This window comes from Capra hircus, chromosome 5 (genome assembly GCF_001704415.2).
Source record: "Capra hircus breed San Clemente chromosome 5, ASM170441v1, whole genome shotgun sequence".
Taxonomy (NCBI): Eukaryota; Metazoa; Chordata; class Mammalia; order Artiodactyla; family Bovidae; genus Capra; species Capra hircus.
This window is the reverse complement of record NC_030812.1, coordinates 87,245,592-87,389,770: the sequence shown is the minus strand read 5'-3', so window position 1 is coordinate 87,389,770 and position 144,179 is coordinate 87,245,592. Positions and strand designations below refer to the sequence as shown.

The window sequence follows — 144,179 nt, the reverse complement described above, 5'->3', positions numbered from 1 at the left end:
ACCACATACCTCCAATAAGCTAAAGCACCTATGAAAAACCCGCACGCACACATGCACCCACATGACCCACACCTGTCATCTCCAGAGAGCAAACTGCCCTTTTCATTTTTTTTTTCTCTTTAATCAATCAAAGTCAGGCTAAACTTCATAACATATGAAAACATATTTTTCAGGCCTTTCCCCTAGACTCCCTTTCCCTAACTCTTTAGATATGATACTTGACTGCTTCATTTTACTGCTGCTGCTGCTGCTAAGTCGCTTCAGTCGTGTCCGACTCTGTGCGACCCCATAGACGGCAGCCCACCAGGCTCCCCCATCCCAGGGATTCTCCAGGCAAGAACACTGGAGTGGGTTGCCATTTCCTTCTCCAATGCATGAAAGTGAAACGTGAAAGTGAAGTCACTCAGTCGTGTCCGACTCCTAGCGACCCCATGGGCTGCAGCCTACCAGGCTCCTCCGTCCATGGGATTTTCCAGGCAAGAGTACTGGAGCGGGGTGCCATTGCCTTCTCCCTTCACTTTACTACTTTCCAATATAACACCTACTCACCCAAGACACCATTCTGATTAGGAAGTTGCTTATCCTTTTCCCTTTTCGCAGATAAAAAGAAATGCATGTTTGTAAAACACAGGAAAAAATTTTCACTTCAGTTATCTCATGCAAAGAATAAGTTTCCATTTGCAGGGACGTGGGATAGAATAGCACAAAACATTGCACTACCTTTTAAATCACATCCACTACAAGGCCACTAATTCTGTCTACACAAAGTCAAGATACAGATATATGTATACGCTGATACATGTTGATGTTGGACATAAAACAACAAAATTCTGTAAAGCAATTATCCTTCAATTAAAAAATAAGTAAAATTTTTAAAAAGATACAGATAAGGTGTGAGAATTGACTGAAAAACCAAAAGGATGATATGGGCCAGACTTTTTCTTTTGATGATGGCAAGTTTGATAAAAGTACTGCTAAGCAATGAAAACTGGCACTTCCATAACTGAATTTATATATCTTCAACAAAAAAGAGATAAATCTAATTTATTGAGTGACTGTTTGCAAGCAGCATTACTGTTAGGGGTTAAACAATTCTATGTGCTGTCTTTCAGAACATCTAGCATGAGAGAGCCATTTAGGATTATAGAAAGCCTGACAGAAGACGCAATCCAAGGAGTACCTCTTCCCCTTAACCACAAGCCCACAGTGTACCCTACACTTGGCCTCACAGAGGTATAAATTATAGTGCTTCACCTGACTCATTGCCCACAGTGTTTTATGCCCTGGTTCTTCTCTTTTCCAATTGCTATGAAACTAACTGAGTTAATAAATTCATACTGATATATTACCACCTTTTAATTTTGAATTTAATATGCTCCTCCCAGGCAGATACGTATTTTAATAGAGGTGGCTCAGACTGTAAAGAATCTGCCTTCAATGCAGGAAACCCAGGTTTGATTCCTGAGTCAGGAAGAAAGATCCCCAGAGGAAGGCATGGCAACCCATTCCAGTATTCTTGATGGGAAATCCCATGGACAGAGAAGCTTGGCAAGCTAAAGTCCGTGGGGTTGCAAAGAGTAGAACATGACTGAGTATACACGCAAGAAAAAAAAGCCTCAAAGGAACCATGGATCAAGGGAGTATATGAAATCTACCAACACCAGGCTATTATGTCCCCAAACAACTAAAATCAGACAAACAGCATGGAAGCCCCTGGGTCTTTGGAGCTTAGTTTATACTGATTTGAGATTGGCCTTAGGCCATTTCCTCCTGGATTTCAAAGAAAGTTTATGACCTCAACAAAATCTTGGGACAAATCTGTAGAATAGATTGAGAAGGATTCAAGATGCCTTCAGATCCCCATATTGTTATGGAAAATGTCAGCCCTCCAAATTGCCACCAGCCTCTTAAACTCTTGCTGGGGTTTTTTGTTTGGTTTGGTTTTGTCTTGGTTTCAGCTGTCCACATTTTAGTTTTATTTTATGTCCATATTGGTTTTTTGTTGTTGTTTTTATTGTTGCAAGAACACTTAACATGAGATTTACTGTCTTAAATGTCTATGGATGCAATACAATATTGTTAACATAAGTGCACTGTTATACAGCAGATCTTTAGAACTTATTCATCTTGTGTAACTGGAACTTTATACCTGTTGAACAGTGGTTCTCCATTCCCCCCTGCTCCCAGCCCCAGAAAACTACCATTTGGCTCTGTTTCCAGAAGTTCAATTATTTCAAGTACTTCATATAAGTGGACTCACTCAGTATTTGTCCTTCTGTGACTGGCTGATTATTTCCTATAGCATAACCTCCTCCTTGGGCTTCCCAGGGGCTCAGTGGTAAAGAATCCACCTGCCAATGCAGGAGATAAGGATTCAGTCTCTGGGTTGGGAAGATACCCTGGAGAAGGAAATGGCAACCCACTCCAGTATTCTTGCCTGGGAAATCCCATGGACAGAGCAACCTGGGTCCATGGGGTCAATAAGGGTTCGAGATGACTTAGCGACTAAACAACAAACCTCCTCCATTGCATGTGGAGCTAAAACTCTTCAGGGCTTCAGTGACTCAAACCCTGAGTTAGTACCAGCCATCCCTCCTGGTCTTTCCTTCCTTTGTATTTCAGGACAGTCTTTAAGAGGAAGGTTTGCTGTTTTATTACAAAGATTGAATTGTACTTCACCAAGCAATTGAGTTCAGACTTACATCCCCAAAAGTTAATTTATCTCTGGAAATGCAGAGAAAGGAAAAATTAAGAGGGGGTGTATGGCAGCAATTAGATAAATTTCTAAGTCCTGAAGGGCTTTAGTCTGGTGACTCCATTGCAATTATGTCAGTAGAACTCCAGCTAAGCCTATTCTATTTCCCCAGTTACTGGATCATTATGCTTTTTCTCTCCCTTCATCTGATTGCAATTATGTCATCTGATCAAGTGAATCTCTAAATTGAACATTTTGAGTCTTCCTCTTAAGGATGTTATGTGTATGTGTCCAAAACCATCACCGTGTATGTGTCCAAAACCATCACTCACTGTCAAGGAGTCCTTCATGGCTGCCCACAGGTAAACACTCCTTTTTGTCTCCTCATCTGTTGTTTACACGTTAACACTCTGTTGTGGTGGGTCTCTGAGTCTGAACATATACTTTCAGAATACATAGATGTTGGCTGTTCTATCCAAAGCCAAAAGCATTGTGCAACAAATATCTTCAGTCCATTTATGCTGAAACACATTAAAATAGAAATGCTCTTTCTCTGTTTCTCTACATGCTTGGTTGGTTCATTGGTTGTTTCCATGGGAGTGGAGATGAGAGGAGTATGGGTAGATGTGGGCAAAACTATCTCAGTGAGCTTGGCAATTTTGTCAACCAATTAATTTACACTTAAAGGGAAACAGCTAATCTTTAAAGGAATTTTTGGCATACAGTATTAAACTTTTTAAGAGTGAATATAAAATAGCTAGATTTCAACTTTAATCACATGCTATTTCTCTGAGCAGTGCTACAACTTAATCACAGGGTGTTCCTGTTAGATTATTATAAGATCTGCTTAAAGAATCATAGCCAAATCAGAGTTCTTTTGATTACGCACATTATCACTTAAAACTCATCTCTATAATTATGGTTAGATAGCATCACTAGCTCAATGGACATGAATTTAAGCAAACTCCGGGAGATTAGTGAAGGTCAGAGGAGCCTGGCATACAGTCCATGATGTAGGAAAGAGTGGGCCACAACTTAGTGACTAGACACCAACCGTAAATATATCCAGCTGCAGCATTCACTACCACAACAACAACAAAAAAATGACTATTTAAAACCAGTTAATTTTTATCACATATCTACTTAGTTTGGAAGTTACTTAGCATGAGATTGAATTGTAATAAAACTCAAATACAAACAACATAAAGTAATATTATTTGTAAAGTGTTCCTAAATATAAAACAAAAAATGTAAATAAGGCTCCAAAGAGCTAATAATCTCTTGAACCAAAATGAACAGTAATATTGTACAGAGGGAAACAAGGTTGGTCTTAAAGCTTCTACAATGTGGCTGGCTCCACAGCCTCTTTCTGTACTTGCCGGCTGTATCTCAGGAAAGAATAAAGTAACAACAAAAACAAAATCAAACCTGGGTGGCTTTAGTAGGAAATAACGCATGATTGCTCTGATGAATCTATAATGTTCTCTTTGTTCTCCCTTTCCATTTAGCTCATACTTGAAAATCTCTAAACAACTTGGCTCCTTCCCAGAGGTTTGCATCAGTCCCAGCTTCCATGCTGTCAGACCTGAAGGAGGGCAGGGTGCAGGACCCAGGGGCTGCAGGACTATGTGACTTCTCTTTAGGAATCAAAGGGACAGTGCTGAAAAGTCAGTAGAGAGGAGTAAGCTAGGCTAATGGTCATTCCCACTGGATCATTCTGTCATTTGTAAGCAGCTCCTCTCAGAAGGCCCATTGTCTTGTGGCTTTAGTAAAGTTATATTTTAACTTAACCTTTACATTGGGTGCCTCCATGCTTCACCAAACTCCCACCCAAGCACTCCTCTCAAGTCTTTTGATCACACAATGTCTTGTCTAACCTGCTGAATTTTTTCTTAGATTGAAGAAGTAGGAATGAAGAATAAATCACGAATGATTAAAACTTTTCGCCAGCTTCCCCTTAGTAACCCTGCGAGCTGACTGCATGAACAAGACAGCATCTGAAGAAAGATTCCAAGTCAACAAACCTGCACACAGTGGGAGATAGTGAAGAATCTGACCTTTTACCTCAATGATTAACTAAGATTATCTCCTCTTTTTTCCCTTTAAAAAGTTTCATGGCCAAGCAGAATCTTTGAAGTTGGTTCTGGGCTCAGCAGTAAAGAGTCACTGCATCTGCCTGCAATGCAGGAGACACAGGTTATCTCCCTGGGTCAAGAATATTCCCTGGAGAAGGAAATGGTAACTCACTCCAGTATTCTTGCCTAGAGAATCCCATGGCCAGAGGAGCCTGGCAGGCTACAGTCCACGGGTCACAAAGAGTCAGACACACTGAGCATGAGCACTGGGACTCAAGTTTGCCTTCTCCCCAGGTTGCCAGCCTCCTGAATCAAATAACCTTTCCTTTTCATGACAAATAGATGGGGAAACAGTGGAAACAGTAACAGACTTTATTTTGGGCGGCTCCAAAATCACTGCAGATGGGGACTGCAGCCATGAAATTAAAGACACTTGCTCCTTGGAAGAAAAGCTATGACAAACCTAGAAGACATATTAAAAAGCAGAGACATTACCGACGAAAGTCCATATAGTCAAAGTTATGGTTTTTCCAGTAGTCATGTATGGATATGAGAGTTGAACCATAAAGAATGGTGAGCACTGAAGAATTCATGCTTTTGAGCTGTGGTGTTGGAGAATACTCTTGAGAGTCCCTTGGATGGCAAGGAGATCCAACCAGTCTATCCTAAAGGAAATCAGTCCTGGATATTCATTGGAAGGACTGCTGATGAAGCTGAAGCTCCAATACTTTGGCCACCTGATGTGAAGAACTGACTCATTGAAAAAGACCCTGAATCTGGGAAAGATTAGAGGCAGGAGGAGATGGGGATGACAGAGGACAAAATGGCTGGATGGCATCACTGACTCAATGGACATGAGTTTGAGCAAGCTCCAGGAGATAGTGAAGGACAGGGAAGGCTGGCGTGCTGTAGTCCAAGGGGTCACAAAGAGTCAGATACGACTGAACTTTCTTTTTCAACCAACACTCATCTCTTGAATATTGTCTTTCTAGCTGAAAACAGCCGAACCTCCATTTTTGGTAACAATGTGACAGTGAAAATAGAAACTCAAATTTCCCTCCTCTCAAATTCCAGCCTTAACTATACAAATTAACTCCTTTACCTCTGTATAACTGTCCCAGGTGTGGCAGCTTTGCTGTGTGATGAGTAGAGGTTAGACTCTTCCCCTTGCCACTTTTAAGGTGAACCTGAAAAAGCTGTTCAACAAGACTGGTTCCAAATAGGAAAAGGAGTACATCAAGGCTGTATATTGTCACCCTGCTTATTTAACTTCTATGCAGAGTACATCATGAGAAACGCTGGACTGGAAGAAGCACAAGCTGGAATCAAGATTGCCAGGAGTAATATCAATAACCTCAGATATGCAGATGACACCACCCTTATGGCAGAAAGTGAAGAGAAGCTAAAAAGCCTCTTGATGAAAGTGAAAGAGGAGAGTGAAAACGTTGGCTTAAAGCTCAACATTCAGAAAACGAAGATCATGGCATCCGGTACCATCACTTCATGGGAAACAGATGGGGAAACAGTAGAAACAGTGTCAGACTTTATTTTTCTGGGCTCCAAAATCACTGCAGATGGTGACTGCAGCCATGAAATTAAAAGACACTTACTCTTTGGAAGGAAAGGTATGACCAACCTAGATAGCATATTGAAAAGCAGAGACATTACTTTGCCAACAAAGGTCCGTCTAGTCAAGGCTATGGTTTTTCCAGTAGTCATGTATGGATGTGAGAGTTGGACTGTGAAGAAAGTTGAATGCCAAAGAATTGATGCTTTTGAACTGTGGTGTTGGAGAAGACTCTTGAGAGTCCCTTGGACTGCAAGGAGATCCAACCAGTCCATTCTGAAGGAGATCAGCCCTGGGATCTCTTTGGAAGGAATGATGCTAAAGCTGAAATTCCAGTACTTTGGCCACCTCATGCGAAGAGTTGACTCATTGGAAAAGACTCTGATGCTGGGAGGGATTGGGGGCGGGAGGAGAAGGGGACGAGCAAGGATGAGATGGCTGGATGGCATCACGGACTCGATGGACGTGAGTCTGAGTGAACTCCGGGAGTTGGTGATGGACAGGGAGGCCTGGCGTGCTGCGATTCATGGGTCGCAAAGAGTCAGAAACGACTGAGCAACTGAACTGAACTGAACTGAAAGATTCAAATGCTCATCTGTGAAAGCTAATGTTCTCTACTTCACAGGGTTCTCTGAAGATGAAGTTACGTATTGGACAAACGTATTGGAACACAATGCCTGACTCGAAACAGTTTCTGAAAGACACACACTTCTAGTGACTACTTCCCTCTTCCCCATGGACTCACCTCTCCATTATGTTCATGACCTCATGGCCTCCCAGTTCTTCGCGGACATGATACCAACATATCTTATCTTTTCTCTCTCCTGTCTCACCAAACTCTCCTTTCCTGATGGAAAGTCGATAAACATTCATTGATTATATAGTTAGTAAGTGCCAGGCATTTTTTTACATGTTATCTTAACCTAACCCTAACCTCTCCTGGAGCTATCAGTCTGTCTCTCTTCCCTTTATGATGAATCCTCTACCATGAGACTACAATAAGGGAATCCATATAAAGGACTATAACTGGGGGGTGCTCAGTGCTTGGTTTGGACAGGCATAGTGTAATGGGATAGCATGACAGTCCTGAAATGTTACTGACATAGATCAATGGATCTTAACATATTGAGAATCAAGTGTTTTTTAAGACTCTGATAGAGGAAAATGGCCTCTATTTTCTCAAAAATGTGAATTTGAACATGCCATCTAAATTTCAAGCACAGTGTCTAGACAACTTCCTTTATACAAGACAAGATTCAGGAGCTAGACTAAATCTGAATCCCAGTTCTATCACTAAATCCCTCTCTAGTCTAAAAGAGGCCGGGGGGGAAGGGGGGGTGCACGGCGGGTGTGCGTGCAAGGATTAAACAAGATAATATACATAAAATGCTTGGATCAATGTCTGATAAAATTAAGCACTGAAAAATATATTTCATTATTAATATGACAGAACCAAGCCCAAACATATCTATTACATCAAGAAATACATGGGCTTAACTTGCTTATTAAAGCAAAGATATTTTTCCATATAATTCATGAAACAAATCTCAATATAGGCTGTGTATAAAAGACACACTAAATACAAAGAGTAAAAATAAAGAATGAGCAATGATACTCCTAACATATGCAAAAAAAAGAAAAGAGGAAAAAGAAAGCAAAAGTCATGATCACAGTATTTGACAAGGTAAAATTCAGAGTTAAATGCAGTATACAAGACATTGAAAGGTACTTTAAAGGTACTAAAGAAAACAATTTAAAGAGAAAACACAAGTGTTACACATTTTTGTGCACCCAGTGGAAGTAAGGAAATTTCATAAAACAGAAAATGCAGGAGGTGCAAAGATAAACAGGTAGAGGGGATTCAAGTAATAGGAATTCATTTTTTTCCCCAGTTCAAGGTAGAGAAAGATGAAAAGCATAAGAAAGGATTTAGATTTAAATAATGTTTTCAATAAGGGAGATGGTATGGATATGTATTGAATTTTATACCTGAATTGAAGGTATGACTCTTTCTAAGTGCTTATGGAAGTTCTACTAAAACTAATTATGTATTACATCACAAAAATATTAATAAAGTCTAAAATATAAGTAGCACAGAAAACATTGCTTGACCACAAAATAATAAAAGAAATTCCTTTACTGAGAAAATGTTTTAAAAAACAGAATTAAAGGAGAGAATATAAGACATATTCTTGCTGAGAACTACCTGCAGAACCATGCTTCTACAGCCAAGACTGTAAAGAATAAACCATGTGGAATTTGGTAGGAGGGAAAGAGAAGAGAGTTGATCCAGGCCTGTACCCTTAGTGGAGGACCCAGGAGAGGGGAGGGACATTACAGGGAGCAGGGGCCTTAAGCTACATGTTAGGAACCCCAGTCCTTGGGACTGACAGTGGGAAGAAGAGCACTTTTGATGGTGTGAAAACCAATGGGGTGTTGTTGTTGTTGTTCAGTCACCAAGTCGTGTCCAACTCTTTGCAACCCCATGGACTGCAACATGCAGTACACGGAGGGCTATAGGAGACCAAAACTCCATTCTTGACCAAAACTCCATTCAAGCAAACATACTTGCTCTGAGTCCCAGCACAGAGGCAGCAGACTGAAAGCTGCCAGGGGTTTTGGCCAGCCTGCCAGAATTACCCCAGTGTGCATTTCAGCCTGCACTGAACTCCAGCACCAGCCCCTTCTGCTCCAACCCTTCTCCCCACAAGGCAAGGATCACCATTGCAGATGCATCTGCACACCCCAGGGAGGAAGCAGAGCCAGCTCAGGACCAGCCCTGCCTACAGCCAGGACAGAAGTGTGGCTCAAATTCCTTGGGCCCTGATTCTGCCTCTGACCAAGGCAGAGACCCAGAGCCAGCTAAAAAAAGCAGCGTCAGTCCCTCAGGGAACCAGCCCCTCCCGCAATGGGACGGTGCCTGCCATTGAACCTAGGACATATCCTGGCTGGTACCTGCCTCCAGCTCTAGCCTGTCTGATGCAAGTCCTGGTAGGAAATAAGAAGAGAATGTTGGAAAAGTCATTTTTCACTTAGGGACTTCAAAAAGGATGTCAAGAAAAAATGACTACTATGTATAGCAATTCTAGATTCCTCTGCAGCAAAATGATTCTGTAGTACAAAGCAGTAAAAGTGTTTGTGTGTCAGAAAATCACCCAATTTGCTAATTTGTACCTTTTTGCCTAGAGAATAACTCACTTATGTCTTCGTGGTTGAGTGTGTCAACTACAAACAGCCACTTGCCAAGAGCATTTGCCATCTGCCTCTGCAGAGATTCAATCTGTGCTACTGTCACTGTTGACCTTTGACATGCCCTGAAGAGAGTCCAGGGTGAAGAATGAGGCACTCTGTGCTCCAGGGAAACAGGTGAAACAGGTGTTTAGATAGTGAGATATTGGCAGGAACTGATTTCATAATCCCAATCCTTTGTTGGAGAAGGGAATGATAAACCACGTCAGTATTCTTGCCTTGAGAAACCCACGAACATATGAAAAGGCAAAAAGATAGGACACTGAAAGATGAACTCCCCAGGTAGGTAGGTGCCCAATATGCTACTGGAGATCAGTGGACAAATAACTCCAGAAAGAATGAAGAGACAGAGCCAAAGAAAAACAACACCCAGTTTTGGATGTGACTGATGACCGAAGCAAAGTCTGATGTTGTAAAGTGCAATATTGCATAGGAACCTGGAATGTTAGGTCCATGAATCAAGGCAAGTTGGCAATGGTCAAACAGGAGACAGCAAGAGTGAGCATCGACATTTTAGGAATCAGTAAACTAAAATGGACTGGAATGGGTGAATTTAACTCAGAGGACCATTATATATACTACTGCGGGCAAGAATTCCTTAGAAGAAATAGAGTAGCCATACTAGTCAACAAAAGAGTGTGAAATGCAGTACTTGGATGCAATCTCAAAAATGATACAATGATCTCTGTTCGTTTCCAAGGAAAACCATTCAATATCACAGTAGTGCAAGTCTATGCCCCGACCAGTAATGCTGAAGAAGCTGAAGTTGAATGGTTCTATGAAGATCTTACAAGAATTTCTAGAACTAACACCCAAAAAAAAAAAAAAGATGTCCTTTTCATTATAGGGGACTGGAATACAAAAGTAGGAAGTTAAGAAACACCTGGAGTAACAGGCAAATTTGGCCTTGGAGTATAGAATGAAGCAGGGCAAAGGCTAATAGAGCTTTGCCAAGAGAATGCACTGGTCATACCAAACACCTTCTTCCAACAGCACAAGAGAAGACTCTATACATGGACATCACCAGATGGTCAATACTGAAATCGGATTGATTATATTCTTTGCAGCCAAAGATGGAGAAGCACTATAGAGTCAGCAAAAACAAGACTGGGAGCTGACTGTGTATCAGATCATGAACTCCTTATTGCCAAATTCAGACTTAAATTGAAGAAAGTAGGGAAAACCACTAGACCATTCAGGTATGACCTAAATCAAAGCCTTACAATTATAGAGTGGAAGTGACAAATAGATTAAAGGAATTAGATCTGATAGAGTGCCTGAAGAACTATGGACAGGGGTTCATGACATCATACAGGAGGCAGGGATCAAGACCATCCCCAAGAAAAGAAATGCAAAAAAGCAAAATGGTTGTCTGAGGATGACTTACAAATAGCTGTGAAAAGAAGAGAAGCAAAAGGCTAAGTATAAAAGAAAAGATATACCCACTTGAATAGCAAGGAGATATACCCAAAGAATAGCAACAAGAGATAAGAAATCCTTCCTAGGTGATCATTGCAAAGAAATAGAGGAAAACAATAGAATGGGAAAGACTAGAGATCTCTTCAAGAAAATTAGAGATACCAAGGGAGATAAAATTAGAGATACCAAGGGAAAATTAGAGATACCAACATTTCATGCAAAGAAGAGCACAATAAAGGACAGAAATGGTATGGACTTAACAGAAGCAGAAGATATTAAGAAGAGGTGGCAAGAATACACAGAAACTCTATACAAAAAAGATCTTCATGACCCAGATAACCGTGATGGTGTGATCACTCACCTAGAGCCAGACATCCTGAATGTGAAGTCAAGTGGGCCTTAGAAAGCATCACTACGAACAAAGCTAGTGGAGTTGATGGAATTCCAGTTGAGCTATTTCAAGTCCTAGAAGATGATGCTGTGAAAGTGCTGCACTCAATATGCCAGCAAATTTGGAAAACTCAGCAGTGGCCACAGGACTAGAAAAGGTCAGCTTTCATTCTAATCCCAAAGAAAGGCAATGCCAACGAATGCTCACACTACCACACAATTGCACTCATCTCACACACTAGTAAAGTAATGCTCAAAATTCTCCAAGTCAGGCTTCAACAGTATGTGAACTGTGAAGTTCCAGATGCTCAAGCTGGTTTTAGAAAAGGCAGAGGAACCAGAGATCAAATTGCCAACATCCATTGGATCACCAAAAAAGCAAGAGAGTTCCAGGGAAATATCTATTTCTGCTTTATTGTCTATGCCAAAGCCTTTGACTGTGTGGATCACAATAAACTGTGGAAAATTCTGAAAGAGATGGGAATACTAGACCACCTGACCTGCCTCTTGAGAAATCTGTATGCGGGTCAGGAAGCAATAGTTAGAACTGGACATAGAACAACAGACTGGGGTCAAATAGGGAAAGGAGTACATCAAGGCTGTATATTGTCACCCTGCTTATTTAACTTATATGTAGAATACATTATGCAAAATTCTGGGCTGGATGAAACACAAGCTGGAATCAAGATTGTCGGGAGAAATATCAATAACCTCAGATATGCAGATGACACCACCCTTTGGCAGAAAGTGAAGAAGAACTAAAGAGCCTCTTGATGAAAGTCAAAGAGGACAGTGAAAAAGTTGGCTCAAAGTTCAACATTCAGAAAACTAAAATCATGGCATCCAGTACCATCACCTCATGTCAAATAGGTGGGGAAACAGTGGAAACAGTGGCAGACTTTATTTTTTTCAGGCTCCAAAATCATTGCAGATGGTGACTGCAACCATGAAATTAAAAGATGCTTACTCCTTGGAAGAAAAGTTATGACCAACCTAGACAGCATATTAAAAAGCAGAGACGTTACTTTGCCAACAAAGATCCATCTAGTCAAGGCTATGGTTTTTCCAGCGGTCGTGTATGGATGTGAGAGTTGGACTATAAAGAAAGCTGAGTGCCGAAGAATTGATGCTTTGAACTGTGGTGTAGGAGAAGACTTCTGAGAGTCCCTTGGACTGCAAGGAGATCCAACCAGTCCATCCTAAAAGAGATCAGTACTGGGTGTTCATTGGAAGGACTGATGTTGAAGCTGAAACTTCAATATTTTGGCCACCTGATGCAAAAAGCTGACTCATTTGAAAAGACCCTGATGTTGGGAAAGATTGAAGGCAGGAGGAGAAGGGAATGACAGAGGATGAGATGGTTGGATGGCATCACGGACTCAATGGACATGAGTTTGAGTAAACTCTGGGAGCTGGTGATGGACAGGGAGACCTGGTGTGCTCCAATCCATGGGGTCACAAAGAGTCTGACATGACTGAGCAACTGAACTAAACTGTACTGAATCCTTTGTTGTTTAGTTGCTCAGCCGTGTCCAACTCTGCCACCCCCATGGACTGCAGCATGCCAGGCTTCCTTGTCCTTCACCATTTCTGGCAGCTTGCTCAATCTCATGCCAACTGAGCTGGTGATGCCATCCAACATCTCATCCTCCATCACCCCCTTCTCCTCATGCCCTCAATATTTCCCAACATCAAGGTCTTTTTCAACGAGTCAGCTCTTTGCATCAGGTGGCCAAAGTATTGGAGCTTCAGCTTTTGTATCAGTCCTTCAAATGAATATTCAAGTTTAATTTCCCTTAGGATTGACTGGTTTGATCTCCTTGCTGTCCAAGGGACTCTCAAGGGTCTTCTCCAGCACCACAGTTCGAGAGCATCAGTTTGTCGGTGCTCAGCCTTTTTTATTGCCCAGCTCTCAGATTTATACATGACTACTGGAAAAACCATAGCTTTGAGTATACGAACCTTTGCAGGCAAAGTAATGTCTCTGCTTTTTAATACTCTGTCTAGGTTTGTCATTGCTTTTCTTCCAAGGAGCAAAACTAATCCTTGCATCTCCTTATAACTAGAAAAGCACTAAATCCTTTCACGGTGACATCAGCTCCTCGTCATGATTCTGTTTAACTCCCCCTTCAGCAAAATCATATACATTGACCTTCCCCCACTACATCTTTGGAGCAGTTTCTCAGAGGTATTTGAGGTGCTGTTTTCTGGGCTGCTGTCCTCATTTTTCCCTCAAATAAAACTTAACTCACAACTCTCACATTGTGCATTTTTTTAGTCAACAAGCAGGATAACATAAGTATCATTTGACACCATATAGCATAGATTTACAGAGAAGGCAATGGCACCCCACTCCAGTACTCTTGCCTGGAACATCCATGGACGGAGGAGCCTGGTAGGCTGCAGTCCATGGGGTCGCTAAAGAGTTGAAAGGACTAAGCAACTTCACTTTCACTTTTCACTTTCATGCATTGGAGAAGGAAATGGCAACCCACTCTCTTGCCTGGAGAATCCCAGGGAAGGGGGAGCCTGGTGGGCTGCCGTCTATGGGGTCGCACAGTGTCAGACACGACTGAAGTGACTTAGCAGCAGCAGCAACATAGATTTAAAACACATTTCTGAGACTGTTTGGTGGCTGAAGTGGTACAGAATCTGCCTGCAATGTAGGAGATGTGGGTTTGATACATGGGTCAGGAAGATCTCCTGGAGCAGAAAATGGCATCCTACCTCAGTATTCTTGTCTGGGAAATTCCATGGACAGAGGAACCTGGCAGGCTATTATTCATGGGGTTGGACACGACTGAGTGACTAAATAACAACCATCTTTACACTATGTGTGGCAATCTCTTAACAAGATAGTTTTAAAACTATATAACAACATGAAAAATGTTTTGAGAAAAGTAAGTCATAACCTAGTATTCTAACACAGAAACTTGTGTTCTATTTTCATAAGCAAATATTGTATATAAGAACAATTTTGTTTCTTTTATTTTATTTATCACTAATTTGTATCTTCTGGTGTTTGACTCCTTTTAAAATTTTTATAATCAGAAAGATAATCAGTAAACAGGACATTTTGAAAATTAAAAATATATGATTGTCAAAGTTTTTTCAATTGTGAGCACACACAAATTTGGTCAAAATAGAGATTATTTTTAAAGACATTTAAAAAATCTTTTACTTCTTAAAAATGTTATACAAAGCCCATGCATTCATATTATCCTCACCTGGCATTCATCTTTGTGCTCAATTATCCCTCATTTGTTCCCCATACATGATCCTTTCCACATCGTGCATGACTGTGGATGTGATTTGTATTTGTTTATTTCTCTATCTCTTAAGACTAAGCTTTCATCGTCTCTCAACTGGAATACCGCCTAGTCTCCCAACAGATGTTCTATTTTCACTCTTGCCACTCTCTGAGCCATTCCATTCACAGCAGTCAGGCTGATGTTTTAAAGATGAAGAAGAAAGCAAGTCACAGCCCTGCTTGGACCCCTTCAATAGCTTCAGATTGCTCTCTGAATAAATCCAAGTCTTAAACTCAGCCTCTGAGCCCTGCATCTTCAAGCTTCCACTATGTCTTCGGCATCTTTCCACCCCTCGCTCATCCTTCCCTTGGATTTGCACGTGCTGCTTCTCTTTTTCCCAGCACTCTCTTCTTGGTTCTGTCTCACGGTTTAGGATTCAACCTAAATGCCGCCATTTTTCTTTCTCTCACCACCATATCCATTCTCTCACCACCATATCCATTCTCTCCACAGTACTTATCATTTGTAATTGCATATATACTTATTCACTTGTCTGTCTTTGTTTCCTCCCCAGGCTCTAAGCTGCATGAGATCAGGGCCTTTGCTTTGCTAGAACATTCCCTTTCACAGAACAGGCCCTTGATCAATCCTGACTGAATCAATGAATGAGTGGAATGTTCAGCAGGACAGTTTTTCTCAAAAGCTTGCAGATAGCCACAGAAGAGATCTGTTTTTCAACTCATGTTCTGATTCAGTAGATCTGGGATCTGGCCTGAGATCTGGTGTTTCTGACAAACTCTTTCAGTTCAGTTCAGTTCAGTCGTTCAGTCGTGTCCGATTGTTTGTGACCCCATGAATCACAGCACGCCAGGCCTCCCTGTCCATCACCAACTCCTGGAGTTCACTCAAACTCATGTCCTTCGAGTCGGTGATGCCATCCAGCCATCTCATCCTCTGTCGTCCCCTTTCCCTCCTGCCCCCAATCCCTCCCAGCATCAGAGTCTTTTCCAATGCTCAGCTCTTGGGTGATGTCAAAGCCAGTGCCTTATTCACATTTTGACTAGCAAGGTCAGAGGGATTATAAAGATGAGTGATAGTGGTGTTTGTCCTTATGATCTGGTAAAGAAGTTGCCTCAGAAAAACTATCTAAAACACCACGACTACCATGACTTTCATTGGTACAGGAAACTGTTTGAAACGGGTGTCAACATTGACCTTACCCCGACAGTACACAGAACCAACATAAAGAAATGTTTAGCTATAATAAAATCATTCAGAGTTATAATAAAACAAAAAAATTTACAAGAAGCAATTGGTAATTCAGTCTATAGGAATAGAGATGCTTTTTTCACAAAGCGATAAATATCATGGGAAAGACAGATGGAAATTTGAATTTCATTTTGCCCTTGAGTAGTTGTGCAACCTTAAGTAATGTATATTCTCTGGATCTCAGTCTCATCACTTATCAATCAGGGCAAATGATATCCACCTTAGAGGTGAGCAGATGAAGTGGGTCTCTCATATCAGTTAAATAACTGTGCCTGATATCTGGTAGTCCTTATTAGGCTCCCTTTCTTAGGTAGAACATTTTCCTTATAACGTTAATTTCCCAGGGGGAGAGAGAATCCATTTTTGAGTGTATGTTTGACACATTTACTATCTCAGAGGGAAAAAAAAGTTAGGAAAACAAATAACTAGGTAGGTTAAAAGCAAGCATTTTGGTTTAAATGAACACTACACTGTGAATTAGAAAAGCAAAGATCTGGTCCAGGATTCAACACAAACTAAATGTGAGACATCAGACATATTATTTGACACCCCTGGGCCTCTGTATTCTTTCTAAATCATTGTATGTGCATACATGCCTGCTCAGTTGCTTCCAGCTCTTTGTGACCCCACCGATTGCCGTCCGTGTCCGTGGAAGCTTCCAAGAATACTGGGGTGGGTTGCCATTTCCCGCTCCCGCGGATCTTCCTGACCCAGGGATCAAACCCACACCTCCTGAGGCTCCTGAGGCTTCTGCACTGGTATGCAGACCCTACCACTGTACCATCTGAGAACCTCCAAAAGTTTCTAGCAAAGAATTGGTAAAAAGAGGCGATTAAAAACATCAACAAATATATGTATTTGCAAAGAATGAAGCTAGGGACATTGAAGCATCTACTTGAATTCAAATAACCCCAAGGGCTTAATTCCATGAATATTCAATAGCATATTAAGGTATTAAGGCAAGGTATATAGAAAAAAAGACACAGAAGAGGATTGAAAGCCATTTATAATGAAGCAGGAGGGTTTGAAGCATAAAAGCAATCATTTCCAATACACAAATTCATTTGTCAGCATTTAAATAGAGACAGATAACTTCACAACCCTAGTCAGGCAGTTTTTTCACTCACTTTTTTCATTATTACACAGAAATATTATAATTATTTTTAAAGATTTATTTTTTATTTTCTCCAAATTGTTCCTGTTTTCTGTATTTCTAAGACATATTTAAGTTAATATTCTAAGTTATGACAACTTAAGAACATATATAACAACTAAAATTCTGTCAGTGAAAATTGGCATGTCTGTATAATCTAGAAAAGATGGAAGTTTTCCAAATAAATTTTACGTTCTCTGATTTCATATATTTCTTTAAAACTGAGTAATATAGTCTGAGGGTGTTTATGAAGATCTTAGGAGGAAAGAAACTGTTTTCCAATCTTTGTTCTAGTTACCAATGAATCTGAAATTTCAGTATTTTTTTTTTTTAATTCTGGAAGGGAATGTAAAAATCACATGATTTAGAAGACTAATGATTTCCCGTAAGAAAATAACTAATGTATTTTACAAAGTGTACACAATGATCTGGGGCTTCCCAAGCGGCACAATGGTAAAGTATCTGCCTGCCAGTGTGGAAGACAGAAAGAGATGGGGGTTCAATCCCTAGGTCCGGAAGACCCCCTGGGGGAGGAAATGGCAACCCATTCCAGTATTCTTTCCTGGAAAATTGCATGGAAGAGGAGCCTGGTGGGCTACAGTCCATGGGGTTGCAAAGAGTCGGACACGACTGAACATGCCGCACACACTACTAGAAACTTCTCTTTAATCCTTGAAAATTCACTCTGGTATTTTACAAAGATGGCAAATTCAAACTTCTGCTGTGTGTGACATACCATTAACTCCACCAAGATACGTTGTATCTGCTAAGTTAACATTCACTGATGTGTTAGTATAATAATGACCCACCTGCTATTCCTATCTATAAGGCTCTTTCTCTCTGTAAGGATGGAAATTAATGACAGAGTCTCTCTGAACTGTCTGATGTCAGAGCTAGAAAAAGTGTGAAGGGTATATATGAGCTGGACTACTGGCTAGCAGGTTGTGGGGTAAATGCTCCAGTGGATGCAAGCTTGGGGTGTTTTGTGAAGCTTCCTTGCTAACAAAGGCATTTTCTGATATTGCTGACACTGAGACACTAAAAGGTAAGGAATGTTCTGGGTCTAGAATACTATTATTTATTTAGCATTAGAACAAATTTGGGATTAAATGTATGGCCTATTTCAAAGGAAGACTAAAGAGATAATGTATAATGATATCAATTTTCTAGATTGTTTTTAGAAGGAAACTGGGTAAAGGAAAATTTTGAAAATATTTGAAAATTGCATGAGCAGTCTGAGCTGTATCAATAAAATTATGATCCTTGGAAATTATGTTTTTAAAAGATGTTTTAAAGTAGGCTCTAGTTTAATATGTCATTAAACAAAGCTACAATAGATTTCTTGATTTTAGAGCTGAATTATTCTTTTCAGAAAATTTGAGAAGCAATGGGCATTCTGAAGCTGCCAGTGGTTCTCAGTGTGCTCTTCATTGCGTTAAACCATCTGGAAGGTGGTGGTAAACCCACTAAAAGGTTAGTAACTTGAAAATCCTAGTTTCTTTTGAAAGTATGAAAAAATTATAATCAAATACTGCTATGTAATTAACAGCCCTTGTGCCATTAGATTTCTAAGTCATATTTAAGAATAGAACATTAAGCTCTTCCACTGTTTCTTAAATTATATGTTCTTTAAAGAATAAAGTCAGTCTGATAAATCTCTCTGATGAAACTTCTGACAGACAGGAATGGATAGTTTCAGCTTTGCCAAGAAATAATGCTATTGGAACTTAAAGGAGCAGATCCAGAACACGAAGCAAGAAAACCCAAAAGGTAGTAACTTCTACTCTACTAATCCGATTCTCAAGCAACCTAGGAGAAACTCAAAGTATATATTTTATATGAGGTGGAATTTTGCTGTGTGCTTATATAGACATTTTTCTCAACTCTGGCAATATCCTGAACTTTCACATCTCTTTCTGGAAATCTAACTAGGAAATAATCAAGTGGCAAATTAAATCTGGTAAGAAGTTAAATTTAGAAGATCCAGTTAAAAAGCCATTAGTCTTTAGGGGATTCTTTCTATATTGCTAACTGCTCTGCTAATGAAACAGAATTATAATTAAAATATTATTCTTCATGAGGCTATTTCCAATATGCTGTAAATATAAAATAATATTTCTTGAAAATGTTTTCAATAAGTAGCATGTGCATCAGGATTTTTTTTTTTTAAAAAAAGCTTATTTTGAAAGGTGTCATTTTGTTTGAATGGTAATTTTAAGAAATTTTTAAAACTGTGAAGGGTGAAAATGTTTGCAGTATTTACAACTTTCAAGTGGAAAGCCTTTAAAACTGTTATTATCCGTTTATTAAAAGAGTCTTAAGTCCATAGGTATACATATATCCCCTCCTTTTTGAAACTCCCTCCCATCTGCCTCCCCATCCCACCCCTGTAAGCTGATTCATGTTGAGGTTTAACAGAAAACAGCAAAATTCTGTAAAGCAATTATCCTCCAGTAAAAAATAAATTTATTTTAAAATGCTATCTTTAAAAAGTCTTAAGTCCAAATTCATGTATATGTCATAAATAATATGATTTGCTTGTATCTAAATTGGTTTTGATTCCATATGGTTTTATAAAACTGAATTTAAACTCTCTTGAAGACCAAGGAGAATAAGTTTATTCATGAAAAATCTTTGCTTTAAGTCATGTTAGAACTCTTCCCATAGAATTATCGGCATTTTGTCTCTTTTCCTTCTGGGTGTTCTTTGTTGAGGTGGAGGTCCTTTGGTGATACATAAAGGTTTCTAAAGCACCTATGTGTAACAGATTGTACACATAGTTTTTTTCCCTTTCCTTTCAAGGCTTACCTAGTTTACAGGACATTCTTCTCAGAACTGACTGTAGTGTTCAATTGGTTTTCTCCTGGATAAAAGCAATTTTAAACCTGCCATGAAGTTTCTGGTAAACTAGCAGAACATTTGAACAATGACAGAAAAATTAGTGATATTATGTCTATTTCTGTAATATTCTATAGTATTTCTGTGTATATCTTGATCTTTTCTTTCATTAGATATATTCATCTGCTAAATATTTTTACCCAATATGTTTTTAAGGAAATTCATTAATTATGAGGTGAATTTCACTGAGAAATAGAATAACGATGTTATTTATTAACGATTATATTTTCATGCTGGTCTCACAACCTTTTTGAATTACTAGAAATATTTATAAGACATTCATCAATTACTTTTCAGGAAATTGAATTTCCCGGAATCAGTATATTTGGTCAGTTTTTTGAGGAGAGAGGAAGAATTTAAAATTTTGAGCCATTCAACCATATAATATTCTATATAGCTCATAAAAAGCTGAGAAAGCCTATGTAGAAAATATCTCAAACTATGAACACCTTTAAAAAATAAAGCTGACGAAGATTTATTCTTCAGTATTGTTTTTTCACAAAAATCAGTCATCTCATCTGAGATCTTTTTCAACTTTTATACTTGCATGGGATGGGATTAAGAAGTAACAGACTTTACAAACTATACCAAAACATGGTTATGTCACTTGACACTCATGAGCGAGGCAGAAAGATCCCACACTTGCCCACCAACTTCTTAAGACTCAGTAGTAAATAAGGTTCAGTGGTATCTGCCTGGCAGATAGTAAGAGAGCAACCAAAAGGATAATTACATGAGATTCAAGCTAGAGTCACTGAACTCTCCCTTTAGAAACTCACACACCTCCACAGACAACTATTAAGAGCTGGGATAAGGGACCCATTTAAAAACTGTTTCATGAGCCCCTGAAACTGAGATGTTTTTAAAGAGAGACAATTTCAGTGTTACAATTTGGCCTATAATTATCACTGTTTATATTCTCTTCTTATTGAAGTATAATTGATTTACAATGTTGTGTTAGTTTTTCATGTATAGCAAAGTGATTCCGTTATATATATACATATATATGTATTCTCTATATATATTCTTTTCTTTTTTGTGTTCTTTTCCATTATGGTTTATTACAGGATATTAAACTTATTTATGAAACAGAAACAGATTCAGACATAGAAAACAATCTTACATTGTGAGTGAGGGATAAACTGGTTTGAGATTAGCAGATACACACTACTATATATAAAATAGATAAACAACCAAGTCCTACTGTATAGCACAGGCAACTATATTCAAGATTCTATAATAAGTTATCTCAAAGCCAAGAATTTCCATGTGTGTGAATGGTCATAGCTTTAAACTAGTGTTTGTTATTAGCTGGTGGGTAGGCTGGTAGGCCATGTCTGGCTGGTAGTCAATGAGGGAAAATACATAAAAGTTGGGGTGTTGGGCCTTTCACTAACCAACTTAGTCAACTTTCTTCATCTTAATGATAATTTAGGGTATATCCTGACTATCACATATACATAAAAATTCCTGTTTGGGAAAGCAGTTTCACAGGTATGAAACCAAAAAACATAAAAGTTCTTCATATTTCTTTAAAGTAGAATCATGATCCTCCTAGTTAACTCAAATTAGAGAATATTTTAGTTAGAATAATTTTAAATCCTATTACAGACCTTGAGACCAATTATCAAACATTCACCAATTATCACTGAGCACAAAGAGTATTTCACATTCTGTTCAAGGCATTCACCAAATATATCCTGGAAAAGAAATCCCTTTGAACCTTCTCAATTTGACCCACATTTCTTTTATTACTTTAAATTTATTAGTTTGAAGTGTTTGGGTCAAATTCTGATTACTACTGTTTTTCAGGAAAAGTTTATCACCTTTTAGAATTGAATGTTCAGTGTATGAATTGCTGGTTCAATCTTTATAGGAGCATTAAACCGTTCTTTGAAAATGCACGTTGGCCATGCTTACCACACATGAAAAAGAAAGAGTTAAACAGATAATATGAATAAGACTGATATATAAGCCAGGGAGTTAGGCTTCTGTGGGCTTCCCTCGTGGCTCAGTTGATAAAGAATCCTCTTGCAGTGTAAGAGACCTGGGTTCAATCCCTGGCCCTGGCAAAGGGAATGGCAACACACTCCAATATTGTTGCCTGGAGATTCCATGGACAGAGGAGCCTAGTGGGCTACAACCCATGGGGTTGCAGAGTCAGACATGACTGAATGACTAACATAAACAAATTAAGCTTCTAGGTGTGTTTCCTTTGCCTGAGTAATTGGTTTGTCAGCATATACTCACGCTCAACAGATACTCAGTTCATGTAATTCTGTAAGAAAAATTTTCTGTGGAGAATATCTGAGAGTATAAACCATAAAGTTTCACACGAGTTTTTAAAATATTTACTCTTAGGCTATCTCTATACAAAGATACAGACAATGAAGTACTTCCCATACAAAATAAACACATTGAGATAAAAGCCATCGCATAGTGCTTCAAATTATGTATATACACTGGCTTCTGGACATGGAGTTTTTAGCCTCCTACCAGTATCTCTCTCCCACTTTACACTTAATCAAAATTTAACCAAGATTTTGGTTTTTACAGGAGCTGAAATTTCCCTAGAACTCCTAATAATCAGCAAAAAAGCAATCATTGTGTCTATTTCCAGTACACTAAAACAAAAGATGGTACAAAAATATAGGATTGATATAAATAAATTCTATAAATACTAAGAAGTTAAGATACAAATGAATTATTTACAGTTATCATTTATGACTTATCCATAATATTATTATGCAACTTTTCCAGGTGAGTGAAGGAACATGATGAATATTAATACCATTGACACAAAAAGCCTTTTGGTTTTAACATTTAACCTATCATTAAAATTGTTGAAAATATAGGAACATAGTACATAGCAGGGACATAGTAATCTTCATGTATTTATGCTAATAGTAATAGAATTCCCACACTACAGTAGTTAGAGTGCCTGAATAGGTCATAAGTTTTATTCCCTTGAAATAATACCTGACATCTCTCAACACTGTCAATTCAGTGAAATCAGGAAACTTAACAAAAATTAACTAACACTGCTTAATTCTTGTTTGAAAGGTATGAGAAATATATATATATATATTCACATATTCCAGATTACATACATAATTTCCAATTCAAGACCTTTTTTATAAATTTGGGAACTAGATTGGTGACGGTTTAGTCACTAAGTCGTGTCCAACTCTTGAGACCCCATGGACTGTAGCCTGCCAGACTCCTCTGTCCATGGGATTCTCCAGGCAGGAATACTGGAGTGGATTGCCCTTTCCTTCTCCAGGGGATCTTCCCAACCCAGGGATCAAACCCAGGTCTCCTGCATTGCAGGCAGATTCTTTACCAACTGAGCTATGAGGGAAATAGATTAATCAACATTTAAAAGAATATAAGACAAAAAACTTTTATTATCATTATCTGGAATATATTCTGAATTGCCAAAGAAAGATTACACTGGGAAATTCAACATTAACTATAACGGAGGGTTTGCTATCTGATTTGTAAGCTGCATCTTCAAGGTGTCCAGAAATTCGATCAAATCATCCAAGTATTTTGCAACCCAAAACACTGATTTACTGACGTGAAGACGTTTCCTTTCATTTTCATCATCATGAGATATTTGATGTCACAGAGATAGTTGTATCCAATCCTAACTCTAAGTTTCTAACCTTTCATATTTGTTCAGTGTCACCAGTCATCAGATGGAAAAGCGGAAATGCGGCACTGCCACTTGCGCGACTCAACGCCTGGCAAATTTTTTAGCTCCATCCGGCAACAAACTTGGCGCCGTTTTCTCATCTACGAAGATGGGATCCAATACACATGGCAAGAGGAAAAAAGTTGAGATCTTAAAGAGAGAGCCACTGAGTTACTTAGCCATTTAGAGGTCCGTGCTCCTCTACAGCTCTTATTGCTTTAATGTATTATATAACTACTCCAGTGATTTCCTTTGTTATTTAACAGTAGCTTTTCCGTTCCTAGAATGAATATATGAATCTCTGCATCCCATGTTTGTTGCTAACGCATATAAAATGCCATGTTAAGAATTGCTTACATTAATACTGATTAAGATCCCATAATAAAAAGGCAGTGTCTTTAAAAATGAAATGTTCTTGCTGTAGTGTTTATTTTTAAAATACTTATTAAACGTTGTTTCTTTTGCCTGTATCTTTATGACCTACCTGAGTTTGAGAAAATGGTTGTTGGAAACCTCATAAATTGATAAACTTGATACTTGATCATTGAAACTTGATAAACTCGATAAATTATTAGACAGCTAAAAATAAAGTTATGATTATAAACATTAGAAAACTAGCAATTGTAAGTATCCTTGTTAAGCAATCCTTTTTTGCATTAGATTTCTGAAACGACGTAAAATGCTATTTTAAAAAATAAAAGCCTACTGCTGACTCAGTCAAAATATTTTTTTTAACTCTGTTTTTTGTTGCATTTGCTGGTATGAAGAGTTTACTTACAAAATAAATTAAAGCATTCTCCTAACTCAGTCAAAATACTCTTTTTTTAATTCTGTTTTTTGTTGTACTTGCTGGTACTAAGAAGTTGCTTCAAAATTTAAAAAGAAATGTTTCTGTACACACTGCTATATTTAAAATGGATAACTAAGAAGGACCTACTGTATAGCACATGGAACTCTGCTCAATATTATGTGGTAGCCTGGATGGGAGGGGAGTTTGGAGGAGAACGGATACATATATATGAATGGCTGAGTCCCTTCGCTGTTCACCTGAAACTGTCACAACATTGTTAATTGGCTATACCCCAAAACAAAATTAGAAGTGTAAAAATAAATAACTAAGACAAAAAAAAAGAAACAATGTCCCTGAGAGTTTTATTGTCTGCTATTATCAGTGAGCTTATATTAAATGTATATGCCCTTTATTCTGTTTAAGTGGCTTACAGCAAATCTTAGCCACATTTTTATACAGAGTACTACAAAATCAATATGTATTCCTATTAATTCTGCCTTCATTTAAAAGACTATAGACTTCTGGAAATTATGTACTGTATAGCAACTTATTGTCTTTGTTTAATTAATTGGACTTTTCTGGCAGAGGTTCCATGTGTGTGATGCCCCCCCGACTTTTTTTGAAGGAACATGCGATGGCGCCCCACTCCAGTACTCTTGCCTGGAAAACCCCATGGACGGAGGAGCCTGGTGGGCTGCAGTTCATGGGGTCGCTGAAGGTCGGACACGACTGAGCGACTTCGCTTTCACTTTTCACTTTCATGCATTGGAGAAGGGAAAAGCAACCCACTCCAGTGTTGCCTGGAGAATCCCAGGGACGGGGGAGCCTGATGGGCTGCCGTCTATGGGGTCGCACAGAGTCAAACACGACTGACGCGACTTAGCAGCAGCAGCAGCAGCAGTACTAGAAATGAAATGAAATATTTTGCTCTAAGTCAAATTCCTACAGGGTATCTGCTTTTCCCTGACTGGGAGTTCCATAATTTTGGAAGCATCATTAACTCATATCAATGGCTATTATGCTGCATTATGCATTGCTCAGGGCTCAGCTTTTATTTTAAAAAACTAAGAAAAAAAAGAAGCATATCAGTCTTAGTGAGAATCCAGCTCACTGCTACATTAAAATTGCTCCTCATAAAATTTACCTTAGATTATCATCTTTAGAGTTTGTTATTGTTGTTTGGTTGGTTGGTTTTTTCTCAGAGGGGAGGGTATAGAGAAAACAGATGTTAGTTATAATGATTTTATGTCATGAATCGCATACTGAAATAAATGAGTGATTGAATCCTATTTGTGATATTCAACTATTAGCCCCCTTTCAGGGTGGATATAAGCTCAACATTTTGAGAATTCCATGGACAGAGGAGCTTGGCAGGCTATGGTCCATAGGGTCTCAAAGAGTTGGACACCACTGAAGCAACTTAGCACACGTGCAAGGTACAATTAAATTAATCTCTTAAACTTACTCAGTTAAAAATTTTCCCATAATAGTCTACATTAAATAACAGCATTGCATCTCACATCTATATCAACTCCCCAGTCAAGCCTGGTGGTCTGCAGACCATGGGGTCACAAAGAGTCGGATACAACTTCACTTTCACTTTCACTTTCAATTTATCTTTTAAGAGTTAATTAAATTTTAATGAGCTTATACAGTAATCAAGGACATTGTATATAGCAGTACACAATTCCCAGGTATAAGACAAGAAGAATAAACATATAGTAACCTAATGACTTCTGGTGCTAAGGAATAGGATAGAGTTAGGGTTACTACGTCACTTCTCCAACCAGGAGACTTTTGAGAAGGAAAGAGTTTATTACATTGATACAATAAATATAAATAGTTGATGTTATTATAAAGTTTACTCATTATATTTATTAACAAAGTGAAACATTTGAGCACATTCAGTATTCTTTCCATCGTTGGTATTCATAGACCAATAGAAATCTTCATATATAAAGGTTGGGAATGCCTTATGCCATGGAATGTAAAAAATACTTCCCCCGGCCTCTCATAATTACCCTGTGAAAATAATTAGTTTTTCTTTATTGATGTAACTGGTGATATCAACAGTAAATATTTGTGACTAAGCTTATTCCAACTCTCCTTATTGTGCCTGTGGTACATGAAATCATAGGTGCTACTGAGTAGCCTTCCAAATACTTATGTACATGCTACAAATTAAATTTTATTGAAGATTTAGAAATACAAATGATCCTATGTTCCCTGTTGCAATACTGACCCAGAACAAAGAATTTACTTTCTAAAACTTCCAGAAATTCTCTTAAGCATTGTGAGAGAACATTCTGCAATAAGCCTCTTACTCCTCTGAAGCCTGAATATCATTGTTATTCAGTCACTAAGTCATGTCCAACTCTTAGAGACCCCATGGACTATAGCACACAAGGCTCCTCTGTCCTCCACTATCTCCTGAAGTTTGCTGAAATTCATGTCCATTGAATCAGTGACTCTGTCTAACCATTTCATCCTCTGCCCCACCCCCTTCTCCTCTCTACCCTCAATATTTCCCAGCATTAGGGTCTTTCTTTTCCAATGAGTCAGTTCTTTGCATCAGGTAGCCAAAGTATTGGAGCTTTAGCTTTAGCAGTAGTCCTTCCAATGAATATTCAAGGTTGATTTCCTTTAGGACTGACTGGTTTGGTCAAACCAGTCAATCTTGAATATCATTACCTGGTAATATTATGCTGAAATGAAAGAATCAGTTCAGTTCAGTTCAGTTGCTCAGTCGTGTTAAGAGTAGAAATGCCTGTGAGTCTAAACCTCCTCTGGCTGAGTGCAGGGAGAGTTTTTCATATAAAGTAGGAGAAAGTTTTCTTTTTCTACCCATTATCCTCCCTTTTACACACACATAACCCACAGTGATGGAAAAATCCATCTTCCTTACACTCACTGAATGTGTAATACATACTGTTAGCGTTCACCAACATCCTCTTCTTCCTGAGCATACAAGGGTATGTAGTTCTCAGCTCCCTCATATTCAGGCGGTGCCATGAGGCTCATTCTGGCCAATGAAATATTAGCAGAAATGATGTGTTTCACACCTAGGCTGACACAATATGTTAAAAAATCTATGGGAAAATTTTCAGTCTTTCTCTTTCCTTTGCTACTGCAGTTCCTGATGAGTGTCCCTCTAGCTGGGACTCTAAATGGCTTCATGGAGAAAAAGATTCCCTCTCATCTGTCTTGGACATGGAGTGTGACCAAGAAATAAACTTCTGTGACATTATCTACCGCCTACCAAAACACACACACACAAGAACCAAAATCAATCAGCTAGGTAACCTTCATGATACCTAACTTCCCTGTTAACACTTCTCTCCTGACTCCATGATATCTAATAGTAGCAGAACCATTCTTCCAGTATAATTCAGCCTTGAATCTTGAAATTATCACCAAGTGCTCTAATTCCTTGTCCCACACATTCAAATTAGTCTTCAAGACACAGGTACTCTAAAGTACCTTCCTGTTACTAAGATACGTTCCTCCTTTCTTCTCCTGATGCCAGTAATATAGCTCCAGTCCTCTTTACTGCAAGCCAGGACTCCTGCAACAGGCTGCTAAAATAGTTCTCCAACTTCAATCGTTACTGCTATTCTATACATTGATACAGAACAAGTTCCAAATGCACATTTCTCACTGAATCAATCTTTCCATACAAAATTTTTCAAAGCCTTGTTATTATCTACAAAAATACACCAATTCTTTTTGCCTGACATTTAAGTCCTTTCACAAAATAACCCCTGTCTTCTTTTCCAGCTTCTCCCCACATCACTTCTTTTCCTATTCCTACGCTGAACCAAATTCTCTGGTTGCTTTAGTTTCTCTTTAACTGATATCATCACATTTCCTCTTATTTCCCAGGCTCTGGCTCATTCCTCCATTCCCTCCAAATTGAACAACTATCCCGTGGTGCAACCTCTTGAAGTCCTTCAATAACAAGGTCAAGAATCTTTCATCATTGCCCTACTGAATATGATTTCCCCACTCACTGAGCTCTCCTCACACTGTGAATATTCCAAAGAAGTTTGATATTAGAGTATTATATTATTAGTATTTTATTTTCATAAAATACTGTATAATAATTATATTATTGCTGTATTATGTGCGTGACTGATACAGTACTCTTCAATACTGCTAGGTTCCTAAGGACAAGAGACTGGAACTTAGTCATTTTCTATTCCACACATTACTTCACATTCAAGAAGTTAAGACTATCTACATAATCTGGAGAAATTTGGGCTACTTGAGCACTTCCCATATTCTGTTCTTGATACTGTGCTGGCATACAGCTAAACAACCCCTCTTCTGAAAATAACTTGATATTTACCACCAATATCTTTTGGTTGACAACAAATCAAGCAACTGTCCTTCCTAAACATATCATAAAGATTATAGAACACATTATATCCCAGTGGTGTTTTACCATGTAATTGATAAATTGCTGTGAAATGTATCTTCATTAACAGGTTTTCTTGATTTGAAATATGAAACCACTTATGAAATGAATACCATCTCCAAATAAACTAAATATTGTACTCTACAATATTAAATTCTATAGCATAATTATCAAAATAAAGATTCTAAATTTTCATAATAAGTAGGATTAAGTAAATTCCATAAATAAAGGGTTTTCTGGGGGAATGAGATAGGAGCAAATGGTCATGTTTCTCACTTTATTGGAAAAAGAGTACTCTTGCACTGGAAAAATAATGTATGCTAGCATACATTCCTTCCCCTTGATTGATTCACTATGCAAGTTTAATTCATGAGCAAATTTTATAAACAAAATTCAAATCTTTGCCTATTGACAAACTCTGAAAATTAATTTTCGATCTTTTTTGTGACGACAAAGTGATATACGTTGGTCAGTCATCTATATGCTGCTCTTTATACATTCTGAGAAAGTTCCTGCTTTGAAACATCTATTAATAGAGCACAATGAGATATCAAAAAACACAGTGAGTCATAGTTCAGCGAAATTTTCAACAGAAGAAATAAAGACACATAACACACCTGAAATTCATTTGTTATACTCAAACATGCCTTAATAATTAAGCTTAAGAGTTATGGTCAAACAAGAGAGAAATGGATTAAGCAGTCATGATAAGTATATTTATCAATTTAGAAGCCAAACAAAAGCTTAGAGTTTACATATTGACAACCAAATGTTTTTCTGTGAAAAAACTTGTGAATGAGTTAAAATAGCTTTATCATTTGGCTTTCAATTAATATTCTTAAAGTTACAAAGATTGTCATACTCTATATTATCTGGAATTAGGAAAACTCTCAATTTCTTAGAAAATTAAATTATGCTGTGACAGTTATCACATAGCAACTAACATTAATAGTTTTCTTTTTATACTTAGGGAGAAATCCTTTATTATACGGTGACTTTTTTCTGCTAAAGAAATCACTGAGTAACAAGATTCATTGGAAAATTTCATTGTGCGTTCAAGGTCTGTTCTACTTCTGGGCATCTTCTAATGGTTTGAGATACAACTTTGCTGGGATTAAGTAAACAATGGTAGCTTCTTCAAAAATTGCAGTCAAATTCTTCACCTCTTCTTTATTGTATAAGAGGTGTCAATAGCACTCTTGGTCATTTCAAATCTGTTGTTTCTTCATGCAGCATCCCTAATGGCTCAGATGGTAAAGAATCTGCCTGCAATGCAGGAGATCCAGGTTCAATCCCTTTGTTGGGAAGAGTCCCTGGAGAAGAGAATAGCTACCCACTCCAGGATTCTTGCCTGGAGAATTCCATGGACAGAGGAACCTGGCAGGCTACAGTCCATGTGATCTCAAAGAGTCAGACATGACTGAGCGACTAACACTTTCACTTTCATTTCTTCATAATGACAAGTGTAGAAATGCTTATGAAGTAGGAAAAAAAAAACAGTATGAACCAGAGATTTGAGTTTTGATGTATCATTATTGATCCAAAGTCTTTTATATGTCTTAGGAAAGATACTATATTTCTCCTGGGATGGAGTAGAAAATCTTTTTCTTTCTCAGAGAAGGGAAACACCATTTTGCTGTTAGTTACCATGCTTTGGCGGAGAAGGCAATGGCAACCCACTCCAGTACTCTTGCCTGGAAAATCCCATGGATAGAGGAGCCTGGTAGGCTGCAGTCCATGGGGTCACTAAGAGTCAGGCATGACTGAGCGACTTCACTTTCATGCATTGGAGAAGAAAATGGCAACCCACTCCAGTATTCTTGCCTGGAGGGACAGAGGAGCCTAGTGGGCTGCCGTCTATGGGGTCACACAAAGTCGGACATGACTGAAGGGACTTAGCAGCAGCAGCAGCAACCATGCTTTGGAAGATGAGAGATTTGTGTTTGTTCTACAGCAAAGCAGCTTGGGAGAACCAAGCGACAGCCAGTAAGGGTGTATCCTAAATGTGTATGTAGCCTGGAGTCACACAGACTTGGGTGACTATGATCAAGTTACTCTGGACTTCTGTCTCTTGTGTGACATGAACAGAATAACTCAGAGATTGCCTGCTGCTGCTACTTTAGTCTCTCAGTCATGTCAGACTCTTTGTGACCCCATGGACTGTAGCCCACCAGGCTCCTCTGTTCATGGGGATTCTCCAGGCAAGAATACTGGAGTGGGTTGCCATGCCCCTCTTAAGGGGATCTTCCCAACCCAGGGATCGAACCCAGGTCTCCCACATTGCAGGTGGATTCTTTACCGTCTGAGCCACCAAAGAGATTGGCAGTGAGGAAGAAACGAGATTGTGTCAGTAATGAGAATAGCTAAGACTTTGGCTGCAAATTTGCCTTACAATAAATGCTGGTTCCCCCTTTCTCCTTGTAGAGGAAGGTCCCTCTTTCTCCCTGGGATGTGTTTCCCACAAGGGTCACCTTGCCACAGCACATGGCATTGGATCACACTTGGGAAGAGGGTGGTATCTGCCCACTGCAGAGCTCAGGAAGGTGTTTGAGGGAGCAGTTAATATATTCTTTTAATAATAGAGATTCTACCCTACCTTTGAATTCCCCTTTCTATTTTTCTATCTCAGCTTGTACTTGGCAGGATTCTGATGGTACCTATTAATTTCTGAGCCCCAGTGCCTTCCCATTTAGAGCTTCATTTATGGTAGTCTCACTATGTGCCAGATGCTGTTTTAAACTCATTCAAATTTATATGCATTTACTCCTCATAAAACCCTGTGAAATGAAGTTATTTCCAATTATGAAATAAGCTGCAATGATGTAATGAACTGCACAGTGACTAAGTAATAATATATTGCACATTTGAAAGTTGATAAGAGGGTAGACTTTAAAAGTTTTCATCACAAGAAAATAATGTGTAACCATGTTTGGTGATGGATGTTAATTAGATTGATGGTGGTCATCTTTATCAACATATATACAAATCAAATCATTACACTGTGAAAACCTGAAACCAATTTAATGTTATATGCCGATGATTGTTCAATAAAAATACTATTATTGTCACTATCTTACAGATGAAGAAACTGAGGCTTTCTGACCTTGGGTAAATCATTGCACCTTCTTCTGCCTCAGTTTATACCAAATACAAACCAAGTCAATGGTGGAGCCAAGATATTAACCCAATTATTCATCATTCCATATGTTTGCTTAGTACCTCTTATGTGCCAGATACTCTTTAAAGTTTTGGGGATGCCTCAGTAAATGGAGAAGGAAATGGCAACCCATTCCGGTGCTCTTGCCTGGAGAATCCCAGGGACAGGGGAGCCTCGTGGGCTGCTGTCTATGGGGTCGCACAGAGTCGGACACGACTGAAGTGACTTAGCAGCAGTAATCAGACTGACAAAATCCTCTGTCCTCATGGAATTTACCTTCTGATTTTAGGTGGTGATAGTGTGTACCAAAAGTGTACTCTTAAGTCACTATGCTATAACAGTTTCCCCAGTCACAGGGATTTGTAAAAATCTCTCATCTTCCTTTCACAGCACTTTGAGGAAAATGAGAAATCAGGACAGAATTAGGAGGAAAAATAAGTCGCTGTATTCTAAGTACCATCTACATGCACTTTATATGTATTCTATTGTTAATCCTCATAAAACTCCATCAAGCAGGTATTGTTACACTATTAACTGATATAAACCAAGGAATAAAAAACAGACTGATGTAAAAATTTCATTCTGAATAGATAAGAATAAGAATAGATAAAATGACAGGGATTTCTTTGCCTTCTCATAACAAGCCATGTCTGTCAAAATAAAGGATAGCAGCTATAAAAGAAAATGAGCTGATTTGTCCCAGATCACACAGTTAATAACGGTCATTCTAAGATTGGGACTAAGGTTTATCAGACTCCGAAGCCCGGGCAATTTTGCCATATCATGTCCAAACAGAAATCTTTTTTTCTTACTTCTACTGTAGCTTATTTTGTGTAGAACCCTGCCAGATCAGTTTGTCTTAGAACTGGACAAACAAGTCAGGGAGAAGAATAATGGGGCAAAAACTGTGTTCAGGATATAAAGAACTTGTGTGCTGTTGAAGATAACAATCTTTACCTAGTGTCACATTTTTTCTTGTTTTATTTTGTTTTATAAAGTTTCAACTGAAAGTCTGAAAAATCTAATACACTTATCAAAATTTTTCAATGCTGAAAGATTGCTCGAGGCTTATCTTTATTCCCCTTCCCAAATCCACTTGAGATTCTCATACTGATCTTTTTTTTAATATATATATCAAAGTAGAGTTGTGGGCTTCCCTCGTGGCTCAGTGGTAAAGAATCCACCTGCCAGTGCTGGAAACAGGTTCAATCCCTGGGTCAGGAAGTTCCCCTGGAAAAGGAAATGGCAACCCACTCCAGTGTTCTTGCCTGGAGAATTCCAGGGACAGAAGAGCCTGGCAGGCCATAGTTCATGGGGTTGCAAAAAAATCAGACATGAATGAGCAACTAAAACAATAATAGTTGGTGTACAATGTCATGTTAATTTCAGGTATAGAGCAAAGTGATTCAGTTATACATAAATATATGTATATATATGTATTCTTTTTCAGACTGTTTTTTTTTACAAAATATTGAGTATAGCTCCCTGTGCTATACAGTAGGTTCTTGTTGGTTACCAGTTTTACATGTAGTAGTGTGTATATGTCAGAGAAGGCAAAGGCACCCCACTCAGGTACTCTTGCCTGGAAAATCCCATGGATGGAGGAGCCTGGTAGGCTGCAGTCCATGGGGTCGCTAAGAGTCAGACACGACTGAACGACTTCACTTTCACTTTTCACTTTCTTCCATTGGGGAAGAAAATGGCAACCCACTCCAGTATTCTTGCCTGGAGAATCCCAGGGACAGAGGAGCCTAGTGGGCTGCCGTCTATGGGGTCACACAGAGTCAGACACGACTGAAGCGACGTAGCAGCAGCAGCAGTGTGTATATGTAAATCCCAACCTCCTAACATATTGCCTTTTCTATTAAGACTTTGATTTCTTTGTTCTGTATACCTTTAAGAAAATCTTCTTTTATGGCTCAGTGAAAATTCTACCAAGTGAATAAGCCCACTTCCAGTAGCCAGCCCATGAAAGTCCTTCCCGTGGAACTTCAGACTACATTTCACACCCCTCACTCGGTCACCTCCACACCTCAGCCCCTACAGTTTGCTCACCTTGCAATATCTTCCCCTCACCCTGCTGGAGTTTACACCCAGGTTTTACACAAATGCCACAGTCTCCAAGGAACCTCTCCTCTTAAGTTACATAGACTTTTATCTGTATTACTCTTCCGATATCAGTTGATTAAAACATTCATTCAACACATGTCTATTAAGCTTGCATTGGTATTTGATACACTTTTAGTGGCTAGAGTTTAGAGAATGTCATGAAGTTTACAGATTTACCCTGTATTTTTGGTTATGTATGCACAGGCATTATTTTCTCATCTAGCCAGTAATCTAGGACAAGGATGTGTGAGTTACCTTGGTAATCCCCACAATATTTCAATCCCAACTTTGCACATAACAGGCACTCAATCAATTTTGGCTGAATCAATATATTCTATGAATAAAGCACAAGAAAATGCATGAGTGAACTTCAGTGTAAAGTTCTGATATCACACAATGATGATGCTGATAGAGTATGACACCTTATAATCTCTTAGTAAAAAAAATAATAATAATTGTAGGGTTATATTAAAGAATAGGAAAGAAATACATGAAGTGTGGGGCATGTCTCTGGTGTTTAGTCAGTGGTAACCATTCTGGCCATCATAACTCTACACAAACAAAAAATGATATAATATTACATGGGTACTTTTGTTATTAATAGGAAACCAGACCAGAGGATTTAAAAAGAGAGAGAAATGGGGGGAGCATAAAAGTGGGTAACAAAAGTGAGCACAAAATAGCATGGGGAAATGGTCAAAGAAACAAAAAGAGAACTAGGATAATGACAATAATCTGTCCAAATCCTAAACAGGATTTGTATCACTGGATACCTTTCCTGCTCCAATAACCAATGATGCAAAGGCATTTGTCCCACACCATCGCATCTAGAATTACAAAATCTTTGACAGGACTACACGAGATGCAGGTTCTGAAAATACCCCCTCTTTCTTCCCTGTGGGAACATTCCTTGTTACTGAGAACAACAGTTATGCTCAGTAAGAAGTGTCACACAAATCCTATAAAAGAAATCTCAGACAATGCAGAAACAGCACATCTGGTAGAGATTACCTGATTTGTAAGTAGATTAGAAGAGTGAGAGCAAATTCTGAAATGTCTAAAGGGATAGAATTTCAGCAACTGGCAATGTTACCTCCTACATAACAAATCATATATTGATGAATTCAATACTTTTAAAATTGAAATCATGGATAGGCATTATAAGAAGGAAAATTAATTTTATCAAAAAAATTGTAGACAAATTTTTAAAAATCTTTCTTAAGCAACAAAAATTTACTGTATAGTACAGGGGACTGTATTCAGCATCTTATAATGACCTATAATGGAAAATTATCCTTAAAAACTACCAAAATATATATTTTCCATACGCCTAAAACTAATGCAATATTATAAATCAATCACACTTCAATTTAAAAAACTATCATGACCCTTTTTTTTAAAGCAGTATCTTTATTTTTTGGCCGTGATTAGAGGCTTGTGGAATTGTATTTCCCCAACCAGGGATCTAACCCAGGCCCCGTGCAGAGAAAGCACAGAGTCCTAACAACTGGACCACTGAGGAATTCCTGTAACTGTCCTAACTTAATTAAAATTTGGAGATTTTTACATTAAAAAAAAAAATCTCTTCTTCATCTTCAAGGGTATAATGCCCTGATTATCCTATAAATGTTTGAATATGAGGCCTACATAAGTGAAATGATGGAATAGTGTCAGCTTACATGAAGGCTAGGAAGCTGTGGTCCCAATTATAACTGTGATAATAGTAGATTCTGTGTGTGTGTGTTCATGTGTGTGTACGTGTTAATCTCTCAGTCATGTCCGACTCTTTGTGATCCCATGAACTGTAGCCCGCCAGGCTCCTCTGTCCATGGAATTCTCCAGGCAAGAATACTGGAGTGGGTTGCCATTCCCATCTCCAGGGTAGCTTCCCCTCCCAGGGATTAAACCTGGGTCTCCCGGCAGATTCTTTACCATCTGAGCCACCAGAGAAGCCAAAAAAAGTAGATTCTGGCTTGTAATAATTCAGTTTCTTTATTGAACACATACCTCCACTTTTGAAATTATTTTGAATTATCTGAATAACAAGCAGGTTTCAAGAAGAATTCATGACCCAAATTAACCTCCCAAACTTCCTGCAACTTGAAATTCATTCTTTTGCATTTTAAAAACTTTTTAGTTCAAGAGTCTCTTATTAAAAGACAAATCCCTCTTGACAGGGAAATCTTTATCACTGTTACTAACGCCCTAGTTGAAGTCACATAACAGGAGCTGAGAGCAAAGGCCTAGAAGAACGGAATGCACTCCTGCAGACACAAAAAAAATGATTAGGGAAGAAAGGAGGAGAGCTATAAGGAAAAGAAAAAGGAGCAAGGAGGAAAAAGGCATAAAGCAGCCTTGATTACCAATTAAAATACCTGTGTTCGTGCATGGGGGCCTACATACATTTGCAACCATTTCCCTGCAACAGCTATGCCTGAACAATATTGAAAGTACCAGTTGTTCTCTGGTTATGAAAATCCTAAATGTTAACCTGGCCAACAAGGTTGAAAAGGCGAGCAGGGCAAGAGAAAAGAACAAGACAAGGGAAATCATTTGTTTCTCTGAAACTTCTTCAGACTTCCTCAGACAGTATTGCATACTCAGAAACTCTCTGTTTGCAGAGTCCCTCCTGCAGAAAGGATACTGGAAAATAAAAGAGGCTATGAAACAGAACCAAAGCCTTTGAGTTCCAGGATAATTGGAGTCTTACTTGAAAGTTTCTGGAGCTTTATTTGAATTTGAGTTTAAGAATAATAACTGTCTGTACCAGGACAGATTGTCTAAATGTGTTCAAATGTTATAATATTAAAAGTACAATTAAGCATTCTAAAAATTCCCAGTTGTGCTTTTGAGAGTAAAATATCAACAAGATGCTGAAAACTACTATGATAAGACCACCGGTATAGTGGGAAGGGCAGGGTTTTCAAAATCAGGCTAACTGACCTTTGTTAAAATCCTAGTTCCTTTTCAAAACTTTATATATATTTCTTAACTTCTTTTAGCCTCAGTTGCTTAATTTATATACGAAAATACATATACATGCGTGTCTATATATATATGTATGTGTGTGTGTCTTCTTGGCAGAGATATGAAGATAGATGATTCATGAAAAAGTCTCAGAATATAATTACACCTGTCTCAGCCACATTTAACAAATATTAACTGTGGTTATTGTTCATTAAATTCTAGAATATGGCATTGACCAAAGCATGAGATATTAAAAAAAAAAAACTATTCAACTTCACTACTGCCACATGTGGCCCCATTTTGATTCTAAGACTTCTGAGTAAAAAGTAAGAAAAAAATAAACCCAGGTCAAGGCTTTAGGAGAGTCTAATAGCTACAACTGGGAAAATCTGCAAGTGTAGGATTAATCTTCTAGAGTGTATTCAAATGTAGAAAAGACCCTTCAGTACTTAATCATTGTAAACACCATAATACAACAATCTGATGCGCAGAGGATCCTGGTGGGCTACAGTCCATGGGGGTCACCAAAGAGTTGGACACAACGTAGTGACTAAACGACAATGTATGCTTAAATGTGGCTGTCTTAAGACATGATGTGCCAAAGCTCTTTAAAATCTTTTAAATCTTATATATCTCTAGTACATGTTGTTCTTTTGTTACTTTTGAGTTTTTTCGGAGCTGCTGCTGCTGCTGCTGCTAAGTCACTTCAGTCGTGTCCGACTCTGTGCGACCCCAGAGATGGCAGCCCACCAGGCTCACCCGTCCCTGGGATTCTCCAGGCAAGAACACGAGTGGGTTGCCATTTAGGAGCTAAATCACCCAAAATGGATAATGCACTGCTTTGCCACCAGGAATGAGCTTGGGCTATGACCAGTAATCTGAGGCAGATTGTCTTCCCATCTGTAATACAGGAAGGCAATAGGATGTAACATTTACCTGTCTGAAAATAGTTATAATCATTAGAGTTACTTTTTATAATATGTTTTTATCCAGAAATTTGCCCCAGAAAAACTTACATCTTAGTGTCACCTATACAATTTTCTTTCTAGCCTTTCCTAGGACTATATATTTAAAACTTAATTTACCCTTAAAATTATCCCCAAATGTGACAATAGCTTCCAGATACATTGAGACATTACTAGACTAAGGTCCAATTTAGCAAATGATCAGCGTCCCTACCGGAAAATAGAAACTTCAAACGGAGTTTACCCTCTGCCCTCTTCCTTTCACATATAAACAACTCATTCTGCCATATAAATAAACAAAAGATAAAATAGCAGATTCAAAGATAGAGGTTCACTACTTGTGTATGTTTCTGACATTTCTGAATTTATTTATTCTGAATGAATATCTGAATTCACATCGGTAGTTCAACCAACTAGCCTCATCTAGCCTGGGTTTTAACAAGATTTACAGCGTAAAGAACAGGAGCTTAGAAACCACAAATGACATAAGCTCGCTGGTAAACACAGAGATAAAAGGAAGAAAGTGGATAGAAAAAGAAACCAGAACTTTTTCAAAACGAAGTGCCTTGTATGGACTTTTCATAAATTGTTGTATTTCATATGCTGTTGGGCTTCCCTGATAGCTCAGTTAGTAACAAATCTGCCTGCAACATGGGAAACCTGGGTTTGACCCCTGAGTTGGGAAGATCCCCTGGAGAAGAGAAAGTCTACCACTCGAGTATTCTGGCATGGAGAACTCCATGGACTATATAGAGTTGGATATGACTGAGCAACTTTCACTTTTCCCATTTTAGAATGCAAATAAAAATTACACCATCTCACTAAAATCATTATATTATATTCTCATAAAAGTAGATGAAATGATAGATTGTTGCTATCAAAAAATTTCTAATTTGTGAAACAAAAATGTTGGTGATCCAAGCCAATGCAGAATTCAGTCTACATTTTTTCATACTTGTCCTACATTGTCATTTACTTCGTATATTTGGAATACTGAAGCAGCTGCTGTCAGCATTTGAATTAATTCTAACACTGAAATCCAAGTGACCTAAATTTCTCTGAAGAGTCAGAAACTGCCAAGAAAACATCTTGATAAGTCTTGTTAGGCTTCCTAGATCGACTAAATAGGAGATATGTAAATCTCTTGCTGGATCCTAAAAAGATTAGACTTCCACCTGGCATATAACAAAAAAATGAGATGATTAATGCAAACTGCCAGTCTGAGAGCCTGACATGTTTCAGCTGCCTCTATTGCTAACAAAGTAACTGAAAAGTGAAGTTGTCAAGCTTGAGTTTCATCTTGTCCACATCCTGCCTCTAAGTATCTAGGAGACAAGAGATGCGGGTTTGATCCCTGGGTCCGGAAGATCCTCTGGAGAAGGAAACGGCTACCTACTTCAGTACTCTTACTTGGAAAACCCATGGACAGAGGAGGGTTCTGTGGGGTCGCAAACAGTCTGACGCAACTGAAGCAACTTGGCACAAGCAAGACATTTTCTACTTTCTATCCTCATTTCAAATACAGGACATGTAATTCTATTTATTTATTGACTTATGAGAAGTAAATGGCTATTTTGAAGATTTAAAATTCTATACTCATTCCTGAAATCACCATAAACAGGTTGCTTCTGTTTTCTATCAGCTTCTTCCAGCCTCTCCCAATCCCCATACACCCCTCTCTTCCTCCTCAGTAGAACAAGCCTGCCTTTGTCTCCTGCAGAGTTGAAACTTGAAACTTGTAGGAGTTGGTTTGTGTGTGTGATGGGGGTCGGTGTGGTGGTTAATAAAGCAGGAAATGCTTGCCTCCTTTGGCCAGGATTCATATTTGAAATTGATGCTCTCTGGTGGCCATTTTGAGGGCTCTTGGGCGATCCCACCCCTCATTCACCATCTCTCACCTGCAGTGTCCTGGCAGGGTAAATGCACCTCCGCTAATTGATCAGGAACAATTTCTCTTTCAAATTTCGAGGAGCAGCGTACATGTTTAGCCTCTTTCTACTGGGATCTCAGCATTGCTCCATATAATCCAGTCCAGATGTAAGACAGCCCCAAACTAGCTCTAGCTGACCCACAGTTGACTGGGACGTTGCTCCTTTTTGAACGTAGCCCTCTCTTCTTTCCACCTCCTGGCAGGTGGATCCTCCCACAACCTTTTAAACTACTTCAGCAGGAGTTGGACACCAGCCCCTGTGTCATCCAAATTGCAGAGGACAGATTAACCACTCACAGTGAATTTCTTAAAGTCATGCTTGCTCACTGGGCTTGAGTTTGAGAGAAAGACAGCCCCCACCCTGCCCTGAAATCAAAAAGGATGGTAGGAAACTGCCATGGAGATACTAAAACCATTGGTAACATTAGTCTGATTAGAACAGCACGTTCTGAGTCAAAAAACAAGCACATGAGTCACTGGTGCAAAACTGAGTCCATTACAACATCCAGTAAACCAGAAAATGTGTATATGATAAATACATTAATAATAGGTCATCAGGAAAAAATAGAGCTTATTTAATGAATGATAGTGATATCATAATTGAATCGCTATCTGAAAAGAAAATAGACTGCTGCTGCTGCTGCTAAGTCGCTTCAGTCGTGTCCGACTCTGTGCGACTCCATATACGGCAGCCCATAGACTGCTAGCCCTGTCTAAATATCATGTTTAAAATTTAAAAAGCAAAGGATGAAAGACTTCAATGTAAAAACATATATATATACATATTTTTTTTTAATAGAAAAGTGCTAGGATTGGAAAAAATTTCTTCAAAAAGACCAAAGAAACTTTAAGGAACTATAATGGGAAAAGTTCTCAAAGTTGAATTCATCATAATACAAAGTAAACAAAGGCAAAAAAAATTACCATAAATAATGTTGGAAAAACAGAGATGGAAGAAGTGTTTAAAATATATATAAGAAGCAGGAGGTTATATCGCTAATGTGAAAAAAAGAGCTTCTACAGATTGATTTAAGAAAACAAACATGGGTATGGACTGAGGTTCATAAAAGAAGAAATGCAAATAAACAAAAAATGTATTAAAAGCAGTTTATAAAAGATGCTGAGTCTCACTAATAGACAAGGAAACACAGTTCAAAACAACACAATACTCTCACTGATTCATATAATAAGTTAACCAAATTTTAAAGAATTATAATATTCAACATAACGGGCTATAGAAACAGTAGGGTTGTGAATTACAGCACACATTGTTCTATAATTTCAGTTTTGGAAATCTGCTCTATAGAAATAGACATATTTCAAAGAAAAAAAAGTAGGCCAAGAATGACTGAGACACATGTGCTGACCTAGAGGAATACCCAGAGTACACAGTTTAAATGAATAGTGTAGCAAGTCAAGTCACGTATCTAATGATGATCCTATTCCTGTAAATAAAAGTAGGGGAACACACGGATATAAATTCATGCCATTATATTTGTTCTATATATTTTTACATGTAAAAAGATATTCACCAAGTTGACTTTGTCTTTTTACACTTTTTTTGTGCTATTTGGCTTTAAAAAACTAACTTTCTCATTTTTGAATTTTGAAAGAAAATTCCAACAAAGTGTGTGTGTATGTGTGTGTACATCTGTGTAGTACAGTATAGTATAGACCACTAATACTCTAGGATTTCATGGGAGGGAGACAGGTATATGGAAAACATACGGCTTGATCAAAGCTTGAAGGATGAACTTGGAGGAACTGGATAAACAAAAAAGAAAACAAAATAGGAAATAGAAACAAAATAGAAAAAAGAAAACAAAATAGAAAAAAGCAGGAAGGAAATATTATCTGGCTCATTTAGACTCACTTCAGATATTCTAAACCACTGGTAACTACGTATTTGAAAAAAATCAATATATTTCATGATTGAAAATCAGCATCTGTATTTCCAGATTTGTCTGTGAACAAGCAATAGTGCTACTATTACACGATCCTGCATTAAATAGAATTGGTGTCACTATCAGGAAATTAAAGACAAATTAGAAAACCCAAGGAGTCTTATATTCTCAGCATTAAGTCTACCTTTTACTTTTTGCAACCAGAAGTGATAAACTGCAACCCACAACATCCCCAATAAATGAACTTCCTTTACCTTGGCATTCACCATCACCTTCATTCATTGCTGCAAAAAATTATGTATTGAGTAACCAATATGAATTAACATCTGAATACATGTAAGCTGGAGCTTCTTGCTCTCCAGAGAATCAGAGCTGGAAATAAAAGAATCTCTGTTTACCTAAGTTTTAATCCTTTGGTAAAATTTCTTTGGCTCTGAAGGCTGCATGAAACAGGTGAGAGAAAAGATTAGTCAACTGGAACCAGAGACTCCTCCTTTCTGTGTTGTTTTGTCCAAACAGTTAACCCTTACTTGGCCAGAGCTCTGACTATGACATCGTGTTCAGAAACTATAGGAAAACTCAGTTAAAGTGTTCACATTAATAAACTAGCTGAACCTCTATTCTGAGTTTTTTCTTTTGTGCTTTAAGAAGTCTTTTGTAAATCAAAGAATTACTTACTGATTTACTCATTCAGTAGGACTTACCTGACAGCTCAGTTGGTAAAGAATCTGCCTGCAATGCAGGAGACCCCAGTTCAATTCTTGGGTTGGGAAGTTCCCCTGGAGAAGGGATAGGCTACCCACTCCATATTCTTGGGCTTCCTTGTGGCTCAGCTGGTAAAGAATCCACCTTCAATGCAGGAGGCCTGGGTTCTATCCCTGGGTTGGGAAGATCCCCTGGAGAAGGGAAAGGCTACCCACTCCAGTATTCTGTCCTGGACAATTCCATGGACTGTCCATGGGGTCGCAAAAAGTCAGACTTAACTGAGAAACTTTTGCTTTCACTTACTCATTCAGTAAAGTAAGATGCTAATATACTAAGCATGAGTTTAATTTCTTGTGTGACTGGAAGATGTAAGAAAAGATAATATCACAAACAGAAACTTGAAGAACAGAGTTGTTTTAGGCAGGAACATTCATTTCTACTGGGTGCCACCACTATTTTTGAACAGTTGACTGAGGTGAGAAAAACACCATTTACCAATTATTCCTATGATAACTTTCTACCTGGGCTTCCCAAGTGGCTCAGTGGTAAAGAATCCCCCTGCCAACACATGAGATGCAAGGGGCGAGTTCAATCCCTGGGTTAGGAAGATCCCTAGGAGAAGGAAATGGCAATCCACTCCAGTATTCTTGTGTAGAGAATCCTATAGAAAGAGGAGCCTGGAGGGCTACAGTCCATGAGGTCATAAGAGTAGGACACAACCGAGCAACTGAGCACACACACAGCTTGCTTGCAGTATTGGATAAGCGAAATATTAGGGACAGTGTCCAGTGCTAAGGTGGTCTTATCCAAATGGAATTTGAGATGAAGTTTGAAGCATAGCTTGGACTGATTTGCTAAAACAGGGAAACATAATACAAATGTATCGTGATGCTTAAAAGTGCCAGCTGGACCCAGCTCCAGCACTGATGAGTTGTGATCTTGAGCAAGTTCATTAGCCTCAGTTTTTTTTATCTATGCTATGGGATTGTTATAGTACTAATCAAAAAGAATTGCTGAGATTACAGTTCTTTCTTTGAACAAACACTTGTTGAATGCCTATTCTATGCCAAGGGCTTCCTTGGAGGCTCAGCAGTAAAGAATCCGCCTGCAATGCAGGAGACGAGGGTTCAATTCCCGGGTCGGGAAGCTCCCCTAGGGGAGGGCACAGGAACCCACTCCAGTATTTTGCCTGGGAAATCCCATGAACAGAGGAGCCATGAGGGCTACCATCCATGGTGTTGCAAAGAGTCGACAAAACTGAAGCGACTTAGCACACATTCTATGCCAAACGCTATTCTAGGTACTAAGGATATAATAATAAGCAAAGTAGTTTAAATTTCTACTTTGTTAATTCTGGTTAAAGGAAGGATGAAAATAAGCAAGTCAACATAGTAAGATTAAGAGGGACTCTTGGGACTTCTCTGGCTGTCTAGTGGTTAAGAATCCACCTTCCAATGCAAAGGATGTGGATTCGATCCCTGGTTGGGGGACTAAGATCCCACATACTTCGGGGAGCCCCTGTGCCAAAAGGAAGATCCCGCATGCCACAACTAAGACCCAACGCAGCCAAAAATATAACAAATATATTTTTTTAGAAAAACTCCACTGAAGATGAGTTCACAATCCAAAACCGTTTAAAAAAAAAAAAAAAGTAGTTCTCCGTGAGATTTTTTTTAAGACCAAAAAAAAAATTTATTGCTCGTAATGAGAACACTTAGGATTTACTCTCAACAACTTTCATGTAACATCCAGTGTTACTCAGATGAGTCATGTTTAACCTTACATCCTTAGGACTTATTTATCTTATAACTGAAAATTTATACGTTGAACCACCTTCATCCAATTCCCCCTCTCCCCGACTCTGAACCATTTTGAGTTCAGATCGGTAGCCCCTGTCAGCTCTGATTTTGCTCTTTAAAGCCACAAAACTACTCCAGTCTCTCTTGCAGCAGCTCTTTAAATATTGAAGAGAGCCATCTTGTCCTGTCGTCCCGTTTTCTCTCATCGTATTAAAACTTTGTACCTCCTTCAGCCCTGTCACAGCAGTGTGTCAGGTCTCTTGGACATCTGGAGAGAAGCTTCGGTGGGTCAGTGACCACCCTGAGGCTGACCCAGAAGGCGCAAGAGTTCCAGGAGCGCTGTGGTCAGAGTCCGATGAGCCAGGGCTCCATCACCTCAGGCCAGGTTATAAATCAACACAGGTTCAGCAAACCTTTCTACACAAATCATCAGCTTCTCCGCCTCCTTTCTGGAAATCAGAGACACTCTGAACAGAAACGAACAGCTTTAGTGAGATTTGTGAAAACTCATCTCTCAAACTGTTGAGGGGAATCATCCTGTGCGGTGACCGCCTCAGGCCGTATCCTCCACTAACGGCTCAGGAAGAAGGCAGAGGTAAGCTCCTACCACTGAGTCAGACAACCTGACCCTGAATATAGGAGCATGGCTTTATTTTCTTTCAAAGCCTGATAACTGGCCTTACTTCCTTCAAAAACCTAATGACTTATCATTTTGAAAATAGCAGTCCAACTCTCCTTACTCTTGCTTTCCTCCAAGATTTTATTCTCCCGCTTTTTGTTTTGTTTTACCTCTAAACCCAAACTTTTCCCCCACCAACAACCTTGCATTTCCCAGTTGCTTTTTGGCAGCACAAAGAGCAGATGATAAAAGAAATCCACAGATCAGCTAAGTACCTCCAAAAGGATCAAATATCTGAATGTTGAGAGATCTTGAGTTCTATAAGAGGGACTCTTTTCCCTTCACTAGACCTATTTAATAAATACATTTTAAAAGGCAGAAGATGTGTATATGTGTGTGTGTAAATACTCAACAACCAAATCAATTGCAACATTTTTTTTCTACCTAAATACCATTTAGTAATTCTCAGATATTTCTTGTACTGCTCCTCAGCCTCAGAAGGTGATATTTCTGTCACTGTTTCCAACCTGTTTAAGTAGTTTGAGGAAAGATGGACACAAAAATATCTGCCCACCTGCAGCTCTGTGGACAAAAATCTGAGAACTGCTTTGAAAGTGAGAGGGGGTGGAGCAGGAAGTGCTCTGATCCTTCTGGTCACCTCCATTTCCAGAGTAGAAATGGAAATTCCAGCCTTTCCTTTCTCCTAAGAAGCCCCAAGTGGCAGGGTTGTTTCCTATTGTCTGATAATGATAGTTAATATTTATCGACTACTCCTGTGCTACGAGCCATTCCCAGAATAGAAGTGTATCAACTCATTTAGTTCTCTCAGCAAATTCATCAGGTCACTGGGACACATAGGCAAGCTTTAATGTCATCAAGATCAGATGGCTGGGAAACTGAAGAGGAGGGATTTAAAGCTGAGTTCTGGCTGCTGAGTTCCAGCACTTCAGCTTCAGAATCACACACTGCACTAACTTGCAAGAGCTGACATTAAGTTAGCAAACAGGTGGGAAAGAGTATTACAATAATTTTGTAGAGATTTGTATATTCTGTTTCCTTCTTACGATGCAATATGTATACACTCTTAGAGTGTTCAAAGCCTTGGAGAATCATACTTCTGAAAACATATGAGTTTTTACATTTTAACTTTTATCATATGAAAACATAATCCAATTGCCAATATTTACCAATATCCCAAGACACCCCTCTCCCCTGCCTGAACCATCCCCTTCTCCAAACCTTTAGCCCATCCACTATTTCTCCATCTTCTGGCAGGATCATCCAGAGGTTTTATGAAACAATTTAACCAGATAAATTCTAGAAGGCATAAATGTCATTGTGCATGAATGCTCAATCACATCTGACTCTCTGCAGCCCCATGGATTGTAACCCACCATATTCCTCTGTCCATGGGATTTCCCAGGCAACAATACTGGAGTGGGTTTCCATTCCCTCCTCCAGGAGATCTTTCCCACCCAGGGATTTAACCCCCATCTCCTGCATCTCCTGCATTGGCAAGCAGATTCCTTACCACAGAGCCACCTGGGAAGCCCTTTAAAAAATAAATATCGTGAAGAGAAGCAAACAGCGTGGTATATATTTCGTGGGATTATCTGGGAAAACCCTTGAAGAGATAATACTTGAGCTTAAATTCAGAGGTTTGGGGCACAATAAAGGACAGAAATGGTATGGACCTAACAAAAACAGAAGATAGTAAGAAGAGGTGGCAAGAATACAAAGCACAATACAAAAAAGATCTTCATGACCTAGATAATCATGATGGTATGATCACTCACTTCGAGCCAGACATCCGGGAAAGAGAAGTCAAGTGAGTTTTAGGAAGCATCACTACAAACAAAGCTAATGGAGGTGATGGAATTCCAGTTGAGCTATTTCAAATCCTAAAAGATGATGCTGTGAAAGTGCTGCACTCAATATGCTAGCAAATCTGGAAAACTCAGCAGTGGCCACAGGACTCGAAAAGGTCAGTTTTCATTCCAGTCCCAAAGAAAGACAACACCAAAGAATGTTCAAACTGCCACACAATTGTATTCATCGCACACGCTAGTAAAGTAATGCTCAAAATTCTCTAAGCCAGGCATCAACAGTATGTGAACTATGAACTTCCAGATGTTCAAGTTGGTTTTAGAAAAGACAGAAGAACCAGAGGTCAAATTACCAATATCGTTTGGATCATAGAAAAAGCAAGAGAGTTCCAGAAAAACATCTTCTTCTGTTTAATTGATTATGCCAAAGCCTTTGACTGTGTGGATCACAACAAACTGTGGAAAATTCAAGAGACAGGAATACCAAAAGACCTTACCTGCCTCCTGAGAAATCTATATGCAGGTCAAAAAGCAACAGTTAGAACTGGACATGGAACAACAGACCGGTTCCAAACTGGAAAAGGAATATATCAAGCCTGTATATTGCCACCCTGCTTATTTAACTTATATGCAGAATATATCGTGTGAAATGCCAAGCTAGATGAAGCACAAGCTGGAATCAAGATTGCCGGGGAGAAATATCAATAACCTCAGATATGCAGGTGACACCATCCTTTTGGCAGAAAGTGAAGAGAAATTAAAGAGCTTCTTGATGAAAGTGAAAGAAGAGAATGAAAAAGTTGGCTTAAAACTCAATACTCAGAAAGCTAAGATCATGGCATCTGTTTCCATCACTCCATGGCAAATAGATGGAGAAACAACGGAAACAGTAACAGACTTTATTTTCTTGGGCTCCAAAATCACCACAGATGGTGACTGCAGCCTTGAAATTTAAAGACTCTTGCTCCTTGGAAGAAAAGCTATGACCAGCCTAGACGCATATTAAAAAGCAGAGACATTACTTTGCCAACAAAGGTCCATCTAGTCAAAGCTATGGTTTTTCCAGTAGTCATGTGAGACTATAAAGAAAGCTGAGGGCTGAAGAATTGATGCTTTTGAACTGTGGTGTTGGAGAAGACTCTTGAGAGTCCCTTGGACTGCAAAAAGATCCAACCAGTCCATCCTAAAGGAAATCAGTCCTGAGTAGTCATTGGAAGCACTGATGCTGAAGCTGAATCTACAATACTTTGGCCACCTGATGTGAAGAGCTGACTCACTGGCAAACACCTTGATGCTGGGGAAGATTGAAGGCAGGAGGTAGAAGGGGACGACAGAGGATTACATGGTTGGATGCCATCACTGACTCAATGAACTTGAGTTTGAGCAAGCTCTGGGAGTTGGTGATGGACAGGGAAGTCTGGCATGCTGCAGTGCATGAGATCTAAAAGAGTCAGACATGCATGAGCGACAAACCGAACTGCCTGAAGTGACTTAAACTGCCATGAGGGTGACTCATGTGACTCAGGGACTCTCTCTCTGAGCCTGCCCATGTATCTATTTACCCATAGTAAATAGATACCCATAGTTTCCTCTTAATAAACTACTTGCTTCACTCTTCCCTTCCTTGTAGAAATTCTTTTCTGCAAAGTCAAAGGGCCAGGGCCCTTGTCACTGACTACTGGTCTAGAGGTTAGGCTCTGGTGGTCTCACCGCCAGGACCCAGCCTCCATCTCTGAGTAGGAACCCAAGCCCAGCTCTAAGTCATTGCAGGCCAAGGCCATGGGAGATCATATCCATGTGTGGCTGGCATCCTTGGGTTTGGCAATAATTCTGAGATCACAGTTGTGTCTTTGAGCTGTATGGTACAGAAGCTTCCCTCAGAATCTTTACATGCATCTTATGTCTCTTTGAATATCAAACACATTGTAACTATTCTTCTCATGCCATTGCACAAGTTCTTTCCTCATTGTGAGCTATAATGAGTCAGACATGGTTCATAATTATTTTCTGTGCTCTATTTTCTTTTTAATGTGGAAAACTACCCTATTAGGGGAAAGGGTTTCTTTTTCTTCATGTGGGAAAAAATTTTTATTTTAGGGACCTCAGAAACAGGGAATTAGATTAATCACACTCATTCTTTCACAATTTGTTCTCATCATTGTCCACACGTGGTATGTTCTTATTCATAAGATCTAGAATAAACTACATCTAACCACATGGTTTCCCCCACCAACCTACTTCCTGTTTTATCCAACCCAAGGTAACCACCCACTTGAGCCTTTGTTTTCACTGTGAATCTTTTATCATTCTCTTGCTTTCATTTTTATATAATTTTGCATGTATCTATAATTCTGAAGAGTGTGTGCCTGCATGTACCTGTGTAGGTATTTAATTTGTTCTAAACTTTATAAAGAGCTTCAGGCTATATGTAATCTGAGAGGACTCAAGGTTTTCACTTATTGCTATGATCCATCAATTTTATTGTATACCATGTAATCCAAGTTAATTTGTTTGTATGTGTATGCATGTGTGTGTGCGTGGGCACACGTGCACACACGCGTGCATGCATATGCTCAGACATGTCCAACTCTTGCAACCGCATGAACTATAGCCCACCAGGCTCTTCTGTCCATGGAATTTTTCATGCAAGAATACTGCAGTGGGTTGCCATTTCCTACTCCAGGGGATCTTCCCGATCTAGGTAGGGCAGAAATTTTTGTCTGTTTTATTCACCAATGTATCCAAGTGACTGGAATATGTCTGACATGAAGCAAGTGTTCAGTAAATATTTGTTGAATGAATAAATGTAACAAAAACTTTCAAATGACACTAGAATGGGCATACCAATTTGCATTTGCATAACATAAAAAAGGCAGAGGAACCAGAGATCAAATTGCCAACATCCGCTGGATCATCGAAAAAGCAAGAGAGTTCCAGAAAAATATCTATTTCTGCTGTACTGACTATGCCAAAGCCTTTGACTGTGTGGATCACAATGAACTGTGGAAAATTCTGAAAGAGATGGGAATACCAGACCACCTGACCTGCCTCTTGAGAAACCTATATGCAGGTCAGGAAGCAACAGTTAGAACTGGACATGGAACAACAAACTGGTTCCAAATAGGAAAAGGAGTACGTCAAGGCTGTATATTGTCACCCTGCTTATTTAACTTATATACAGAGTACATCATGAGAAACTGCTGGGCTGGAAGAAGCATAAGCTGGAATCAAGATTGCCAGGAGAAATATCAATAACCTCAGATATGCAGATGACACCACCCTTATGGCAGAAAGTGAAGAAGAGCTAAAGAGCTTCTTGATGAAAGTGAAAGAGGAGAGTGAAAAAGTTGGCTTAAAGCTCAACATTCAGAAAACGAAGATCATGGCATCTGGTCCCATCACTTTATGGGAAATAGATGGGGAAACAGTAGAAACAGTGTCAGACTTTATCTTTTTGGGCTCCAAAATCACTGCAGATGGTGACTGCAGCCATGAAATTAAAAGATGCTTACTCCTTGGAAGAAAAGTTATGACCAACCTAGATAGCATATTCAAAAGCAGGGCCATTACTTTGCCAACAAAGGTCCATCTAGTCAAGGCTATGGCTTTTCCTGTGGTCATGTATCAATGTGAGAATTGGACTCTGAAGAAAGCTGAGTGCCGAAGAATTGATGCTTTTGAACTGTGGTTTTGGAAAAGACTTGAGAGTCCATTGGACTGCAAAGAGATCCAACCAGTCCATTCTAAAGGAGATCAGTCCTGGGTGTTCATTGGAAGGATGCTAAAGCTGAAACTCCAATACTTTGGCTACCTCATGCAAAGAGTTGACTCATTGGAAAAGACCCTGATGCTGGGAGAGATTGGGGGCGGGAGGAGAAGGGGACGACAGAGGATGAGATGGCTGGATGGCATCACCGATTCGATGGACATGAGTCTGAGTGAACTCCAGGAGTTGGTGATGGACAGGGAGGCCTGGCTTGCTGCAGTTCATGGGGTCTCAAAGAGTCAGACACAACTGAGCGACTGAACTGAACTGAACTGAACCTACAAGTACTCCTCTTAATTCATTTTATTATATTTTTCATTATAAAAGTAAAACATGTTTTTCAGAGTACATTTGGGTAATTTTGATTTATACAAACTTCTGAAACTGAAGAAATATATTCAGATTCAGAAATTGACCACATTAAATCATTAAATCGAATCCATGATAACTGGGAAGAAAACAAAGCCACCGCTTGGAAACCAGTTATATTTATATAGCTACCCCAATCAGATCTAGGCATAGAGTTAAGCAGATAAACGTCTAGAAGTAGATATACAGGTATTAGGCCTCCTGTATAGGTGGCTCAGTGGTAAAGAATCTGCCAGCAAGGCAGAAGTCAGAGGAGACTCAGGTTTAATCCCTGGGTTGGAAAGATTCCCTGGAAGGGCATGGCAACCCATCCCAGTATTCTTGCCTGTAGAATCCCATGGACAGAGGAGTCTGGCAGGCTACAGTTCATAGGGTCACAAAAAGTTGGACACAACTGAAGCAACTTAGCACGCATTAATTATAAGTATTAATTATAAGTTAATCTGTTCAGTGGCCTACTTCCTGTTCACTGTTAATCAGCCTCAGTGTGAAGAGGGTAGCAAATCGAAATCTATGTCTGATAAAATATGTCACGCCCTCTTGCAAAGTAAATTTATCAAGAAGATTTATTTAAACTGGATTTGCAGGAGTGATTACCAGTGTGGTCAGGAATGGCATATGGAAATCAGGCTGTCAGCAAGGCCCCAAAATTATAAATTACATCATGCCTACAGCAAAATTTTGGAGATAAATCAAAGTGAGAAATGTCACAATAAATCAGTGAACTCCTTAGAATTAAGGAGTGACTTTTACACTTATTTGATTTTGCATATGTGAGACTCTGCATTTCCAGCGCAGTGGGTGTGTGAGTTCGATCCTTGGTTAGGGAACCAAGATCCCACATGCCTTGCAGAAAAAAAAAAAAAAAAAAAACAAGGTAGGATGTAACAGGAGTGAATCAAGTGTTTCTCTTCTAACATACTTAAATAACAGAGAGCCAATGGCACCCCACTCCAGTACTCTTGCCTGGAAAATCCCATGGATGGAGGAGCCTGGTAGGCTGCGGTATGCAAGCCAGAGTTTAAAAAGTGGCTCAGTAAAGCTTTTAGTGAAAGATATTTCCATTTGTTCCTTACATATCATTAGCAAATATATCTTCATCTTCATATTTTTGATCTCATGGTTACAAAATGGCTTCTCTACCCCTAATCTCATATCCAGAGTCTGGAGTTTTCCAGATGGCTCAGCAACAAAGAACTCACCTGCAGTTCAGGAGACACAAGTTCAATACCTGGGTTGGGAAGATCCCCTAGAGGAGGAAATGGCAACCCGCTCCAGTATTAATGCCTGGAAAATCCCATGGGTAGAGGAACCCAGCGGGCTACAGTCCACGGGGTCCCAAAGAGTTGGACACGACTGAGCACACGTGCACATCTTCCTGATGACAAACTTTTCCCTCCATGAGTACCTTTCAAGATACAATGAGAACATTTTTTGGTGTTATACCAAAAAACAAGTGTTTGTTTTGTTTTGTTTTTTTAATGTGGGTCATTTTTAAAGTCTTTGTCAAATCCGTAACATTATTGTTTCTGTTGTTTTTATGTTTTGGTCTTGTGGCTCCAAGGCATGTAGGATCTTAGCTCCTCAGCCAGAATGGAACCTGCATCCCCTGCCTTGGAAGGTGAAGTCTCAACCACTGCACTACCAGGGAAGGCCCATAAAAATGTTTTACTCAGCTGTTCTTTCAGCTGTCATCCATACAAAAGAGACCTGGTCTGAACCAAAGCAAAAATTGGCTAACTTTCTTCTCCCAAGTCTAGACACGAGCATTTCTTTTTTCACTTTTAGCTTGATGCTTTGGGTAAGCACATTCACTGTGAAACAGTGTGGTCACAACATATGAATTTTATTAAAAATCATTTTGACAGCTAAAATTCTAAAGTTTCATAAAAACCTTCAAATAATTTCAAGACTAGAGAAATTTACCAAAACTTCATATAAATCTGCCTTTAATGAATGGATAATGCAGTATTTGGAGTATTATTTAAACAACAAAGATTTGTTTTTCTTTTCAAAACAGATAAAACTAAGAGCTACAACCTTATTTCTAATTTCAGTGTTTAATAGTTACTGAAGTAAATTAGTCATTCACCTGATAGCATAATTTAATATGATTTTCTCATTTGGAGGGGAAAATATACTTTACTTTCTTTATACCTTCATTTATTTTATGGGAAATACTAGTGATTTCAATAAACAAGTATAAATACAAAGTATTGTTTGTTTCTAGTCCTTTAATATAATAATTGGCTATGGAATGTATGTCATTATTTTTGAGAAAACAATCAGAATTTCTCTTATCTTCAATGTAGCTGATGTCAAAATGTTGCATTGCATGCTAAAATAGAAAATAATTAAGTAATAATTCCTTCAAGTGCTGTCCAGTAATTTTATATGTGAAAAGCATAGAAATTAAATAAATTATATGGAACTAAAGTAGAAACATTTTATTCAAAAATAGCATGAAAGTTATAAGGTTGAATCATAATAATATTTGTTACTTAGAGTATATGCAAAATATATGCAAATTGTGTTATAATACCATTTCACATTCTGAAAGACATCTTTTAGAAGTTTTAATCGTGACTCAAAAAGTTTAAAAGACTAAAGAGAATTCCCAATTTTCTATAGTAGAAAAAAGATATGGATAATAAGAAGGAATCTATATTTGACTCTGCAATTGCCTTGTGTGCTTATAATTTAAGAGTGTTTTCTGGTGATAAGGATTGAAATTGAAACTGAACCATGAACTCCATCATACAGCCTGAGAAGAGCTTGGAAATTTTATAAACCAATCACAGAGAGTCGGAAATCAAAAGAGAAAGGCTACCTATTTTAGTAAAGAGCCCGATCTCACTTTCAGTGTTGGACTGTAGACAGCTATCAACAGCCATGCCTTACCTTTTCCCCTTCTGCCCTACAGAGAGGCAAGCTAGGGAAGTTGGGTGTGCCCATCTTTGGCAATCGGAAGAATTTTTTTATATGTTTTTTTTTTTTAATTGGATCTTTTTTTAATGTTCTTTTGGTGTTTAGCAGTCCAGTGGTTAAGGCTCTGTAGCACTTCCACTGCAGAGGGCGATGTTCTACTCCTGGTCAGGGAACAAGATTCACAGCCAAAAAAAAAAAGTCAAACAGTTTCACTTGTTTACCTATGACATCAAGTCTTTGCTGAATTGCATAGTAGTTTTTCAACACTGGAATAATATTTCTTTCTATCTTTGTGCTATTCGCAATGTGCCACAAATGATCACTCAGAAACAATATTAATAAAATTTTCACTTAATGCATTATTAATACTTTTCCCACCACTTTCTTAAGTCCAAGCAATACAATAAAACAATGCCGATTTGCATCATTTGTCATTTTAATGGGTGTAAATCAACATGATATCACTGAACGAGTCACTGGGAAAAAGTGTGCAGTAGTACGTTATACGATATCTTCACCATATGGATAAAATAGAAATAATCTCAAGAGTAGATAATGATAAAATATTGATAATTAGGAAATAACGAGCTTTGAGTATTCATTTTTTTTCACATAGTTCATTTAATTATACATTTATATAATTTAGTATTTAACAACGGTTGTATTAACAATCAGTTTATACAATTCCTGAATTTTTAACAATCAGCTCTCACAGGACAATCACCCCAGCACACCACTGATTCATAGCTGTTCCAGTGAGATAAGGTCTTTCCTCCCCTTCTCTTTGCCAACCTTCCGATTTTAAAGCAGCTTAATACACCACCCACGAAGTTGGAGAAGAGCTGGGTCAAGAAATCAAAAATAAACCCACTTTGACTGCCTGCAGCTAGGTGAAGCTTTAACTGGATGAGAGTCTGGAGTTTTGATGGGGCTGCCCCTATGGTTCAAGAATCCGCCTGCAATGCAGGAGACACAAGAGATACAGGTTCCATCCCTGGGTTGGGAAGATCCCCGGAGGAGAAAATGGCAACTCATTCCAGTATTCTTGCCTGGAAAATCCCATGGACAGAGGAGCCCAGCAAGCTATAGCCCATAGGGTCCCAAACAGTCCGGCATGACTGGGCGCACAAGAACTAGAGTTTTCATAATAAGCAGCACCGGACTTTGAACACTCAAGAATGATCAGAAAGGCCCTGAGGCCAGGCCAGGATTTAATCTGAAGGGTGAGAAAATACGTTCACAGGAAAAGTGGTGAGAAGACTTTTTCCTTTGCATCTTCTCTTGAAAGTTCAGCTTGTTCAATAAAACAAAAACAAAGAAGAGATTCTGAAAGAAAGATGAATCTGGTTTAGATTCACCCTGGACTTGAGGACACTGGGGGAACCTCAAGAAGATCTCCAAGAGCTTTTAGAGATTTCAGGTTTGACGATTCAGAGTAATAATATGATAAAAAAGACATTTGAGAGTTAAAAGTATTTAATCTCAATGAAGTTAGGAATGTCAACAAAACTTTTTGATCAGAGATATAGACTGTTCAACCTCCCAAGAGCAGAGAACTTAACCAGTGATCCTACTGTGGTTCCTACAGTGCTAGAAAGTTTAATACATTATCTCATCTATACTTTAAAACACCTCTACAAAGTACATCTTACGCCCACTTTGCCAACAAGTAAACTAAGGCTCAGATTCAAAAGTAACTCATCTAAGATCCCATAGCTAAGGAAATGCTAGATCCATGCTTGATCTCAGGTCCTCTGATTCAAAAGCTGCTCATCATTACCTATAGCATGAAATTTCCTTGTTCTTTCCCAACATTCAGTCAGCTCAATAAATTAATCTTTATTGACTCTTTGTGACCCCATAGACTGCAGCCCACCAGGCTCCTCTGTCCATGGAATTCTCCAGGCAAGAATACTGGAATGGGTAGCCATTCCCTTCTCTAGCGAGTATTCCCCACCCAGGGATTGAACCCAGATCTCCTGCACTGTAGGCAGATTCCTTACCCTCTGGACCACCAGGGAATCCTCTTATTTTAGACTTTTTAAAAAAAAATTAGTGTGGTGAAGAATGGGTAGCTAGGTTTTCACTTCAGTTCAATTCAGTTCAGTTGCTCAGTCGTGTCCAACTCTTTGCAACCCCATGGACTGCAGCACACCAGGCCTCCCTGTCCATCACCAAATCCCAGAATTTACACAAACTCATGTCCATAGAGTCAGTGATGCCATCTAACCATCTCATCCTCTGTCATCCCCTTCTTCTCCTGCCTTCAATGTTTCCCAGCCAACGAGCCAGTTCTTCGCATCAGGTGGCCAAAGTATTGGAGTTTCAGCTTCAGCATCAGTCCTTCCAATGAATATTCAGGACTGATCTCCTTTAGGATTGACTGGATGGATCTCTTTGCAGTCCAAGGGACTCTCAAGAGTCTTCTCCAACCCCACAGTTCAAAAGCATCAATTCTTGGGTGCTCAGCTTTCTTTATAGTCCAACTCTCACATCCAAACATGACTACTGGAAAAACCATAGCTTTGACTAGATGGACCTTTGTTGGCAAAGTAATGTCTCTGCTTTTTAATATGCTGTCTAGGTTGGTCATAACTTTTCTTCCAGGGAACAAGTACCTTTTAATTTCATGGCTGCAGTCACCATTTGCAGTGATTTTGGAGTCCCCATATATAAAGGTTTAATATGCTTTAAAAGTTAGAAATGACCTTTATGAAAATTTAATAAAGTAGTAGTAAGATAAAGAATGTTTTATTTCCTTCAGTTTTTCAGATTAATCTTGACATCCCCAGCTATTTTTTTTCCTTTTTTATCATCTCTTTCATTTACCATGCTCACTTCTGCCCTGAAACTTTTTGTACTTCAGATATTTCCCACTTAAGTTGCCAGATCACTCCTTTTAACTTGTTCAAATTCTAGTGGTTTCTTTGAGGTTCAATATAAATCCTACCTACTTTATGAAGCTGTCCTTGTCTACTCCACAGCCCTCTATTCTTTTCTACCTTTAAGCACACACCATAATATTTAGCAACAAACTGGTATTTCTTTCACTCCTCCAAACAGCCACCAAATTGGTGTGCCATTTACTCCTAAGCTTCCCAAAGAGAATTAAAAAGGAACTGACTGTCTTCTCTGCTCCTCTCCTACCCCTTGGCATTGCTGCTGCTAAGTCGCTTCAGTCGTGTTCGACTCTGTGTGACCCCATAGACGGCAGCCCACTAGGCTCCTCTGTCTCTGGGATTCTCCAGGCAAGAATATTGGAGTGTAGTGCCATTGCCTTCTCCCCTCTTGGCATTAAGCTTCCCTAATTTCTAAACTGGTTTTCTCAACAGTTACCTCTTCTCCAACCTCTACATATTGCTGCCTTCTCTGAGGAATCCATGTTCCAAAGTTATCTATATCTTAATTTAAACCATTCCACACACAGAGAGCATTTATGCCTACATCAATCAGCAATGACTAGAGACTAGATCTATAACTAGACCAGATCTATTAGGGTTTAAAGTACAATTTCCTCCTTCTAGAAATGCTTTGTTTGGTTGTCTAAGTTAGTAATAGGACTTAGAATCACTTAACTGCCTACAATTTGATTAAATCAAAGCACAATAATTAGAGATACCAGTAAACATCTGTAACTACACACATTAGGTTTTGCTGTTTATATAGGCTGTTTATTTCCAGAGTTTAATGAATTAAAGGAGGATTGATAATTGCCAGTTTTGGAGTGAGCTGTTTAGAGACATAGTTCCTTCTTAATATTATAATTTAATTCAACCCCCAAGGGAAGTATTATATGAGACAGCAAAGGTAATAGTAAATAGTATAACAATGTAAATAGTGAATAATAATGTGAATATAGTAAAAGAAGTTTTTAAAAATTACACTGTGAATATTTAATTCAGCCTTTATGCCCCAACCAGTAATGCTGAAGAAGCTGAACTTGAACGGTTCTATGAAGACCTACAAGACCTTGTAGAACAAACACCCCAAAAAGATGTCCTTTTCATTATAGGGGACTGGAATGCTAAAGTAGGAAGTCAAGAAACACCTGGAGTAACAGGCAAATTTGGCCTTGGAATGTGGAATGAAGCAGGGCAAAGGCTAATAGAGTTTTGCCAAGAAAATGCACTGGTCATAGCAAACACCCTCTTCCAACAATACAAGAGAAGACTCTACACATGGACATCACCAGATGGTCAACACCGAAATCAGATTGATTATATGCTTTGCAGCCAAAGATGGAGAAATGCTATACAGTCAGCAAAACAAGACCTGGAGCTGACTGTGGCTCAGATCAGGAACTCCTTATTGCCAAATTCAGACTTAAATTGAAGAAAGTAGGGAAAACCGCTAGACCATTCAGGTATGACCTAAATCAAATCCCTTATGATTATACAGTGGAAGTGAGAAATAGATTTAAGGGCCTAGATCTGAAAGATAGAGTGCCTGATGAACTATGGAATGAGGTTCGTGACATTGTACAGGAGACAGGGATCAAGACCATCCCCATGGAAAAGAAATGCAAAAGGGCAAAATGGCTCTCTGGGGAGGCCTTATAAATAGCTGTGAAAAGGAGAGAGGCAAAAAGCAAAGGAGAAAAGGAAAGATATAAGCATCTGAATGCAGAGTTCCCAAGAATAGCAAGAAGAGATAAGAAAGCCTTCTTCAGCAATCAATGCAAAGAAATAGAGGAAAACAACAGAATGGGAAAGCCTAGAGATCTCTTCAAGAAAATTAGAGATACCAAGGGTACATTTCATGCAAAGATGGGCTCAATAAAGGACAGAAATTGTATGGACCTAACAGAAGCAGAAGATATTAAGAAGAGGTGGCAAGAATACACAAAAGAACTGTACAAAAAAGATCTTCACGACCCGGATAATCACGATGGTGTGATCACTCATCTAGAGCCAGACATCCTGGAATATGAAGTCAAGTGGGCCTTAGAAAGCATCACTATGAACACAGCTAGTGGAGGTGATGGAATTCCAGTTGAGCTGTTTCAAATCCTGAAAGATGACGCTGTGAAAGTGCTGCACTCAATATGCCAGCAAATTTGGAAAACTCAGCAGTGGCCACAGGACTGGAAAAGGTCAGTTTTCATTCCAATCCCAAAGAAAAGCAGTGCAAAAGAATGCTCAAACTACCACACAATTGCAGTCATCTCACATGCTAGTAAAGTAATGCTCAAAATTCTCCAAGCCACGCTTCAGCAATACGTGAACCGTGGACTTCCTGATGTTCAAGTTGGTTTTAGAAAAGGCAGAGGAACCAGATATCAAATTGCCAACATCCTCTGGATCATGGAAAAAGCAAGAGAGTGCCAGAAAAACATCTATTTCTGCTTTGTTGACTATGCCAAAGCCTTTGACTGTGTGGATCACAATAAACTGTGGAAAATTCTGAAAGAGATGGGAATACCAGACCACCTGACCTGCCTCTTGAGAAATCTGTGTGCAGGTCAGGAAGCAACAGTTAGAACTGGACATGGAACAACAGACTGGTTCCAAATAGGGAAAGGAGTACATCAAGGCTGTATATTGTCACCCTGCTTATTTAACTTCTATGCAGAGTACATCATGAGAAACGCTGGACTGGAAGAAACACAAGCTGGAATCAACATTGCCGGGAGAAATGTCAATAACCTCAGATATGCAGATGACACCACCCTTATGGAAGAAAGTGAAGAGGAACTAAAAAGCCTCTTGATGAAAGTGAAAGAGGAGAGTGAAAAAGTCAGCTTAAAGCTCAACATTCAGAAAACGAAGATCATGGCATCTGGTCCCATCACTTCATGGGAAATAGATGGGGAAACGGCGGAAACAGTGTCAGACTTTATTTTTCTGGGCTCCAAAATCACTGCAGATGGTGACTGCAGCCATGAAATTAAAAGACGCTTACTCCTTGGAAGAAAAGTTATGAGCAACCTAGATAGCATATTGAAAAGCAGAGACATTATTTTGCCGACTAAGGTCCGTCTAGTCAAGGCTATGGTTTTTCCAGTGGTCACGTATGGATATGAGAGTTGGACTGTGAAGAAGGCTGACCGCCGAAGAATTGATGTTTTTAAACTGTGGTGTTGGAGAAGACTCTTGCGAGTCCCTTGGACTGCAAGGAGATCCAACCAGTCCATTCTGAAGGAGAGCAATCCTGGGATTTCTTTGGAAGGAGTAATGCTAAAGCTGAAGCTCCAGTACTTTGGCCACCTCATGCAAAGAGTTGACTCATTGGAAAAGACTCTGATGCTGGGAGAGACTGGGGGCAGGAGGAGAAGGGGATGACAGAGGATGAGATGGCTGGACGGCATCACTGACTCGATGAACGTGAATCTGAGTGAACTCCGGGAGCTGGTGATGGACAGGGAGGCCTGGGGTGCTGCAGTTCATGGGGTTGCAAAGAGTCAGACACGACTGAGTGACTGAACTGAACTGAACCGAACTTACACTTACTATTTACTGAAAACTTGGGAAGAATGTTATTTTGCCAACATGATGACCAAGTCTATGTGCAAGCATGCTAAGTGGCTTTAGTCTGCCACCCAGTGGACTGTAGCCCACCAGTCTTCTCTCCATAGGATTCTCCAGGCAAGAATACTGGAGTGGGTTGCCTTGTTCTCCTCCAGGGGATCTTCCCAGTCTCCTGTCTCCTGCATTGGCAGGTAGATTCTCTAGCACTAGCGCCACCTGGGAAGCCCAGAGAAACTTTCTGCTGCTGCTGCTAAGTCGCTTCAGTCGTGTCCGACTCTGTGCGACCCCATAGACGGCAGCCCGCCAGGCTCCCCCGTCCCTGGGGTTCTCCAGGCAAGAACACTGGAGTGGGTTGCCATTTCCTTCTCCAATGCATGAAAGTGAAAAGTGAAAGTGAAGATGCTCAGTCGTGTCCGACCCTCAGCCACCCGATGGACTGCAGCCTTCCAGGTTCCTCTGTCCATGGGATTTTCCAGGCAAGAGTACTGGAGTGGGGTGCCATTGCCTTCTATACTAGAGGAAATCTTTTCTGAGGTCAAAATTGTAAATGGAAATGACAGCTTCTTAAAGAACAATTCAGTAGTGTTGTTTTTGTCTTGATCAACGTGTGTATGAAGAATGTGATTCCAAAGTACACAGTCTTAGCTTGCTAGGGGAAGGGTAGGGAAGCACTATATTCCCTCCACCAGGAAGAGTTTAAGAACTGAAAAGTGAAAGTGAAGTCGCTCAGTCGTGTCCGACTCTTTGTGACCCGGTGGACTGTAGCCCACCAAGCTCCTCCGTCCATGGGATTCTCCAGGCAAGAATACTGGAGTGGGTTGCCATTTCCTTCTCCAGGGGATCTTCCCTGATCTTCCCGATCCAGGGATCAAACCCAGGTCTTCCGCATTGCAGGCAGACGCTTTAACCTCTGAGCCACCAGGGAAGCCCACTTAAGAACTGAGGGTATACTTAACTTCTGGCGGGAAGGAACAGTGAGAACTTCAGAGCAGTTCATTTATTCGAAGAACCCTCTGACCTGCAAGAACACTAGTCTATAGACAATAGGTCAAGAGATGGGTTCTCTTGGCAACCCATCTACTCTACTGTGGCTTTTGTTTTATCTTTATAAAATCTACACATAAATGCTACATTCAGCTGTGTGACAGGAAGGCAAAGCCCTGCAATCGATGAGCTGCGTTTTGGCTTGGGCAAGAAACCGCAGCCGATACGCGAAGAGACTAAATGTGAGCTCCCCGGGCATCCGTAGATCGACTTTTCAAAAAGTGCGAAAAAGCTAAGTGTGAATTCCCAGGCATCCGTAGCTCGGCTTCTTAAGAGCGCGGAGGGACTAAGTGTGAGTTCCCAGGCACCCGTAGCTCGAATTCTCAGGAGCATGCGCCGAAAGTGGGCGTCCTGAGCCGGTCCCTTTCCGGGAGGGCAAACATTTCCGGCTTCCCATTGTAGTTCTCAAACCACTAAGAGCATGGAGGGTCCGTGCTCGCCCCCGACGCCGGGGAAGTTCGTGGTGGTCGGCGGTGGCATCGCGGGTGTTACCTGTGCGGAGCAGGTAAGGCGGGCGCGCAAGCGATTTCCTCTCTCCGAGACCCTGGAGGCGCTGGCGCTCGAGGCTCCCTCCTGCCCCATTTCCCTAGTGTTTCTTCCAGGTTGCTTTCACTGTTTCCCTTTTCCCTACCCACCACTTCCGTTTCCTAGGTATTAGAGACTCTGTCTTGGCTCTCAGAGGATGTCCTTAGTACCCGGCAGGCTTCGGCTCCGGTGCAGGGACGAGGAATGGCGAGCAAGTCATTAGGGGAAACCCAAAGCCGACTGAACCTGGCTGTGGTCCTGGTGATGCCAGAGCAGATGCGAGGAGAAGTGGGATGGGTTACGACTAGGAAGTACTTGGCCAGAAAATTCCCCCTTCTTAATGACGTGATTGAATCCAGCTTCTTCATAGGTGTCCACGTCCTCAGTGCATCGTAACCAGATTATAAAGTCCTTACGTAAGTTTTGTATACTTTGGACTCCCAAGATAGAAGAGATGTCATCTCCAGTAATATCTTGTAAAACAGCCGACAAGGGCTTAAGTGAAGCGAGGTGATGCTTTTTTGATTTATAGTACACAATCAGACTACATACACACGTATGGAATTTTTACATGTATTTTACATGAATACATGTATTCCAAAAGGGTCTAGGTTATTGTGTTGGTAAAAAGTAAATATAAGCAATCGTTGAAGTCATGAGAAATTAAGTTTTTTTCCTTAACTTTTAGCCTTTGGATGTGTGTGAAAGTGAAGTCGTTCAGTCGTGTCCGACTCTTTGCGACCCCGTGGACTGTAGCCCACCAGGCTCCTCTGTCCATGGGATTCTCCAGGCAAGAATACTGGAGTGGGTTGCCATTTCCTTTTCCAGAGGAATCTTCCCGACCCAGGGATCGAACCCAGGTCTCCCGCATTTCAGGCAGACGCTTTAACCTCTGAGCCACCAGGGATGTGTGTAGATTTCATTTATTCATCAAGTAAACACCTATAATCCAGATACTGTACTAAGGACTGATTAGACTGGTACTAACAGAACACGGTGCCTCCTTTTTGGAGACTCAAAGCCTAGTGAGTAATGTAAATAAATAAGTAAATCATTTCATCAGTGTGTTCACTACCTTAGGGGTGCCTGTGGAGTTAGTAAGGAGTGAATTAGGGAAGAAGTGTCCTTTCTCACAGGAGATAGCCCTTTGTCTTAGTACAGTCATATCTCATTTTATTGCCCTTTGATTTATTGTACTTCACATAAATAACTTGTTTACAAATTTAAGGTCTTCAGCAGACCTGTGGAGCAAGCCTTATTGGCACCCTTTTCCAACAGCATTTGCTCATTCGTGTCTCTCTGTCTTATTTTGGTAACTACCACAAAATTTCAAACTTCTAAATTATTACTCTATTTTTTATGGTAATCTTTGATCAGTGATTTTTGATGTTACTGTTGCAAAAAAGATTGCAAAAAGATTAACACTCACTGAAGGCTCAGCCGATGGTTAGCATTTTTATCAATTAAGTGTTTTTTAATTAAGGCATGTACATTTTTTACAACACTTTCAGAACACATTTTTATGCACACTTAGTACTGACAACAGTGTGTAGTATAAGCATAGCTTTTATATGCACTAGGAAACCAAAATTCTCATGTGATTCACTTTATTGCTGTCTTCACTTCATTGCGGTGGTCAGGAACCAAGCCCGCAGTATCCATTATGCCTGTATAGAGGAATGAGTAAGAGTTTACCAGGTAGACAAGAAAAAACAGATATTCCAAGGGGAGGTAGCAATGTAATCTCAGGTGAAAAAGCATAGAACCATCTGGAAGCAGCAAAACTTAAAGTATATGGTGCTTGGGGAAGGTGACCAGAAATGAAGCCAGGAAGACTGGCAGGAACTTGATCATAAAGGATCTTTTAAGTCATGCTAAGAATTTAACAAAAACTTACAAGTAGTCAAATGATTGTGACCAGTGGAGTAACATGATCAAATGAAAAATTTTGAAAGATTATTAATTACAGTGTGTTTGGAGCAGAGGAAGCTGGTCAATATGAGACTGGAAGGCCAACTTGGAGGGGATATTAGTAGTATGATAATAGAAACAGAAAGTGAGGAAATAAATTACAGAATATACATAGGAAAGGAGAGATTGATAATGTCAGACATTATAAAAAATTTAAGTAAGGTGGTACAAAAAAGAATAATGGATGTGTAGGTGAATGAACATGCTCAGTTGGTGGTGTTTTTTTTTTTTTAAGGTTTTTACAATAACATTTATTTCTTAAAAGTTAATGTGCATAACAGGAAACCAAAAAGCACAAGCGAAAAACAAAGTCTTTCCTAATCACAAGCAGAGACAGATCAAGATAGATGGAGTTACAGAGCTGCAGGGGTTAAGAAAATCCTTTCAGGAAGTTTAAAGTGAGCAAGAAAGAGTTTGTAGCTAAGGAAGATGATGAAACATTGGCAGATTAAACCTCTGGATTTGATAAGACTCTCAGAGTCTATACTGGTTGGGCACTTGGAAGAGTAGGCATGCCAAAGCACTTGGGACAGTTGCTGAAGTTTTAAGTGTTTTATTGGAAGCTTGCTGTGATTTTATTCTGCTTAAGACAAATGAAGTTATTTTGCAATGAAGAGAAGTCGGTTTAACTGTTAATTAGGAAGGTAGTTCCTTCTCATCCTTTTCATGGTAACTGTTAGAGTGTAGTATAAATGTATGTTTCATTTTAATCAATATCGGAGTTGAACGCTTCTCACCACTACTCCATAAATATAGCCAAGAACCAGGATAATGGAGACCTTTAAAGGGAGAACAGTGAGTTTTTAGTTTCCTAAGTTAATAACATTAAAATTGCATTATCTGTCTCACCTCTCTATGTACTAATACTTATTTATCATAATTTTCCTTTCCTTTTTTTTAATAAGCTGGCAATTAATTTTCCATCAGAAGATATTCTCCTGATAACAGCTTCTCCTGTTATTAAAGCAGTTACAAATTTCAAGCAGGTAAGAACCATTATATAACTTTCTTGGTGTTAATTTTCAAAAACTGCAATAACTCACATAGCAGTTAGTGTAACTGTAGTATTTTAATTGTGTAACAAATGCACTTTTGGTACTCATTTTCAAATCATAGCTCAAAGTTTAGAGTTGTTCACATGAAATACCAAAAGCACTTGGAATGTATTAAATTTCTGGTTGTCTCTCTTCTTTTCCTCCCCACTCAGAAGTATGTTTCAGAAAGTTTCTCTTTTGAGGAAGGATGTTATGCACATCTACATATGAATGCAAATACACATGTATATCTTTATTATAAGTGTGTGTGTATGTACAGGTCAGAAGAACACTACCTCTGAGTCGAGTTCACACTTGCAGATAATTAATGCTTCAGATGTGTAGTAAGCATCTTAGAACACTTTGTAGTTCCATGAATTTATTTTACACATAACATTATAATAGCAGTCTAAAGAGCATTTGGGTCATAGTATCATGGAAAAGGAGACTCCAAACATTTTTGATCTTGTACCTCACCTGTTAAAAACTTTGGCACTCATATCTTAATATTATATTTATAAACTACATACATGTACTGCAGTGCTATAGTTCTGAATATTATAGGGCCTATGCAAAAAATAAATGTATAAAAGGTGAAAAACATAAATCTTTTCTTCCCATACTACAATGAAGACTACTCACTTAGTCTTTGATTCAGTACAAGTTTTCCCTTATAACACTCTGATGATGGAATATATTTTTTTTTCCTTTTGGCATTTTGTTTAGATTTAATCTTGAAATAAAAGTTAAAGATTTGATCTTAGGGAGAAAAAGCAATCTACCCATCTCCCACAAACACACTTTTCCAATCTTGAAGCGTGTTTTCTAAAAGTGTCAGGGAAGGGATCAGTATACAGTTAACCTACTCGATTTTCATACATAAATCCCTAAGATTTACATAAACTCCTAAGACCAAGGGTAATTTAGTGCCATATGTTGCACTTTATAACCTGCCTACAGAAAGGTAAGATATCTTGGTACTTAGGTATAGCCAAAAGAACTATGTGTGGGATTGGGAGAACCAGAGAACAGATTAAACAGGCTTTTAATTTCTAAAAGAAAAAAGCATAAATTCAATTATAGGCTGTGAGTACATTCTTAGAGAGAGATGTATATCTGAGTCTTCCAAGTACAAGTGTTGTACAATAGAAAGAGAAAACTTGGGTTCTAGGCCCAGCGATTATTTACTCGCTGTGTAGCTTTGACAACTCTCTGTACCTGAGTTACATCACTAGGGTAATATCTTCCTTGCTTACTCAACAGGGTTGTGAGCTTCAGATGTACTAATATATGTGAAAGTGCATTGAAATAGCAAATGTCCTTTTTTTTTTAGTGTATAGAAGTCAGAAATTGCATTCCTTTTATCATTTCTTGAATATTTAGATTACCATTATGCTAGGCATCCAGGATATGGAAGTTAAAAGTATAGACCATACATCAAAAAGTCACTAATGGTTATCGGTGTGGTTAGGGGAAAGAGTGGTAAAGAGGGACTTTGACAGTTATTCTATATTATGTATTATTTATTTGTTTAGTGTTAAGAAGAACACATATTCATGACTTGTATAATTTTTAAAGGAGAAGAGGAATTCATAGTAATTCACATTTCTGGAGTACTTATTATGCCATACTTCTAAATGTTTAAGTGTAGTAACGTATCTAATTCTTAACCCTGTGAACTAGGTTGTTAGCCCCACATTACAGATGAGATAAATGTGTCACAGTGAGGTTCGGTTGGTTTCCAAGTATATTGGCAGGTTTGAATCCAGACACTTTGACTGTAGAGCCCGCATGGTCAGTTTCTCAGAATGATTATTTTCTACTGGGGTAACAAATATGCAAGAAAAGTTATCATACAATTTGATCATTATCCTGATAGAGGCAAAAAATTAGGTCATATACCAATATATTTCTATTTATACATACTGAACTTTGTGAAAGAGCGCCAAAGCCTACCTTTGGAAGTTAAGGAAGGCTTTACGTAGGAAATTGCATTGAAATGAGATTTAAAGAATAAGAAGGTTTTACTGTGTTTGCAAGAGATCAAGTAGAGTTTCAATTCAGAGTAGTCAGATCCTATGGAATGCTCAGGTAAGATGATGGTTGGAAAGTGGTTAGTTCTAGTATAGATCATTGGTGACTTTCAAAGAATTTATGCAGTTTTGAGAAATTAATGGGAAGTAATTCTAAAGTGACAGCATGAACTTTTCTCTATTGAAAATTGTCTATGAAGGTAGAAAAGATTTAGAATGGCACAACAAAAGGACATGAGGTCTAGCATTAAGCTGAATTTTATTCTTTTAAGGTGGGAACTGCTTGAGCATGTTCACCTGTTGAGATTAAGAAACCAGTGGGGAAGCCTGAAGATGAAGGAAAGCAGGGAATATATAACAAGGAAGGAGTCCTGAGGAGGTGAGAGGTGATGGGATCTGGAGCACAGAGCAGTGGACTGACATTGAAATAGTGGGAGTGGGTCAAGGAAAGTGGACATGAGCAGAGAAACATCTAGATAGTGGGAAAGTAGTCAGAGTTCTTTGTGGTCTCTGTGTGTAAGGTGATTTGCTGAGAATAAAGGATAGAATAAGTTCGGGGAACATTCGAATGATGAGAGTTTGAAAAAGTCACTGAGGGACTGAAGTATGTTACTAAGATGTTATTGCACTTTTCACTGTATTTGCACTGATGGTATAAAAGTAGTGGTAGCTACTTACCCTGGTAGCCATTGTATTCTTGACTGCCACACAGTTAGTGGGAAAAATAAAATAAAAGCCATTTTTTAAAAAATGTTACTTTTATTAAATCTTGACTCTTGAGTGTGCATATTTTTAATATTCTATGACATGTACACATAAAGCATTTCTGCATATGAAGAGTACAACATTTTCTCAAGGAAAAGCAGTTATATACTTGCTGAGTTGCAAGATGAACTAGCTACTATTTTCATGAAACATCACTTTTACTTGACAGAACAACTGACACCACTGTGGCCATTCATGTTTGGAAAATGAATGAAGTGAGCCTGTCACTTCAAGAAACCAACCAATGATATTTGTTGCCAATATGACAAAATTAGGGCTTTCAGGCAAAATTTAGATTTTTGGAAAACTCATTCTTCACTGTGAGCCTTATAGTACTTAGCCTTTTCTCATGAGATTGGTAACAATAATGAAAGTGATTTTAAAAAAATATTTATTGATATGAAATGTATCAATATTTGGAAGATCTCTGTAATTTTGAGAACCAGTATTATCTGATGTGTGCAATTACAAGATAGACTTGTAACTATCAAAGTGCAAGATAGACTAATGGATTTCACAGTCCCAATATGAAAAGTTCTTGATACAGTTTCAAATTCTCCTTTCATCTAATCTTTAAGAAACCATCACTTGTTGAGTTTCAGTGTAACATCAAGAAGAATGTACAGTAATCTGAAAGGGCTACAAATCTGTGTGAGGCTAACTCTCTTCATGTACTTCAACCAAAACAATGGTGCAATGGTTTAAATGTAGAAGCGGTTTGAATGCCGAAGCAGATACCCAGCTAAATTCTACTAAACCAGACATGAAAGAGATTTGCAAAAATGTAAAACAGGGCTGCTTTCTCAGTTTGTTTTTTAAAAAAAATAGTTATTTTTCATTAGAAGTGTATCACTTTTAACATGTATTGGATTTGCTATTGTTACTTTTAATTAAGAAATGTTTAAAATTTTTCTCCATTTCAATGTCTAATGCAACAGATACTGCTAGGTCTAACTGAAAAACACAAAAGCTCATTGGGGTCCTCAATTGGTAAGCCTATAAAGAGGTCTTGAGACTAAAAGGTTTGAGAACTGTTATAGCCAAGCAGCAGGATTTCCAGGCAGCTTTTGAGGGCAAATACTAGTCTATAACGTGTGTAGGTCTTCTGTAGCAGACTGGGTTTACAACTAGAGAATGGACGTAATTTGGTCTGTGGTTGGAAGTTTTCAGGGTAATTAATGGTTAAGGATAAGAGAGCAAGAAAGTAAAGGATTTGGAGAAAAGATGAAATGATCCATAGTGGGGTCCTAGTGGGATAGGACAGAAGATGAGTCCAAGAGGAGGCTGACAATTTTGAAGAACAGGAAAGAAGGGTCCAAAGGTTAGCTCACAGTAACGTTAGCTAGTAAATAGAAAGAGAAAGCTGCAAGGATAAAGAAATAGAGAAGCTGTTTGATTAAACTGTGCAGAAGTAAGTAGTGTTAGCCTTCATTTTACAGGCCAGGAGACTAAGGCTCAGTGACTTCCTGACTTGCCCATGAGTGGCAGGACTAGTATTTGTGTTTAGGTCTAAAGATATGGAGTCTAGCCTTCTTTCTACTGTGTATATTGCAGCTGGCCGACTTTCCTGTTTTATGAATGGGAAATAAATAGTGTATAAAAAAGAAATGAAAGTATTTTATTATTTAAAATTCTTAAAAATTTACGTATGCATTTTTATCTTTTGTCTCATATAGGTTTCTAAAGTATTAGAAGAATTTGATGTTGAAGAACAACCAAGTACCATGTTAGAAAATCGCTTTCCCAACATTAAGGTTATAGAATCTGGAGTAAAGCAACTAAAGAGCAAACAGCATGTATGAGGACTTTTTCTTAATGACATTTGCTGTCGTTGAATCTTAGCGAGAGGTCTCACCTGCCTTCCTTTTACCCCACCTGTTGCACTACCACCCAAGTCCCTGGCATGTGAATTTTAGTGACGTTCATTCCCGTATTAGAAAAATGTACCCTTTTTGTGAGTTTCTTAGGGATGTATCATTAGTTTAGGTTAGCATTTTAGATTTTACATTTTAAACAAGCATTAACATTTGTATAGTGTTCACTGTATTCTGGGCACTGCATTAAGTGTGGGGTACAGGAGCAGTAATAGCAGAAACCTGCTCCCAGCAACTCTCAGTGTCATAGGGAGTACAGACATGCATATGTTTAATGTTAAAATATTATCAAAGCTCTGGTATTAGGTGTTTAGGAAGACCTCACAGAGTGAGTAATACTGAGCTGTGTTTTAAAAAGGTAGGTGAAGTAACAGTTCTCCACGTGGGAAAGGGCATTCCTGGAAGTGGAGACTGCATGTTGAGAGACCCAGAGAGAGGAGAAGGGGCGTGTGGAGAGAGAGCCTGTCAAAGGGGTTGGGGTATGGATAAGGAAAGGATATTGGCCAGCTAGGCCAGAGAAGTGAGTAAATAAGATTGTGAGGAACTTTTTATGTCATGCTAATAAACTGAGTTCATTTTATCATCAGTGGATAAATAGTAAAGAGATTCTAAGTGGAAGAAGGGTTGATAAAATATTCTTCTAGGAAGATCTATCTGACAGCAGTGTCAAAGATGAACCAGAGTAGAACAAGTAGCCAGTAACCAAATTAGAAGGTGGTTATAACAGTCCACAATGATGTAAGGCCCAAGCTAAGGCAGTCTCAAGAAAGGCACCTTCTCAGTCTCAGATGTCAGGGAGTCTCCGTGTCATACGATACACAGTATCTTCACATGGACTTTAGGCACGAAGATGGGAAGCAGGGTTTGTAGTTGTTTCTCTGAAGCAGCTCAGGTTTGAGTTCTCCCTTAGGGAGAAAGCGTTATGTGTCATGTTTGAAACAAATAACTTGACAGGAAAAAATAAAAGTAAGAAAAAGGACTGAGTTTCATGAGAAAAATTTTTACAAATCTGAATCCAACCACCACAGTAATTTCCTAATATTTGTAATGGTAACACTTGTTGCATAAAGCACCCATGTCAGTGAATCTGCACACTGAAGTAGGCTCAGAAGTATACAAATGAATTGTGAGGGAGCTTACATATTACGGCACTTGAATGAGTCAGAGTGCCAAATGTTTCATTTGAGAAGTGTCCTGTATAATATACATGTCTGCCTTCTGTGATCCATCCTTCATATTCTTCAGTGAGTTAGAAATGATGTGTTTACCTTTTTGTCTCCAAAAATTTAACAGTAGTCAATGAAGAGGTTTCGTGTTTGTTTTTATAGTACCTAGGTGCAAATAATTTTTTAAATTTGGTCAGTGCCTATAACTTCTATTAAAATCATAACCAGGTTATCTAAAGGAAGACTTGTATAGCATTTCTGTATTATTATATTCTGTTGGTTTATTGGTTTTATGTTATATTTGTTATATAGCTGAAGAGTTAAAATGTGTAACATATTTCAGTGGGTATGTACTTCGCTATTTGCCACATTTTATAAATCAAGCACAAGATACAAAGATTAACTCCTAAAACCATTCCGGCAAAGTCTGACATCTCTCACAGTAGCACATGCTTATGTCTGTCTGCTTTCTAAATGCTACTTTTACATGGATACCCATTCAGTATTAAGAAACAAAAACCATGAATCTCTGATATGTATTTTTAGACTCATCTAAATTTACCAATTAAAAATTAATATAAATTAAAGCCAGTACATGCTAGGATTTAAGGTTAACATGTTTTTCACTTACAGAAAAATATAAAAGAGCATGATGTTTGCTGGTAATGAGATTGTAATTTGTACTTAAGAGTATAAACACTATTTTTCAGCACTTCTGAATTTTTAGATTCAGAAGCTATCGTTACGTCTTCTACCAGTAACTATTCCTCTGCACCCATAACAGATATTATTAAGGTCTGATATGATTATAATCATGAATCTACTTATAATGATTCCCTTGGAGATTAGAGTGTTTATCAAGGAAATGTTCATCAGAATGCTCAAGTTAAAAATTTCTAAATGTTTAGTCTTTAAGGCCCACATACCTTTCCAGACATGAATTTCTCAAAGTTTTATCCAAAATTCTGTGGTAATGTACCTTTTTTTTCCCCATGAGAAAAGGACTAGTTTTCATCAGATTTCTTAGATGGTTCATGGTTCCAAAGGGATTGGGAATCACTGGCTTAGAGAACACATTCTTGTGCTTAGTTAGCTCTGTCATTGCTGTAGCAAAGTATTGAGTGCTGCCAAGAGGCAACCTTCATATATTTTTTGCTTTTGCCTTCTTGAATGTTTCAAAATTGTACTCATGTATAAATGTTTCCCCTCTATTCATTGCTGTACGGTTTTACAGTGCATTTTAACTGAAGATGGCAATCAGTATATTTATAAGAAGCTGTGTCTGTGTGCTGGAGCAAAACCAAAATTGATATGTGAAGGAAATCCTTATGTGTTAGGAATCCGTGATACAGACAGTGCACAGGTAACATCTGGGTCATGGGAAAGAAACATGAAGACTTCTTAGATGTTTTCTGCATTTGAATCAAAGTGCTATACTTAAAATGTTAATTTCTAAACTGTAGCAGCGGAAGAAAGTCTTCATGACTCATAAACCAAAAAGTACTAATGTTCTAGTGCTGCCAATTTGAATTTAGTTTTAGTTGATAATTTAGGGCTTCTCTTTGGCTCAGATGGTAAAGAATCTGCCTTCAATACTGGAGACCTGGGTTCAATCCCTGGGTCAGGAAGATCTCCTGGAGAAGAGAATGGTTACCCACTCCAGTATTCTTGCCTGGAGAATTCCATGGATAGAGAAGCCCAGCGGACTGCAATCCATGGGACTGCAGAGAGTCACACACTGAGCAACTAACACTTAGTTAATAATTTATCTTGTTTTTTATTCATGTCCTTTCTCTTTATGTGTTATCTCAGGTATAATGTCTATGCTGAAGGTTACAACTTACATTCAGTTCAGCGCAGTCCCTCAGTCATGTCTGACCCTTTGCGACCCCTTGGACTGCAGCATGCCAGGCTTCCCTGTCCATCACCAGCTCCCAGAGCTTACTCAAACTCATGTCCATTGAGTCGGTGATGCCATCCAACCATCTCATCCTCTGTCATTCCCTTCTCCTCTTGCCTTCAATCTTTCCTAGCATCAGGGTCTTTTCCAGGTTGTCAGTTCTTCACATCAGGTAACCAAAGTATTGGAGTTTCAGCTTCAGCATCAGTCCTTCCAGTGAATATTCAGGATTGATTTCCTTTAGGATTGATTGGTTGGATCTCTTTGTAGTGCAAAAGACTCTCAAGAGTCTTCTCCAACACCACAGTTCAAAAGCATCAATTCTTTGGCACTCAGCTTTTCTTATAGTCCAACTCTCACATTCATACATGACTACTGGAAAAACCATAGCTTTGACTAGACGGACCTTTATTGGAAAAGTAATGTCTCTGCTTTTTAATATACTGTCTAAGTTGGTCATAGCTTTTCTTCTAAGGAGCAATCATCTTTTAATTTCATGGCTGCAATCTCCATCTGCAGTGATTTTGGAGCCCAAAAAAATAGTCTCTCACTGTTTCCATTGTTTCCCCATATATTTCCCATGAAGTGATGGGACCAGATGCCCTGATCTTAGTTTTCTGAATGTTGAGCTTTCAGCCAACTTTTTCACTCTCCTCTTTCACTTTCATCAAGGAGCTCTTTAGTTCTTCTTTGCTTTCTGCCGTAAGATGACACGCTTTCTGTTGTCATCTGCATATCTGAGGTTATTGATATTTCTCCCCGCAGTCTTAATTCCAGCTTGTGCTTCATCCAGCCTGGCATTTTGCATGGTGTACTCTGCATATAAGGTAAATAAGCAGGGTGACAGTATACAGCCTTGACATATTCCTTTCCTGATTTGGAACCGATCTGTTGTTCCATGTACAGTTCTAACTGTTGCTGCTTAACCTGCATATGGATTTTTCAGGAGACAAACCACACCTATTCTACTCTCATTGGGAATATGTGATTTGCAAACTAAATGATGTAATGATCTTTTTCTCAAAAGGCAAAGCATGTCCAAAACTTACTTCTTAGCAAATAAATTAATATTCAGAAGATCTTTGTGATACAGAATCCTAGAACTGAAAAAGATATATGGTTTGTTCTGCTCAAGAACAGTGATAAACTATCCCAGAAAGGTGAAATTCTACCTTCAGAACTTTTTGCAACTTCTTTTGGTAATTTATTTCAGAATTCATTGATCCTTATTGCCAAGAACATCTTCTTGATTCCAGTCACAATACTCCTGTCTTACCTCAAGCTTACTGTTGTTCTGTCCTGTGAGGTAGTAATTTTATATTTACATAATAAGATTTCACAGCATATTAAAAAGCAGAGACATTACTTTACCAGCAAAGGTCTATCTAGTCAAAGCTATGGTTTTTCCAGTGGTCATGTATGGATGTGAGAGTTGGACTATAAAGAAAGCTGAGCACTGAAGAATTGATGGTTTTAAATTGTGGTGTTGTGGAAAACTCTTGAGAGTCCCTTGCACTGCAAGGAGATCCAACCAGTCAACCTTAAAGGAAATCAGTCCTGAATATTCATTGGAAGGACTGATGCTGAAGCTGAAACTCCAATACTTTGGCCACCTGATGTGAAGAACTGACTCATTGGAAAAGACCCTGATGCTGGGGAAGATTGAAGGCAGGAGGAGAAGGAGACGACAGAGGATGAGATGGTTGGATGGCATCACCAACACTATGGACATGAATTTGGGTAAACTCCAGGAATTGGTGATAGACAGGGAGGCCTGGCGTGCTGCAGTCCATGGGGTCACAGAGTTAGACACGACTGAGCGACTGAACTGAATAAGATTGCATCATCTGTAAAATCGATAGCAATTTGAGCATATTCCTAAATAGGAATTTTAGAGAATACTAGAAGAACTGGATTTTGTTCTTGTGAACATTTGAGGTTCATATTATGAAGGATTGAGTTCATAACTATGTTACAGTGACATCCTCTGTGTACATGAACTTATCAGTCCTCATGAAAATCCTGTGGCAGTCATTACTCCCACTCCACAGAGAGGAAACTGAGATGGGAGGACTAAGTAGAGCTAACAGCTTTAGCTGTACAGCTGTCATCCTGAAGCAATGGGACTTTTCTCTACTTCAGAAAGTACCATAAGAATGATTTCTGGTCACTTTTTCTCCAAGCTCATTGTGATCTTTTTTTGGTGGGGAATGGGAAGTGGAGGCATCAATTCGCTGTTTTACAATGGTGATAACATTTTAAAAACAAACACTAGATATTATTATGTGCCTGCTACTCCTAAAAACTTTATCTGCATCATCTTACTTAATGCTTAAAAAACTTGGAGGTATAGTCACTTGTTACTTTGATTTATAGTTGGGAGGACCTGAGGTGCAGAGAGGTTAAGCAGCTTGCCCAAGGCCACCCAGTTAGTAAACTGCTGGAGCCAGGGACTCTACAGTCTGTGCTCTGAACCACCGTGCCGCTGTGCTTATTTCTGTATGTTCTGAGTGACTGCAGGGAAAGTGTCGACTGAAGGACTAGAAGGACAGGAAGAATCCTGAATCCAGGATGTAGCTCAGTGTCATGTTGGTAAATTGACTTGGTCCAGTAGTTGGGAATGTAGTAAGCTGAAGACAGAGCCTCATGCTGCATTTGAGTGTAATGACATAAAAGGCAAAGAAAGCTAGAAGCAGCGTTGCTATAAAGGCAATCTGGGGTGAAACATAGAGACAACATTTATTACATTAATCGGGAGGGTACGTCCTGGCAGAGAGGGAAAGAGATTATCAGTAAAGCCTCTTGCTTTAGGCATTGCCCATACTACAAAACAGTTGTCGTTTTCTTTTTGATACAGGAATTTCAGAAGCAGCTTACTAAAGCTAAGAGAATAATGATCATAGGGAATGGTGGTATCGCACTTGAATTAGTGTAAGTACATGTTTTTTAATATTATGTAAGGATTGCTCTGTGATTCATGTAATTATTGGTAGACCAGAAAATATCTTGTTGTCCTGAAAAAATCAAAGATAAGGATAATTGTTTTTCATACATTTTCAAGGAGAAAATCCACTTCTTTTTTTTTTTTAGCTTTTATGAAATAATTCATAGTGGAGAAGGTAAATTTATGAAACATAAAGAGTTCAGGAAAGCTTTTGGTCTCACTGACGACTAGTTAGATTTGACCCATGCATGTGTTCTTGTAAGTATTTACTATATTGAAAAACAATTTAAATACGTACACCTTTAGAGAGTCCTGCCTGTAGTCCCCGTAACTATTTATTGCTTATATCCCATCCTGCTTCTCCCATTTACGTTACCCACCTGGCCATGAAACCCAAAGTGTTTGTGAGTTTCTGTTTCAAGATACGTGGTATTCCCACATAACGGGAGTAACTTGGTTTCTGGAAGTTTGGGGAATGTGAACACCTTAATATGAAATACTGTCATCTTAATATGGTGTCTACAGTTTGGAAACCATTGAGGAGTATCCTGCTGTAGTCTCCAGAGCATTGATGCACATTCTTTGATTTTATCTTTCCACAGATGGCAGACATGGACTAGTCTAGATATTTTTCGGGCCAGAAAGTTGGGTCTGGCTACAAAGAGGACAAATTTATATCCAAATAAGGAATCTGCTGAAACCCTGTCTTTGCTCCCTTTCATTTGTTCCAGCCCTGAGACTAGGTTTTTGCCTCTCTTTAGAGGACAGTGAATCTCAGTGAAAGCCTATAAGAGTTCTTGGATTGCCTGAGTATGAGCACTAGCAGTCATTAATTATGAAATTTGTGGCATTGTATGGAAAAATGCAAAGAAAAAACTAGAGTCAAGACCAAATGGGCCGGAAGAGGGAGGCATAGATTTATTGTAAGAGGAGCTTCAAATCCTTACATACACATGACAGATTTTTCTCCATCAGTTATCACCAAAAGTGGAACTTAATACTGTTATTAACATTGAAAAGCTTGCTCACATTCAAAAAGTTTCCAAGTCTCACAATATTTAATCTTCTTCTTTATTTAGGTTGTAGTTTGAAGACCATATACTTGGATAAAATTGATAATTTTATATTCAGTAAACTCTGATTGTTTAAGTGCCTATGTAGTGCTATTCTCTCGGTTTAGATTAACTGAATGATTAGGCTTTTTGGTCTTAATGAAAAATGACATATGCAGACTCTGATGCTAATCCTGATTTCTTCAGTATGCCTTCATTTCAGCTATTATCTGTTTCCAAATGTAGGTTAATCCTTTCTTTTTCAAGCAGACATAGTTTTTCATAATTTCACAAAATGTAATACTTCATTGTTCTCTAGGTTTTTTTAAGTGGTTTTAAAAATTAAAGCAGAATTTCCCCAAAGTGTGATGATACTTTCTTGCTTATGCATCTTTCTGAGGACATTGTTCATAGGATAAGAGGATTAGAGGGCATCCTGTGAAGTACAGCACTTCCAGGAGTTATTTCTGGTGGTTATTTATAACTATGGCCCACTGATCAAGCATCAGTATTTTAAGCGATACTGCTATGTGTTACGTTCCTACATTATTTTAAAATACCAAAAAAAAAACCATTGTGTATTAAATTGGAATATAAAAGTTATGTGTATTCTGCTTTCTGTTTATCAGCAATATTATATGATCTGAGCAGCATGAGATATAGAATGTTCTCCAGATAATCTGAAATTTAGGAACTATTAAGTACTCTACTGGCATAAGAGAGGAGGAGAAATAAAGGCCCACTGGAGAAGGCAAAGGGCTCCTTTACCGTACACCAAAAGGCATGAACATCAGGTGACCTGGAGTCAGATGCACTAAACATTCTTTCTTCTGTTATCAGCTTATCTGTCAGTTAGCCTTGAAAAAAAATCGTATAACCTAACTATATTATGTCACGCTGAGAAATAAAGGTGATTAACACTTTTTACCATAAATGGATGTTAAAAACCAGTGACATTAACACACTGATTACCATTGCAGTTTCAAATAAAATCCAGTATAGTTAGGATGACCATACATCCTGTTTATTCAGGATTGTCCCCATTCATTTGTACCAAAACACGTATTAAGAGCAGATAAATTATAGTGAACTCCAGGGACTTTGTAGAGTAACTGTTAAGAAAACCACACTCTCAGTGTCCAAACCTAGAGATAAAACTGCTAAAGCCCAGAAGCTCTTGCTGCCTCATGAACATTAATGGAAGGTGGTTTCTATATACCTTGGGCATTCCTGTTTTCCTCTAAGATCCTTCATTTTTCTGTGACCTGGGTCTTTCTTTGGCTAGATGTCTTGGAAATTTCTTAGATGAAAGGAATTCATTGCAGGGTAATCATTTCCTGTACAACAAAGTTAAGATTTTCATTGTAACTCTCATTCTTTCTTTTTTCTCTGTCCTTCCATAATGTGCTTTGACTACATAATAAAATATTTGTTCGAAAAGAAGTCAACTGAATATTGTAGCTATGTCATCCATCCTTCCATTACTGATTACACTGTAACTAGATAAACCAGGCATTGCTCACTCTTGGGAACCCTGGGGGACATTCATATAATAACTGTGTTTAGAAATTGAACCCTTTTAGGTGATATTCATTAAAAATTTTATCTGCTATTCAGGGCATATGTGTGCATGCTTTGTCGCTAAGTCGTGTCCAACTCTTTGTGACCGCATGGATTATAGCCCGCCAGGCTCCTCTGGCTATGGGATTCTCTAGGCAAGAATACTGAATTGCCATTTCCTCCTCCAGGGATTCAGTGTATATATTTGTCATGTATATATTCTCTAAATAAACTTTAAATTTCCCTTATTATTCTACTTTAACTCTTATTACCCTGAAACGGTGTTATATTCTGTTTAATAGTCATTCTCAGTTTGCCTTAAAATATTTTCTTTACTCTTGCCCTAAGAGGTAGTAGTTATTTATCATACAAAGATTTCTTCTTACACTTTGAAATTGGTCTAAGTAACTTTCATATTCCTTTTAGGTATGAAATTGAAGGCTGTGAAGTAATTTGGGTCATTAAAGATAAAGCAATTGGGAATACTTTCTTCGATGCAGGAGCAGCTGAATTCTTGACTTCAAAGCTCATTGATGAAAAACCAGAGGCTAAAATTGCACAGAAAAGAACCAGATATACAACTGAAGGTAAGTATGGCATCTAGCTCATTCATTCACAGATGAGACTTTACTTTTTAATCATATAGAAAAAGGCTATGAGAAAATTTAGCAAAATATTTTGATAGGACTATAGATAATACTTATTTATGTAACTTTTAAGATTATACACACACATATATATATATATATATGTAGGATATATTTTTTAGGAAAAGTATGTGTAACTAAAACTGCAAATTTAAAGTGAATTAAATAAACCAGAAGAATTGATGCTTTTGAACTGTGGTGTTGGAGAAGATTCTTGAGAGTCCCTTGGACTGCAAGGATATCCAACCAGTACATTCTGAAGGAGATCAGCCCTGGGATTTCTTTGGAAGGAATGATGCTAAAGCTGAAACTCCAGTACTTTGGCCACCTCATGTGAAGAGTTGACTCATTGGAAAAGACTCTGATGCTGGGAGGGATTGGGGGCAGGAGGAGAAGGGGACGACAGAGGATGAGATGGCTGGATGGCATCACTGACTCGATGGACATGAGTCTGAGTGAACTCCGGGAGTTGGTGATGGACACAGAGGCCTGGCGTGCTGTGATGCATGGGGTCGCAAAGAGTCGGACATGACTGAGCAACTGAACTGAACTGAAATAAACCAGCCCATCTACATCTGTGCAGGCAGATGCTACAGTTCGACAACACCTAAGTTTATAAAATGCAGTGAGTTTAAAAACAGATACAGTTTTTTAGTTTAAAAGAACTTTTTTTTTTTTCCTTAAACTTTGGCTTATAAAATTGAACAAGAATTTTGCAAGTTTGGGTCACACTAAAAATTGACAAAATTTTCAAAATTTAATGTCTGATTTTCTTACTCTTTATATTAACCAGTGATTATAACATCCATGAAGCACTCTATATATATAGTGTTTATACACAACACTCAATTGAAAGATTATCCATTTTGTAGCTGTATATCACAAAATATTAAAGTAATGAATAAAATAATATAGATAAGTTTAGTCCCTCTGTATGAATGTGTATATGAGAATTACTACATTACCTAAAAACTTCTGAACACAAACATAATTCTCTGCCTGACAGTTTTTGTATCCTTTGGATTTTGAACTGAGTTTGTCTCCTCAGGATGGAAAAAGGAAGTGCAAGCCAGAGCTAATGCTGGTAACATAGGCAGTGCCTTGGGACCAGACTGGCATGAAGGGCTGGATCTTAAAGGAACGAAAGAGGTATGTTTTCATATATTGTTTAAACATAATCTAAATTCAGTTTTAAATTCTCGAATTGTTTGTTAAAGACTGGTTATTAAGCCTGTAGTCAAAGAATTGGCCAAGTCATTTTCCTTAAAATCCATGGTGTTAAGAATGGACTTGGGGCCAGTTGGCTTTATAGATAGACCTCCATACAGTCTTTAGTAAACACACCTGTCCTATTTTAAATTAATCTTTTCTCAAAGGTCTCTTTGGATGCAGTCTATTCTAAAGATTATTAGATAGATTCTAAATAAATTATACATTTAATATCCTAATTGCATAAGCAGATGAATTGTTCTTCCTCATTTTATTTGTTTTAGTTATTTGTGGTTAAAAGACTATGTATGATATTTAAATATTGTAAGAAATACATATACAGTCTTTATTACTATATATGATTTCTTTTCAGCCTTTATTAGGTTGGAGTGGGCCTGGCTTCACAGTATATCAAATTTGTGTATATCAAATTTTGTGATGGAAATCACACAAAATCATTTATTCCTGCACCTTCAGGTCCTATAATTAGTGGTATTTTTAACTTGCAACTTCAGTTTAGTTCAGTGAATATTTGTTGAGTATCTCCTGCCTAAGTGGCACTTTACTAAGGTTCTGGAATATAACAATCAGGATATGTCAACTTACTTTTTAGTCCATAAGAGTTATAATTTAAAAATATATACAGGGCTTCCCTGTGGCTCAGCGGTAAAGAATCTGCCTGCCAATGCAGGAGACACTGGTTCGATCCCTTATCCAGGAAGATTCCACATGCCGTGAAGCAACTAAGCCTGTGCTCTCAAGCCCAGGAGCCTCAACTACTGAGCCCACGTGCCCTGCAGCCCGTGCTCCACACACGAGAAGCCTCTAATGAGAAGCCTGTGCACTGCGACTAGAGCAGCCCCCTCGCGCTGCAACTAGAGAAAAGCCTGTGCAGCAACGAAGACCCAGCACAGCCGAAAATAAATAAATAAAACCATGTATACATGTAATTATTGATGAGGCTTCTATCAGAAAGTATGCCCTTAGTGCTGCCTGCCAATTCAACTCTTGATCTCTAAATACTAAATGAGTTTCTGTTCACTCTTTTCAGACACAAAATTAAGAGGCATGTTTGGGAGCATTAAATGTGTTTTCACTTATAAGAATTTTTTTTTTTTTTTAGTTTCTCTAAGTATATTATAAATTTTTTCTTCATCATCAATAACCCATCCTTCTTTCTGGAAATATTATGGTGACCAATACTTCTTTATTTTAGTTTTCTCATAAAATTCACATTGAAACCATGTGTGAAGTAAAGAAAATTTACCTTCAGGAAGAATTTAGAATTTCTGAGAAAAAGTCCTTGACTTTTCCAAGAGACCATCATGATCAGTCAGTTACTACTGACAAAGGTAAGTGATGAAATACGAAAAAATAATCACTTATTTAAAAAGACAATTTTGCTTTATTGTTATATTTAAAAACTCTATACTTCCATATAAAATTTAAATGTGAAAAGATAAAACCGTAATAATGTAAATCATTTCATTTTCAGTACTTAACTCTTTGTAATTTCTAATAAATTAAATTTTATAGAGCTTAACATTTTATGCAGGGCTCACTGTTTGACCATCATACCCCTGTGAATGAATTAAGAGCTATCTTGTAGATCAAGACAAAAAATAAAAACTAAAAAGCTGATGCTCTTAGAGTTGAAGTGACATCCTCAAAATCAGACAGATTGAAATCTATAAGTTGAAACTAAGGTACAGATCTCCTGAAATTCCTATTCTACATTCCCATGAGAACTACTCTATGAAATATATCTAAACTTCCTGTATGAGACATCCCATCGCTCTGAATTCTTTGAATTTTTTCATAGGGAAAGGGATTGTCTGAATGTCACCAATAAGGGAAAACTTTGAAAAATGAGTAACCTACTTGGACTAAACTCTTGATGGGAGTATAATTTATTAATAAAGATTTTTAAAGAAATAACTTATAAAGTGATTATCAATTTACTTTGTTAGAATTTGTCTAAATTTGAAGGAAAAATGTTTAGAATGCCTGCCATGGTTTTGTGATTATACCCAAAATAAGAAGATGGAATTGGTCATATTAAAATTGTTTTAGCAAATGTACCTTGTAAATATTCTTGAGTTATTGTTTTAAAGTCAAATCTTGCCTCGTTCAATTTTTCTTTGTTCTAGTCGTCATATTCACATAATGTTACAGGCTGTTGGTGGTGATTACATTTGAGAACAAATTTTTTTTTTTTAAGAGATATGGCCTATATATGTGGAATTGACCAATGAAAAGATATATGGCTGCGATTTCATTGTCAGTGCTACAGGAGTTACACCAAATATAGAACCATTTCTCGGTGGCAACAATGTAAGGTGAAAATTTTTGTCTCACTGTGAACATTGCTAAAGTATTAATTATTTGTGAAGATCTCTAATTTTCTAGCATGAACATTGTTCATCTGAAGCATGGCACAGAACTGTAATTTAAGATGGCTGGAAACAATTTAATTTATATTCATGTCTTCATGTTCAGTATTTTTTTACTTTCAAATCCTTAAGCAGTTAACATCCCAGCATTATTTAAGGTGACATAATGCACGCTTTATTTATCTAAATGTTGGTAAGAGACTGATGTGTATGCTAAGTCACTTTAGTCCTGTCCAACTCTTTGCGACCCCGTGGACTGTAGGCTGACAGGCTTCTCTGTCCCTCTGATTCTCCAGGCAGGAATACTGGAGTGGGTTCTCCTACGTCTCCTGCATTGGCAGGCGGGTTCTTTGCCATTAGCGCCCCCTTGGAAGTGGGCCTCAGAGACTGATACTTCCTGTGAATTCTTAAAGAGTGATTCTTTTAGAGAAACCAGCGTGTGTTTTTTGCTTTTTAGCATTTGAAGCTTGTAGTAACTGAGGAATATTTTTGTAACTATGAGTGGGTGGTCATATGTTTATTGGCAGTTTTTGATGTTCTAAGAATTTGAAGTTCCAAGAATGCTATGGGTTCATCTTTAGTAGGAATTTGACTGACTGGAAATTCAGATTAGTTGTCTAAACTTGGCAGCTATTTCACTTTCCTCACGAAAAGTCAGCATATCAACATGTAGAAATTTGACTTGTTCTTTTACTTCAGAACGAAAGTCGTGTATGCTTTTCCTTTCCCCACATGCTTATGAGGAACATTGTTTAGTTTGATGTAGGCGAAGACGGTGGACTGAAGGTGGATGACCACATGCACACATCCCTCCCTGACATCTACGCCGCGGGTGATATTTGCACGGCCTCCTGGCATCCCAGCCCTGTCTGGCAGCAGGTAAGCCGGCGAAACCTGATCACAGGTGTTTATCAGAGAGTCCATCTGAAAATAAAGGAGCTGCCACAAGTAAATGCACCTTTATGGTTTTCCAGTTTTTCTGCTTTAAGTGGGAAGCTATCAGAGGTTTTGGGGGGCTTTTTTTGGTCACAAAAACAACAAAACACTAGAGTTTTTCCGTTTTGGTAAGGTATTATGTAGTGATGGAATAGACTGGGATGTCTTAATTTTAAAAAGAATTATGACTGTTACTTTGTTTTTCATGATGCTTACCAGCAGTGTCCTGTAGAACTTTCTGTGATGACAGATACATTCTGTACTTTTGCAGTGTCCAGTCAGGTAGCCACTAGCCACCTGTCTACTAAGCACTTGAAAGGTGGCTGTGACTGAGGAACTGAATTCTAATTTTACTTGTAATTAATTTAAATAGCTATGTAACTAGTGGCTACGATTTAGGACAGCACAGCTTTAGATTAAAAAAATAGCACACTGAGATTATAAACCATACATTGTTTCTGATGGTCTGTTCCCTGTGGGAATTACTAAAAGAATGTTCCCATGGTAAGCAGCCTTCCTCAGCCTAACAACCCCTTCCACCTGGATCTAGACTTCCCCCTGCTGTCACAGTGTTGCCTGCCTCGTAATGGTGGGGCAGAAGTCCTAGAGGAAGATGCTCAAGACAGTGGCCAGAGGTGGCGTTGTTTTAGGAGGAGGAGAGTCAAAGGTAGATGTTACAGATGAAAGAACCAGTCAACACACTTATCTTGGTGATACTCCAATAAAAAACAAAAACCACTTAACTTGATGAAAGCCCAGTTCCACTGGTAGGGCTGTTATTCATTCAGATTAACTGGAGTGTGAAGTAGTAGAGGAACTAGATGTATTTTAAGAATCAGCTTTATTATTTTTACATACATCAGAGATAGCATCAGCAAGAGGGTGATGTCAGCCATATTTCTAAAATGCTTCAAACTAGCTTGCTTTCAGTTTTCTCAACAATGACATCCTATGTCGTTTTTATGGCATATCTGTCGCAAACTCAATTAGGAATTGGAGTTGCTGTTTTTGTTGTTAACATTTCAGCCCACTAAGGGTTAAAGCCAGGCTTCCCTGGTAGCTCAGCTGATCAGGAATCTGCCTGCCATGCAGGAGATCCCAGTTCAATTCCTGGGTCTGGAAGATACCTGGAGAAGGGATAGGCTACCCACTCCAGTATTCTTGCCTGGAGAATCCCCATGGACAGAAGAGCCTGGCGGGCTACAGTCCATGGCATCGAAGAGAGTCAGACACGACTTAAGTGACTAAGCACAGCACAGCAAAAGGGCTGAAGTCAGGGAATAGGTAAGTTACATCCTTCATGTGCCTCATACTCTAGTACAGGAAAGAAATGTCCGGAAATAAACTGGTGTTTCTTACTTTGAGTGACTCTAATAAACTCATCTCGTAATTTGCATAAGCAGTAATTGTTTCACATAGTCCAAGACACAAACTGAAGGAACTTGGAGGCTAAAATGCATTAGGAACAGTGCAGCAGAACAGTATCGCAGGCCACTTCTGTTGGCCATTCTCCAGTTGTTACTGTGCTCTGCAGGCTGCCTTCTTCACCAGACCTAACCTTGTTTAGAGAGGAGACTGAATTTTAAAAAAACAACTATCACTTCTTTCAGAAATTCTTAAAGCTCATATCCATGATTATGGTTATTATTTTTTGCACACAAAAAGACATTAGTTGTCACACATGAGGTATAAGAATTATCAAATACCAGAAGCAGTTGGTTAGTGTGACAGTGATCCAGTCAGTTACCTAACAAGCTAGGTGTAACTGTTCTCAGGGACTGTCATGCACTTTAAGGAACTGTACTAGGTTAAGGTGGTAATGTTTTTCAAATAATGATAATGAAAAATTAAATTGCATGACCTTCTTTATTTCAGATGAGGCTGTGGACCCAGGCTAGACAGATGGGATGGTATGCAGCAAAGTGCATGGCCGCAGCTAGTGTAGGAGAGTCCATTGACATGGATTTCAGCTTTGAACTTTTCGCTCATGTAACAAAATTTTTTAACTATAAGGTAAGATAGATAGACAAATATTAACAGTACCTTTCCTGCTTGTTAGTCTTATAACTAATTACAGTCATTTAATTTTCTCACATGAATAAGAGCTTAATCTGGTTTTAATCACTGTACAAAAAGTGACAGATTTCCTCATTTCTTACAAACCCATAACTGGTATTATTGCTGGAGGCTTCCCCAGTGGCTCAGAAGGTAAAGAATCTGCCTACAGGGCAGGAGACCTGTGTTCCATCCCTGGGTTGGGAAGATCCCCTGGAGAAGGGAATGGCAACCCACTCCAGTATTCTTGCCTGAAGAATCCCATGGACAGAGGAGCCTGGCAAGCCTACATACAGTTCACAGCGTCAGGCTTCCCTGGTGGCTCATACAGTAAAGAATCCACCTGCAATGCAGGACACCTGGGTTCAATCCCTGGGTTGGGAAGATCCCCTGGAGGAGGGCATGGCAACCCACTCCAGTATTCTTGCCTGGAGAACCCATGGAGACAGGAGCCTGGTGGGCTACAATCCACAGGGTTGCAAAGAGTCGGATACGACTGAAGCAACTAAGCATGGTCCCCCGTCATCTGATAGTCAGACCTACCTTCTCACTGAACTCGTGTAGTTCAGGGGGGAAAAAAAATCTCTTCCAGATTTGTTCCTTGATGGTACATTTCTGAGTTTTATTTGAAATTCAGTCCTCCTTTGTGAAGGGAACTAACAGCTATTCATACTCAAGAATGAGCAGGTACTACCCCCTACGTATTATTTAACCCTCTTTACCTCACTCAGGGGCAGGTTTTTTCCTCCTCATTTACTGACAAGGAGAAACATACACATACAAATATATACATAAATTTCAGAGAGATTCAGCAATTTGCCCATGAAAGATCTAACTTGGTTTCTTATTCTGCCTTTAAATCATGACTCCAGGCTGATGTAGTCCACGTCCCACATGTTTGTATATTCACTAGGTATTCTTAATGTTCATGTACGTTGCATGGTAGTGTCATCTGTAGAGTAAACGCATACTGTACAAATGTTTTCTTTGGTTCCTTCTAAATGGCACTTTCAACAGTTAGAATTTTGTGATTAGATTTCCCACTCTAGGAAAACACAAAATAACTGTATTTTGTTTCTTCTTAAGTACTCACTAAAATAACACTTTTATATTTCTCTATATAGGTTGTATTACTGGGAAAATACAATGCACAGGGCTTGGGTTCAAACCATGAACTACTGCTGAGGTGTACCAAAGGGCAGGAGTACATCAAGGCCGTCCTGCAGAACGGGCGAATGATGGGCGCTGTCTTAATTGGTGAAACTGACTTAGAAGAAACATTTGAAAATTTAATTTTAAACCAGATGAATCTTTCAGCATATGGAGAAGATCTGCTGGATCCAAATATTGATATAGAAGATTATTTTGACTAAAAAGGGCATTTCAAGAGCTACATCACGTTCCAAATAAGATTTTAAAAGTCAGAGGATTACACAGATTTATGATGACCAGCTGAAGTTAAAATAATTGTATAGGTTTTTTTTTTTTTTTAACGCAAAACTGACCACTAATTATGTAAAGATAAGTCTGAAGTATTCATTTCTGTGTTTTCAACTCAGAGACAGTCATTTGTGATTTAGCTTTGAGACAGATTAGCTTGTTACCTACTTAACCAACAGTGTGGTGTCCGCTTAACATACCAGAGCCATTCTTTGACCGTGAAATGTCAAAGGCAGGCTATGGTTTCAAGACGCTTACCGTTGTAGCCTTTGTAAGCCAGTTGTGTGAAAAGAAAAATACAGCTAGTTGTGACAAGGCATACAGAACTTAACAAAGTTACATGAACTTAATCTCTTACGTATTTTACATTTAAAGGGTTTTACAATAAAGTTAATTTATTTTTCCTGTTTTATACTGTAAATTTATGCAATTCATGATCTCAAGACATCAGAATGTCTCAAATTCTCAAGTTTTCAATACTTCAGAGATAAATTCTGAAAATGTAGCTCCATATGTATAAAATATTAATGAAATTGTCTTCAAATTAAACTTCTGATTAACTACAAAACTAATAGTGTATCCATGCATAAGTTATTTTCTTGGAAAATTTAGAAACACTTATCTCATGCATTATCAATTTTTCTTTTCTTAGCCCCTGTATTCTTACAATCCGGTTGCTGAAGCATGTTTGCAGATCTCTTCAGGAAGTTACTTGGAGTTTTTTCTTTCCTCTTTTTATCAGTTCCTTCAGAATGACAAGTTTGAGGTGATTCAGTCTGCAAAACAACAGGACAAACACTGGTTAAAATTCAGCTATTTCATTTTCTCCGGAGATTAATATCGAGTCCTTCTATATTAATCAGCTCTTTTAAGTGTCCACTGGTCTTGTTTTCATTTTCAAATTTCTTCCTATATGAGCCCCATCTTGAATAGGAAAGGCTGTGCTGTCAAGACCATAAAGAATACCTGACGTGTCCTTGGACACACTGGTGCCTGCTGAGCTTTTGCAGGCTGGAGAGCAGTTAGTTTGTGACAGGGGTTTTCAACTTCTGCTGCACAAGCTAACTTCTCAGCTAGCACTGACCACAAGCAAGGTCATGAGAACAGGGTGCATCGTAACATCAGACATTAAAATGGAGTCTTCACATTCCAAAAGGTTGGAAACCCCTAGTCTTTACTTAAAACCTAGTCTAAATTCTTCCACTTAATACCTCTGCAGAACACAGAAGTAGGTTTTCTCTCTTCTATACCCAGATTCGAAGAACACTGACTGATCTCTTCTGTGTTCCACTGGACCCAGAAGAGAACAAGTTAAAGAAAAGCAAGACACAGGCTTTAATGTCTTTTGCAAATAATTAAAAATTGAAAATTAGTAATCACCCTGAAACAGTTCTGCATGGGCTTCTTTACTCTCATGGTAATAACGTGTGCCTCGTTGTTCAGAAGATTAGCTTTAGGTCCTGCTTTCAAATATGAAATGGTAGCATAAGCTGTAAAACTGTAGTCTTCTCTGCAGGAGACAAAGGCCAACAGTCAGGCTTTGAGAAGCTGCAGACAACAAACTGAAATTTATAAAAAATAAGTAATTTTAACTAAACATTGATATGAAATAAAACTTTTAGTAAAAAATGCAATAAAGTATTGTACTTTGCTGCTGCTTCGACATATGATAATTAAAAGTTTGAATTTGTTTACTAAGTAAATTTTATAGAGTGTTTAAAAGTTCCTATGAAACAACCACTAAACCATTTGTTCTGTTGTACTTATATAAAAATGAGATTCAGGAAAGATAGCATGAGAGGGCAAGAAATGGGTCTGTATATACTTGAGATACTGCTGTATAAGAAAGTGTGCAATGATTTTCTCCAGGTCTTCACGAGGAAGTGTGGGAGGAGCAAGGCCTGCTACTCTCAATTTCGAGGCACCCTTTCCCATCCAAGAGTCGATCAGTTTTAGTGGAGTGAGCTTTTCATTCAGGTCCTCGGCCTGTTTCAGGATCTTAATAAGATCCCTGCAGTATGCAGTTACATTCTTTCTTTCAAATGCTGTAATGAAAGAGACATGGTTAAAGATGAACGAAATTCTGAAATTAGGGCAAGGATAGGCTGTCCTAAGTGGTTAGACTCATTTAAAAAATAAGTCATCCAATGTGACCCACCCTAAACACTGGTTTGTTCCTGTGTTCTGAATTAAGACTATTGCTCAAGTCTCTTTTCATTAGATTAAGCTATAGTCTCTCTAAGACACGAATTTAAATGATACACAAAAAAATAATCTGTTTACTGGAAGGTCTTTGGAGATGCTCTCAGAACCAAAAGGTATCAGCCAGACATGATTATGATAAAAACTTAGAGGTGTTTACAGGAGGGTAAGTCTCTTCTACATATTTACCAGGTTTAGACTACCATATTGAGTCAATCTGTTCTTCATGTCTTCATATTTAATGATGCATGCTCATTAAGCAATATTCTGACAACCAGTGTGGCTTCCTAGGGACTCTAGTTTCATAACAAGAATTTCCTAGACAGTTATTCCCATCTATTGACACGAGCACTCAGATGTATTTATCAGACTCTTGTTAATTTGGTCAGTATAAAACAGTCTAGTAAACACAAATAATTTTCTCTACCTGCAAGGTTGAAATTGTCGTGACCTTCCCCCACCAAGGCATCAGAAGTCAGTGAGGAATGGGTTAGTCTAGCTCATCAAACACTATGCATACATACAGAATTTTTAAAAGTGAAAATACAGCACCAACACTACTAAACTAGTATCTTACGAGTGATTGAATTTTGTCTGGATCAAAAATGATACACTGTAATCTCTATTTTGTACTAAATTTCTCTCTTCAGTCAGTGACTATACTGGAGATTATTACTAGAGGTTAGCATTCTCATATATAAATAGTATTTCTAATCAGAGGGATTTTAAATGTTTCCCTTCATTTCTTAAAAATTTAACATCTCAGTGTAGCAATATAAAATACATGCATACACATAATAGCTTTTAATTTTATTTGTACTTATTTCAAAACTTTGTGTCACTACTCTCGAATCCGAGAAATTCTATTCACACCTTGCTAATTCTTTTAAATCCATTTTGAGTGTCTAATACTGCCCTCATGTAGTCCTAGTTATAAACATGAGCTTATAGAAATCTAAAAAGGACAACTCACTAATCTCTTTACAGCAGTTATCACACATTTTGTTACATGCTTCTGGACTCCATACTTCATCAAAATGTTGAGCTATCAATACACGGCGACATCTGCAAACACATTAGAGATATGAATTATCCCTATTTCAAAATACAGGATTATATACTATTACTAGTTTCCTGTTGCTGCCATAACATTAACACAAACTCGGTGGCTTAAAACAACGCAGATTTATAATCTTACATTTTTATAGGTTAGAAGGTTGACATGGGTCTCACTGGGTTAAAATCAGTAAAAGCAAGGTGTTGGCAGGGCTGGATTTCTCCGAGTGGTTCTAGGGAAGAATCTGTTTCCTTGCCCTTTCCAGATTCTGAAGACTGCCTGCACTCTGGCTCATGGGCCCCCTTCCTCTATCTTCAAAGCTAACAATGGGTGAAGTTTTCACATCACTTTGACATCTTATTCCTCCTTCCACATTTAAGAACCCTTGTGACTATAGTGAGTCCACCCAAACAATTCAGGATTATCTCCTTATTTTAAGATCAGCTGACTACAACTTTAAATCCATTAACTCCCTTTTGCCATGTAAAGTAGCATATTCCAGAGATTCAGATATGGACATCTTTGGAAGACGACTACTATGCCCACCATATGTAATAATTTTTTCCATATGTTATTAGTGTAAAAATAACTTCTATGCACTGGAAAACCAAAAGATTTGCATCACTACCTTTATTACAATTTTCACTTGACTGCAGTTGTCTCAAACTGAAACTGCAATATCTCCAAGGTATACCTGTATTAGAGAATCTTCCTGAGAACAAAGCAGTTTCCTGTACTTCATAGTATCATTTTGAGTCTAAGTCCCAAAATATGCTTCATGAGGGCCTATTGAATACCTAAGGACATTTTCATTTTCTCATTTTTTAAATTTGCTGTAGCATTAATAGGAAAGAAATACCATTTTCTATCACTAATTACTGCTTACTTAAAAAATTTTGAGTCCTTATAATATGGTAGGTAATAAGACTACAAAGATGACTAAGAGTAAAAATAGTAATTGTGAGGGAAGAATACAAATGCAAGATTGTTAAAATGCATTTGAAATTAAGATAGCAAGTTACATCATCATGTATATAGATAAATTGGTATATATAAACCTTATGGTAACCACAAGTCAGAATTCTATTATAGAAACCCACACAATAAAGAAAAAGGAATTCAAACACTAAATTCATCAAACCACAAGAGTAAAAGAAGGAGCAAAAAAGGTCTACAAAACCACCTCAAAACAATGAAATGGCAATAAGTACATACCTATCAACAATTCCATTAACTTTAAATGGACTAAATGCTCCAACCAAAAGACATAAAGTGGCTGAATGGATACAAAATCAAGACCTGCATATATGCTGCCTACAAGAGACTCAGCTCTAAAGACACACATAGACTGAAAGTGAGGGGCTGGGGAAACATATTCCATGCAAATAGAAATCAAAAGAAAGCCAAGGTAGTAACACTCATGTCAGACAAAGAAAGTGAAAGCTGCACAATCATGTCCGACTCTTTGCAACTCCATGGACTATACAGTCCATGGAATTCTCCAGGCCAGAATACTGGAGTGGGTAGCCTTTCCCTTCTCCAGGGGATCTTCCCAACCCAGGGATCGAACCCAGGTCTCCAGCATTGCAGGCAGATGCTTTACCAACTGAGCTATAAGGGAAGCACCATATCAGACAAAATAAACTTTAAAACAAAGACTGTTACAAGACACAAGAAGGACATTACATAATGATCAGGTGATCAATCCAAGAACATATAACAACTATTAATATATATATATAGATATATATACACACCTAATGCATAAGTATTAACAGACATAAAGGGAGAAACTAACACAATAAAAGCAAGGGTCTATAATATTTCATTTACATCAACAGATGATCGAGACAGAAAATCAATAAGGAAACACCTGCATTAAATGACACATTAGACCAGACTTGACATATATAGACCATTCTATTCAAAAATAGCAGAATATATTCTTTTTAAGTACACAAGGAACATTAACATTCTCCAGGATAGATCACATGCTATGCCACAAAACAAGCCTTGGTAAAGTTAAGACAAGGAGATAATACCAAGCATCTTTTCAAACCACAATACTATGAAACTAGAAAGCAACTATAAGAAAAAAACTGCAAAAAACTCAAAACATGCAGAGGCGAAACCATATACTACTAAACAATCAATGAATCACTGAAGAAATCAAAGAAAAATGCAAAAATACCTGGAGACAAAACAAAAACACAACAATTCAAAATCTATGGAATTTAGAAATAGAGTTCTAAGTGGGAAATTTATAGCAACACAAGCTTACCTCAGGAAATAAGAAATATCTAAAACAACCTAATCTTACACTTAAAGAAACTAGAAAAAGAACAAATAAAAACAAGTTAGTAGAAGGAGTTAATAGAAGGAAGGAAAGAAACAAAGATCAGAGCAGAATAAATAAAATAGAGAATAAAAAATTAATGGTAAAGATCAATGAAACTAAGAGCTGGTTCTTGGCACAGAGTCTAAACCACTGGCCCACCAGGAAAGTCTCAAGTCAAACAGAATTAATAAATCTTTATCCAGACCCATCAAGGAAAAAAGCCCAAGTCAATAAAATCAGAAATGAAAAAGTTGCAACCTACACCAGAGAAATATGAAAGACCAAAGAGACTACTGTGGACAAATATTTGCCAATAAAATGGATGACCTAGATGAAATGGACAAATTCCTAGAAATGCACAATTGCCAAGACTGAACAAGGAAGAAATAAAAAATATGAACAGACCAATTACCAGTCATGAAACTGAATCAGTAATTTGAAAACTCCCAAGAAACAAAACTCCAAGAATAGATGGCCTCACAGGTGACCAAACATTCAGAAAAATGTTAACAGTTATCTTTCTTGAAGAAAGAGAATAACTTTTTTCTTTTTCTTTTTTTAGACTTAAGATACTATATTTTTATTGTTGTACAATTTTTAAAGGTTACTTTCTATTTACAAGTATTAAAAAATATTACCTATACTCCCTGTGTTGCACAATATATCCTTGAGCCTCTCTTACACCCAAAAGTCTATACCTCCCACACTCCTACCTCCTCCCCCTACTCTCATCACTGGTAACCACTAGTTTGTTCTCTGTATCTTAGAATACATGTTCTTAAATCCAGGCATTCTGCAGGTTCATGTACTGGTTTCTACCCCTTCAGACATCTTTTACTGGTTTACACTTGATGTGTCACCAATGTATTTACTCACTTAAGTAAGGACCCAAGAAATGCCACATGCTTTCATGTTGTGCTTGTTTTTAATTGACAGAAGTGACAAAGAAACTGTGTGGCTTACTTGTGTATGTTCTGACAGTAGGACACCATCTCATAAAGCTTTTGTTGCCCCACGTTTTCCATCACCACCATTGAACTGATCCTGAATATGTCTTCAAAACCATAATACAGAATGCAGTCTGCTTTCGTGTCATCTCGACCTGCAGTGGGAAGCATCTTCAGATCGCACAGTTACTTTAAAAAGTCAAACATGCAAAAATAATAAACATAGAATTTGCTGGTGATATTTCAGTCTCAATAGATCGTATCTAGAAATTTCAGACAGAGATGTAAAAGTTAATTTGTAACAGCTGTCCTCAAATTTTTTAAAATACGACTGAAGAGAACAATCAACTTTATTAACTTAAAAACCTGTCCATAAATAATCCAGTTGTTCAAATTATAAACTTGAAATAACTAATTAAAAACTCAGGAAACAAAGATGGATATCAAATTATCTTAGCAAATATAAGAAATAATTGATTATACTCCAATAGAACATAAGGAAAATGTCTCCATAGGCAAATAAATATAAAACTTCAAAGGACTTCATTGTTTGTTACAAAAATACTAGCCAATAAAGAGTTAAAAATACAGTAGTAATAAATATCACTTACAGTGTTTTTAAAGCTCTTTTAAAAAATTACTTCTGGGTATGAGTTATACATACCTGCTCGGCCACTCTCTTGGTAATAATTTTCCATAGATTTACTCATTGAATGATGAATAACAAACCTCACATCTGGCTTATCAATTCCCATACCAAATGCAACTGTTGCCACAACTACCTAAAATGTATTAACATTGTATATATTAATTAAGCTAAAATATATTGAAAGGTGAATTAGGTTTTGATTAAAGATCTATTAGTTAACCTGAATGTCATTCGCTGACCATCTTCTATGAACCTTGGTCTTATCTTCCGGTTCCATATTGGCATGGTATGAACCTGCAGGAATCCCCAGTTTCTGTAAACTAATTGTAACTTGCTCAGAGTCTTTCTGAGAAAAGCAATATATGATTCCTGTAGTAAAGATGTCAAATGGTTAGATATACATATAGCACATTCCTGGAAATTTTTTAACTCACACACTCAAGATACTGGTAATTACAATGCATGGGGAAAAAAAGAATTATGAAAAATTCCAAGGCCCTGAACACATACTGACTTTTCAGTATAACTCAAGATTTGATCAGCAACTTGCTCTAGAGCAGTAACGAGCCTGGAGCCACCAGTTTAGGTTTCCATTATCTTAGTTCTCTCTGCAACTTTATCTTCCACTACACGGTATTTCTCAAACTGATGCTTCATCCTCTACAAGATGTAAACAAGTGTGCTGTGAAAAAAGAGTTCCGTGTGCAAATGAGTTTGGCAAGCACTGCACTGAACAAAATTAAACAGGTGTCTCTCTCTTTTGCAAGGCTGATTAGAACTTCAAAGGTGCTGATATACCCTGTGACTCTGTGGGAAGAATAAATAACCTGCAGACTTTCTCAAGCTTATTTGACCCTGGAACTCCTTTTACCCAGGGCACCCACTAATATCTCCTGACAATCTACAGAATAGTTTTGAAATACAACTTTTATACCAGTTCTTTGCTTTAGTAACACCTGTCTATGCATTAATCCTGGAACATGTTACACACAATCTCAACTCCATCTACACTCATTCAGCATTTACTTTTTATATTTCTTAAATGTGTCCTTTATTATAAGAAACTATATTTCATATCCCTATAGAACATCATTGCTTAGCCTTCAATCTTATCCACAGTAGATACTTACTAAATATGTGCTATTGATAACATTATGTCATTAGGTCTACTCTAATGCAATTAAGTGTAAATAAGCAAATCAGTTTCATGACTCTTACAATCTGGGTCATTAGCAAATGCCAACCCGATTTCTAAGATCACCAAGCAAATTAATTTTATCATGCTATTTTCAAGTATGCTCTGCCATGCATTAATCTTTTTTCAGTGAATTGCTGTAGTATTTGTTACTTTTGTAAAGTGCTCAGTCTTTATAGTTGGTTTGTTTCCATATTACCTGATTGCCCCTTGTATCTTCCATTAATGAGCTTTACAATGTCCTCAATAAAATCTTCAGTGTTTGAGGGCTTCTGCCGAACCTAAAAGAAGTTAACTTATTAAGAAGTAAATTAACGAGTGCCATTCATGTGGTTATTTACTTACAGCTTTCAAGCTGCCATTCTTTCTTGGCCACGGTGTTTTTTCCTATCATTCATTCATTCATTTCATCTGACCCTGTCACCACCCAGACTCTTCTTGATCCTTAATTTTTAATTCACCAGAGAAGAGGAGGCACGGAAGCAATGAATAACTTGTAAACATGGAGACTTTTTTTTATTTTCTGACCCTACTTTTGTAAAAACATAAACCATGGCACAAGTAACTATTCAGTAAAAACGCAGAAAAATATTAAGTCTATCCTTAAAGGATTGCAAAGCAAAAACAGCTGTGAGGTTATTTAACTTTCAAGGTTATATACTAAATAAAATCTAAATAGGGAGTACTAGCTGGAGAAGACAATGGCACCCCACTCCAGTACTCTTGCCTGGAAAATCCCATGGATGGAGGAGCCTGGTAGGCTGCAGTCCATGGGGTCGCTAAGAGTCAGACACGACTGAGCAACTTCACTTTCACTTTTCACTTTCATGCATTGGAGAAGGAAATGGCAACCCACTCCAGTGTTCTTGCCTGGAGAATCCCAGGGATGGAGAAGCCTGGTGGGCTTCCGTCTATGGGGTCACACAGAGTCAGACACGACTGAAGTGACTTAGCAGCAGCAGCAGCAGGAGTATTAGCAAATCTTTAAGGGTATAATAATTTTGCATTATTTCATAATTAATTTTATAGAGATGTCATTAGGGTCCTTGGTTATCTTTTTCATTTTTTTGGCTATGCCATGCATCAAACCCATGTCCCCTGAATTGGAAGCAGAGTCTTAACCACAAGACCATCAAGGAAGTCCCAGGTCCCTCAAGCAATGCATACTTTCTCTCCATCCTTACACAAAAAGTGTGTATGCAAATTTAACAAGGCAGTTTTTTCTACTTAACCAAGCAAAGGATTAAACAGCATAAGATATACAAAAGAAGCATTCATGAATAAATCTGTTTATACTCACCCAATTTTTTTAAAACTTTTGAACATAACTGTGACTCATGTAAACAGACATAATGAAAAAGTAAACTTTGAAAAGACTCTGATGCTGGGAAAGATTGAGGGCAGGAGGAGAAGGGGACGACAGAGGATGAAATGGTTGGATGGCATCACTGACTCAATGGACATGAGTTTGGGTAGGCTCTGGGAGCTGGTGATGGACAGGGAGGCCTGGTGTGCTGCGATTCATGGGGTCACAAAGAGTCGGACATGACTGAGCGACTGAACTGAACTGAAACTCTGCTGAAATCCTTCATAAAATAAACTGACATAGAATTACATACCTCATAATAGAGATTTGGTCGATTAAAAGAAGCCGTGAAAGTAAAACATTTTTCGACGCACAATATTTTCTGAGCATCCTTCAAAACATGACTGGTCGCTGTTGCAGTCAGTCCAATTAGTGATGCATTAGGGAACTGCCGCTTCAAGATACCAAGAGCCTTATAATCTGGGGAAAAAAAAATACAGAGTAGCCCTCCTCGTATTCTTTCAGGAATAAAAAAAGACCAATCTTTTAGGCAGATCATCAAGATGACTGTGAGTTTATTTCCACAGCCACCTGTATCTAACCTGCCACTATAGCCTTTGTGACAGATGGGCTTTACTCTGCTTTTATAACTGGTTCTTCAGAAACAAGCACTCTTAGCCACAAGTGGAATGCCCTGCAAAATGTCTCCAGGAAGCTAAGCACTGGTCTACACCTGCTGGACAGCGGATTCAAGAGGTGGAGTGGAAGCAGCCACAGTGTTTGAATTATGGCAACAGATAAAAGATAAAAAGACCATCTGTCAAAACCCTTCTACCACAGACACCATCCAAGAGTGTTAAACTCAGACAAGAAAATGCTTGGTTGTTATAGAACCCACTTCATGGAAACTGCTCCGGGCTCATATTTATCCTATACATCGAAATCACTAGCTATGTTGTCCGTGAGTACACCCTCAAGTAGTTCAACTATTTGAAGAAAAGTGAAAAAGAAACGTTGTAGAAATGGCTCAATGTTAAGGTCAAAGGCTACTATAACAACAGGAAGGAGAAAGTTATCTGTTTGGAAAGTTATGAAAGCCCAGAGTCCAGAAATAAACCTACATATATATATAGTCAATAAATCTTCTACAAAGGAGTCAAGAATATATAATGGGGAAACAATAGCTTCTTCAGTAAATGGTGCTGGCAACACTGGACAGACACAAGCACAAAGAACAAAACTGGACCCTCATATGACACCATACATGAAAGTAAACTCTCAGTGAACTGGAGACTCGAATGTAAGATCTAGAACCATAAAACTCCTGGACAAAAACAAATGAGATAAGCTCCTTGACATCAGTCTTGGCAATGATTTCTTGAATCTGAGACCAACAGCAAAAACCAAATGAAGAAAACAGGTGGGGTTGCTTCTAACTAAAACGCTTCTGTCCAGCAAAGGAAGCCATTAACACAACGAAAGGCAGCACAGGGAACGGGAAAAAACATCTGCAAATCACGTATCTGATAAGAGGCTACCTAAGACACAAAATTGATAAAGAACTCATACAGCTCAACAGCAAAAAAAAAAATATGGATTTTCAGATTTCTCTGCATAGAACAAATTTGAGCAATCTGTTTTAGGCTAAGACTGTAAGATTATGCTGGTGGAGCAAAGAACAAGGTTACTAAAGTATACCACAGAACTATAACACTGAGGAGTTCACTGGGTGTAGATCCTAAAGTGAGTGCTGAAGATACCTAAAACGACGACTAAAAGAGACAACTGTGAAGCAGAAGCAAATTCCTCAACAGATATGAAGGAGAATCCAGAAATCAGTAAATCTTTACAGCTAAAGATGACAAAGTACAGTATATACACATTTCAAAAGATAAAGGTAACTGGACTAATAAGCACTACCATGGTGGGTGGGGATTAGAGATTGAAGATTCTGCCTCTTGGCTCCTCTTGTATGAAGGCAAGAAAAAAATAAGTAATGATTACCTAAAAAGATAATTTTAATGGAAGCAAGGATTTGCATCATGTAAAGCTGAGTAAGAAAAGAGTCCCTAGCATCACGAAGTTTTCTAGGTAGAATATACATGTGTGTGTGCACTCTGTCATGTCTGACTCTTTGTGACTCCATAAACTGTAGCTCACCAGGCTCCTCTGTCCACGGCATTCTCCAGGCAAGAATACTAAAGTGGGTTGCCATGCCCTTCTCCAGGGATCCACCCAACCCAGGGATCGAACCCGTGTCTCCTGCATTGGCAGGTGGATTCTTTACCACTGCGCCACCTGAGAAGCCCAGAACATACATACCAGGTCTGAAATCGTGTCCCCACTGACTACAGCAATGAACTTCGTCTACAGCAATTCGGGTAAATCTCCTTGCTTCATAGGCTTTTTCTAGTCTTGACATAAACATTTTGCTTTTTGCAATTTTCTCTGGAGTCACATAAATTAGCTTTAGCTTGGAGTTTTTATTTACCATTTCAGCATGAACCCATTTCACGTGCTCCTATTGAAAGGAAATATAGACACAATGATAGGAGAACTAAGCCAGCAGAATGCAATACTCAGTGGTAAATGAAGATGCTCATTACTCAGAAGCAACAGCCTTGGGCTACTGTAGCAGCAGATGCTTACTTCATTAAAATTAAAATGATGTCCCAGTACTGAGCTTCATGGTAGCTGTGCAAATAGCATTTTAGATATTTATTTACATTCAGACAATTGATAAAAGAATAATCAATCTCATTTGACAAAAAAGAGAACACAACAACGAATATGAAGACACTCCCAAAAGCATTTACTCCATGAAGGCATAATTCTAAATTTTTCACAATAAATGCCAAAATGTAAGCTAAATGCAGTAAGTATGGTGATAAAGACAGGTTTTATTAATTTTAATGTTATATTTGAAATCATCTCATAGATCTGATTTCATAGAACAAAATTTATTCTTGATTAGATACTTTAATGATGTTATCAAATCTATTCATAATCTATTTAGGTTTTACAAAGTATCTGATTCATTATATCAAGATTTTATAATTATGAATAATTAAAATGAGATTCTATATATCATGTATTATATATAATTAGAATACATCTTAAGAGGTAACAGCTATTTGGTTCTTAGTGCTGTTGTTTTCCATAATATTTAGTACACTGGATGTTGTATTTTTCCTTCTAATCTAATTAAGGATCAAAAGAAGTGGTGAATGTGAGAGAAACAGAAACTCAAAATGCCTTCATCATCCCAGGAAAGCAGTTTGTTAACTCCTCGAGATATTCCTAGTTTTGTTAAGAAATGGCAAAGTGTACTAAATACTTCAATTGGTCTATATGTCCCAGAAATTTTAGAGGAGCAAACATCTGAGGTATTGCCTGAGAAAAGGATGCTTAGTCACTCAGTCGTGTCCGACTCTTTTCGATCCCTGTGGACTCTAGCCCGCCAGGATCCTCTGTCCATGGGATTTCCCAGGCAAGAATGCTAGAGCAGGTTGCCATTCCCTCCTCCAGGGGATGTTCCCAAACCCAGCAATCAAACCCCATGTCTCCTACACTGGCAGACAGATTCTTTACCACTGAGCCACCTACAATTTGAACTGCATGGGTTACATGCAGATTTCTTTCGGTAGTAAAGACTACAGTACCACATGATCCACAACTAGCTGAATCCCTGAATGCGGAAGGCTGACTATAAGTTAAGCACAGACTTTTGACTGTGTGGACAGTTAAGGCCCCTAACCCTCACACTGTTCAAGGGTCAACTGTACTTTCCATTATTATTACTCTCTTTTTCAATTTTAAAAAAGTGCAGTATGAGAAGGCAATGTTCTCCATAGATTCATTTTGTTGAACTAGAAAGCACTTAAAATGACACAAGAGTTTAAATAAATTAAAACTATTTGGGAAAGACTAGAAGAACCAGAACTTCTTGAAGATGTGGCTGATTTCAGGTCTCGGAAGAAACACACAAAATGAGCATGACGTATCTTAGAAAAGAAACCAAAGACTCAAAACCCAGGAGTTAGACATAGGGGCCAAGTTCAATAGACTCTCCCTACCCAAACACGGGACTACTTCAACATTAAAAAAAGAAGAAGAACCATGGCTGGAAAGATATCAAACATGTTAAAAATCCATAGGCTTAAAATGATACTTGGAAAAAAAAAAAAAGAATTTATTGTCCACCTTTGCAAAATGCTGAAAAACCAAGTCTTTCCATAATACTTGAAATTTCATTTCCATAATGAAAACTGGTAAAAAAAAAAAAAAAGGGAAAGAACTTTCAATCTTCAAAGAATAAATAAGGAAAAGGTCCTTTTTTACAGAAAAAGTCTAGCTAATTTAAGAAGTGAGAATTAGAAATCACCATCTTATAACCCCCTAATTAAATAATGCTCTAAGGTAGGCAATTATTATCAGCAGCTATAGCCTGCCAGGCTCCTCTGTCCATGGAATTCTCCAGACAAGAATACTGGCGTGGGTTGCCATTCCCTTCTCCAGGGGATCTTCCCAAGCCAGGGATTGAACTGGGGTCTCCTGAACTGCAGGCAGATTCTTTACCATCTGAGCCATCAGGGAAGCCCCCCCAAAACAGAAAGAACTTTCAATCTGCAAAGAGTTAATAAGGAAAAAGTTCTTTTTTACAGGAAAAATCTAGCTAATTTAAGAAGTGAGAATTAGAAATCACCATCTTATAACCCCGTAATTCAGTAACGTTCTAAGGTGGGCAATTATTACCAGTGGCTACTAAAAGCCATTAAATGAAAAGTTGATCGAGAACTTGATAATTATAGAGCAGGCAGACATAAGGTGACCCCACTGATCAAACTAACATCACACAAAAAAATAATAACCAGGTGTTAAATACCTCCTGAGTGATACCAGGAGTAAGTATACTCTTACAGCAAAAAAAAAGAAAAAAAGCCCAAATTCAGTCAACTTTTAGACTAACTAAAAGTAACAAGTGGAATAACATCACAAGGATACAATCAGGAAGAGACAGAATATAGGAAACTTAAGGACCACAAAAAAAAAACCCCACACACAAGAAACCTAAACAATAATTGCACAAGAAATAAAAGGAACCTATGGAAAGATCAACCAATACAGCATAATGCATGAATCTGGACCATGATTTTAAACAGATAATAACATTTGATGAGACAGAAATCTGAGTATTTTTATTTAATGGTTTTAAAGAACTAATACTAAATTGTTAGATGTGATAATGGCATTTAGTTATATTTTTTAGTTTTTGTTTTTGTTTTTTTTATGTTAGAGATACATACTGAAGAAGTTACAACTGAAATGGTATGATGTCTGGGACTTGTCTCAAATAAATAAACCAAGGGTGGGCAGGGAGGGAAATTGGGGGTATACAGATGAAAAAAAAAACTGGCCATATGTTGATCACTGTTAAAGCTACTTAATAGTTTTTATACTATTTTATTTCTGTATATTTTGAAATTTTTTAATAATATGTTTTTTAAAAAAGAACACCTGGGAAATGCTTTATTGTACAGATAAAGGTAAGAGAGTCCATTTCCAAACAAGAAATTCTACAAAGTTGGGTATCTTGTTTCTAATTCATTTTTTGTATTTAATTATATCCCATAATCAGAAATTCTTCCTCACTGTTTTAGAATGGATACTATGAAACCAGTCAGCAAACTTCCAGTAAAGTGCTACATAGTAAACATTAGGTGTTGTGATCCATATCACAACTACTCAACTCTGTCATGTGTGAAAACAATCAGAGGCTACACATAAAAGAACCAGCATGGTTCTGTTGCAATAAAACTTTATTTATGGTCACTGAAATCATAATTTTCACACTTCATAAAATTTCACACTTTTAATTTTCACACTTTACTATTCTTCTTTTGATTTTATTTTTTTGCCATGCCATACAGCATGCAAGGTCTTGGTTCCCAAATCAGGGATCAAAACTGTGCCTTCTGCAGTGGAAGTATAGCGTCTTAACCACTGGGACTGCCAGGAAAATTCCACTGATTCTTTTTTTAACCATTTAAAACTATAGAAACTAATCTGAGCTCACACACCATACAAAATAAGCAGTGGGCTAGCCTGATCTATGAGTGGTGATTTTTGATTTCAACATAAAGTTACCAGTTTTCTCTTTTATAAGCAACTCAATTGTAGCTAAAGTTCCTACTTCACTGAAGAGTATAAATTAAAAATAAAATACAACAAAAGCCACAGGAGCATACCTTAGCACTAGAAGCATTTAACATGGTAGCTGAAATTCCTAATTGTTTCAAAACCATTAACTGGTCTTCCATAAGGGAGATCAGAGGGCAAATCACAAGGGTAAAACCTAAAAAAGAAAGAAATCCACCTTACATCTCATACCACCACGAGAGTCAGTTTCAACCATTTACCTTCTTTACTGTAACTTGAGAAATCTGTATGTAGGTCAGGAAGCAACAGTTAGAAGTGGACACGGAACAACAGGAGTTGTTCCAAATAGGGAGAGGAGTATATCAAGGCTGTTTATTGTCACCCTGCTTATTTAACTTATATGCAGAGTACATCATGAGAAACGCTGGGCTGGATAAAGCACAAGCTGGAATCAAGATTACAGGGGAAAATATCAGTAACCTCAGATATGCGGATGACACCATCCATACGGCAGAAAGTGAAGAACTAAAGAGCCTCTTGATGAAAGTGAAAGAGGAGAGTGAAAAAGTTGGCTTAAAACTCAACATTCAGAAAACGAAGATCATGGCATCTGGTCCCATCACTTCATGGCAAATAGATGGGGAAACGGCGGAAACAGTGTCAGACTTTATTTTTCTGGGCTCCAAAATCACTGCAGATGGTGACTGCAGCCATGAAATTAAAAGACACTTGCACCTTGGAAGAAAAGCTATGACCAATCTAGACAGCATATTAAAAAGTGGAGACATTACTTTGTTAACAAAGGTCCATCTAATCAAAGCTATGGTTTTTTCAGTAGTCATGTATGGATGTGAGAGCTGGACTATAAAGAAAGCTGAGCGCCGAAGAATTGATGCTTTTGAACTGTGATGTTGGAGAAGACTCTTGAGAGTCTCTTGGACAGCAAGGAGATCCAACTAGTCCATCCGGAAGGAAATCAGTCCTGAATATTCACTGGAAGGACTAATGCTGAAGCTGAAACTCCAATACTTTGGCCACCTGATGTGATGAACTGACTCATTGGAAAAAACCCTGATGCTGGGAAAGACTGAAGGCAAGAGGAAAGGGTGACGACAGAGGGTGAGATGGTTGGAGGGCATCACTGACTCAATGGACATGAGTTTGGGTAAACTCCGCGAGTTGGTGATGGATAGGGAGGCCTGGCGTGCTGCAGTCCATGGGGTCGCAAAGAATCGGACACAACTGAGAGACTGAACTGAACTGACTAACTTGTGGCCCTGCTCACCAATTCAGACTGATTTTCAAAGCAGCTTTAGCAACATACTACCTATTTCTTACCTTCATTATTACAGGAAGTAAATATGAATAAATGATAAGCCAAACAGACGTAAGATTATACAGAAAAAACTCTCACTTTATCCAGTCCTATAAAAACGTGGAGAGATATTATCATTTAGAACTTACTATCATTCTTGACAATCAGTATTGGTAACCTCAGTAAAATTACGTAAATCAAGCCATATCCAGTTACATCAGAAAAAAGTTATTCCAAAGCTTTCCAAAATTTTGTTGTACAGAAGAAACTAACACAACAAAGTACAGCAATTATACTCCAATAAAAAGAAACAATGAAAAAAGTTCTATGATAAGCTACAACAGAATATTAAAAAAGGGTGTGTGTATGTGTGTGTGTATACATATAAAAGTGAATCACTTTGCTGTACAGTGGAAAATAACAACACTGTAAATCAACTATACTTCACTAAAAAAAAGCTTTCCAGGGACTCTCCTCGTAGTCCAGTGGTTAAGGCTGTGCTCCCAATGCAGGGGCCCCAGGTTCGAGCCCTGGTCAGGGCAATAGAACCCATATGCCACAACTAATGATCCTGCATGCTGCAACTAAAAAAATAAAAATAAAAATCCCACATACTACAGCTAAGACCAGCACAGCCAAATAAATAAATAATTTTCTTAAAAAAAAAAAAGGCTTTCCAAAGCAAACACAGCACCTTGTATCATCCAGAATGACAGTTACATGAGTATCCGTCCACTTACTGCACAAGATTAATTCAGTCTGAGCAGAAATCAGTTAAGCGTTTATTGACTGACTCAAGTTCTGGTAATAAATCCCCTTTCTGTGAGAACTGAAATTGTTCACAGCTAAGAGAGCTATTTAGATTGCTAAAATCTTGTGGTCTTAGATTTCCATAGTTTGTTCCTTAAAACAACCTGGGACAGAGAGCAGACCAGTTTCAAAAATATATTCAGATTAAGACATTATCATGGATCTCACCCTCTCAACTAGTCCTCTCTGCTGTATTCTCACTTTCTCCCTCTTTACTGGTACCTTCTCATTGTATTTAAATATAGTCAGTTCAGATATGTCAGACTCTTTGCGACCCCATGGACTGCAGCACGCCAGGCTTCCTTGCCCATTACCAACTTCCAGAGCTTGCTCAAATTCATGTCTATTGAGTCGGTGATGCCATCCCACCATCTCATCTTCTGTCATCCCCTTCTCCTCCCACCTTCAATATTTCCCAGCATCGGGGTCTTTTCAAATGAGTCAGCTCTTCCCATCAGGTGAGCTTCAGCATCAGTCCTTCTAATGAATATTCAGGACTGATTTCCTTCAGGATTGATTGGTTTGAACTCCTTGCAGTCTGTGGGACTCTCAAGAGTCTTCTCCAACATCACAGTTCAAAAGCATCAGCTCTTCAAATATAGAGACTTGATCAAATACAGTCAAGTCTCTCTGAAACTTAAAGAAGTAATGGACACCTGATTCAGGGCCCCTTGGCTTTTTCCCTTCATAGCAATTCTCTCCCTAGAGTGTCTCTTTCACTGGCTCCTCTTCCTCACTCCTACTCACTCCCAAACAATTGCTATTTGGTTTCCACCCATCCATTTTGCTGAAGCTGCTCTAGCCAAGGTTATAGATGAGTCCCGTGTTACTAAATCCACTGGAACTTCCATGTCTTTATTTTATTTGACCTTGTGCCAACAGTTATCACTATTAACCACTCCCTACTTGAAGTTCTCCCTTCTCTGGGCTTCTAATAACACCAGTCTCCAGACTGTCCTCCTCCACTCTGCTACTCTATCTCAGCCTTCTCTGCAGGCCCGCATTCTCTGTTTACCCCTAAACTCTTGGTGTTCTGGTGTCTGTTCTGGGCCCTCTTCTCTCACACTGCTCTGGATGATACAATTCACTACAATAGCCATCTCCACACTAAGAGCCTCAGACTCAGCAACCTCAGATCTCTCAGACCCAACCTTTCCACTCAAACTCGGAGGACAATTCTACCTGCATGTCTTGCAGGCATCATTAATTCAACAGACCCCAAATTAAATTCATCACCTTCCCTCTCTCTATTTCCAAATAAGTTCTTTCTCCAATGTACCCTATTTCAGCAAATAACTTTACCCCATCTGTCTGGGCCTGAAATCTGGACAACTGGACTATCTCTTCTCCTAGCCCTGTATCCAATGAGCACTAAATCCTACCCAACTTATCTTCTAAATATTTCTGGAATTCCTCCATCTGCTGGAAGTATCCTTCCAACAAGTTTCTCACCTGTTTAAGACCCTTCATAGCTTTCCATTCATAGAAGGAACAGTTTTTAAAATATCTTTAAAGACTCTTTCAGCAGGTCTTGCCACTCTCTCCCTGCCAGGTTACTGAATATACCAGTTTCTCACTTTACGTTGTTGCTGTTCAGTCATTACGTCGTGTCTGACTCTTTGAAGACATACCAGGAGTGCTGTTCATGGACTGCAACACACCAGGCTTCCCTGTCCCTCACTATCTCCCAAAGTTTGGCCAAGTTCCTGTCCATTGAGTCAATGATACTATCCAACTATCTCATCCTCTGCCACTCTCTTTACCTTTTGCCTTCAATCTTTCCCAGCATCAGGGTCGTTTCCAATGAGTCGGCTGTTCACATCAGGTGGCCAGATCATATTAGCTGTTCACATCAGCTGAAACTAGAGTTTCAGCTCCAGCATCAGTCCTTCCAATGAATATCTGGGGTTGATTTCCTTTAGGATTTGATCTCCCTGCAGTCCAAGGGACTCTCAAAAGTCTTCTCCAGTACCACAATTCGAAAGCATCAATTCTTTAGCACTCAGCCTTCTTTATGGTCCAACTATCACATCTGCACACGACTACTGTCAGATGAAAGACCATAGCTTTGAATATACAGATATTGGTCAGCATAGGAATGTCTTTGCTTTTTAATACACTGCCTAGGTTTTTCATAGCTTTCCTTCCAAGAAGCAAGTGTCTTCTAACTTCATGGCTGCAATCACCATCTGCAGTGATTTTGGAGCCCAAGAAGAGAAAATCTGTCACTGCTTCCTTTTTCCCCTTCTATTTGCCATGAAGTGATGGGACCAGATGCCATGATCTTAGTTTTTTGAATGCTGAGTTGTAAGCCAGCTTTATCACTGTCCTCTCACAAATCCTGCTCCCCTGCATGAACATTCTCCCTTCCTCCTCTGTCCTTTCTGTGCCTACTTATCCTTTAGCTTTCAGCTCAAATACTACTTCCATACACACACACACACACACACACACACACACACACATATATACACAGTAGAATATTACTCAGCCATAAAAAAAGGAATAAAATAATGCCATTGGCAGCAACATCAGACTAAGTGAAATAAGCTAAGCCAAAGACAAATGTCAGTTATATGGAGACTTTAAAAAAAAATGATACAAATGAACTTATTTACAAAACGGAAATAGACTCACAGACATAGAAAACAAGCTTAAGGTTACCAAAGGAGAAAGGGTAGGGGAGAGATAAATTAGGAGTTTAGGATTAAAAGATACACAGTACTATCTATAAAACAGATAACCAACAAGGACCTACTATATAGCACGGGAAACTATACTCAATATTTTAAAATAACCTTAAGGGAAAATAATCTGAAAAAGAATATACATACATATATATGTATTACTCAATCACTTTGCTGTACACCTGAAATTAACACATTGTAAATCAACTATATTTCAATGAAAAAAATAAGATAAAATAAAAAATAGCACTTCCTCAGGACAGCCTTCCCTAAGACCCCTAGACCAGATCTTTGCACTGACTTCAGTTCAGTTCAGTTCAGTTCAGTCGCTCAATCGTGTCTGACTCTTTGCAACCCCAAGAATCGCAGCATGCCAGGCCTCCCTGTCCATCACCAACTCCCGGAGTTCACTTAAACTCATGTTCATCGAGTCGGTGATGTCATCCAGCCATCTCATCCTCTGTCGTCCCTTTCTCCTCCTGCCCCCAAATCCCTCCCAGCATCGGGGTCTTTTCCCATGAGTCAACTCTTCCCATGAGGTGGCCAAAGTACTGGAGTTTCAGCTTTAGCATCAGTCCTTCCAATGAACACCCAGGACAGATCTCCTTTAGGATGTACTGGTTGGATCTCCTTGCAGTCCAAGGGACTCTCAAGAGTCTTCTCCAACACCACAGTTCAAAAGCATCAAATTCTTCAGCGCTCAGATTTCTCCACAGTCCAACTCTCACATCCATACATGACCACTGGAAAAGCCACAGCCTTGACTAGATGGACCTTTGTTGGCAAAGTAATGTCTTTGCTTTTTAATATGCTATCTAGGTTGGTCATAACTTTCCTTCCAAGGAGTAAGCGTCTTTTAATTTCATGGCTGCAGTCACCATCTGCAGTGATTTTGGAGCCCAAAAATATAAAGTCTGACACTGTTTCCACTGTTTCCCCATCTATTTGCCATGAAGTGATGGGACCAGATGCCATGATCTTACTTTTCTGAATGTTGGGCTTTAAGGCAACTTTTTTACTCTCCTCTTTCACTTTCATTAAGAAGCTCTTTAGTTCCTCTGTACCCTTAGTGGTCCTCAAACAGCAGCATTAGTGTCACCTGAGAGCCTATTAGAAATGCAAGATCTGGGTCTCATAGTAAATCAGAACCTGCCTGTTGATCAGATCACCAGCTGGTTGTTATGCACATTAAAGTGCGAGAAAGCACCGCCAGACACTGTGAGTCCTCTAAAAAGCAAGGACCACATACATTTGCTGACTCCAGTATCTTCAGGGTCTAAGACCACAGCTGACACTCCACAAAGACCTGGGGCTCGACTCCAAGCCTAATGATTCCTTTCCTAGGGCTTTTTCTCCTACAACATGCTTTCAAGGATGTTTCAGGAATCAGATAAAAGAATGAACTACTCTCAGCCTTTAACACAGCCTCTCTAAGTGACTTAAATATCTATTCATACATGCGCTCAGTTGTCTACAACTGTGTACAACCCCATGGATTGTAGCCCTCCAGGCTCCTCTGTCTATGGAATTTTCCAGGCAAGAATCTGGAGTGGGTTGCCAGTTCCTTCTCCATTAAATGTCTATTAGTGGAGAGACAAACATAAAATGCACTTGATTTTGGCAAATACACGGTTAGAAATATTTTTTTAAGACTTAAAAATATATTCATAGAAATGATGTTTCTTCACCTTAGAATTAATGTTTATTAATACCCACCATCTGAACACAATGCTGGTAACTGGTAGCATAAACTCTTTCCCCCTCCTGTAGGCATAACGAGAAATACCTCCTTTCCAGACATTGTGACGTTAATAGTTTCGAGCTGAAGTGGCCTGAACTTCTGCAGTTTAAAGACATTTTGTAGAACATCTTTAACTTTACCAGACCATGGAAAATCTAGAAAGAGAAAAACAAGTTAAGTAGAACTATGTAGGAATATAAATGAGACACAAATGTGAATGGCTTCTTCTATAATAGAGAAGAATCAGATCAATATATATAAGACTTTCAATACTGTGGATAATTTAATTTTTATCATAATTTCCAGATCAGTTTAACTCACGAAGCTAGGCAAAAGCAAATTTAATGATATATCATCAGAAAAAGTACATCAGAATAAAACGACAACATTTGCCAGTGAGAAATAAACTACAGAGGAGAAAGGTGCTTGGTCAGATATTTGATAAATAGTCTGAATGTCGGTCAAGGAATTCACAGTATCAGAAACCGCAAATACCATGAACCAAAGCTAACAATTTTATTACTTTTTGGTGTCAACATCATGTTTAAAAAGTGGACAACACCGGACAACAAAGCCCAGAAAGCATTGCAATTCTGTCAAGAGTTACAGTACTCTAAATTAATGATAAACAAGATGTTTGGCAAGATCCTCAGTCAAGGAAGATTTGTTCACTAGGGCAGGAGAATGAACTAGACTTTGATGAGGAGTTTGAATTTTTTCTTGTTTAATTTCTTCTCATTACAACTGAGAAAATTGAGTTAAATAAATATCTTTCTCCAAGCAAATATGTTTGCAATATGTCAGAAACATATTTGGTCTGAATAATAAAGGCTTTCATTTTAAAAGGACGTGGGTAGAGGATGGTCTGCCTACTAGTTCCCTTGCCACTTAAGGAGTGGTCAGTTTCACTTCTAAACTATTGAAAAGCACTGACCCAGACACAATGATTCAACTCCAGTTCAAAGAAACGAGAGGACACAAAACTAGCAAAGAAAAAAAAAAGAGAGCCAACCTTCTTTATTCCAAGAGGCAGGTGAAGAATCACATTCACTGCTCTCCCCAGCTTCGGAATCCTCTAAACACAGTTTTATTCTCTTCGTTAGCACATTTTTTTTCTGAATGAGCTCCTGCTGCCTTTCCAGAAGTTCCTGGATTTGAATGTCTACTGCATGTAGCTCACTCGTTATAGAATCCAGTTCCTCACTCAGAGCTACAAGGGAAGAAAAAAGATACAATGACCAGAATTAATCACAATTTTAGGTTTCCTTATGATTGATTTTCTTGGTATTCCTCACTATCAACTGTATAAACTTAGTAGTCTAGAAGAGTGGTTAAGTGCATGTTTTGGAGCCACCCAGACAGGAGGTATATCTTAGGTCTTCCTCTCACTGGCTAAGCGATCTCAGGCTAAGTACCTTATACTTAACTGAGCCTCAAAATCCCTATCTGTAAAGTGGGGTAATACCTAGCTTTCACATATTGCTATAAAAAATTAAATGAGACAGAATTTTGAAAGTTCTTAACACAGTACCTGGTACACAGTTAAACATTTAATAAATAACAATTATTAATTTTACCACAGTGTGCTTCCCTGGTGGCTCAGCAGTAAAGAATCCACCTGCCAATGCAAGAGATGTGGGTTCAATCCCTGGGTTGGGCAGATCCCCTGGAAAAAGAAACAGCAAACCACTCTAGTATTCTTGCCTGGATAGAGGAGCCCGGTGGGCTACAGTCCATGCAGTCACAAAAGGGTCAGACATAACTGAGCGACTAAACAATAACAAAAATCATGTTGGAGGCCAGTGGTCTAACAATCTTCTAAATCACTTCAGTAAAATGACTAGACTTTAATGCAAGAGGAAGTTATCTAAAAGTAATCCCCTAACTACTTAGCTATCATTTTACAAAAGCATTTGTATTTGGGTTCATACTGTGACATGGTAAGGAGCTGGTGATTATAAACAAGATGACGTAGCAGTAAGAAGAGAAATCAAGTGTGCTACTAAAATTGGCATTACAAGGGCAGCATAACAATTTATGAAGAAGTCTTAACATATGATACTAAACAATCCAAGTATTAAAGTCAAAATGAGGTTTCCTTTTACATCAGTGGAAGCTAGAAAATTTTACAGACATCCTTGCTGCTTTCTAAAACATCTGCCTGCTTTAATCAAGTGTCCAGTTTTAATGTCTTCCCATGAGATAAAATTGTATGGTTATGATTTAAAATAGGATGCTCTACTGTTTTTGTATTGTATCAACTGTTTGTGTGATCCAGGTTTAGGGCTGGCCACCAGTGACGTCTGTCTGAGATTTGGAAGGTGGAAATGAAAGGGCAGCCAGGTTTACAGTCGACATAAGGTCAGGCGCTGCTGCAGCTCACCTGTGGCTGATGTGCTGCTCACCTTGGCCGACAGGGGGCAAAAGTCAGTTCCTCTTGCTGTGCTCGGTCATGACTGACTGACTGTCACCCCATGGACTGCATGCAGCCTGCCAGGCTCCTCTCCATTCTCCAGGCAAGAATACTGGAGTAGGTTGTCATTCCCTTCTCCAGGGGATCTCCCCCAACCCAGGAATTGAAGCTGGGTCACCTGCACTGCAGGCAGACTCTTCACAGTCTGAGCCACCAGGGAAGCCCAACAATACACAGTAGTGAATGAAGCCAAATTTATCGGTGTGGATTCAATAAGAAGTTCTGGACTTAGTACACTAAATATAGTGGCCAGGAGTGGCTCTAATTCTTTACTTAGCCAACCCCAAAGATGAATATCAGAAAGGTCAGGATGGAATGACACAGGGGTAGGTGCCAATGAAATGGAAAGGCTAGAACTTTCTGGGTATACACTAAAGGAGAGGAACTCGAGGCTTAGGGAGATGGGAATGCTAGAGTGGTTGATCATCCACTCTCCTGCGATCCCCCAGGAGGATCCAGGAGACCCTCCTTTTTCCAAGCCTGTAAGAAATGCCTTCATGAGGGGAATGAACCCCTGAAGAGGACTGGGTTGGCTGTTCTCTGTAAGCCAGGAATGACCATGGGAAGTACTGCCTTTCAACTAGACTACCTGAATTAATGAGAATGATGATTTCTAAGACACAGGGGCTAATTGTCAGCAATTCAATTCATGACCAAAGGAAAGGCAGATGTGGTTGTCAAAATGGACAACAGAAAGTGAAAGTGTTAGTCGCTCAGTCGTTTCCAATTCTTTGTGACCCCATGGAGCCTGCCAGGCTCCTCTGTCCATGGGATTTCCCAGGCAAGAATATTGGAGTGGGTTGCCATTCACTTCTCCAAAGAATCCTCCCAATTCAGAGAGGGAATCCAGGTCTCCTGTACTGCAGGCAGATTCTTTACCATCTGAACCACCAGAGAAACCCAAAGGGCAATAAGCAGAAGTAACACTTAGAAAAGTCTTTGGCACTGGCTAGGTGATCATGAAGTCTGAAACAGAAATAGATTATGTGATCTGTACAGGCAGAGTACAAAGGCCCGATTCTGGTGAACACATGTCTGATTTGAATTACCACAAAAGAATCATAGTCCTTCAACCAGTTCCCAGAAATGAGCCAATTTATAGATCCAAAGCTCCTTATGTAAAGTAGAGGTTGGGGCCCTTTGAAAAAGGACCCTCATACACAGCTAAAACTTCATGCAGTAAATCTTTCCACTATCCTTCTCCAGAGAAACTTAATCAAGGTAATTGTGTACCGGAAAAGGGAAAATAACTTCTCAGGAGTTCCTCGACAGCAACTGTAATCTGACAATTCCTGGAGAACTATAATGCCATGGTGACCCACCAGTTAGAGTATGGACTGAACTTGAGCAAAACACATGATCAATGCCGTTCTGCTCAGGTGCATCACACAAAGGGCTAAGAGGTCTATTCTGTGGTTACCGCCCCAACTCCAGCAGGTGTAATTAGAACATACACCCCCAGGTGGCGCTAGTGGTAAAGAACGTGGTGCCAGTGCAGGAGACACAAAAGACTTGTGGAACCTGGCATCCCTGGGTGGTGAAGATGCCTTGGGAGGGCATGGAAACACAATTCAGTACTCCTGCCTGGAGAATCCCAAGGACTGATGAGCCTGGCAGGCTACAGTCCATAGGGTCGCAAAGAGTCAGAGATGACTGAGGCAACTTAGCATGCATGCATTCAGCAACTGGCTGGTTTCCTGACCTAAGAGTAAGGACTATTATGGTAGGAAGGACCAAGTGGAAGGCAGTATCTTCTTCTTGTCGCTTCAGTCATGTCCGACTCTGTGCGACCCCATAGACGGCAGCCCACCAGGCTCCCCAGTCCCTGGGATTCTCCAGGCAAGAACACTGGAGTGGGTTACCATTTCCTTCTCCAATGCAGGAAAGTGAAAAGTGAAAGTGAAGTCTCTCAGTCGTGTCCGACTCTTAGCGACCCCATGGACTGCAGTCCACCAGGCTCCTCTGTCCATGGGGTTTTCCAGGCAAGAGTACTGGAGTGGGGTACCATTGCCTTCTCCGGGAAGGCAGTATAAAGAGTGCTTACTACCAAAACAGTGAATAGTGCTGTTCCTCACACAGCCAGGACTCATGGGCCTGGGAAACAGGGCTGGAAACATGGCTCCTATTATCCCCTAGTGATCCACTAGTGAAATGTTTGCTTCCCATCCCTGAAACTTTGGATTCTGCTAGTCTAGAGGTTGGCCAGTTAGAACTGCTTCTACCAGGGGGAAAAGCAATGGTTCCATTTAATTGGAAGTTGATTACCACTTGGCCAGTTTGGGTTCCTCATGGCCAGGAAACCAAAAGGCAAAGAAAGGGGTTACTGGACTGGCTGGGGAAAATGATCCTGACTATTAAAGGAAACTGGACTGCTATGACACTGCAGAGGTGAGGAGCAATGTGTCTGGAATGTGGGGGATCCTCCAGGGCAGTGGTCCCCAACCTTTTTGGTACCAGCGACCGGTTTCATGGAAGACAGTTTTTCCAATAACCAGGGTGGGGTGGAGGAGGGTATGGTTTCAGGATGATTCAAGTGTATTACATTTATTGTGCACATTATTTCTGTTATTATTACATCAGCTCCACCTCAGATCATCAGGTATTAGATCCCAGAGGTCGGGGACCCCTGCTCTAGGGTTATCTTTTGGTATTCCCACATCCCCTGCTTAGAATTTATGGAAAACCACAAAAACCCACTACAAGCAAACTGCTAAGGCAAATCCCACCAGGCAAGGTCCCATGACCAAGTGAGCTGTTTGCTGAGAACAAAGGGATACAGAAAGTTGAAAAGGCAGTTATAAAATAACAGCTATAAGCACATGATCAGGTGAGACCCAAGAACTGGAATAGCTATTAAGCATTTCTCCTCTATTCTGACATTCCTGTAGAAGACAAGTTTGGATTTCTCTTGTTGGTGGTTAGTTAGTTGATGAATGGATGGATAGACTGACCTTCTGGCTCCCATTCCCCTAAATCCTAAAATAAAAGGTGTTAATAGTTACTAACTTTGTATCTCAGGATTTAAGTTAGAAGATTATCATGGAGGATGTGATGGAGCAAGAAAAGGAATGAGCATCATCCAAAGATGAATAAAGAGAATCCCTGTCCTCTTCCGGGGAGAGGATCTGTATACATTTGCTTGGACAAGACAGAGCTATGTCAACTTGGGAAGCCAGAGCTTTAGAAGGTGAAGTGAAGCAGTAGCTATATTTTCCATATTTAAGAAGGGCAGTGCAAGGTCAGGTCTGGTGACCTCTCCAGCATGGGACAGCAGCTGGGCCCATGACTCTAGCTGCTGCTACATACCCTTGGGGAAACAGAGGTGCCTGCAGTTCCTCTGGATCCTGCTGGTTCTCCTCCTTGGGCTTCTCTGAACACTTAGCCAGATCATGTGCGACTCAACAGGGAAGGACGCTAGCAATTTGACAGGTGCTGCCTCACCTAAACTGGAGGCTTTGAGACAACCAGAGACTGGTCCAGGTTCTGGTGAGATTCATCTTCACAGGGAGCATTCTGTTTGGGCAATCCCCATAGCAGAAGCATCTTCTCTTCCTATCTACTGGCACCACTGATGCCAGGCCCATCAACAGACACAAAGAAAGAGCCTAAACACTTCCCAAATTCCCACCAAGAATTCCTACAGTCAATCCCTCTTATCACTCACAGTGCTTCTGCTTCTTTCACTGAATCCCACCTAACAGAGATAATGTCAACCTGTGCTACAAAGTCAATATCACTGTACCCTGGACAAAGTCCTGATTGACTCAGAATATAAGACAGTCAAGCTAGTTGTAACAAATCAGGGTCTTTTAATATTTTTGTTCAAAACTATAACCATCTCTAATGCCAGCTTGGACAACACGTGACCTGTATGATGAGAGATGAGATTGAAAAGGGAAGGATTTCAATCATTCATCATGAAGAGGGCTTATTACTATATCTCACATGGTACTGAGCAGGGATCCTGCTCCTAAGCTTACAGCTGAGACAAGGGAGGTATCATTCTTCAGAAGCAGGACAGTTTCTCACGATCTCCCATACTGAAGGCCACAGTGAAAGGGAAGTGATTTACCACCAGGGAACCACCAAATCCAACTCAACAAACTATCTGAAGGCAATTCCAGAGGCATTTCAAATACAGGTCAACAAGCGGGTAGAACAATAGAAGAGGTGAGTTATTTGAAAGGGGTGAAATATTGTAAAAGCAATGATTTAAAGTAATCATCTCTTCTTAAATAAAATTGATCTATGGCATTATTCAGTTATTTTAAAATCATATCCCAGGGACTTCCCTGGTCATCCACAACAAGTTGAGAGTCTGTCTGCCAATGCAGGGCACACAGGTTTGATCCCTGGTCTGGGAAAACCCCACACGCCTCGGGGTAACTAAGCTCATGTGCCACAACTACTGAGCCCGCGCTCCAGGGCCTGGGAGCCGCAACAAGAGAAGCCACCACGATGAGAAGCCACCACGATGAGAAGCCACCACAATGAGAAGACCGCATACCACAATGAAGAGCAGCCCCTGCTGGCCACAACTGGAGAAAGCCCTTGTGCAGCAACGAAGACCCAGTGCAGCCATAAATAAATAAGTAAACAACTTTTAAAATATCATTTCCTACTGAGAAAGAGTAAAGTCTTACTAAATAGAATAACTCACTGATGTGATCCAAAAATAACTGTTTCAACTGAGGTAAGGCTTGGTTCGGTTCAGTTCAGTTCAGTCACTCAGTCGTGTCCGACTTTTTGCGACCCCATGGACTGCAGCACATCAGGCCTCCCTGTCCATTACCAACTCCCAGAGTTTACCCAAACTCATGTCCATTGAGTCGGTGATGCCATCCAACCATCTCATACCCTGTCATCCCCTTCTCCTCCTGCCCTCAATCTTTCCAAGAATCACGGTCTTTTCAAATGAGTCAGTTCTTTGCATCAAGTGGCCAAAGTATTGGAGTTTCAGCTTCAACATCAATCCTTCCAATGAACTGATCTCCTTTAGGAAGGACTGGTTGGATCTCCCTGCAGTCCAAGGGACTCTCAAGAGTCTTCTCCAACACCACAGTTCAAAAGCATCAATTCCTTGGCACTCAGCTTTCCTTATAGTCCAACTCTTACATCCATACATGACTACTGGAAAAACCATAGCCTTGACTAGATGCACCTTTGTTGGCAAAGTAATGTCACTGCTTTTTAATATGCTATCTAGGTTGGTCATAACTTTCCTTCACAAGGAGTAAGTGTCTTTTAATTTCATGGCCGAAGTCACCATCTACAGTAAGGTTTAGTAAAATCTATGAAACCCACACTTTTGTCTCTTAGTGATTAATACCTGGGTTAGCATTTAATATAACTTAAATTGTTACCATTTATTATTAAGCCTTAGGCTATTGGTATGAATCATTAAGCTGTGAGAGATGAAGACAAAATCTATGTCACTATTTTTTTCACATTTATATTTAAATAAATTGTAAAGTTTTGGGGTGTGGAGAGGAGGATTCCATACTTAAGAAAACCATTCCTAGAAAGTTTGTTAAGAACCTAGACTTGTTACTCCAGTATCAGTGCTAAGGTCATATTCACTATATCCTACAAAGAACAGGAAAATAACCATAGAATGAATAAGTTCCTCCCTCCTACCATCCACCTCTTAACTGAATAAACAGCAAAACTTCACTAATAAGCACAAAAGAATCTGGTCAAGTTTATAAAAACAAACAATGCGAGGAAATACATCAAAATACCAAGAGAAGCTGCCTGGAAAAGGTAAAACAGATGTCTTTCTTTTATATTTTAAAAATATTTTAGTGTTGTATGAAAGGAGAGAAGGTTAGCACTCCCCTTGACAAGGATGGAAGAGGCTCTCGGGCCTGACAACACGCATACGATTAAGGCATTGCCAGCTACTTCATGGCATCTAACCACTGTTTTTCTTTTGGACTCTGAGAGAGAGGGAGAGGGTGGGATGACTTGGGAGAATGGCATTGAAACATGTATACTATCATGTAAGAAACGAATTGCCAGTCTATGTTCGATGCAGGATACAGGATGCTTGGGGCTGGTGCACGGGGATGACCCAGAGAGATGTTATGGGGAGGGAGGTGGGAGGGGGGGTTCATATTTGGGAACTCATGTACACCCGTGGTGGATTCGTGTCAGTGTATGGCAAAACCAATACAGTATTGTTAAGTAAAATAAAGTAAAAATAAAATTTAATTTAAAAAAGTGATATAATATAGTTGAAAGAAAACATTAAAAAAAAATAATAAAATAAAAATATTTTAAATGATACCACTGAGGAACTTATCTTAAGGAAATAATCAAAGAAGCACACAAACCTTTTGATTCAAAGATGTTCAATGCAACTTTTTTTACTTTTGAAAAATAAAGACAGCCTAAAAGTTCAAAACCAACACTCAAAGTGTTAATTCTTTAATCCCACTATAAAACAACAAAATACAGAGCAGTATTAAAAACAGAATATTGAGAACATAAAATTTATATTACAGTATGTCTATATTCTTTATCTACCTTGTGTTTTTAAGAATCACATTACCAAATATTATGTAAAAAATGTGAAAAAAATTTGTTGAAAACAATACATCTACTTGGTGCTCTCGGCATCAGTGGGGAGTGATGAAAAGTTCCGGAGATGGACAACGCACGTGATGCAGTGCGTGCACTGCTCTTGATCGTCTGCTTAAAGGAGCTAAAATGGTAAATCTAAACATATTTTACAACAATAAAAAGAAACCTAGAAAAAAATCTATAATCAGAATTATTAAGACAAATATTTTCTAAATTTATTTTTATTTATTCCTACTAAAACTTTTTTTTAAAGTAGTTTAAGACTCACAGTAAAACTGAAGGGAAGGGACAGAGAAAACACGCAGTTAGAAACAGAACGGAATGAACCACAAAATGGAATAATCTCCACTAACCTGAAATGGATGCCATTCTAAAGTCGAACTGGAAAGCCAAATTTCTCCCTAAAAGTGAAAGAAAAATCAGAGCAACATTTTTTTTTAAAAGAGTACTGTTGATAATGCTCAATGATAATCTGTCATTACTGAGCACAAAAAATGTTAGAAAGTAAATTACATACTGCAGTAACCTTTCAACAATACTACATGGTTCTTCCCACTCTACTTTTTATGGAGAATTCTCTAGATTCCAGAGAAGTAACCAAAGTCACACAAATATAACAACAAGCATGACACCAAAAACATTTAACAAACACCCAGCAAATACTTAATGAAGTTGCAAAAAAAGAGCAAAGTGTAGAGGTTAAACAGCTTTACCATTACATTACTGTGTGAGTTTAGCAAACTTAAAACAATCTGTTCCTGTCAGCCACTTTCCCTATCTGTACAATTGGGATGGTGGAAACTGTTTTACAAATAGCAAGTTGGATAGATTCAAATATCCCAGATGAAGCAAAACCCATTAACAAACTACTCGAATTATTCATTTAACATTTTACTGAATATTTGCTCTACAGGGTTACAATTGAGGCTCAATTTTCAGAGGAATTGGTATTCCATGGAAGGATGAGATTTCAGATGGAGAGAACACAAAGAGTTCAGAAATGGGGAAAAACCTGGTTTGTATTAAGAAATATTTCTGAACGGTTCAAACTTCAGAGTACACACAAGCAAGTGAAAGGAGGTGAGTCTGGAGGGTAGGAACTTTATTTAGCTTATCCATAATCTCCAAGAACACCTTTTCCAACTCTGAAATGGACAACCAGCATTTTCTGAAACTAAGTCAATGTTCTCTGAAGGTAGCTTCAGCATCACCCTGCCCTTACTCAAATTGCTCACCCTATGCCCTGCCTCATGTAGAATTCTGAAGCCACCACTAGGCTGGAAAAATAGGTAGGGTCTTCTGTGACTTGCTAAGAAGCTTGAAAGAGTCACAACCCTAAAAGATATTTAAGTAGAAGAGTAAACCAAGGACTTCTAATTCTTTATCTATATGAACATGCCTTCATCATTTCATGGAAATATAATTCTCCTTCTCTGGACTGTAGGGCTTCCCTGGTGGCTCAGAGGTTAAAGCGTCTGCCTCCAATGCGGGAGACCCGGGTTTGATCCCTGGGTCAGGAAGATCCCCTGGAGAAGGAAATGGTAACCCACTCCAGTATTCTTGCCTGGAAAATCCCATGGATGGAGAAGCCTGGTAGGCTACAGTCCACAGGGTCCCAAAGAGTCAGACACGACTGAGCGACTTCACCTTCTCCTTCCTTCACCTGGATTGTAAGATTCTCCAGCAGGGTAGAGATTGAGTCTCTTCACCTCTGTATCCACATAACCTAGTAAAATTCCTTGCATATAGTGAAGGCTCAGGGTGGTACTACTGCCAGTACAAGAGATGTAAGAGACACAGATTTAATCCCTGGGTCGGGAAGATCCCCAGGAGGAGGGCATGGCAACCCACTCCAGTACTCTTGCCTGCAGAATCCCCATGCACAGAGGAGCCTGATGGGCTATGGTCCATAGGTCACAAAGAGTTGGACACGACTGAAGGGACTTAGCATCCAGGCACACAGGTTTGCTGAGATTGAAAGCAGAAGCTTTCTCTACTCTTATGAAAGAATGTAATCTACAACTCTACAACCATTTCCCCCCACTATTTTAAACAACTCCTTTGATTGTACCATTTTTAAAAAACTGCTTATAAACTACTTCCCCAGATGATGTGATTTAATAGCAAAAGCTAGCTGAATGTAAAAAATGTTCAAAAATTAATGAGCTATGTATAGCAGGTCTGTCAGAAGTATACCTAAACACTGTTTAAAATCCAAAACAAAGGGAGATCAGCCTTGAAAATTCCCTGGGCAGACAAAACCAACATAGCCATACAACCAAAGCTTAATTTAGCTTATTTTGAAAGACTAACTTGACCTGGGGCACTTCGCCTTTCTGCCTCTGGAAATCAGAAGCAAAACTCCCACTGTTTCCCAAGTTTGCTATGAGGTAACCACTATCCAATTCCGTATCTTTTAAGAAAATGTTAATACAACCAATCAGTGTGAAGAATAAACAGTCAATGCCCTCTTACTAAACAACCTGCTTTATATAGCCCTGAGCCTAATTCCATGTTTCAATTTGAGATCTCTTGGTCGGCAAACTGTCTTTTTGGTGGATACACAATGAACTTTTACTAATTACCACTTCCCTGATTCATTGTTTTTACTTCTGCTCTATCTGAACTTTTGGGAGCATCATCAGGAAATACTTTACAAGGTCTCATGTCAGTCATGCATGCCTGACATCAAGTGTTGCTGTTGTTCAGTCACCCAGTCATATCTGACTCTTTGCAATCCTATGGACTGCAGCACGCCAGGCCTCCTTGTCCCTCACCATCTCCCAGAGTTTGCCCAAGTTCACTGGTGATGCCGTCCAGTCATCTCATCCTCTGAAGCCCTTTTCTACTGCCCTCAATCTTTCCCGGCATCAGGGACTTGACACCAAGTACCAGAGGCTAAATCACACACACACACACACACACACACACACACACCCCCTGGGACTTGACACCAAGTACCAGAGGCTAAATCACACACACACACACACACACACACACACACACACACACACCCTGGGACTTGACACCAAGTACCAGAGGCTAAATCACACACACACACACACACACACACACACACCCCCTGGGACTTGACACCAAGTACCAGAGGCTAAATCACACACACACACACACACACACACACACACACACACACACCCTGGGACTTGACACCAAGTACCAGAGGCTAAATCACACACACACACACCCTGGGACTTGACACCAAGTACCAGAGGCTAAATCACACACACACACACACACACACACACACCCTGGGACTTGACACCAAGTACCAGAGGCTAAATCACACACACACACACACACACACACACACACACACACACACACACACCCTGGGACTTGACACCAAGTACCAGAGGCTAAATCACACACACACACACACACACACACACACACACACACCCTGGGACTTGACACCAAGTACCAGACGCTAAATCACACACACACACACACACACACACACACACACACACACACACCCCTGGGACTTGACACCAAGTACCAGAGGCTAAATCACACACACACACACACACACACACACACACACACACACACATACACACACACACCCCTGGGACTTGACACCAAGTACCAGAGGCTAAATCACACACACACACACCCCTCTCTCCGCCACCTCGGTTTAGATGCAACAGACACACACACACACCACACCCCGCCCCCACTTCCGCCACCTCGGTTTAGATGCAACACACACACACACACACACACACACACATCCCTCTCTCCGCCACCTTGGTTTAGATGCAACAGCAATTTAATAAAACCCTCCGTCACGCTTAGGCGTCCCCTCTGGCTTTTCCCAATAAACAGTGGTTGCAAATAAAAGGCTTTGGTGACCGAGTCTCCTGCCTGGAAAAAGCTGATGATAAAGAGACCGACCGCAGTGGAACGTGCCCCTAAAGGCCCGAGTTCCACTAGAACTGGGCGATAACGGAGAGTTCCATTAGAGGGGCGAGGGCCCCTGCTTCTCCCTCACCAACGCATTGGTGGAAGGAAGTGAACCGGCCTTCCCCATAGGCCAGGAAAAGGAATGTTAGCTCTTTCAAAGAGGTAACTAGGGGTTACCCCAGAACCTCTCCCGGGTGAAGTTAAGAAAAACATTCCCCCTCCTCGATCTCCGACCCCAAGACCCCCTCTGTCTACTACTTACCCTTTCAGCCGCACTCCAATAAAAACTTCCCGCCACCAGGCTTTCCTTTCTCTCCAGCCGGGGGCATTCACCCTTCCGGGTGGGTCCTTTCAACCAATTGCAGGTACTACCCTTCTCTTATTGGTCAAGGGGTGTGGTCACCATTTGCGTCACTGAACAAGACCAGAGATTATTGGTTGATGTTGGGAGCAGGTGTAGCCAATAGGAAGCGGGTTTGAACCTAGGGTGGGGGCGGCTGCGTGTTTCCGGAAGACGTGGCGGCTCTTGCCTGGGCTGCTTCCCGGCTTCATTCTCTCCACTTGGCTCCACACCCAGGGCGCTCCGAGGTGCTATTGCCGCCTCCCTCACCTCTGCAGCCATGATCTCGTTAACGGACACACAGAGTAAGTACCTGCCCCGAGGCCCCGCCTCAAGCCCCGCACACACCTTCCCCGGTCTGGGTCTCGCCCGCCTTCCCCTCCGCCTGCCCGGGTCAATGAATGAAGCTCCGCGATGGGGGCGGTGGCCTGCAATACTCAGCTAGGACTGCGGGACCCTGGAGGAGCCGGGTGCTGAACTTGGGGCTGCGGACCTGGCGGGAGGGGAGAGTCAGTGGGGTCTGGGGAGACGCCCAAGCTGGGGAGGGGGAGCTTTCGCCTAGCGCGCAGGGGTCGCGCCGCTCTCACTTTCAGGAGGATGGGCGCTTTGTTCCTGCGGGCGGCCGCGAGAGAAAGTTTGATGCGCGATGCCAGCGGCCCACTCTTGGGGATATTTTTACACTTGACATACTTGGGGTCCTCTACAAGTTACTGCTGGTTGTTTGGAGGCCGTGTTTTAAATGTCATCCATGATAGGCTCTTTTTGGAAATGTGCTTACGCTTAAATATTTTGAGTATTTGCTTTTTGCCACCACTAGAAGCAACCTTTTAAACATGCCTTGAAATAGCTTCACTTTTCTACCGGCTGCTGTCTTCCCAATCGTAAACTTTGTGTTCAGTTAAACGACTTCTTTCGTTAATATTGTATGTTGTGCTTTGTGGTATGTTTTATTATGTTAGCATCTTTCTGCCACAGAGTTCTCCAGCCTATCTTATCGCTAAGATTCATATTGCTGTCTGTTGTCTTTCAATATAAAATTTCCCTTTCAATATGAAATATAAAAGGGGTAGTTTTCTACCCCTTTTTGTCAGTGTTAATAATTTTGTATTTACATATCTGCCAACCCTGTGCTTCCTGTATTTTGATGGTAGTGATAGTCTTTTTAATCTCACTTTATTTTATCTGCCATGCCTTTTTTTTAATTCTGTATAACTTACTTGAATTTTAAAGATTTTTAAGAATTTAACAGTCTGTTGAAATAAAAAATAGAACTTCCTTAAAAAATGGCTTATTTTAAAGTGAAGTCGTAAGGTTTGGATTCAAGTCTTGACTAAGTTGAACTTCATTCACCAAGCTGCTTATAACTCCTGCACACACTGCCACCCCAGGAAGGGTCCCTCCCTTCCTCAGATTGAACTGCGTCTGCACCTTGAGTGCCCATTTTGGTGTATCTGTTCTGATCAGAGATAATATAGAGTCCTTTTCTGTTTGTAGGTTTTTATGTTTGGGGTGTTTTTTGTTTGTTTGTTTGTTTAGTGTTATAATAAAACTACCTATTACATAAAAGCATCTCATATCAGTTTACCATGTGCTTTCATGTAAAATGTTTTCTTTAGTTCTAAGAGCCTTGTAAGGCAAAGAAGAATATATCTCTTGCATAAATTAAAGAAGGCTCAAAAGAAATGTAGTGTATAATCATGAGGAAAGCAAGAGAAACAAGACTTGATCCCAGGTCTGCAGGCTCAAAAATCTTTGTCCTTTTCACTGTACCCTGCTAGCATCTAAGAAGATTTGATGTTAAGTTTATTTGAAATCTATCTTAGAGGGATGAAATTTTCCCATAGCAAAAAATAGTTTCAACAGTAGATATTTATTATTTAGAATTATGCATTGATTTTTTGAGAGATTGGGTAGAATATTCAGAGCCTATTTTTGGTCCTCTTGACTGAAACCCAGAATTTAGCAGAATACTATACATAAATTGCTAGAATTTATTTCTAATAGTACTACTAATTACTCAGAGGAAGTACTCGGTCTCTATGTAGTTTTCCTATCTGTTAATACTCCTGTCTGAGTCTGTGATTATTACATATATATATTATTTACTTACCCTGTGCATATAGATTCTCTTCCATTGAAGTCTTACAGGGACAAGTGCTAATTTACATCCTTTCAAAAACCAGAATGAGGGGGTTGGGTTGGAATACGGGCAGAATAGGCAGCATTCTCCTTACTTCATTATAGTGATGAAGAGGAGGAAATTAAACTTTTTGCTGCTCATTTGCTGAATGTTTTAAATAGATAATGGATGAGAATACAAAATGATTAGTGGACCAAAAGCTCTTTGGATTTCAACTGGTGTTTGTGTGTGTGTTCAACTGTAGGAATTGGCCATCATTCAAGTGACTTACCAAGATTATTCTGGGATCCCGATTCTGGGAGAGAGTGATCAAGTACTAGTCATAGTAAAAAAGCAATTCATGACTTTTTAAGGGAATTCTATAATCCCCTCCAGTACCCTGCCCCCCAAAAAACCCACAAAATTTATTGAGGAGGCTGAAGTGGAGCAGTTGCCATGCTACCTCTAAAGCTTTACTTCATTATGTCACATTGCCTAAATTCTACCATGATGTTGAACTGAGTTCTTTATTATGACATTTTCTCTTTTTGAAAGGATATAGATAGCACTGCCTTGAAATGTCTTAAATAAGAAATCAAAAGTGCTAAGGTGATCGTCATGGAGTAAGACTATCTCTCCTTATCAAATTTCTCCAAAAGCTTTTGATTTTAGATAAACTAGTTTTATTAGATTTTTAAAATTAGGTCATGCTTTAAAACTACACTTGCCTGTGTGCATGTGCACATGCACGCGTGCACATGAGCAAGAAGAATGAAATTTTAATAATGCACAAGAAAATACGTTTATTTTCAGTCAGTTCAGTCGCTCAGTCGTGTCCGACGCTTTGCGACCCCATGGACTGCAGCACTCCAGGCTTCCCTGTCCATCACCAGCTCCGAGAGCTTACTCAAACTCATGTCCATTGAGTCAGTGATGCCATCCAACCATCTCATCCTCTGTCGTCCCCTTCTTCTCCTGCATTCAGTCTTTACCAGCATCAGGGTCTTTTCAGATGAATCAGTTCTCATCATATGGCCAAAGGATTGGAGTTTCAGCTTCAGCATCAGTCTTTCCAATGAATATTCAACTGATTTCCTTTAGGATTGACTGGTTGGATCTCCTTGCAGTCCAAGGGACTCTCGAGAGTCTTCTCCAGCACCACAGTTCAAAAGCATCAGTTCTTTGGCACTCAGCTTTCTTTAGTCCAACTCTCACATCCATACATGACTACTGGAAAAATCATACCTTTAACTAGATGGACCTTTGTTGGCAAAGTAATATCTCTGCTTTTTAATATGCTGTCTAGTTGGGTCATTACTTTTCTTCCAAGGAGCAAGCGTCTTTTAATTTCATGGCTGCAGTCACCATCTGCAGTGATTTTGTAGCCCAAGAAAATAAAGTCTGTAACTATTTCCATTGTTTCCCTATCTATTTGCCATGAAGTGATGAGACCAAATGCCATGATCTTAGTTTTCTGAATGTTGAGCTTTAAGCCAACATTTTCACTCTCCCCTTTCACTTTCATCAAGAGGGTTTTTAGTTCCTCTTCACTTTCTGCCATAAGGGTGGTGTCATCTGCATATCTGAGGTTATTGATATTTCTCCCAGCAATCTTGATTCCAGCTTGTGCTTTATCCAGCCCAGTGTTTCTCATGATGTACTCTGCATAGAAGTTAAATAAGCAGGGTGACAATATACAGCCTTGACATACTCCTTTCCTGATTTGGAACCAGTCTGTTTTTCCATGTCCAGTTCTAACTGTTGCTTCTTGACCTGCATACAGATTTCTCAGGAGGCAGGTCAGGTAGTCTGGTATTCCCATCCCATGTGGGCAACTTAAGACTCAGAGTAGTAACTCATCCTTAATCACAGAAATGGCAAATGTGTGTGTGTGGAGGGGGATGGGTGTTGGGCGGGAGGGAAGTGGTGTGGGGTTTGGCTAGAATTCAAATCTAGTCCTAAGGCTCCACAGTTTATAACTTGGGACCGAAACATTTCACTGCTTTACCCAGTGCAGTCCAGCAAGGGAGGGTTGCCTCTAACATTTTTGCCAAAACACTAGCAGGTTAGTGCCAAATAGTCACTGATGTGAATGGGTCAAAAGGCTCAAACTGGCCTCACTCTTCCATTTTCTCCCCTCCAGTTCTTCCCTAAGCCTATGTATTCACAAGCCCTCTGGTTATTAAAGCACTATTTGGAGCTGCCCTCTCACCATCAGAATCGTACCCAGTAAAATAAACATGCTGTTCATGCTGAACAGCGAGGCCAGTTTGAGACTTTTGACACATTCAAATTAGGGACTATGTGGCAATAATCTGCTAGTGTTTCAGCAAAAATGTTAGTGGCACCCCTCTCTTGCTGGACTGTACTGGGTAAAGCAGCGGAATGTTTCTGTTCCTGTGTTATAGTTATAAGCTGTGGAACCTCAAGACTAGATTTGAATTCTAGCCAAACCCCACACACTCCCCTCCTACCTAGCATCCGTCCCCCTCCACACACACCCATATTTGCTGATTCTGTGATCAAGGATGAGTTACTAATCTGAGTCTTAAGTTGCCCACATGAAACATGGAGCCAGTAATACTTTTTAACCCCCCAGTTTTGCCAAAGGAATTAGGACATTTGTGTAGACATCTCATGGCTCAGACGGTAAAGCGTCTGTCTGCAATGCAGGATCAATCCCAGGGTTGGGAAGATCCCCTGGAGAAGGAAATGGCAGCCCACTCCAGTACTCTTGCCTGGAAAATCCCATGGATGGAGGAGCCTGGTAGGCTACGGTCCATGAGGTCGCAAAGAGTCAGACACAACTGAGCAATGTCACGTTCACTCATTAAATGTAACACCGTATACATTGTCTTTCTTTTTCACTGCAGTTTTTAATAACATAACTGACATTATGTTAGTAACAAGCTGATTATATTAAACTTGAATCACCTAAAGATGCTTCTCCCAGAAGTTCAGCATATCCCAATACCTTTGAGTTTCATTTAATCTGATGTATTTAACTCGGGGGAGGGAGATCCTTTGGGAAGCAGTATGGCATGATGGTTAAGCACAGGGACTTTGGATTCAAATAGACCTGAGTTCAAATGCTTATCCAGATGTGTGACTTTGGGCAAATGAAGTCAATTCTCTAAACCTCAGTTTCCTCCATCTCTAATGATACCTACCTTGCAATATTACTGGGAGAAATAAGTTCTGTAAGAGATGTGAAGCACTTCATAATGGCCAATTCATGGTAAATTCTCAGTATATAGTATGTTTATTGCCATATAATTTCCTTTCTGAAGAACAAACATCTCGACACGTCTCTGTTATCATTAGGACAACTTGTGAAAAAATAGAAATGGGTTGTATTTAAGTAACCCAGCTGCCAGTGATTAAATCTTAACTACTAAATAGTTACTTAATGGAATGTTACTTGCTCATTTGTCCATATTTTTCTCTCAGAAATTATGCCTGACATCTGAATAGTTATTTTGGTAAATTCTCCTGAAGCATTTAAGCATGAAAGTATCAGCTTCCAACTTTCATGAGAATTTATGTCCGTGGTGTACACTTTCCAATGTATTTATGGACAGGTACTTTGCTGACAAAGATCCATATAGTCAAAGCTGTGATTTTTCCAGTAGTCATGTATGGGTGTGAGAGTTGGACCATAAAGAAAGCTGAGCAGCACCGAAAAATTGATGCTTTCCAAATGTGGTGTTAGAGAAGACTCTTGAGAGTTCCTTGGACTGTAAGCAGATCAAACCAGTCAATCCTAAAGGAAATCAGTCCTGAATATTCATTGAAAGGACTGATGCTGAAGCTTCAGTACTTTGGCCACCTGATGCTAAGAGCCAACTCATTCGAAAAGACCCTGATGCTGGGAAAGAGTGAAGGCTGGAGGAAAACCGGTAAAACAGAGGATGAGATAGTTGGATGGCATCACCAACTCGATGAACATGAGTTTGAGTAAGCTCCGGGAGTTGGTGGTGGACAGGGAAGCCTGGTATGCTGCAGTCCTCGGGGTCACAAAGAGTCAGACACAACTGAGTGACTGAACTGAACTGAACCTGAATTCTTTTAGTCTAACTCTCAGAGAAAAAGGTAGCTGGAATGGGAGGCAGTCATTAACTATAAATTGAAGTTGAGGATGTTGAAGAAGACACATGTAAATTTTCAACTCATTGGAACATTTTACATGGCTTAAATTTTTAAGGAGCTGTGACTTAGATTTTAGCTTTCTGGAGCTGAGGTAACAGATCAGAAATCACTACTGTGTATTTAAAATAGTATTTCCCCAAATATGGCAGTTTCAGTTCAGATCCATTGTTTTCTGCAGGTAGTGCTGCTAGGTTAAAGTAAGGATTGGTGACTGGTTTCCTGCAAGCTGTACTAAAATGAGCAAGGAAGTAATTTCATGGATTGTGCTTTGCAACATTAACAGACTAGTACAACTGTACCCATAGAAAGTTAAGACTCTTCAGAAGTACAGATAAGTCTAGGAAATGTAAAGGCAATAAAATTATTAGTTTTATATAAAGAGTAAATAGAGCCTTAAAAGCTTATATTTTCCACTACTCTATACTCAGTGCCTGGAACAGTTGCCAACATCTAGGAGTGGATAAACAATTTTTTGTTTCTGAGTGAAGAAGTAAAGACCCAGAATGTTAATATTAGGTAAGACAGTGTTGGAGAGATGGTTTTAGGACTGAGACTAAATGTGTGAATAGGTGCATAGTTGAGAGAGACTTATAGTAGATAAATGCATGACAAACCATCAGGAAGTCAAAGTGATGCCTCACCTTCTGAATATTAACTTTTAGAGGAGACAGCTACTTGATTCTCAGAATTTCTCGTGTTGCCATTGTGAGAAGCAGTGCATAATAGAGCGGTCTGTTGTACTGACGTCCTGTAGCATTTCTGGTAGGTTCAGCATTTTAAGAAGAAACTGCAGGTCTTGTGCATATAAATACTAGTCCTGAAACATAAAAGGAGAAGAGGGGACAAAGAGTAAAAGTAAACCCATATACTTATGTCTGAAGCCAGAAGGTTTCTTGGGAGGGAAAAAAAAATGCATAACCAAAGGTTTAGAATCCTGATTCATCTTTCTCTATTATGGGTATGTTTGTGAGAAGTCTTCTGTTTCATTTAAGGAACAGAAATTCTTAACTCATTTTAAATTTGAGAGTAATTTGCTGATGTTAATTTAATTTGTTATAGTTCATAAAGAATGTCATCATAAGTTAACCTGCAGTGTTGGGACCCATGTTTCCTTATCAGTCAAAAGAAAAACTGAAAATTTTTTCCTAGTTTACAGGGATCTGAATGTAACTTTACTTTTGCTCTACCCTTAACTGTATGACTTCTGTTGCAGAAATTGGAATGGGATTAACAGGATTTGGAGTGTTCTTCCTATTCTTTGGAATGATCCTCTTTTTTGACAAAGCGCTACTGGCTATTGGAAATGTGAGTGTTTCACCATATATTTTAACTACATTCATAATGAAATTTTAACTTAATATAAATGAATTATTGCCAGCTGTAAAACCAGGGGAAGATAATTCACTGTTACTCATATGAAGATTCCTGTTACATTTTCTGTTTCCATCAGGGATGAAACTTGCAAGCTTACTGTTTAAACAAAAGGTAAACACTTAATGAGGTTTTCTAATCCCGTAACTGCTCGGTTAAATATTTTGATATGTGATTTACAATAGAGTAAAATCAAGACCACCTCTGAGTAGTTGAAAGTAGATGATTTCATAGCCCCACGTCTTGGTAAATTTGTTCATGTCGTTTTGACTTGAAATATCTGAGATTTAACATTTACTTCAATAGCATAAGATGAAGAGTTTTTTTAAACCACTTCAACCTTTAAAATATATACCTCTATTAATAATTGGCCTGCTGAGAAAGCTGTGTATATTGTTTATTTGGAATGTGTACTCTCTTATCTGTGGTGAAGGCTGTGCAAGAGCCCTAGAAATTAGTAACCCTCTTGAAAAAAGTGTTAGCTGCTCAGTCATGTCCGACTCGTAGTGCCCCCGCTTAGGACTGTAGCCAGGGTCCTCTGTCCATGGAATTCTCCAGGCAAGAATACTGGAGTTGGTTGCCATGCCCTCCTCCAGGGGATCTTCCCAACCCAGGGATTTATGGTCTGAGCCCCCAGGGAAGCCCAGTAATCCTCCTAAGAGGGCACTAAAGTCACTAAGGATGGAATAGTTTCAAAGCGTATATTAACATCGGACTTTTAATTGGATGTTGGAAAATACAAAGGATAACAAAATTGTTCAGAATTAATGTTTTAATAAACAATAACATCAACAGCAGTGGCATCTCAGAATGTGAAACTTAAACATTAGGCTTAATAAACATTTGTGTGAAATATTTTTCACTAAAGTACAGTAATGAAGAAAGGCAAGTATTTGGGAATAAAACCTGGAAGAAAACAAGTTTTTAGTTGACCACCATCTCTTGTCCATTGTCTGAAAACATACAGAATATATTTGAGAAGGCACAGCTGTATTTCATATCAGCTGCTCCCAGACTTCTGGAATTAATAAAACTAGGATCTTCCTCCTGGGTTTGTGTGATTTCTTCTACTACCAAATGGGCCATGTCAGGTTTTCTCCCATCTGTAGGATCTCCTATCGGTCCTGGTAAAAGTTTTCAGAACCGGGAGTCCCTTCAGTTGATATTTTACAGGCACCTACTCTCTTTCGCCTTCCGGTTCATCTTGTAAATTGACAAAGCTGTCGCCATCTGGCTAAACCTGGGGAAACCACTGCAGGCGCAAACACCCATGGGTAATGCCTCATTTGTCTTTACTTCCCTTTTCTTCATCAGATCACAACAGAAGAGGGCTGAACAGAGTGGGATGTAACCACCACTTTAACATGGTCCTGCCTCTTGTGTGCATTGGTGGCCTTCTCTGGCCAGTTGGCCACATTAAAAGGCACATGTCTTAAACATTTATCATATTTATCTTTGACCATCCTTTTCAAGCATATACAGTGCATTTAACTGCTTAACTATGTTGCATTTTCCTTCTCTTGCAGGTTTTATTTGTGGCTGGCTTGGCTTTTGTAATTGGTTTAGAAAGAACATTCAGATTCTTCTTCCAAAAACATAAAGTGAAAGCTACAGGATTTTTCCTGGGTGGTGTGTTTGTGGTCCTGATTGGTTCGCCTTTGATAGGCATGATCTTTGAAATTTATGGATTCTTTCTCTTGTTCAGGTAACTCAACTATTTTATTCTTTCAGTATACCATTATGTCAGATAATTATTACAGAAACCCAGATGTGTTTATCAAGTGCAGATGATTGCTTGTGTCAGGGTATAAATTAACTTGTAAAGCATTTTCAGTGCTATAAAGTTTACTTTGGTGGCATCTTAAGGCACTCTGTCTCTGTTTGCTGTTTTCATCAACCAACCAGTGATAGATCAATCCAGCGTTTTAACATGTAGAACCTGATACTGCACAGGTATTGCCACTTGATGATGCTTTCTTTAGTGCGTGCAGATGTTAAAAAATTTTGGACCAAATACATTATTGGAGGTTTTGATCATTTAATATTTTCTGAATGCCACTTACCAAGTATATAATAGTATGCAATGTAAGAAAACACTTTTAAGTAAGGTTGATTAAATTACTTATTCAAGGTATATCATTTGTCTTCTATCCGCCAAGCACCCTATTGCCCACAGCAAACATTTGCCCACAAGTGCCAAATTTGCTTTAAGGAATCTCTCATTTCTGACACATGAAATAGACTGTAAAGGAACTGGTGGGATATAGTAGTAATGTGGTTATAGATGTTTATGCAGAATGTTACAGAGCATAACTAAAGAAGGGATCACACCCAGGGAGAGGGAAGAAATGGTAACTGAATTTTGAAGTTGCTTAAAAGTTCAAAATTTTAACAAGATTTCTTTTTATGTGGCTAACAGTCGGTTTTGGTGCTAGAGAATCTGTTCGTTCTGAGACCTTTTTCCCCCTCTCCCAGGGGCTTCTTTCCTGTGGTTGTTGGCTTTATTAGAAGAGTGCCAGTCCTTGGATCCCTCTTGAACTTACCTGGAATTAGATCGGTAAGTAATCCTATATTTAGCAACATATTTTTTTAAACCATTAAAATAAGTGCTCTCTGGGAGAAAGAATGGTTTGGGAGTTTGGGGTTAGCAGATGCAGACTATTATATTTAGACTAGATAAACAAGATCCTTCTGTATAGCACAGAGAACTATATTCAGCATCCTGTGATAAATCATAATAGAAAAGAATATACGTATATATATGTATAACTGAATCACTTTGCTTTACAGCAGAAATTAACACAGTGTTGTAAATCAACTACAATTTTGAAATTGTTTAAATAAAATAAAAATTTTAAAGATAAATAATTGTTCTCTGATGCTCTTTTTAGAAATTTGAGGAATTGATAACATGATTGATATGTTTTTATTATGATATAAACAGTTGCATCACATAAATTGTGGTTACAATGAATAACAGAAAATAATCATTGCTAAACCTATAAAACCTGAAATTTGGTTTCACTGTATCTGCATTTAATGTTGTTTTCCTTTTTTCATGTGACTTGGATTGCTATGCTACCTTTCTCTTTGAGAGTTCAAAGCACCTTTCAATTAACTTTTATAAGAGCTCTAATTTTAGAAGCGATAATATAAAAGAACACCATTATTTCTTACAAATATGTTCTCTCTTAGACTGTATCACCAAATGGAGTGTGTTGAAACAATTAAATAAAGCATTGTGATACTGAGAGTCAGATGATAAAATTCTGTTCCCAGCTCTGTCCACAGTTAGAACGGTCTTGTCAAATCTATATCTCCAGGGCAGGCCATCAACTTCTTATAGATGTTTGCAGATTTGCATAGTTGCTTCTAGAGATACTCCATAGCATGTATTGAATTCTCAAAGAGCTAAAGGATGGCTTTCCCACTAAGAAATAGGTACCACTGTAAGCCTGATCTCATTTCAATTTTAGAGTCAGAATCTTACAGCTCACATAACCTAGATATTTGAAGTTACCTTTGGAGAGAAAATGTGCTTTCTCTCCACCTAAATATGTCATAAAATTCTAATGAATCCACGAGTGCTAGTCACTTATTTGCAATAATATAAAATGTTGGGACCTAGGCTTATAGGGGTATATCCTGATTTCATTCGCATTAATCCCCAAACTCATACAGTAGTCAGTGTTATTTATACTTAGAGTGTCTTTTGAATGTACTAAAACTTCTAGTTATATAGAGTTGTACTTATTAATCCTAATATAAGGATCTAAATGTCCCTAATTTAAGGATTCTTCAGTATTTGCATAAATGAACATTCAGTGCTATAAATTTTGTTTTCTACTAATGCTTCATTAAAATAAATAAGCATTTCTTAATATTATTATTATTAAGTAAAAGTATGAATAGTGACATAAAGGGTTAAATCATTCCTACATTTTGATAGGATAATAGCCACTTGGGTTATGTAACTTAATATCTTCACTAATTACTTTGTTTCAACATCTGTTTGCATCACCATCTGGAATGCTGAAGAAAGCCCAGTTGCTTTATATTTGGGGTGGAGTAATCAAGTAAATAGCCACTTACATTAATATGTGTTAAAACTTATGTTCTGTAATATCGATTTATGCTTGCATCATTAAGTCTCTTTTTAATGTCATTGCCACTTTCAGTCTGAAGTCCAGAATACACATTTAAAGTATTTTTAGTCAATAGCTGTTGTTAATTATTGAACTTAATGGAGCTAAATCTGTTTGTTCAAAGACTACATAGGCCCAGAAGAGATCCACAATAATGGTCAGTTGAAATAATATTATTGGGTTCATTAATGCATGAATGGCTGACATTTCAGCTTTTTTTTTTTAATTTTTCTTTTGTTAAGCTAGAAGCGTTAACTTCATTTTATCCAGTTTTTTTAATTCATTGTGTTGCATTTCTCGTGTTGCACTTTTAAAGTCATATGTATAACATGTCATGCAAAAACTCGTAGAAAAAAAGTTTTTTATATACATTTATGTGTCAGAAGATGGTGAGTAGTACTGGGTTAATCATTGTCAGTCATACCTTAAATTTCCACAAATCTTACAAAGCTGGGTTTTTTAATCAACATTTAGAGTTGATGTGATATTTTTAAGTGCTCTAGGCTTTTTTTTAACTATCTGTTTTTCTTCTCCTTGCAGTTTGTAGATAAAGTCGGAGAAAGCAACAATATGGTGTAACAACCATTGAATTGAAGACTCATTTAAAATATTGTATTATTTATAAAATCCTTTGAAGAATATTCAGCACAAAATTAAATTACCTGAAATAGCTTGTAATGTTCTTTACAGAAGTTTAAAAGGTATAGCCTACAAAGTACCAACAACAATTAACAAAGAAGCGATGAAAACAGGCTTCTAACCAAGTCATCTAAGAGGTCAACAAGCAAACCGAAGGAGGTGAAATCTATGTTACATGCATATTGAAACTTTTAAAGGCCATTTTTATTATTTTTCCACAATGTGTGAAACACAGCCATCCATAGAGAACTGTATGTAATCCCTATTTCTTTCCTTCTTATGTTCAAGATGCAAGCATATCCATAGGCATTTGCTTTTTAGAAGTGTCCACGGCAATGGCAAAAATATTTCCAGTTGCACTGTGTCTCTGAAAATGATGCATGAGTTAGATTGGATTATGTCATTTTAATCTATTAAAACCAGGAAAACCCAGTGTTGATGTATGAATCCCTTTTTTTTTTTTTGATAAGAATATGGTTAAAATAAAACTTTCATGGTTCTTCTGAATCTTAATATTTTAAAACCAGATGAAAATCCGACCTAGATATTCTTTGTTGGAATGTTGCAAAGGTCATTCTTTACTATCTTACAGTTTCTAAGTTACAGCTTACTCAGCACTTTTTCCTTCAGCAACACACTCTGGAAATCCTGATATTCCTTGGGACTCTCATCTGAGCATCTGTATCTTTCATGACACATGAGCATTTAACAGAAAGCCATCTCAGCCATGAAAGAGTCTGTTACAAAGCTTGTTTCACTGAATGGTGTGTTCTTTAAGATACTAAGTGATACAACCCAAGTGAGATTTTTCCGTGTCATGATCCAGTTTTTCCTTTTATTTTTTTTTTTAATTTTAGCAGTGGTTTATTATTTTGCTTTTCATACATTGAAATAACTACTGGTAATTTTTACTTTAAGATGTAACGTTATAAGGTTAGATTTACAGCTGTTTTTTAAAGGGCTGTTCACAGAAGCCAATTTTTCCCTTATTTTCAGCATTTTCCTAACATAAAAATCCGTATGCATACTGTGTGTTTCATACTCGCTCTCTTCATCTTGAATTCGTGGAGAGAATCTCTGAGTTCACATGCTAAAGTTACTTTACCGTAATTAAACTGGCTATAGTTCTGAAAAACATGACACTACAAAAACGATGTGGTGTTTTCTCCACTGTTGCTGCTCGACAGGCAGTAAGTAGGAAGCTGTGGTTGTTTCCTCAGGAGTAGTTTTCCAAGGAGGCACCCTTTTGTAGATGTAGGAAGCCATGTCAAGAGTCATAGTATTATTTGTTTTACTATTAATGATTGTACTATTTGCTCATTTTTTTTAACAGTCGCAGAGCTTTTTAATACATAAAATCATTGAAATTTGTGATTTTTTTATTTACAAACATGTCTACAAGATATATTATTGCCTGTGTTATTAGTAGTTAAATCTCTTGATGCACAGGGAAGTCCCATCCTTGCTCATCTAAAGAACGAACGACTTGGTAGATAGTCTTAACGGTTCAGCCTTGTGGATTACTGTCTTTTCGGTACTGGCATTTGACTTATGACATAATCTGTGAACATAGATGATATTGACAAAATGAGACTCCTACCTCAATAGTTCATGGAATGATAAGAAACCTTTTGTTGTCTAATGTTCTTCAAAAAAGTACTGTCCTCACTTGGAGAGTGTCAAAGATCTACATACTTGGGGGACTGACTTATATAAGTTGCCCTGTGGGACTCTGTTACACATATTTTTGACTGACCCCTATTATTTACAGTGGCTAGATAAGTCTACCTTTTTTAGAGCAAGAACAGTATCTGTTAATGTAAGGAACATCTGTATTATTTAACTCCTTTGTAGACATGAATTTCTATCAAAATGTTCTTTGCACTGTAGCAGAGATCTCTTTTTCAACAATCTTGTTCAGAAAACATTATTAGACAGAAGTGTATAAAGGATGTGATAATCTCCCAATAAGAATGAGAGGCTTGGAGCAGTTTTGTTTTTTCAAATGTGAGTTTGGGACTGCTTGGCAGCATTGTATGTTTCTTAGAACCATTGATGAGGCTCTATTTTTAAACATAACTTGTTTTCTGACAGGAAACACTGTACATCATATGGTTTCTTCCTTTCCAAAATTAGTCTTCTGTGACAAAAAAAAAAGCATCAGTTATTGCTATAAAGGTGGAAGAAAAGGTCTAATACTACTTAGCCTTAAGTGTTTCTGGCATTGTTCAAATCTATTTTCTGTAACAGAAACCTATTTGGAATGTTTTTCTTTTCCCCTTACACATTGTAATTCCTGGAATACTGCTGCTTTTAAAAGTCTCACAGATTATATGATCTAACAATTGAATATTGTAAATACACTTGTCTTACTTCTCAATAAAAGGGTACTTTTCTATTAATTGGTGGTTGTCTCAACTTGGGCTGCTAAAACAAAATTCCACAGACCAACTTACACAACAGATGTTAGTTCTCATGGTTCTGGATTCTGGGAAGTCCAAAATGAAGATGCTGGCAGATTCAGTTCCTGGAGAGGGCCCTCTTTCTAGCTTGCAGACAGCTGCCTCCTTACTATGTCCTCACATGACATAGAAAAAGAGAAAGAGCTCTCATCTCTCTTCTAATAAGGACATTAATCCCTTCCTGAGGCATCCCATCTTGGTCACCTCATCTAAACCCAACTACCTCCCCATGGCCCACCCCCAGTGCCAGCATATTGACGGTTGAGTTTTCAACGTATAAGTTTGAAGGGAACAAAAATTCAATCCATAGCAATGGTCAGATGTATTTTTATTATGAAATTCTAAAAATCGAGCATTGTACAATAACCCAACTTGTGTTTTAAATTGATGGGGAAACAGTGGAAACAGAGTCAGACTTTATTTTTTGGGCTCCCAAATCACTGCAGATGGTGATTGCAGCCATGAAATTAAAAGACACTTAATCTTTGGAAGGAAAGTTATGACCAACCTAGATAGCATATTCAAAAGCAGAGACATTACTTTGCCATCAAAGGTCTGTCTAGTCAAGGCTATGGTTTTTCCTGTGGTCATGTATGGATGTGAGAGTTGAACTGTGAAGAAAGCTGAGCGCCAAAGAATTGATGCTTTTGAACTGTGGTGTTAGAGAAGACTCTTGAGAGTCCCTTGGACTGCAAGGAGATCCAACCAGTCCATTCTGAAGGAGATCAACCCTGGGATTTCTTTGGAAGGAGTGATGCTAAAGCTGAAACTCCAGTACTTTGGCCACCTCATGCGAAGAGTTGACTCACTGGAAAAGACTCTGATGCTGGGAGGGATTGGGGGCAGGAGGAGAAGAGGACAACAGAGGATGAGATGGCTGGATGGCATCACCGACTTGATGGACATGAGTTTGAGTGAACTCCAGGAGTTGGTGATGGACAGGGAGGCCTGGCGTGCTGCAATTCATGGGGTCGCAAAGAGTCGGACACGACTGAGTGACTGAGCTAAACTGAACTGAATATGCACTTTTCTTTTTTATAGAAGGATCATCACATCTTTCATTTCCAAAGTGTTTAATTATAATCAGAAATAAGCTTCAGGTAAAACAAAGTGAGCAGTGAATTTAGAAATTGATGGAGAAATGCTTAATTTTTTTTCTCAGCATGGAAGGAATATATAATATTTAAGTATTCATGACTTAAACTCAATGTCAGCGGTGTTTTGATCATAAACTTTAATAAGGCCAAAAGCCACTGGACAAATCTATCAGTTAAGGTACACAATAAGTTTGTTGCGTCCGATCATTAAACCACAAATCTTGACTATTGTCTGTTGAACTTCAAGTCTTGAATCTATTATTAAACATCCAGTACATCTTTCTAGTAGTGAAGGATAGGGAGGCCTGGTCTGCTGGAGTCCAAGGGGTTGCAAAGGGTCAGACACGACTTAAGGACTAAACAACATCTTTCTAACCTTTTCCTCTGGGCTAAAATGTTCCAACCTCTGTGTTTCTGCTTCTTGTATCCATGTAGGAGGTTGGACATAGCATCTGCCTCAGATCCTTCAACTGACGCTTTTCCATGGCCTTACCTTTACCACCTAAGACCTGTTAAAGTGTCACCTCTGTTTGACTAGGCCAAAACAGCAGGCCCTTCCATGTCTTCTCCTAGACCGTTCCACTTGTTTTGCATTTAAATGGTTTGGGGAAAGAGATTCTTGAGCTTCAAAGCTTAAGTAAAGGATAGTAAAGACATTGGCCAATGAGTGGGGAGTTTTATTTTGAATAGTGGGCCTTCTCAGTGCCCTAATAAAGCTGGTAGCTCTTTGGGGAGTTAACTTCTTCCACCCCTTTGTGAGACAACTGGCCTATGGAGTTGACTGGCCTTCACAGAGAATAAAGCCAAAACAAAATAGGAATTAAACCCAGTGACCTCAACATCCAGTACCAAAATCCTCTATTCTGTCATCAGAGGTAATTTCTATCTTTGAGTATCTTAATAGCCATATTGTCCAGGTAATCTTTCCCAAGATAGGAGCTGTTTGAAAAAGACAAACATCATATGATATCAGTTATATGTGATTTCAAAAAAGAAAAATTTTGATACAAATAAACTTAGTAAAGAAATAGACTCACAGACATTGAAAACAAACTTACCGAAGTGGATGGAGTGGGGGGAAGGTAGATAAATGAAGAATTTCAGATTAACAAATACATGCTACTATATATAAAATAGATAAGCAACAAAGACCTACTGCAGAGCGCAGGGAACTGTATTCAGTATTTTGAAATAACCTATAACGGAAAAGGATCTGAAAAAGGCTTGAGATATATATATATATATAACAGTATTAGTTTGCTGTGCCCTTGAAGGGCTTCTCTGGTGGCTCAGACAGTTGAGAATCTGCCTGTAGTACAGGAGACGTAACAGACACTCGTTCGATCCTTGGGTCAGTAAGACCCCCTGGCGAAGGGAATAGCTACCCACTCCAGTGTTCTTGCCTGGAGAATTTCTGAAACTAATATAACCTGCACCTGAAACTAATATAACATTCTAAATAAACTATACTTCAGTTTTTAAAATGTATAAATAAAATTTAAACAATTGTTTTCTAAAGGTAGGCGCTGTTGTGTGTGTGAACACAGTAATCACGGATCTTGTAAGAATGCAGTTTAAACTTTGACAGTGCTGTTTCAGTTGGGCCTGGGCACCCTGAAGTCGAATAGAAGAATTCAGATAACATCAGTGATGTGGGAAAAATTATCTCCATTAAATATGCCTTTTAAAAAAGTTTCAGAGAGAAAAACAAGTATCACGTATATAAATATATAGAATCTAGAAAAAAATGGTATAGATGAACCTATTTGCAGGGCAGAAAGAAAGACCAGACGTTAAGAAGAAACGTGGTCACAGGCCTATGGAGGAAGGGGAGGGTGAGACAAAATGGGAGGGTGAGACAAAATGGGAGATTGGGATTAACATACATAAACTACCGTGGGTAAAAACCAGATAGCTGGTGGGAACCTGGTGTACAGCATAGAGAGCTCAGCTCAGTGCTCTGTGATGACAGAGAGGGATGGAATGCGGGGCGGGTGTGTGTGTGAGAGGGAGGTTCAGAGGAAGGGGATATGTGAATACATCCAGTTGATTCTTCTTGTACAGCAGAAACTAACAATATTGTAAAGCAACTATACTCCATTTTTTTTTTTTTTAATGAAGGAAAAATAGGTTTCAGATCCAATTTGTCCAATAGCCACTGCCAGGTCATCATGTCAGCAGAATAAAATGTAATGTTTTTGTATGTCAACTGTTTTGTAATCAAATAAGTAACTTCTTTTTTAGCCCATTTCTAGCTTTAGACCTGTAAAAATCTTTAACTTTTTGTGATTTAACAAAAACATTTAATCGGGAGTCAATGCCTTTTTAGAACAAATTTACCTTCTGGCATGTTACTTTTGATAAGACTGGAATATTGATAACATGTCAAGGCCATTCTCCTCACTTGTGCATATTATGCTGAAAATGGCAGCTTTGACGTAAAACATCTGCTTATGAATTCATTAGCGAACCTGTTATGGACAAAGCACATTATTTTTTTCCTTAAAATCGTAATTTCAAAACACAGTTTGGTTGGCAATTTATTTTCCTGTCCCTCTTTCTAGAACCGTTGTGTGTGCTTGGTACGGAAAGGGGAAAAAAGACATTTTAGTTGTTTATTGATGAGTGATCAGTCACTTCAGTCATGGCCGACTCCTTTCGACCCTATGGACTGTAGCCTGCCAGGCTCCTTCTGTCCATGGGATTCTTCAGGCAAGAATACTGGAGTGGGAGTGGGTTGCTGTGCTCTCCTCCAGGGGATCTTCCCAACCCAGGGGTCAAATCCGCATCTCCTGCGGCTCCTGCGTTGCAGGTGGATTCTTTACCTGTTAAACCAGCAGGGAGCCCAGTTGCTTGTTCAGTTCAGTTCAGTTCAGTCGCTCAGTTGTGTCTGACTCTCTGCAACGCCAGGCCTCCCTGTCTATCACCAACTCCCGAAGTTCATTCAAACTCATGTCCATCAAGTAGGTGATGCCATCCAGCCATCTCATCCTCTGCCGTCCCCTTCTCCTCCGTTGCTTGTTAGGATAACCTAATAACTGGGTTTCAATTATGAGTTCTATTAAGATATAAATATAGTCTTCTTTTCTCTATTGCTTTTTCTTTGGAAGTTGCTACAATCCCTTGAAATTAATTTATAAAATCCTAAAACCTAATCTTTAATGTTAAGATTTTTCTCTAGATATGGTGGGAATCTTTTAGTCCTTAGTTTTTATCTTCCTCCTCTCCTAAACAGTAGAAAATGTCTTTAAAGCAAGAAAGAGCCAGAACCATAAACGCAGTGAAGGGAGTAACTACTCCTTAAGTTTCTACCTAAAAACTCCTTTATATATTTCATTCTCATTTACTAACCAAATCTCCTTTCTGCACATGACCATCAAGTCCAAAAGTCAGATGCCCAAACCTCAATCTCTCTTGCAGAAGTATTTACAGGTAGATAGCATCACTCATCGGAGAAGGCAATGGCACCCCACTCCAGTGTTCCTGCCTGGAGAATCCCAGGGACGAGGGAGCCTGGTGGGCTGACGTCTATGGGTTCGCACAGAGTCGGACACTACTGAAGCGACTTAGCAGCAGCAGCAACAGCAGCATCACCCATCAAGCTTCAATCCCAAGACAAGCTCGTCTGTTCTTTCTCTATACGCCCTGATATTTCTATTGCTAGCCATTCTCCCAGTCATGCAGACTTTAAGCTTTCAAGTTTTTAGTTTGTGTTATCACTTTTTATATCATCTAAGATTTACTACTCAAAACATCCAAGGGTCAGAATAGGATCCATCGGCATCACTTGGGAGTTTATTAGAAATGCAGATTCTCAGGCCCCATCCCATCTATACTGAATCAGAACACACATTTTAATGAGATTCCCAGATGATTCAAAAACACATTAATAAATACCTGCAGAGCACTACTCTGACATTTAGAAGAAAGAGATAATCTCTCTCATCCATGGTACCTTAGCACATGGTGGCCACTCTGATCCTTGTTCACTGTCTGCCTGTGTGTATAACTGTTTCAACTAAAGAAAGTCTTGATGAAAGTGAAAGAGGAGAGTGAAAAAGCTGGCTTAAAACTCAACGTTCAAAAAACTAAGATCATGGCATCTGGTCTCATCACTTCATGGCAAATAGATGGGAAACACTGGAAACAGTGACAGACTTTATTTTGGGGGGCTCCAAAATCACTGCAGATGGTGACTACAGCCATGAAATTAAGGAAGAAAGGGTATGACCAACCTAGACAGCATATTAAAAAGCAGAAATATTACTTTGCCAACAAAGGTCCATCTAATCAAAGGTATGTTTTTTCCAGTAGTCATGTATGGGTGTGAGAGTTGGACCATAAAGAAAGCTGAGTGCCAAAGAATTGATGCTTTTGAACTGTGGTGTCGGAGAAGACTCTTGAGAGTCCCTCGGACTGCAAGGAGATCAAACCAGTCAATCAGAAAGGAAACCAGTCCTGGGTGTTCATTGGAAGGACTGATGCCGAAGCTGAAACTTCAATACTTCGGCCACCTGAAAAGACCCTTATGCTGGGAAAGACTGAAGGCAGGAGGAGAAGGGGAAGACAGAAGATGAGATGGTTGGATGGCATCACTGACTCGATTGGACATGTGTTTGAGCAAGCTCTGGGAATTGGTGATGGACAGGGAAGTCTGGCATGCTGCAGTCCATGGGGTAGCAAAGAGTCGGACACGACTGAGTGACTGAACTGAACTGTACATATTTGGGTCATAGCCCTTTGCCTTCTCCAAATTCCTTTTTGCAGTTCTCTTCCATATCATCAATCTTTCCTTCTCTGCCGATCATCTCCATCAGCATACAGGTTCTGCAAATGGTCATCAAAAGAAACCAACAAACCTGGTTGATTTAAGCAAAAGAGGACTTTATTAAAAGCACACTGCAGGTGGATCACTATCTCCTCAGCACTGCATGCAGGAATCTGTCCCTAGCGTTGTAGCCATTATTGCCCACACAAACGTGAGCACCCTACAACCACTGCTGCACCAGAAAGTGCTTCTCCCACTCCCCACTTATTCCCTCCCAGCTCCAGTCTCCGTCCAAGTGGGTACATCTGATTGGTGAAGCCGGTATCATGCCCACACTCTACCTGATACGGAGACCGGGAAGGAGTATCTGACATGTTCAGCATCTACAATAGAGGGAGGACACTGCCTCCCAACAAAAGTCATAATTTATAGTTAAGGGAATTTCAGAAATTTTCATCAATTAAAAGGATTCAGATGTTATTGAAAGGTTAAGAAAAACAAATAATCCCATTTCTACCACACTCATTTATCTCTTTTCAAAGTTTATTTTTTCCTTCCCCCTTTCGGTGAAATTGAAAAAGGTTGTCCACACTTGTCTTTATTTCCTCATATCCTATTCTACCCAATCTAACATTGTTCCTCAAAAGCCATCATATTCCCAAATCGAGCAGACACTTCTCAGCTCACACAGTTTAACCTTGCAATGTTATTGGATATTCTCCCAGCTCCCATGATCTTATGTTCTCTTGGAATTTTACTTTTTTCCAAT

The 144,179-nt window shown here is 38.9% G+C and overlaps 4 protein-coding genes across 7 annotated transcripts; 3 read left to right on the top strand and 1 right to left on the bottom strand.

Moving 5' to 3' along the window:
• On the top strand, nt 18,456-23,992 carry IAPP (islet amyloid polypeptide). Its single transcript, XM_005680796.1, has 2 exons — nt 18,456-18,541; nt 23,661-23,992. Exons 1-2 carry the CDS (start codon nt 18,456-18,458, stop codon nt 23,848-23,850), a joined length of 276 nt encoding a protein of 91 aa, XP_005680853.1. The 3' UTR covers nt 23,851-23,992.
• Nucleotides 61,749-87,501, top strand: PYROXD1 (pyridine nucleotide-disulphide oxidoreductase domain 1). 4 transcript variants are annotated; one of them, XM_013964180.2, is made up of 13 exons: nt 61,771-61,930; nt 64,827-64,907; nt 67,261-67,367; nt 69,430-69,549; nt 72,028-72,156; nt 75,551-75,624; nt 78,676-78,836; nt 79,945-80,045; nt 81,322-81,457; nt 82,327-82,439; nt 83,255-83,377; nt 85,310-85,447; nt 86,614-87,005. In XM_013964180.2, the coding sequence occupies exons 4-13, from the start codon at nt 69,478-69,480 to the stop codon at nt 86,860-86,862; spliced, it is 1,296 nt and encodes a 431-aa protein (XP_013819634.2). In that variant the 5' UTR covers nt 61,771-61,930; nt 64,827-64,907; nt 67,261-67,367; nt 69,430-69,477; the 3' UTR covers nt 86,863-87,005. The 4 variants fall into 4 exon arrangements, with proteins under 4 accessions (XP_005680848.2, XP_017903901.1, XP_013819634.2 ...); XM_005680791.3 differs by lacking the exon at nt 67,261-67,367 and having other exon boundaries at nt 61,749-61,930; nt 86,614-87,501; XM_013964181.2 differs by lacking the exons at nt 61,771-61,930; nt 67,261-67,367 and adding an exon at nt 61,971-62,366.
• On the bottom strand, nt 86,943-122,694 carry RECQL (RecQ like helicase). Its single transcript, XM_005680793.3, has 15 exons — nt 122,583-122,694; nt 118,747-118,794; nt 110,348-110,545; nt 109,311-109,490; nt 102,872-102,978; nt 98,946-99,144; nt 96,937-97,103; nt 95,517-95,598; nt 94,343-94,491; nt 94,138-94,255; nt 93,490-93,628; nt 90,105-90,196; nt 88,755-88,974; nt 88,310-88,439; nt 86,943-87,705 (listed from the first exon to the last, which is right to left on the bottom strand). Exons 2-15 carry the CDS (start codon nt 118,760-118,762, stop codon nt 87,553-87,555), a joined length of 1,950 nt encoding a protein of 649 aa, XP_005680850.2. The 5' UTR covers nt 118,763-118,794; nt 122,583-122,694; the 3' UTR covers nt 86,943-87,552.
• GOLT1B (golgi transport 1B) lies at nt 122,792-136,703 on the top strand. The gene is made up of 5 exons (XM_005680790.3): nt 122,792-122,965; nt 130,142-130,233; nt 131,826-132,004; nt 132,775-132,856; nt 134,985-136,703. The coding sequence occupies exons 1-5, from the start codon at nt 122,941-122,943 to the stop codon at nt 135,021-135,023; spliced, it is 417 nt and encodes a 138-aa protein (XP_005680847.2). The 5' UTR covers nt 122,792-122,940; the 3' UTR covers nt 135,024-136,703.

Bases quoted from the DNA above. Each gene is read 5' to 3' on its own strand.
- PYROXD1 (XM_005680791.3), top strand. From the start codon at position 61,847: ATGGAGGGTCCGTGCTCGCCCCCGACGCCGGGGAAGTTCGTGGTGGTC. The intron at 69,550-72,027 runs GTATGAGGACTT...ACGGTTTTACAG, and splicing joins AACTAAAGAGCAAACAGCAT to TGCATTTTAACTGAAGATGG. The intron at 82,440-83,254 runs GTAAGGTGAAAA...AACATTGTTTAG, and splicing joins CATTTCTCGGTGGCAACAAT to TTTGATGTAGGCGAAGACGG.
- RECQL (XM_005680793.3), bottom strand. The intron at 109,491-110,347 runs GTTGGCTCTCTT...TTCTCTTTCTAG, and splicing joins TGCCTCTTGGAATAAAGAAG to ATTTTCCATGGTCTGGTAAA. The intron at 94,256-94,342 runs GTTAACTAATAG...AATACATTTTAG, and splicing joins GGTCAGCGAATGACATTCAG to GTAGTTGTGGCAACAGTTGC.
- GOLT1B (XM_005680790.3), top strand. From the start codon at position 122,941: ATGATCTCGTTAACGGACACACAGA. The intron at 130,234-131,825 runs GTGAGTGTTTCA...CTTCTCTTGCAG, and splicing joins CGCTACTGGCTATTGGAAAT to GTTTTATTTGTGGCTGGCTT. The intron at 132,005-132,774 runs GTAACTCAACTA...CCCCTCTCCCAG, and splicing joins GGATTCTTTCTCTTGTTCAG to GGGCTTCTTTCCTGTGGTTG.
- IAPP (XM_005680796.1), top strand. From the start codon at position 18,456: ATGGGCATTCTGAAGCTGCCAGTGGTTCTCAGTGTGCTCTTCATTGCG. The intron at 18,542-23,660 runs GTTAGTAACTTG...CAGTGTCACCAG, and splicing joins GGTGGTAAACCCACTAAAAG to TCATCAGATGGAAAAGCGGA.